The 144,179-nt window shown below is 39.0% G+C and overlaps 4 protein-coding genes and 1 long non-coding RNA gene across 5 annotated transcripts; 2 read left to right on the top strand and 3 right to left on the bottom strand.

Moving 5' to 3' along the window:
* The first annotated feature begins 551 nt into the window (after positions 1 to 551).
* LOC115628942 (bromodomain-containing factor 1-like) lies at positions 552 to 2,017 on the top strand. Its single transcript, XM_030525215.1, has 2 exons — positions 552 to 617; positions 679 to 2,017. The coding sequence occupies exon 2, from the start codon at positions 731 to 733 to the stop codon at positions 2,015 to 2,017; it is 1,287 nt and encodes a 428-aa protein (XP_030381075.1). The 5' UTR covers positions 552 to 617; positions 679 to 730.
* An 888-nt stretch (positions 2,018 to 2,905) lies between these two features.
* LOC115628941 (protein folded gastrulation) lies at positions 2,906 to 7,295 on the bottom strand (the record flags this gene model as incomplete). The annotated part of the gene is made up of 1 exon (XM_030525214.1): positions 2,906 to 7,295. A coding segment is annotated over one exon (2,931 nt), but the record flags the coding sequence as incomplete, so codon positions are not given.
* Positions 7,296 to 7,355: 60 nt separating this feature from the next.
* LOC115628844 lies at positions 7,356 to 58,362 on the bottom strand. The gene is made up of 3 exons (XR_003995848.1): positions 58,056 to 58,362; positions 39,412 to 39,549; positions 7,356 to 7,488 (listed from the first exon to the last, which is right to left on the bottom strand). It is a non-coding gene; the product is annotated as an uncharacterized LOC115628844 (long non-coding RNA).
* A 23,450-nt stretch (positions 58,363 to 81,812) lies between these two features.
* Positions 81,813 to 125,194, top strand: LOC115628940 (chaoptin). The gene is made up of 9 exons (XM_030525213.1): positions 81,813 to 82,068; positions 84,935 to 85,197; positions 99,482 to 102,431; positions 103,395 to 103,771; positions 105,438 to 106,564; positions 113,923 to 114,050; positions 117,264 to 117,334; positions 123,549 to 123,641; positions 125,030 to 125,194. Exons 1-9 carry the CDS (start codon positions 81,813 to 81,815, stop codon positions 125,192 to 125,194), a joined length of 5,430 nt encoding a protein of 1,809 aa, XP_030381073.1.
* On the bottom strand, positions 87,567 to 88,373 carry LOC115628934 (salivary glue protein Sgs-3-like). The gene is made up of 3 exons (XM_030525206.1): positions 88,364 to 88,373; positions 87,897 to 88,298; positions 87,567 to 87,817 (listed from the first exon to the last, which is right to left on the bottom strand). The coding sequence occupies exons 1-3, from the start codon at positions 88,371 to 88,373 to the stop codon at positions 87,567 to 87,569; spliced, it is 663 nt and encodes a 220-aa protein (XP_030381066.1).
* Positions 125,195 to 144,179: the final 18,985 nt, after the last annotated feature.

Here is a 144,179-nt window from a genome sequence, read left to right as displayed (position 1 = left end):
GGTTGCTTGCACGTTCATTCGAACATAAGTGATGATCGCACGACCAAATGATTTGTCGCCAGTTGCCATAATATAATGTAATCACCTTCATAGACTTCAAACTTATAAAACTCTAACTCGGGAGTAACTAAGATAAGCTATAGACGCCCTATTCCCCGTCCATTCGAAAAATGTGAATACTAAAAGCCTGATGGGAACCTTTCTCTTGCTATACTTGTACAAGTACTCCAGCAGTAGAATTAGATTTATTCGAATGAGCTTACCTAGAACCACAGCCACATATGATTCTCTGTATCCAATGCTCAACAACAGCACACCCACTATTCCATAAATATGTCAGAGCCTGCACTGCTTTTTGTGGAACTCAGTAGGCTGGGCGTAGTATTCACTCACACTAGTTTGAGGACTTTTTGTAGATCTAGTAGGTCTGAGCAGTTCCTGTCACATCGGTTCAGAGAGCAAAACGTCATCTTTGATTTAAACTCATTAGTCTCCGGGCGATTGGTGAAGCAACATCGAAAATCAAATTAAAATCAATTTAAATTTGTCAAGTGCTTTCTAGTTTGGTGAATTGTGACTGGTGGTTCCAGTTCAAGCGAACTTCTGTGAACTATTCGGTAAGTTCTCCTTTCATTTCATTCAAATTGTTCAAGTGGTGGCTAATTTGCAATTTTGCAGCAACAACGTTTTGGGGTTGCCAGAAGTATCTGACTGACAGTGTAAGGGATTGATGAAGTGGAATCCTTATTGCGTTGCAATGCCCAAAAATCCGAATCCGCAGTGGGTGCCCCCGCCACGACGGGAGCCATTTTATCCGCCTATAAGAGGTGTTGTACGGCCAAGGGTTGTGCCACCAGCGAACCGGCCCGGTCGTAGGACGAACTTGCTGGAGGAGATGATGGATGTCCTGCAAGATATTTGGGATAATCCCAATTCCACGTACTTCCAAAAACCGATTGATGCCTTTGCCATGGGGATACCGGACTACCATTTAGTAGTTCTCTTCCCCATGGATCTTTGCACAATAAGGAAGCGATTGGTGAATAACTACTATTGGCAGGCAGATGAGGTGGTGGAAGACTTTGAACTAATGTTCAAGAATTGTATGTTGTACCATCCAGAGGGCTCGCCACCGTATGTGGCAGCAAATGAGCTGAGACACGATTTCTACGCTAGACTAGCCTTAGTCGATAAGAGCAGCGAGGTGGAACTGAAGCCCGGTGATGAAAAGAAGAAGCGCAAGTCCGCGGCGCCGGAACACTCGAGTCCGCCCGTCAAACGGGCATTGTACGAGGTGCCAACAAACAAGAGTGCCGAGCACAACGCAAATAGCGGCGACAATTATGTTTTGGATCGATTGCATTGCGGCCATCTGCTCAAAACATTACGCAGTGAAAAGTATTCCAGATATACTTGGCCCTTTGACAAAGAGTACTTGACTGTTTCCAGTAATCCGAACTACAATGCCAGAAAGAGGGACATACTGGATTGGGCAGCTGTGGAAAGAAACCTTCTGAGCGATCGCTTCAAAGGCATTTCAGAATTCGTGGCGACAATGTGGAAAATGTTTGAGAACGCTCTAGAATGTTTCCAGCTTGACCCAATTCATACCTATTCCGTGAAGGTGACTCGCGAAATATTTGAGTCCCTCTTGCCGCGCTATCGAAAGCAGATTGTCGATGCAAAGATGACCAACGGCGAATATGTCCCCCCTAACAATGCTATCACATTTGAAACCCACACTACGAGCAGCTCCCAGGACCCACTCTTTTATCTGTGCGAAGGCCCGTCGATAATGGAATCCGGTACTCAAGAGCAGACTATGCAGTCACCGAACAGTTCGTCGGAATACAGTACCACTGAGTGCAGTGGTGGCTCCATTAGTAGTATGAGCATCGAATCAGACAACGATTCGTCCTATTGTGATAATGAAGTCTACGGTTGTGAAGCTAATGAACTCAAACACCCAATAACAGCACCTCGGGATGAGGACTCCATCCTAGATATGCATATGTGATGAGTTCTGCACCGATGTCCTCTGATCAATACAATCTGGATGCGAGTTAAGAAAAAATACACAGCACATGCGATATACGGAAAACATTTCCATCACATTTCCGTTTTGAAATCGAAAATCCGACGATTCGGATGGGAGAGTAAAATAGAAATGATAAAATGCAGGGACTCAAATGGTTTTCAAAATGAATAAACACTTAAATACACCTAAGCAAGAATGGAATGCTAGAATCGAATTTTTGTAATGCAGTTTTTCTTAAATAAAACTCATTAAGTGAATAATAGAGTCGTAAAGTTACATTTATATTAATATTCCGGCATTATAGAGTAGTAGAATACAGACATGAACTTAACTAATATGTACACCCCTTTCCCTTTGGCTACAGAGTATAAGAAATACTTGTCAAATTGGTTTTTGATAAGCAGGCGCTAGTTAATTAAAAGTCGTCCGCTACTCGGGCTATCTATCCTGATTATGGATAAATGCGAGTATATCATTTACACAACTTGTAGCCTATCTTTAATTCTAAGTGAATGGAGCTCCCATTCTGCATATACATATAACCATATATAAAATATAATTCATTTACAATTTACAATTTTATATTAGTCTTTAGAGAAGCTGAAGAACTAGTTCATTTTTCTTTATCCCCTTCTCTGTGCAATTAAGCAGGTCGTGTCATTCATTCGTAGCTGCAGACAGCTTGCCACAGAAATCCTTAAAAGCGGGTCGCGCTCACGCTGAAAATGTGGCAGCCTTCTGGCCACAGCCAGAAGCCACGAGGACCACAAACTGCGGCCGGCTATTAAATCAGTTTATTACAGCATTAACATCGTCATCATAATGAACTGGAAAATGATGCAATTGTGCGAAATGAAAAGCCAGCAGTTTAGTTTATTTTTATATATTTCATTCTGAAGCTTTGGTTGTTTGTACAAATTTATTTAATTTTTGTGCGGCTGCCATTGCATTGAGACCTCAAAGACAGAGCCAGACAAATTAAAAAAAAAAATTCACATTTAGTTGCATTGTTCTGCTTTTTGATAATCAGCGGCAAAACCTTCGCAAAAAAAACTCGCTCTGACATTTCTCATTTTTGGAAATTAGTTTGTTTTCTGGGTAATTGCAAAGAAGAAATAAAAGGAATACATTGGAGTTGATATATGTATGTACTATATGTGTAGGTATATTGATTTATAACTATTTACATGCATTACAATTAGGGGTTCTATATTTTGAATAGCATAAATGTTACGCTTAAATGCTAAAGAATATCTTTGTAGTGTTGCGCTTACGCTTTGCCACACATCTGCTGAATAATAGTAAATGGTTCCAGCTGTCGGGCATAAAATTTAAATTATTAAATATACATATACATGGTGTGTGCTTTTGTTCACATTTATATTCGTATCCTTCTCTCATTATTGATGGCTTGCGATATATGCTATATACACAGAGACAAATACGACGACACTTACCTACATTAATGTGTAAATATTAATATTAATAATAATATAAAAAAAATACAAAAATTACGAGAACTAACTTTAAACAATTTGCATACAAATATAATATCAAGTAATTCCATTTCGCATTTGTGTGTATAGGTATAGTGTACTAGAACTAGCTATAACTTTAAATAATCACAATGAAATATTGCTAAAAATTCTTCGTTGCACCAACAACAACAACAACAACACACTGGAGCAGCAACAGTTGCCTGTCCTGCCCTACAATCGTTAAGTTACGCGTACACTGATATAAATAAAACTATGGTATTTAAAAAAAAAATCAATTAAAATTAGTTCAACAACTTAAAAATGCAGCACATAGTATAACAACAAAAAAATTATTGGAAAGGATTGCAAAAAAAAAAAAAAAACAAAAAAATTGGTGTGATAGAAAAAGTAGTAGTTGGGTTTACTTTAAATACTAAACTGTAATTGTTATTCGTATTTACACATGCACCTCGAGAAGAGCTTAAAAGCAATTAAAAATTGTGGAGAAAGCTGAAGGATGTGCAAGTGAGGGCTACAGCTTATCGCCTATGCAACTTATCAAACAAACGAACTTCAACACAAAATTGAAACGGATTTGACAAAAGGGACAAAGGACATAGGCATAGGAGAGGCAACAATCTGCGATGCGCTCCAACAACGCTCTGCGGCAAAAACAGCGAGAGCGTGCGAGCAGCCAGAGGACAAGAAGTTAGGGAGTTGAGAGGGGTATGCCGAAGGAGTTGGGGATAGGGGGCGAGCCTTTAAGCTGCATTTGCATGATTGGTAACATTCTAGGTCCTATTGGTTTAAACTATCAATTATTAAATACTACCATTATTATATTGTTGTTAGCGACTTTGTGATTCTTGCGTCGATGCTGTCGATGTCGACTGAAAATTGCTGATGAAACGCAACAGCAATGAACGGTCCTCACCGTTTTTGTCAACGACACGATCGATGCGCCAGCCTATGGGCATCCACCAGAAGGGCGTGTAATTGTCGTTGTTCTCATTGCTGCTACTTGTCGCTGTGGTTGTTGTTGTTGTTGTTGTTGCTGCTTCTGTTGTTGTTGTTGTTGGTGCTGCTGTTGCTGTTGCTGTTGCTTTTGTTGGTATTTTGGGTTCATCAACTAAACTATTTATGCTAATTATATTAATATTTTTATCGCTACGATTTCCATTACTATTAATTAAATGCGCTGCTACAGCTGTTGTTGCTGCTGTTGTTGCAGCTGTTGTTGCTGCTGTTGTTGCTGCTGTTGTTGCTGCTGTTGTTGCTGCTGTTGTTGCTGCTGGTGCGGAGCCATCATCAGCAACACGTGCTGTTGTTTCTGTGGATGCTGCTGCATTGTTAACGGCACTCGATTCAGCAATTGTAGTAGCAATTGTTGTTGTTGCTATCGCTGTTTCCGCCACACCGAAACCTAAAATTGGCATTATTTTGGACCAAATTGTTGGCAATGTTGCAGCCTCGCCAACTGTTGTCGTTGCAATTGCATCGTCAGCTGCTGTTGCAGTAACTTCATCGCTTGCTGTTGTTGTTGTTGTTGACGCTTTCGTCAAAACATCAGTTATTGAGTTATCGACTGTGGCAGTGGCTGTTGTTGTTGTTGTTGTTGTTTCACTGCTTGAGGCCTGTTGCTGCTGCTGCTGTTGCTGCTGGGACAAGCGCCTTTTGCCCTTTACCAGCTCGTTTATTATGCGCAATTCTTGTTCGAAATTATTTTCACTTGCTCTCTTGTCGCCAACTCCAGCGCTGCCGTCCTCGTCCCCCTTGCCGGCAATAGTGTTCATCATTAAATTGTCACTGGCTGTCATATCGCTTTTGTTATTGTTGTTGTTGTTGTTGTTGCTGCTGCTGTTGTCTGTGCTGGTGTCGCTCGCATCCATATCTTTGAGCTGTGCGTCGCCAAAATGTTGATAATAAAACCGGTCATCATCTTTATCACCATTACCATCACCTTCACCAGCACCAGCACCATCATCATGATCGTCATGATCGTCATCATGATCATCAAAATCAGACTCATCATTGTGGCTGGCGTCGGTGCTCAACTGAACCGGTTCCACTTTCGATTTTTTCAAGACAACGCCATTTCCACGTTCATCGCCTGGTTGTTCTTCACCTTCACCTTCTTCTTCTGCTGCTTCGTCTTCTTTCCCTTTGGCCTGTTGCCGTTGCGGATGTTGTGCCTCCAGCTGCATTGTGGGTGTGGTCAACGCACTTGTTGTTTCTGTGGCTGTTTCTGTTGCTGTCGTTGTTGTTGTTGCTGCTGCTGTTGTTGTTGTGGTTGTCGTCGCTAATGAGGATGCACTGCTCCTTTCTGTTGCTATTGCTGTCGCCGTTGTTGCTGTTATTGTTGCTGTTGTTGCTGTTGTTGCTGCCGAGCTAGCAATGCTGCTCATGTTTCTGTGCAATGCTACAGTCTGAGGTGTTTGGGACTCCATATTGCTGGCCTCCAGCTTCACAATGCCAGCACCTGGCACTGTTGTGGGAGCATCATCATCGACGCCATCGTCATCGTCATCATCACCGTTATGGCTGGCATCGTCGCCTTCGCTGTACGCATACTCCTCGCTTGAAACAGCCATTGGCGCAATGTCGGTGCTGGCGACCTGCTCCTCCTCCCCCTTCCTCTCAGCCTCGAGCTTCACCTCTTTGGCACCATCAATGTCCGCACTCAGGAGCGGGGAGAGGCGGCGATGGCTGAACGACGGCTGCACATCGGCACTGGTCGGATAGGCTGGCAGAAAGGCGTCGGCCTTGAGCAGTTGTGCGAAATCCGCTTCACGCTGAGTGCTCGTGACCAGCTGGACGGCCTCCCCGTCATCGTTGCGATTGGCGTTGATTCCCTGGAGGCTTGGCGGTTCAAGGCTGACACCCACGCCCGTGGCAGCCGCATCCGGCCTCAGGCCTGCGGGCAACACGATCGCATCGATGCTGCCAAATGGAAATGGCGACGAGGCTGAAGCAATGCTGTCGCTGCTGCTGCTGCTGCTACTATTCGGCATAGCAATTGTGTTTGTAGTTGTTGTTGTTGTTGTTGCAGTCATTGAATTGCTGGACGCTGCCTGCAGATCCGCGACAATGGCGCTCTTCCTCCTCCCCCCATCCAGCTGCAAAGTGGCACTTGTTGGTGTTGCCACCGAAATAGTGGGTGTCGTGGCAGTGGCGCCTCTTGTGGTTGTGGTACTAGTTGTTGCTGTTGTGGTTGTTGTTGCAGCGGTAGCGGCTGTTGTGGATGTGGCATTGGACTGGCCGGATTGTGTGGAGTTCAGCGAGGGCGGCTCCAACACCGTGGGTTCCATTGGCTCCGCATCACCAGCGCCCGTTAGCAATTTCTTTTCAAATATATTAAACTTTAGTGGCGCATCCTCGCTAGGCAGCGCCTGATCCTCAGTGCTGGGGGTTGGCTGCTTACCCATTTGCATGGACGGCGCGGGCGCCTGTTCAATAGCATCCCCCTCATCGTCGCCATAGTCGCCGTAGTCGAAGCCGCCAGTGGTACCCGGTCCGCCACCCAGATCACCGCCCAGCAACTCCATCAGCTCCTGCTGCAGTATGTCCGTGGGATCGATGTTGATCTGCGGTATGCAGCGCTCATTATAAAGCTTATGACCGGGCGGACAGTGGCGGAAGGGTAGTGTGAATATCGACTTGGCCGTCACCTTTTTCTCCGACGTCTTCTGCTCCAGTGGCAGGCGTAGCCATTCGTCCCACGCCAAACGCTGTGCATTGCCCTCAATGGGGCGCGAGGTGATGGGCAGGGCCTGGCTGGGCCAGCAACAGTGCAGGGCGGCCAGCGCCAGCAACAGCAGTGGGAACGGACTGGAGAACAGCCTGCGCCCGGCTCTGTGTTCGGCGGCATTTGCTGCCATCGCGTGCTTCGTCCACCGCTCCACTAAACCAATCGATTCGCCCAACTCTGCTGCTGTCTAGATTCTTCTAAGCTCTTTGGTATGCGCACGCCTTCTGCAATCAGACAGAGAGAAAGAGAAATGATGGTGGTTAGTAAGCAGGCTGACCAATCCGGTCCCGGTCCCGGTCCCGGACCCCAAACAACACCCCACCCAAAGCGACGCCTGCGGGTGCCGCTGGCCCAGAGAGCGCTTTCTGTGCCAGCCAGCAGCTGTTTTTCTCCCCCATCCCCTCCTACGCTTTGTTTGCATCTTTTGTTGCACCAACAATACCAGTTTGTCAGGCCGCACAGTGGGGAAATAAGACTCATTGTGCTCAAAAATTACAAAATGAACGTAAATCACTCTAATAAAGGTTAGGTAATTGCATTACATTTGTGACGCTGCCCCAAACATTGGGCTAGAGATTTGACTCGCTTTTAAGCAAAAACTGTTAATGTTAAATCAAAAGCCACTCTTGGCACTAACAAATATTAATTTTTATTACACTTTATTTTATTAGAATTCCAGTTTACGTTTCATTGAAATTCAACTTTAAGTCTAGTATTCCGAAGAGAAAGAAAACCCACAAAACAGACATTCAAGCGATCCAATTTCGACATCTTCCAACAATTGCTAGCAACCACATTTCTTCTTATTTTAAGATCCTTCTCCCCACAATTAGGAATTTAATATTTTGATAAACAAACAAGAGAGAACGCTACAGTCGAGCAAGCCCGACAGTGTAATACCCTGTACCCAGGTAAACTTCCGTCACTGAGTTATATGCGCCCATAGCAGCAGCAAAAAGAGGAAGAAGAAGAGCGAACTTGTTGCTGCAGTTTGGGGGGGTTGCACTGGGGAGAATTTGTTTTGCTAATAACTTTTCTTAGAATTGACCGAATTGAATAAAATTTCATACAACAGTAGACAATTATATATTAATTATGTGTGCAAAATTTGGTTTAGGTAGCATTTGAAATGTGGACGCTATTGACGAAATTCTGTAGCGGGGGAAGGGGGGGAAAATTAAAAAAAAAAACATAAACTCGTCCTTACTCGGACCTAGGAGAATCTGGATGCCAACTTTGGTTATTCTAGCTTTTATAGTTTCTGAGATCCTCGCGTTCATCCAGACGGACGGACAGACGGACAGACGGACAGACGGACAGACGGACGGACAGACGGACGGACATGTCTAGATCGATTTCTCTCGTCATGCTGATCAAGAATATATATACTTTATGGGGTCGGAGATGCTTCCTTCTGTATGTTACATACTTTGCACAAACCTAATATACCCTTTTTACCCTACGGGTACAGGGTATAAAAAGACATCTTCGGTGTGAATCAGATCCCCTGCTCTAAACACGATTTCCGCCAAGATTATTAAGTAGTAAGTATTATTAAGTCTTAAAATATGACCGCATTATAAATATTTTATGAAATAATTGATTTAATTTCGTAAAATTAGAATGAAAATATGAGAAGTGCTTGGACCAACAAAAATTGTTGTTTTATAAAAAAAACTCACACACGATGTTATTGTAAGTTTCCAAAAGTGTTTAATTTAATTCAATTATGCACTTTCTGAAATTCAAATGTATCCACGCTCTACTAAATATTCGACCTTATGTCCAGGATATGGGACAATCATTTAAAAGTGACCCTACATTTCTTCAGTTCCCCTCAAACTACAATACAAATGCAACTAAAACTACAGAGGGAACTAAGGAACAAGCCTTTAGTTGCTTTTAAGCTTCAGATGATTGCTGATGATGATTTTCGATTTGAGATTTCTGCATTTGAAGATTTGAAGTTCCGAATGCTTGTTATATCCAAAATGAGTTCCAACAAGCCCATAAAGTAAATATTGGCTTTTCCGTTTATAAATTCAAATTGAAGGCAATCCTTCAAAGAGCCTATTTTACAGAGCTTCCAATTTCCTCCCGTATGCTTTAATGATTTTTTTAAGACATCGGAAGTCAATGGTTCAGTATTGGATAGACGGGTCAGAGGTTTGAGGTCTGGGCAAATTTTCCACTTGATTCTATGTCTCTACCATTGTACAGCGGCAGCAACAACATCCTCATACAACTACTACAAAGACTATGAACTTGGGGCATCTTGGCAACACATTAATATGTGTATAAGTATATGTATGTATGTATGTATATATACATGTGTGTGTGTGTGTGTGTGTGTGTGTAGATAACTCGCATCAGTCAGCGATGTTGTCACAATCAACAGCCACAATAAATGCTTATATACACAACAGCAATAACAATAATCATCATCATAATAATAGCAACAACAACATGATTGCAGCTCATCAACGTCATGAGGCATGAGGCATGAGGCACAAATGCGTCAACTTGTTGCTGCCACCACCACCACCACCACTGCCAGCTGCTGCTGCTGCGGCTGCTGCTTCTGATGATGATGTTGCTGTTGCACTTTGCTCAAGATACACGCGCAACACACATACACACGCACACGCACACACACGTAGAAATGTTTATTTATATAGCGACATATATGTAGGTTATCGGCGGTTTCTTAGAATTTATGAGTTCAAGTGTGTTGTGGCATGCAGCGGCCTCAACATTTCCCATTGCTTGCCTGCCTGCCTTCGAGTTAATGTTGGTGTTGTTGCCGCTGTTGTTGTTGTTGCTGCTGTTGTTGCCTTCCGCCTGCCATTGGCATCGTAACTGTTGCACTTAAGTTTATGGCTGCTGCCGCTTTGGCTCTTGTTGTTATTGTTGTTGTTATTGTCATTATTACTTGTTAATAGCTTTTTGGTGGGCCTGCGCCATAAAAACTGGACGATGGCCGTCGTGTCGCTGTCAGCCTTTCAGCAGCAACAGCAACAACAATAACAACAAGAGCAACTAACTTGCCTCATTTACAAGACGTGAGCGTGTCGAATGCGTGTGAATGTCAAGTACTTCTTCACACACACACACACTAATGCAGTGTGAAGTGCATTTGTCGCCTGATAAGGGTAATGTCATAACGGTATTATATAAATGAGAATACCATTTCTCTGTATCATAATTCAATTGAGCTCGATCCAAGTTGATAGCGGGAGCGAAAGAGAAGGGAGAAGTAGAGAGAGGGATAATGACCTTAAAGCAGTAAATAAAATGCGATTTCAGACAACTTGCATTCGAGTTTCGAATCCGAAAATTTCTTCATCAACCCCACTAAAGCAATTTATCTTATACGCATAATTGAGGCGTCAAGTTGACCTCGAATGGACGCCCTTTAGGGCTCCTCAAGATCTCATTGGAATATCTGTATTGCAGGGATGAAGATTGTGCTCTCTAGTAAGCATATTTGAAATATAAGTAATCGCACAATCTCTACACGAATTGAGGTTCAATGATGAGTGGAGACATGGGTGCAGCATTCCTTCCAAATGTGGGGGGGTAACTTCTATATTTAGTTGAAATTATCGATTCACTTCATTTTTTTAAGCTTAAGAGAAACTGGCGAAAACATATTGATGATCAAAGTAACAAATATTATCTAAGTTGATACAATACAAGTATATACCAAAGGTACAGAGAGAACAACTTTTGTCCAACCAAGGAGATACTTAAATACTTAATACACCAAACGAATGTTCTATAAAAAGTGTTCACCTTATTGAGGTGTTCGGATAGAAGAAGTGTCCCTTAAGAGAGTTTTCAATGTATACAAGTATGTATACATTTTTACCATTTCAATACAGGGAATATAAGATATGTTTATACCCTGTACCCAAAGGGTACAAGGGTATATTAGTTTTGTGCGAGTGCACATGGAACACACAGAAGGAGGCTTGGTAGACCCCACAAAGTATATATATTCTTGATCAGCATGACAAGCCGAGTCGATATAGCCATGTCCGTCTGTCCGTCTGTCTGTCCGTCTGTATGAACGCAAGGATCTCCGAAAGTATAAGAGCTAGAATAACCAAACTTGGTATACAGATTATCCTGAGACCGAGAAAGGACGAGTTTGTTCATTTTTTCTGATCCACCCCCCCCACTCCCCCCCTATTAACGATTTTCTATAACTCCCGTAATTCTTGGAATTTTGAACTAAAATTTGGTAGTCACATTAGGTTAGTAATTATATATCCGTATACCAAGTTTCATTATGATAGAATGATCGAAAAGAAAGTTATAGCCATATAACCAGGCCCAATGCACACATACATATGTACATATGTACAAGTACACAAACACGCATAAGGCACGATTCTGATGTAAATGTAAATGTATGTATGCATGAATGGAATATTTTATATTTAATTTAGTTAATTAATTAAATTAATTTAGTTAATTAATTAAATTAATTTAGTTAATTAATTTAATTTAATTAATTAATTAATTTAATTACTTTTTTGTGGGGTGGTACAGGGTATTTAAGAGTTGAGCCTGTTCGTCTTTAGTATTCCTTTCTTGTTTTATTTTCATTTGAATGCATGCATCACAAACCATCGCTTTGTTTTCGTCTTCAGCATTGTGTATGAAATCTACGAATCCATAGAACTATTATTCAATTGCAATTTGGTCGCTTGAAACGGATCTGCATCTGAGTCCGAGCACTTTCTTTTATGCCTGCAAACAAACTATGAAGGAGGGCGATAATCGTGTGCTCTAAATTGCCAAAAGAGTGCATCTGGGAAACTATTAGATGTCTATCCAAAGAATCAAAATTGCCGAATTAGGATATTCACATATTTTTGGAGTGAAACGAGCGACCTTTAAAAGGACCAATTAGTTGGGATATCAACATTTCAGTGTCTCCCTGGGACCCACACTTTGCGGGCAGTTCCATTCATTCATTCATGTAGGTGTGGATAAATCTGCACCCTGCTGACAAATACATTGGCCAGTTCGATTTACTAATCTATATTTATGAAGGCATCCATCGGATTGTGCGAGGAGCTGTTAAGCTAGATGCTGGGAGCAGGATGCGTAGGAAGTGCTGGCGGTGCAGGAGCAAAGGGGCGCGGGTGAGTGGAGTGCAGGAAGAGCTGTCCATGTGAATGGCATGTGATGACTGCTGTTCGCTGCTGTCACGAAGCATCACTGCCATTCCAGCATTAGGAGCAGCAGAAATGGCAGGAATGGCCGAACTGAATGATGAACTGGCCCAAATTTCTTGTTGTTGTTGCTGTTGCTGTCGTTGTTGTTGTTGTTGCTGCTGTGTGGTCAGTCACGAACGTGGTGGCTAAAGGTTGACTCTCTAGTTTCTAATGCCAGCAGCTGCCACTACAGTTTGTTTTGTATCCCTCTATCTGTATATCTGTTCATCTGTCAGCTTCCGCCCAAATTGAAATCAACTTCACACGTCGCAAATTTTTAATTAAAAATCAGCAACTGATGTCAATTTGAGTTTCGACTGCGCGCTCCACGCCACTGAGTCTCCGTCTGTTTCCGAATCCGATTCCGAATCCGATTCTGAGCCTGAGTTTGGCACTTTTCCCCCCCACCCTCTCAGCTTTTGATGGGCTTCAATTCACTTCATTTCATTTTATTTATATATAGTATACTCTAGATACTCTTTACTTTAAGTTAAACGCTAGATTGGGCTTGAACGTACTTTGTCACGAAGAAAATGAGATTTATATTATATTATATTTATATTACAGGCATGATCAGCATGTCGAGAGACATCACTCTATGTTGGAGACTATTTACATTTTGAAAATGTTACCTTTTTTTATTTTTTTAATAATTGTTGCTTAGCTTTAAGAAAAGTAAATAAATTGACATAAGAAATGAATAAACGTCATTTTAAGAATATGGACAGAAATACTTTTCTCCTCAATACAAAAAAGTTCTTCAACTTTTCATTGCTTTCTTGGGTATGATGGGCTGATGGAGTTAGAAGCTTTACCATTCGATGAAGTATAGGCTGTAGGATTGAGAAACAGTTTTTGTAGAGGGAACAGAAAAGAAAATAAAGGGTATCCAAATTTTGTATTTTTGGCCTTAGCTGGACAACATTCGCTATTTTTGCCGACCGGACTATGGCATTACAGATGGTGGAGAGTGAGGAGGAGGAGGAGGAGGAGGAGGAGGAGGAGAAATTCGTTTTATTACGCGTAGTTCATGTGCGGATATGTGCGCACGTATGTATATAAATATGGGTGCAGAGTGGAGAGCATACATGTGTGTGCATAATTCCGCAAACTTACATTGACATCTTGCTAAAACCTGACAACAACAACAACAATAACTACAACAGCATCGGTAACAACATAAAGAATAGATAGGCAGACAGACAAACAGACGGACGGACGGACGGACGGGCGGACGGACAGTCAAACACGTAGCATTGCTCTCTGTTTCGTGCTCTCACGTATTCAATTCGATTCAATGATTCAATCCAATCCGGGTATCCTGAAAAACAACAACAACAACAACAACAGCTGGCAAAAACATAACCAAGTGCGACGTGCGTGCCAATGTGACGCCTCTTTATGTGCGTATCTGTGTTAGTGTGCGTGTGTGTGTGTGTGTGTGAGTATGTCCTGCTATTCATTTGCCATTTTTTTGTGCCAGCGATGCGACTCGCGAGTGTCATGTTCCATGTTCATATATGCATAAACATACATACATACATATACACATATGTATATGCTCGTATACAAATGTACATACATATGTATGTAAGCATTTATGTATGTGTGTGTGTGTGTGTGTGTGCGTGTGTATGCCCCAGCCATAATCTCTGTCAGCGCACGGACATGTCGCTCGTCAAGTTGGCCAGGCCACGCACATCATGCCCAGGCATTATGCGAGCACGATATGTGAATGCACATGTGAATGTTGCTCTTCTTGATTTCATTTTTTACAATATGTGCCAAAGCACCAACTCACCGTTTCGCCTTCTTCTCCTCTCTCTTCCAGCAGCCAGCACCCAGCACCCAGCTCACAGCTCCCGGCGCGGGCCAGGGGTAAGTAAGGCACATTAACTAAATTTAAGCAGCGCTCGTACATGGAAATACTTAGTGCGAAAATTGTCGGCAAAGAGCTGTCAATTGACGGAGCTAGCGAATGGAAATTAAGATGAGTTGCAAGTAGTTAGCACGCTAAGGAATAACGTTTCTGGGGTAACACTGGCGCTGCAAAATGAATCGATTTTTGCTAAAAAACGATTTGTTTTTGAAGAATCGATACGCCGTATAAAGTCAAATGCATATGTATTTGTATCAGCACATCATTACTTGAAAATGATGCTGATAATCAGTGTTGCCAATTTGGCTTATTTTTTCCCGTCAAATCTTGCTGTTTTTGAAATCAAATTGCGGCAAAAATTCGAAATTGAGGAAAGTAGAAATTCTGTATTTTAAAAAATATATTTAGCTTTTTCCCGCTTTTTGTAAATTGCCAATTCTTATGTAAAAAAGTGGAAACGTGGCCGCTTTTTGACTATTTTTTATCAACACTACTATTTTAAACCATATTTATCTCAAAAGTGCACGTAATTCGAAAAGGTTCAAATGGATATCACTTAGGAATAATTACAAACGCCCACAGAACGTTATCGGAAGAAAAAAAAAGGTTTCTTGCTGGCCCGTAAAACAAGAGCAGCTTTGTGTTTATTTGCACGAGCATACAAACATAGAACGAATATGATAGTAAATGTTCATCAGGATGATATCAAAAACTGCAAAAATTAATTTTTCTTAGCATTTTTTGTAAAGAGAAATTTTGCTTTTTTACGTTTTTTTGTAATATTATTTGGCTTTATTTTATTCTTCTTCTTTTCCCCTTCTAAAAAGTTCGCAACACTGCTGATTATACATGATCTCATCGATAATGATAATAAAATTTATTGTTCTTCAGTTAACGATAAATCGATTGTATTTTGCAGTAAATCGCAAGAGACATCGAACAGTCAACATTGATTTTTTTTGCAAATCTACCGAACACAGCAGTTTAGGAAATTGTGACCAAATTTGATAAAACATATGTACATATCATTTTTGAGATATGCACAGCTAGTCAGTTAGTTGAATGCTGCTACGTACGCTATTTACTGTTTACTTAGAAAGCCGACTGCTATGTGGAATTGAGTTCGCATAAATATCTTTCTCGATATAAATATAAATATTAAGTCGATATCAATGAACCAGTCCCATCAGTTGCCTTAATGGTGGAGTGGAGTGAAGGAGTAATCATGGAAAGTGATCTATAACTACTTATGTAGGCCTGGAAGTGGTAGAGTCTTCTCGATATAAAGCTCAATAGCTTAACTTCGAGCTAGCTCTCAATCATCCATCCCATCTACATATGCGCGTACTTATATCAATTACTGTTTTATAGCCGGCAGCTGTTCTCTGTACTTCTCAGCCACAGAGGTGTATTATATTTATGTACATGGCCAAAATAAACAGCCGAAAGCAAAAAGTCAGCTGTCCATATTTAGATTCTGGCCGCTGAGGCCGAAGTAGATCAAAAGTAGCTGTATCTATCAGTCTATAGTATTTGTAGCTGTATCAGTGACTTGGCGTTGTGTTAGTCGTTGGCGCACGCGCATATTGAGCAGAATGGCTTATTATGCAGTCACAGAGTCACCAGACCACGCACTCACACACACACACATACAGACACACACACACATACAGACACACACACACAGAGACACAGCCACACGCAAATGTTGAGTCTAATCTATGTAAGAATTATACAACGGTGCCAAGCAAGCGGTTCCCATCAGCAAAAAGCGCTTGAAATGTATCTTGACTTCAAGTTTGTTGCTATTGCCTACGCACGTGGGCTCATGTTGTATATTATTGTTGTTGTTGCTGCTGCTGGTGGTGCTGCCGTTGCCACTGCTGCTGTTAACAACTTTTGCTAGTTTCAACCAGTTTTGGGCCTCAGCCAAGTCGTACAAATTGAAAATGCAAAACTGTCAAGCTCTACAAATGAAATGAAACGAAATGCCAAAAAGAAGTTGCCCACAATTCTCTTGTTGCTGTTATTGTTGTTGTTGTTGCTGGCCGATGCGCGCATGGTGATCAACAAGTGGTTACAGCAACAGCAGCAGCAACAACAACAAGAACATAAGCATATAAACAAAGCTTAACCCTAGAATAAACACCCTTTCCTGAATAAAAAAAAAAATAGTCGTACGCCGCTTTTTAATATGGCTCAAGACTTGGTATAAATAAAACAAACTTGTGGACCTTTTCTTGAGCGAGCTATCTATTTTTAGAACTACAATTAATATAAAGTTGTCTTATCTTATTCGTAGTGAGAGGAAAACCAGACTTTGCAATCTCTTCAGTGGTGGGGAAACCCCTGACAAAACTGACAAAAAAAATGAAGTCTTTATTGGTTTGTGGTTCCCATCGTAAATAAAGATATTAATTGGTTGAAGAACTTTATGTTTGTTAACAAGTTTTCCCATTATATTTGTAAGGATTGTTAGATGAGATTCGAATGCAACTTACATTGGGAAAGTAATCTAGTCTAAATATCTTCTAATTTGTAACTAATTCGTTTGTAATATTTAATGAATATAATACAACAACAATATTCAAAGATTTGTCTTTATATACGTATTATTAGGCCGATCTGAAGAATACATTTACGATAACTATAACAATGTAAGCAAAATATATCCGTTTACCCAATCAGTAACAAATATATTCAAACACCCACTAGTGAGAAGGGTCTTTTATCTACTAAGCAAAGAGTTATTTTTCGGCTCTTTAGGGTTAAAGCGCGGTATGCAAAGCAGCCAAGAGAAGCAGCTAGCAAGAGAAACAGAAAACTCACAAGCCCGAGGCCCGAGGCCCAAGACAACAACAGCAAGAGCAGAAGAAGAAACAAACTACTACTTGCTATGGCCGGATGAATAGGCGGATGACGGCAGGATGGCAGGAAGGGGAGGAAGGGAGGGACAACGGTACCGCTACTGGTGACAGTGACAGTCTCAGAGTCGCTGAGTCGCTGAGTCGCCAAGTCGCTGAGTAGATCAGCGGGCCAACTGGAGCGCAATTTACACGGCTCTTTGTGGTTAATTTCTGTGTGACTGGAGCTGTGGACGAGGCCAGCGTCAAGAGGGGGCGCGGGGGCGTCGCCACTGGATGCCGTTTATATTTTCATAGTCGCCTAACTGCTTTGCATATGCGCGTCTGTGCGTGTGTGTCTGTGTGTGTTTTTGACAGCTACAGCAACAATTCTGGCATCGCAACAATCGCTTCGCAGAAAAGAAGAAGAAAATTAAGTTTAAGAAAAAAAGCCAACTGGCTAAGTTGGACGAGCTGCCAAAAAGGCATCGAGCGGGGCTCAAAGGCGACACTTTGCGAACAGAACGAGCCTGCATTGTTGTTGCTGCTCACAATGGCTAATATGATTAGAAATTAGAGAGAGAGAGAGAGAGAGAGAACGAACAGAGAGAGAGAGACACAATCGGTGCTGAGAAGCCCAGATTCCATCAATAGGTGCATATATGTACATGATTCAATGAAAGTTATTTTCCAATTGAAAATCGTTTTGTTCTAAATACGGGTTCAGCTGTATAGCTTCCCAAACAATCAGATATACACCTAATTCTGTTTTACACGATCTTTTTTTACGCGATTTTTATTTAACACGGTTTGAAAATTAAAAATGTTTATTTTATTACATTTAGCACGATTCAAAATAACCTATGTTCAATGTCTTTTTTAAAACAGTTTTGTTACACGACTTTTTCTGGAACCAATCTACCGTGTAAAAACAGAATTAGCTGCAAAATTGCATTCCACTGAGCAGGATTTGCAGATCAATTATTAAGTTAGGTCCACTTGTATTGAAAACGATAGGTTTAACAGGAAAGCAAAAATTACTTGCAGTTTTAAAAAATTCTGTAGGGATAATAATTGTCAATCTATCTGCAGGCCGATTCCGCAGCAAAAAATGACATAAAAATTAATATAATTTTTTTTTAAGGAAACACATGATAAATGTTGCTATATGAAAGAAATCTAAGTGTACTAAATCACCTGGAAACAGTTCTTGGATAAAATATTTGAAAAATAGAGCCTAGTCAGTCTGGCAGGGAGACGAATGAGCGTAAGGACAGGACTTACTGAAGAAATAAAATCTTTTAAAATAATAATGTTATCTGAACAACTGGAAAATCTCTTTAGTCATTTCACTAAAACGCAATTTTAATAAAGTAAGATATTAGTATATTGAGTGAATAATTAAAATCACTTTTGTAATGTTGCTTGTTTTTTTTTTTTTGAAGACAGTATTCAACTTGTAAATATAAATAATTTAGCTTAAGAACCTAACATTATTCGTCGTTTGAACATATTCTTTGCTGATACATACATATACTTGTACTATGTCAGCTCCACATACTGTACTTATATGACTAATTTAATCAAATTTGACACACTTTTTCATATAAAACTGTAATCAGCATAATAATTTTCTCAAAAAAATCGTTATCTGTTAATACAGTTCGTTATCGTGGACATAAGAATTCCCTGTGTCAAATTTGCTTGAAGCCTCACAGATAAAGCCATTTAAGATATACTTGTAGTGTTATATACACAGATAGGTGGAAAAGCAGCCACACATGAAATTCCCCAATTGGATTTCTCTTCATATTTGTTGGAAACATGGAAGATTTATTGAAATTCTTACTCGTAGGACAAAAATTGTCAATTACTCGATCTTACTGACTTGCAGTAATGTCTGCCAATGATGGCATTTGATATTGAGTTTTAACTCGCACTTAAAACCCGTCTATCAATCACTCTACTCTGCTCGCAGGCAAACATAAGTATACTATTGTATATAGACATTTTCCAGTGGGAAAGCAGAAAAATGTATGTAACCCAACGTTAATTGCAGTAAATTCCAAAATAGATTGCAAATATTTATAAACACATGCATACATGTGCCTATGTACATATACGTATACATATATGTATATGTATATACACATAGAGCTTTATCTAATAAATAGTTGGCGGTCTTGCGAACAACGCCGTTGCTTGTGTCCAGCAAATGAGCCAACCAGTCGATTCCGTTGGTGATAATGCAAGTCTTATTTTCTATATTACATATAGAGTGATGGTGCACTCAGATGTGCAGTAATTGAAGGCATCTACATCGACATCGACCTTGTATGTGAGTTTTAGTTTTCTTGCTTCTGAGAGCCAACACAGTCCCATCAGTTCATCGAATGGGAGAACATTTGCAATGCTGATCAAAAAATTGGGGAAGCAATTATCGAGACTTAGGTAGGCGGTAATTTATTGGATAAAATGAAAACCCATTATATCGAACAAAAAAGCAAAGCACGAATATATGTTTTAGGCAACAACTACGAGTCAATGCTGTTTCTGAGCAAACAGGATTTCAATACAGGAAACTAATTATATTTTCTTCTTTATTTGATTTTTATTTATTCTTTTTCTTCTTCATCTTTTAGTTATTTAGAAATCCTGCATTTATTCGTATTTAATGTTAGGTCTGTTGCTTCCGTTTTAAATCATTTAATTTCTGCTTTGTTTTTACTTACTTATGTCACCGTATAAAACTAATTAAGAAGTAGGATTAATCCTTAAGCCCTTCATTTTTATAAAATTGAAATAAGTCGAAGCTACGATTACCAACATATTCGAATAGAGTGTGTAAAATACTTACAAGTATTATTAAGACAAAAAAACATATGCAATTACTGCCAATTGATGGAATTTTCGCTTGAAACTGAATAAACGGAAACCGCATTGACTGTTTTTCTTCATAAAGCTGTCATAAAAGTCCTAAAAACTACACTTATGTACTTGTATTCAAAATTTGCGAGCCACTAAACATTGCCGTCGACCTGCTATATGAGTGGGAAAATGCATTTGTATTTATTGGAAAAGCTTTCCATTCATGCGAGCATGCAAGCACTTTTCACGCTCCTAGAACTAATGGGCTACCGCCGCCTCTCAATGCTCATTCATTCGAAGGTCCCAGGCTCGTGGCTTCGTGGCTACGTGCCTGTTGCATGCAACACACGGCAATTGTGTGACCGAAGCATGTAGGATTTTTTCCATTAGCTAGATCATAAAGTAGTATAAGAAATGAGTGGCATGGAAAAAGCGAAATCAATTTTCAAATAAACAAAAGCGTGTGAAAATGCTGGCGTCCTCGTCCTCGTCGTCGTCATCGTCATCGTCATCATCGCCAATCGCCAACGGCGTGAGAACGCAATTAGTTTTCAATTAGTGCGCGTATTAAAGCCCGACGACGGGATATTGGATGTGAGTGTGGTTGGCAACGCGTGCCGCATGTGGCGACTCAGTCAGCAGGTGTTCCACCCAACGATAATTGTAGAAGGAGCGTGGGGGCGGGGACAAATGGCCGGCAGTCGCAAGGAAAAAATCATTCACAGTTGCAAAATACACAGACTCTGATGGGGGGGCGGGGAGGGGCACAGCCAGTGGCAGGGGCAGAGGCAGACACAGACACAGAGGCACCGGTACTTCAAATGGCTCGAAAGCAATCTGCACATATGTACAAGTACGAGCATAGTACAAGATACAGATACATACGTATGTGCAAGCATGTGGATATATGTGTTAGCTCTCAGATCCAAATAGTTCCACTAGCAATCTCAATCGACAGCTCCCAGCTGCCAGCTGCCCATCGTTTGCCTTTTGATTTTGAGGGCACATGTGGCCAAAGAAAACACCGAGAAATAGGAAAAGAAAGGAAAGGAAAAAAGAAAACAAAAAAACAGCACACATGGCAAAGCAATTGAAAAGCAACTCGAACATTGTTTATGAAACTGTCCAACAACTGCAAAAGAAGCCACTCACCAGCACTCTTCAAATGTACACATATGGTGGGTGCGGCTATGGCTGTGGCTGTGTGGTTGTGGATGTGGTTGTGGCTGTGTGGTTGTGGATGTGGTTGTGGCTGCTTGCCCAGCCCCAGCCCCAATTTCTTGGCCCAAACATTTCGCGTAACAAGTTGGCACGCGGCCTCGGGTCCAACAATTCGCGCAGCTTGCAAAGAAATGCGCACGAAGACGCGTGCCGAATTTATAAAAACGCATTCGATTACATTTACATTTGCTTTGACAAATAATAACAGCAGCAACAACAACAACGAGAACACAAATGAATGAAATTGACAATGAAATGCCCACAAAACAGAATAGACGGCCAGAAATTTGAGCTCAATGTGAAGAGGGGGGCAACAAAATAAAAATAAACTAAAAAAAAAAAAAAAAAACAGCCAAAGCAATTCGAAATATCAGGCAATATTGCACATAATGCCGAAACAAATAACAGCGTGAATTGCAAACCAGAACCTTGGGGGCTAGCGTCAGACATTGAGGGTACCGGGAATACCCTTCGGCATGACGATGATTCAAAGCTAGTCAGAAATGTATAATCCTTAATGAAAATTATTTTCAGTTTCAATTTTGATATCAAAACGAGGTGCGAGTGGAACTTAGAACCTTAGCTCGACATCTAATTCCCGAAGGATACCGGGAATACCCTTCGGCATTACGATGATTCAAAGCTAGTCAGAAATGTATAATGCCTTAATGACAATTATTTTCAGTTTCAATTTTGATATCAAAACGAGGTGTGAGTGGAACTTAGAATTTAGCTAAAGATCGCGAAGGGTACCGGGAATACCCTTCTGCATGACGATGATTCAAAGCTAATCAGAAATGTATAATGCCTTAATAATATATTCTGTGCATAGCAAAAAGTGGCCGCAAAACCATAAATAAATAACTGGAGATAATTTTTTTCAGCTTTAATTTTGATATCAAAACGAGGTGACCTTGAGCTTAAAGTTAAAATCCCTTATGGAATTAGAAAACAGGTTAGTTCAAAATAAAACTCAATTCCACGTTTAAAAGCATTGTAGTAGTATTAAGTAGGTGTCATTAAATTGTTGTTGTATGCCGACTGCAGGAGATCTCTTAAGGAGTTAAGCCAGCAACCTTTTATGAAAAGGGAGGTAGAAAGGAGTCGCTAGTCTCCTTTAAGCTTCTGGCGGACAAGGGTCCAGCAAATGTGTGCGTTCTATCAGGGCTGAACTGGGGATAAACTGGCAACTGGACTCGACTGAACTGGACATTAAAAAAGGCACTTCGCTTCTGCCAATGATTAAGATTAAAGTTTCCAAGGTGGTGGGAATGCCAGACTAACGATCTCTGCAGAAGCGGTAGGGAAGAGGAAGAGGAGGAAAGCATCACAATTGTCACACTCTAAGAGAATCCTTCCAAAAAGATCTCACAGAAACACAAAAAATTGAGCAAAAGTTCGTTGCCAACACTAAGTGGTTGAGAGCGGAACTAAAAAGGGATCTTCACGGCGAAGATATACCGCAACAGACAATTATCTCAGCCTGCTTTTCAATATTTTTTCCCCGAATCTCCCAATTAAACAATATACAAAAAGGGAAACAAGGCATTTGCTTATGCATCTTACTTGTAGATACTTGTGCTTTGTTATCACATAACATTATTCATTTGAAATACTACAATACCCAAAATACTATTATTATAATTTAATTGATTGATTACGGAATACAAATCGAAATCACTTATTTTTAGGCCACATTCTTGAGCTCAAAGAAGGCATTCTTCTGCTCTAATCGGATCCCTACCACACCAGCTACTCATAACTTATCGAACCCAAAGCCGCCCATTCTTGCGAACAATGAAAATATTCAACTGCATTTGCATAAATCGGGCTTAGATCCAACACAATGACTTAAATACCAAGCCCTATATGGCTGCGACTATTCTGAATGATCAAACGAATTACTTTATTTTTGTTCCAGAGATTTCAATGATATCGACAAGGCATGGTAATATGCCATGACATTACGGGTATAGCGCAGTGTGGAGTTCTTTGCCAATCTCTCACTTTTGCTGTTGGCTCTTGTTATTGTTGTTGCTTTTGTTGCTTTTGTTGTTGCCGCTGCTATTCGCTTTCCACAACATTTCGCGCGCACACCCAAAATGAAAATCACAATCAAAAGCGGCAAATTTCAGCAGCGGTGTCGAATTTGTTGTTTCTTTCATTTCTGCATTTTAATGATTATTTTGCTGGCTATGTATGTGTATTGTTGACTGTTGTTCGTTCCAATTCATTTGTGTATAACATATACAAGTAGTATCATTCACATGCATAGTTGCAGAGGCCGGAATTTCCCTAAAAAACAAAAGTTCGTCGGGGATGGGAATGAACCCGAAAAAGCACTTGTCGCCTTGAAAAAGTGTAGTCTAGGGTAATAGTTTCTGAGCCATCGCCCTAGACAGAGTTCAAGTTCACCTAGAGACACGATTTTTTACACCTCTTCCTATTCGTCTATTTAAGGAAGTGTATGCAATTGCTGAATTGCCGGAATTTCCCTACTTACGTTCGTTGGACATGGGAATGAACCCAAAAAAGCATTTGTCGCCTTGAAAAAGTGTAGTCGATCGTGTAATAGTTTCGGTAAACTAAGCCATCGCCCTAGCCAGAGTTCAAGTTCACTGAGAGACACGATGATTTACACCTTTCCCAAGACCAAGACCTATGCTTCTGTCCGATCGGCCGGAACAAAGTGAGTACTTTGTATAAACACAAAGCCACCACACACGTGCTCCAACCTTTGTTTACTCAAATGTATCTCTGTCCGTCACTCTACACTCTACACGCTTCACGCTGTCCCCCCCCCCCCCCCCCCCCCCCCCCCCCCTGCATCCACTTGTCTTAATAATTATCGGATTTTTGCGCATTTTGCACAGACAAGTGTGCGGCTTGTGAAATGATTTCCTCTATGTTTTTTGATGGGGAAATGTGCGGCACGCATTTGTTTTTGGCGCGCAGAACCGTCGAGAAATTCAATAAAGAGCGGGCACTCACTTGGCTGCGTTATCTGGGCAGAGTATGGCAGAGTAATCCTACGGCTATATAGTAGTTTATCCAAACTGTTGCTGCCACCGCTTAGTGTGTGTTGTGCTGAAAAACTTGGCACTTGTGAGGCATTTCCAATAAACAACACACAGAAAGTAAAACAAAAACAATAACAAACAAACTAACAGAACCGAACCGGACCGAACACGACAACAAATTTCGATTGTCGCCTTTTTTTTATTATTATTATTTTTTTTTTTTTTGAGTGAATGAATAGGCCGCGAGAAATTTCGAAGCGAGAGATCAGTAGAAGAATTTCGATTATTGTTATAATTAATTCTTTTGGGCGGGCCCGTCGAACGTCTTGAATTGTTGAAATCTGAAAGCAGACTGAGGAGAAAAGAAACAAAAATTCGTATCAACTAATGTACGTACAAATCGAGTCGACGGCGACGTCAACGTCAACGTCGACGCGCAAGAGACCAAAACATATAGCCGCAACATCCACAGCAACAACAACAACAACATTATGAGAAAAGAAACGCACACACACACACACACACAGTTATATATATAGCATACAACAGAGGCAGACAGCCAGCCAGATAGAGCCGGAAAAAAAAGTAAAAGATAAACTTACGCAATGGCCAACAAGAAGCCGAAGACGCAATGCCACTGCGAGTGGCAGACCCAGTACCAGTGCCTAGAACTAGGCACAGATAATGATAATGATCATAATGATGATGATCTTAATAATGATGATGACCACAGGAAGACAAGAAGACCAACACCAGCAGCCGCCGCAGCAGCGACAACAACAACAACAACAACTAGTCCGACAGACACAGCATGAGACGCACAAAAAAAGCAAAACAAAACAAAACAAAACTGGGCAAACAATTTATGGTAACAATATCGGCGATTATATGCACACCTTTACACACACACACACGCACACCAACACATATGTGTGTAGGTGTGCTTGCATATCAGAAGAGCAGTTGATATAACACCGACGTGGCAATCAGTTTAACTCTCTGTCTCTATCGCTATCTGCTTAATGCGATTGCCAAAGTCTCGATCGGCGCACGAATCTTTGGCGATAAGGCTTTGCCACTTGCTGTGGATGCTGCTGCTGCTGCTGCTTTGAGTGAAATGGAACTATCCTGCCACACACACACACACACACACACACACACATACACCGAGATGCACTCACAGACAGCCACAATGTTGAGTCGAGTCACACCTGAAGGTTGGCAACTGTCGAAAGGGGCCTAGAGCACAGGTAGAGATAGTCGCATGGCCGTACCTGCGACTCGAGCTGCAGCCTTGAGCTACAAAAAAGCGTTGACAACAGCCGCCGCACCAGTACTGTGCCGAATGTATCTCGCAGATAAAACTGTTACAGTTACGCACACAACATAATAGTCTCGCTGGCTGGCTGCATGTCTGTCTGTCTGTCCGTCCGTCCGTCTGTCTGTCTGTCCATCTGGCTGGCTGGCAATTGATAAGAACTTACGCGTACGCGTACATGTCGTGCGTCCTTGCTTTGTTTGCAGCAGCACTTTGTTGTTGCTGTTGGTGTTGTTGTTGCTGGTACCGTCTCTGTTGCAATTGTTATCTTCTTCTTCATTGCAAGGTGAATGCCAAACGAGCGAGGGAGCGGGAGAGAGAGAGAGAGACAGCGAGCGAGAAAGAAACAATGAAAAGATAAACAGCTGCGTCAGTACCTGTACTTTAGGGTTCCTGTATTCGCTAGGCTGGCTTAAGTTGCCAGCTCAAGCGAAATACTACCAATACTTTACCTTTGATTTATCGATAATATTAAAGAACATAACATCGATAAGGCATATTTGCAAACATGCCTGGTCCATGCTATAGTCCTTAACAAAGGCGCAAAATCATGAGCAAATGAGATGAAATCATGAATTTGCAATGAATTTCGAATCCTCGATCCTGACTATCGAAACCTTATCAATATTATATATAGAAAAAATCCAGTGATCCATTCTGTGCTTATCTACTAGCTGTAACTAAGCCCAGAGATCTTGCGAAATACCGTCATAAATAAATATGTAATAAATAAATAGATTCTCTTCAAACTCGTGATTTCCCACGGACAACAAATCGGTCGATTTTTTTTCTGTTTCTGTTCTTTTTTTTTGAAATATAAAAACTTGCATCAAGCCTTAGTTTCAAAAGAGGAAGTAACCAATCTATTAACTATAAGGAATTACTGACATTATTTTGAATATATATATTTCTTTTTTGACAGCCTCTATTCATTGACTTAAAAATATAGTCTGATAAAGCTTCAGATTATACCAATACCAAATTTAGTTACAATACCAGATGATATCTATAGTTACCATGCAGAATTCAGAAATGTCAAATTTTTCCAAAGATATCATCATAAACAAAAGGTAAACCCACTAAGAGTGAGTTTTAAACCGATTGGAACTATAGCAACCATATAAATTAATAGGGCTATATATGCTTGTTTTGTATGTGGATGAGACGAGTCTACATATCAGGATTGGTATAGACGGGAAGAGGGACAGACAAACATAACTATATCTGATCATACATTTTTGAATCATGTCTCGTTGCACTGCTTTATAACGGTAAAGCATGGCCTTAAACAATATCAGATAAAGCGTTACTGAGGGGTTTTGAATGAAAGATTCTGAGACGAATCCTCGACCCGCTAAATGTTGATGGTAATTTTCGAATACAGGTGAACCAAAAGCTGTATAAGCTATATGGCCACATTGGTTTGCATTGACAAGCGCATTCATTCCGCAAGAAGAAGAGGGCGAGCATGTCTGCGCTGGAAAGACCAAGCTAAGGAAGACCTTAGTTGTCTTGGTCTTATCAGTTGGCAACAGACTGGTTACGCGGCTAAGCCCGACAACTGGTTGTAGTGGCCACAAAAGAATAAGAAGAAGTTATTATCATGAGATCTGCCTCGCCTACTTCTGCCTTTCACTTTTAGCATTTGGACTTCCATCAAATAAATACAAGAGCACATATCAATATCAGCACTCTTCACTATGTATATAGTACTCGTTTGAAGTAGATGTGTACTGTATGTATACATATATATACGTATGTACGCTTTGCAGTAATTGCGCGAAAGTATCTCACAGATACTCGCACTTGTACTTCAGCTGGCCATGGCCACGCGTGCTGTTAAAATCAATTTCGCCATCAATCACGAGCTGAGGGTCAAGAACTGAGCGTGGGTGTTGAAAGAAGAAGAGAAGTAGAAAAGTGAAAAGTAAACAACAAGCCGGCGCTGCTTCTCCAACCCACCCGCCCGCCGCCCTTTTTTCCCATGCAATTCGACGCCGACGCCGACACCGATGCGGATCGTCGACGTGAAATTGTGACGGAGGTTATAATGTGATAATGAAGTCGACGTCGACGGCGATGTCGATGCCAACGCTGCTGCTGGTGCGGGCGGCAAGCTTAAGCTTTTTTGTATGTATGTCTATATGCATGTTTGTATGTATGTATGTATGTATATATGTATGTGTGTAGCTAGTTATGCCGCTGCTGTTTGCAATTCAATTAAACTTGTCAATGCCAGAGCGACGATGCGTCGTGGATGCCGCCGACAGAGGTGGCAACAGCAGAGGCAGCGGCAGCGGCACAGGCAGCGGCAACAACAGCGGCGCCAGCGCATGATGAGCTACAATTACAAGATCAACAAGAACAACAACAAGAACAACAGCAATTGCATGCTCGGCCGCCGTGTTTGATTTGGCAATGCGAGCACAATTTGTATCTGTGAGATACGCGAGTTGCATTGCATTCTGATTGCTGCCATTTTTGTTGTCGTTCGCGTTGTCGGTTCTGGTGCTGGTGCTGGTGCCGCTGCTGCCGATGCTGTTGTCAAGAGCAACTGCTGGCAGCAGGGTTTGCGGTTCATCAAAGCCGCACACAATGCCAGACCAGCAATGTCTGCGACTCTGCTGGCCAATGTTGCGGCAGCGGCCATTGTCTGGCCGAATTCTAAAGATACGAGCGAACCGCATGCCAAAGCAACGCCCACCCGCCAACCAACACTCATGTGCACGCACAACCAAGCTTTGCTTACAACTGCAATATTATTGTAATAACTACCTAAGCACATAGGCGATCAGACAGACAGACAGACAGATAGACAGACAGACAGACAGACATGCCGGCAAACGCTCAAGTTGGCCAAACGCTGAGTAGACGCTCTGTTCGCGTGTGTGTGTGTGACTCTGAATCGACAGCTAAACTGTAGTGCCTGATTTAACATTTCCCGACTATAGTACAATAACCGTGCTCCATTTTTTCAAGATGCAGCCAAATAACTTGACTTGTTTCGACTTTAAAAGAATTAACCCATGCACGATAAATAATTGGCAAATACAAGCCCGTGTTTATATCTATACTTTAAAATTCCGGTACTTTAATTTTCATTATCACCAACGATTGAACGACATCATATTACAAAACTGACCCGATGAATGGGAATGAACTATTGGCGGATTTATCTAAACTTGGAGACAGCTTTAGGACAATGTCTCTCTACTCGACAGCCTAGAGTGTAGAACAAGAACTATGAATCAATAATTTGTTTCATTAATATCTTGCGAATTACTTATAGTATGAATAAAAGCTCCAGCACATATAAATAATAATGCCTTAAATAAAGCAAAAGTTAAAAAATGAAAAAAACTATTATTAAACCTAAATGACTTAAAATAGATAAAGCAATAATTTTTGCAAAACCAAATTCAATATTAGCCCCTAATCCTGCTATGAATATTGGTACTTTAATATACCGGCTCTCTAATTTTAATTATCACCAACGAATAAAACTGTAATATGATAAAAAACTGATCCAATGAATCAAATGAAGACAAAAACTTGTAGACAATTTTAGGACAGTGGGTCTCTACTCGACAGCCTAGAGAACAAGAAATATGAATCAATAATTTGTTTCATTAATAATTGTTTTATAAAGTTCTATAAAATAAATGTTTATAGATCCAGAACAAAAGCTAACATCTCCCTTATGCTCATGCTTACATATAACTTATTTGTAGGCTTGCATATAGAAATATGTTTGATACTTTGATAAGCCGTATCTATAATTTTAACTCGACTGCCTAGAGTTTTGTAAATTGACACTAGACTTACCAGACTGCGTGATTTGTCAGGCACTACATTGACTCAATAATCCGTTCAATGTCCCCACTAAATATTCACGTATTGTACAAGTAAATTCCTAATTTCTCGACATTATTTGTACAGCAAAATGTTCCCATATATAGTACCTACCAACTATGTATGTATAGTCGTACGCATAAGCTTAATGCATGCTGCAAGTACTTGTATTTTGAGTGTGTCATCTAAAAGCTTTGCAACAATTTCACATTGAAAACCACAACGTCACATTTTCCACACAACCCACTCACCACGCACCACGCACCACTCCCCATCCCCAGCTGGCCATTAAAGCCGCAATGCTGTCAAAACTTCACACCAGAATTGTGGTTCGATGCAAATCGAACGTACGACATATGACAACCGGTCATAAAATGCCAGACCAATTAGTAGATTTAATAATCATAAAAGCGCACACAGACACACTCGTACTGCGAGTATATATGTATACATACAGGGTGCGCCATCTTTGATGTCGGTATGTAAACATTGAATATCTTTGAAAATAAACAACCGATTTTCAAGTTCTTGAACTGAGGTTTTCAACACTGGTCTGCTCAAGTCAATCGGTTCACTAATGACAAAGTTATTCAATATCTACATACCGACATAAAAGATGGCGCACCCTGTATATAGTCGCATATATACACACATACATATGTAGGCATACAAGCATTAGTTCGAATAATTGTAAAGTTTGGCAACAAGCGGGCCGCAAACTTTCCATATAATAGACGGAACTGGAACGGCGTGCGTGTTGAATTTTGAGCTTGTCTGCCTGGCCTTGAGGCCTTAAGTGAACTGCAAACAACAAACACCCACAGCAACACCCCCATAAAGCCCGAAAAGATCTTGCCCAGACATCGGACAGACGGAAAAAAGCGAAAAAGAACAACAAAAACAAGCCGACGCGCTATGCAATTGTTTTATTTTTATCATTATTTTTTGTTTGTTTTCTCTGCTCCGAGGGATTTCCCATAACAACGCAGCGGCCACGCATGCAAGGTGCTGGGAATAACAAGTGAACCCCCCTCCCCCCGCCTCGCGCACCTTCCCCCCCTCCGGCAATGTGTGAGCACTAATTAGCTAATTAAATCAACTTCCCTCTTTCACCAGAGTGTGCCAAAAGTGTCGCAAAACGAGCGACCCCCCCCCCCAACAGATGGTTAACAGTCGGGGGAAGGAAGGGGCTTGGGGAGGGTCGAATTGGGGGAAAACGATTGAATTGGCCGCCCAAACTGAAATGAAATTCAATTCAATTCAATTCCGTGCCTTACACTACAAATATTTAGCAATGCACAGTGTTTGCTGCTGCTGCTGCTGCTGCTGTTATTATTAATATTATTATTTTTATACATTTATTTTATGTAATTTTTGTGTACATGCTGTCAGCGCTAGGGCGCAAAAATGCACAAACAGACAATCGTGCTCAACAAATAAAATAACAAATAATAAAAAACAAAAATAAAATACAACACAGCCAACAAAAAAGTGAAGAGAAAACAATTGTTTATTTACGTTGCTGTTGTTGTTGTTATTTTTATTTCATATATAGCGCACAATTCAAGGCCAAACATTCATTTGTGCCGATTTTTTTTTTTATTATTATTTATTTGTTCGTCTTGTGTGTTTTTGTTGTTGTTGTTGTTGTTGTTTTTTTTTGGCTCTTTATTACACTTGGCAAGTAAACATAGAAAATTGCAAAATGTTTATTGCCGTTGGGTGGTCGCTGGATATTTGTGAATGAAGTGCACGTCAGTGTGATAGATGGACGGGGCGGGGGAAGGGGAGGGGGAAGGGGGAGGCGGGTGCTGGAAGGCAGGAGAACAACTGATGGCATGTTGAAAATGTTAACGTCGTTGTGTCCGATGTGCTGTTGATTTTCCAAAAATTGTTGTGCAACTATTTACACTGCCGACTCGGAGCTCAAATGTATCTCCTTGAGGGAAGAAGCAGAACCCAGAAGCATTGGTCGTACAGTGAATTTGTGGCTACTGAGCTCCTGGTTTCTATTTCAGCCCTCAATTTTCAGGCTCGCAAATCACAAATAGACGCTAAAATATTTTGGCGATTTGTCCATTTTGTCACGAACAGCGCACGGCACTAAAACATCTACTAGGAGGGTGTGGTTAGTACTAAGCACTAATAAATATGGAATTATGCCATATTTGTAGCTACAATTTAATTATGAGCTGCAAATAATTGTCAAAATTATCAACGTTCTTCTGTCTTCTTCATTTTAAAGAAGTTTGTTGCACACAGAGTCTTATTTATCTCCGAGTGAATTAATAATTTGTAACTTGTTTCATTAATAATTGTTTTATAAATTTCTATAATTATTCATACTTCTTTAGAGATCCAAAACAATAGCTAACATATCCCTGATACTTACCAGTCCCTTTGCGGCTCTTATCTTTATCTACATAAGCTCGTAGTACGTTTCCAAATTGCATTAAAATTTATAAGTACAAGTATTGAGGTTATATGAAGAAGAGTCCTCTTTCGACACCGACAATTGTGAAATATTTCTCATATTTTCCGAATTCGTAATGAATACAAAAAGCATGTCCAGAAAGACCAGTCCTTTGGATCGTTCCTGTGGCAACTACTTATATAATAAAGTGTGCACAAGACATCGTAACATTAAGATCTAATATATTGAGTCTGTAGTCGTATATGATCTAATGTCCTTAGTTGTTATGCCCAAAAAGTTCTTGATGCACAAGAACCGCCAGAATCCCAGGATGCGACTTTTTAGAATACCCTTTCACGCTTCGACTACAGGGCATACATATGCAGAACTAATTGCATTTTAATTATTATTTTATTTATTTTATATTTATTTTATTTATAAATATGAGTCGCTGAGTTCGATTTGCGCGTTTTTCCAATCAAAATAGTTTACTTTGTTTAATGGAGTAAAAAGCTCTGAAGCTTTAAAAATGTTTCACAGCTGCGCACTACAAATGGGAGACTGTGAGTCAGTTGCCTGCTATTTGCTGTTTTCCAAATTATTGGCCTTCAATGAACCAAAACACATATACTTTGCCAGATATACAAGTATACATGAATATATTGTACAAGTGTATATATGTATGTATACATACGTAGTATATAGTATATGTGTAGATTTTGACAAGTTCTGGGCGCAACAATTTAGTGCAAATTATAAATAATTTAGCATGCGGCAAGCTGGCAGTCGAAGCTGCCGTTGCGAATTACACAACGAATTTGAAATGAATTGTCAAAAATAATAATCTACATATGTATGTGTATATACCTATATAGCTCTCTATGTATGCATCCATTTGTGTGTGTGTGTGTGTGTGTATTAGGTATTTCAAAATATTGATATCGCGTCGCACGTTTGGACGAGTATGTAATTTTCGGTCGGGCAGTCAATGGGAGGCAGCCCCAAGAGACTGCCTATTTGAATGCCAGCAATACGGCAATACAGCAATACGGCAATACAACAACACGGCCACACAGTAGTATCAACAGCAACAACAACAACAACAATAGCAATGGCAATAACAAGCCACCACAATGACGATTCACAAAATATTTTTGTGTTCACACTCAATTAATGCCAATTGACTGCAAAATTGCAAACACCTTTGACACGTTTTCATTTGCCATGTGAAACAAATGGAAATTGAAACAATAACGGCTGTGGCTGCCTGTCCATATACATGCTATACATATACTATATACATACATACTTGTATATATATGAATGCGTGTGCGTACATCTGGAATAGATAGATGCACTGATAGAAAACAAAAGAGACAGCCCCGTATATACATACAAGTATAAGTATAGGACAGAGCATCTTTCGAACACCCAGATAATTAATTCCTAACAAGCTGTGGTAGAAATTTGTGAAATCGTTGATTGAAGCAATTTGCAGCAACCACTGGGTTTCACTCAATGTTGCAACATTTGGTGACCCCGACGTTTTGCGAGTGTTGTTCCTTTTGTTGTTGTTGTTGTTGTTTATTTTTCTAATTAATTATATCTGCTTATACTACTATAATAAACCCTGGTTAATTTATACATACTGGTTCTCACTCTAATAGTCCCTAAAAGGCACTCTACAATTTATTTAAAGTACTATAATCTAAATTTCATTTTGAAGGTCCAAACATTTTCAAAATTACCAAAAATGAAGTTACTCCAAGGTTGAATAATTATCATTAACAGATAAATCTTATTAAAACGGAAAATATTTTACAAAGTGCAAGAAATGTTAAAGCAGATTGGTTAATTATTAGTTAGTTATTAATATACAATTTAAGAACCATCTGGCCCCATTGGCATATAATCTAATTAAAAGCCATTTTTGTGCTAAGCGTTTTTTTGTTTGTGGTGGTCCTCTTTCTTGTTTTGCGATTCTATCTTTTGAGAGATAATACAAACAATTCAAGGCAATAGGAAATTTCTTTCCAGTACTGATTGCATCGAATGAAACCTCGATAGAAGCTAAAAAATATTTAAAAAGAAGCATATTATTTTAACTCACTTTTCTTGTTCTTATTAATATTATAATTTCTGTTGTATCCCAAATCGTAATAGTATGTTTTGAAAGTGCAAACTTTTATTGAAACATTGAGATTGAGAAAAGTGAGTTAAAGTAACTTCTATCGAGGTTTTCAGCGCGTTCAAAGAGAATAGGTAGCGAATTTGTAATCGTGTTAGACCGAGTTTGTATTAAAATAAGTTGTGATAGCGAGGGCTAACTTATAAAGTTGTTGAAAAAAGGGGAAATTATCATTAACACGTAATGAAAATTGGCCAAGAAGCGAGTGTTCTTCCATGAAAGCAAGCAATCTGATCTGAAAACTCTGCAAACTCTGTTCAGCTTGCAATGAATATTTTTCGTAATACTCTGGAAAAAATCTCCGGATATGCAAGTATTCCGGATGAAAACAATACCATTCAATTGGCATTCCAAAGCTCAATTCGAGTCTGCAGCTATTTTTGTTTAATTCACAAACTGATCTCAGTGGAACGCATTGAGAGAAAGAAGCTAACGTAAAAGCAGAAAGTTTGCCATTACTTGGCTTTCACTCGTATGAATCGGCTTAATGGATTTTCTTCCTGTGTACTTGTAGGCTTACAAGCTCATACAAGTGCAAGTACAAGCGTGTCTGTGTGTGTGTGTGTCTGTGTGTGTGTGGAAATGTGTGCTGGCAATCCCAAAGCCAATTTACCATTGGGTGTGAGTGCGTTCGCGGTCGTTGTGAGTTGTCAGTAGTACATAGTTGTTGTTGTTGTTACGCATAGTATGTAAATCAATAAATAAATTGCCGCATGCAAAATTCATGAGACAATTCTGAATAAAACAGCCAACGGTGGCTGTTTCAGTAACAACACCAACAACACCAACAACAACAGCAGCAGCAGCAATCGCTACTGTTGCTGCAACAACAGCAACGGCGACAGCTCCAATAGTCAGAGCTATCGATAGCCAAGCCAACAACAACACCACAATAACAACAACAACAACAAAACACCAGTTACCGCAACAGCAGCAGCAAATTATTGAAATTTTGAACGCAATTGAACTTTGAGCATAAATTTAGTTAAATATTGAACGAAAAAAAATCATACACACACACACAGACACAGACACATTCTCACCTACAATGAACATGGCGGCAGCAACAGCAACAACAACAACAGCAACAACAACAGCAGCAACAACAAATTATATTTGAACATCCGCAACAAACAAAATAAAAAATAAGTCGAGTTGAAATGCATTGGAATTGAATTAAATGTGACAGCTTAATTGAAAAATAATTTCGATTGGCCCAGTTGTGAACTTTGAACTCAATACTTATGCAAGAATATGAAGCGTCAATAACAAACACACTTAGTCATGCCATACGGCAATAATTCAAACAAATTATGAGCGCATTCGTATTGCCCATAAATTAAAATGCATTGGCCCGCTTGTTAAATGTTCAACTTGAAGATAAACACAATGCGATTACTGCAGCCAGATTCATAAATCCAAACAATAATGCATCGCTAATTGAGAACGATGAATGGCTATAAACAAATTTAAATTCCACAACAAACACACAACATGTTTTCCCAATACTCTGGTTTATGCCAGCCAGCGAGTCAGCAGAGCAAGCAAATTTGAAAACAAGAATTGAAAGCGTTTGTTTTAAAAATAAAAAAACTTAAAGTCTGGCAGCACAGAAGAAACCACGCTTAACGCTTTCGTGTGCACTCGATATCGTGATTTTACGTTTCTACGGCCATTCCTTGATTAAACGATTTCCATGCTTGGAATAGTTCGAGTGCTGGAAACGCTTATATCAATGGTGTAGGCTATTCAGACCTGAGTTTAAACTCGAAATGAAATTAGGCATGTAGGGAATGGCGAATGGAACAAATTTTCATAAAAAACGAGGCTCATAGTATTAGGGAGAAAATCAACAGAGATGTTTTAATTCAAATATGTTTATAAATCAAAATAACCTGTCATTGTATTTTACTTAATGTTATTAATCGTAATCTTGACTTTAAATGAACTTGTATAATTTACTTAAAAATAAACGTGTTAAGTAATGTTTTAAAAACAAATCAATTCGCCGCTTTGCCGTTACTTATTTTAAGAATATTAAGTCGGCTATACGCATACTTCTTAAATTATTATATACATATCATAATGAAGATTAAATGTGTAACAATCTAAAATATATGTAATTAAAATTCACATTTTAGATGCCTTTATCTAAAAAATCCAAATACAAATATACCCTCTTCGGTAGACCACACCGCCCAACAAAACATGAAAAATATTCGATATTTTAACAAAGATCGATGGATCGACGATGCATCGCACGCAAAAAATATCGGACAGCATCGATGCATTGTGTTTAAAACAGCGTCGATGCTCGATACATCGATATGTTTTTCACAATATGAAGTCGACCGAATATTTAATATTATGGCGCACTATTTCGCCGTAAAATTTAACTAAGTTGGATTTGTTGAAATTTGTATATTAATCATATGGCTAAGTTATTATTTTAACGCATCGTGCATTATTTAATCAAAATTGAAATTTTATTGAACCCCCTTTGGAAAAAGCTGCCTAAACCCTTGATACCTATATATCTGTTATTTAAATGCGAACAAAATGTATAAATTTGACAAATTAAGTGAACTATAATTTATGTCTTTTAAAAAAAGGACTACATATTAATGCAACTATCTAGGAAGAAGGGCTAGCAAGAAAAACCATTGTCTTGGTAGGCCAAAGCAGATAAACTTGCTCTGAGATACTACCAATTTTCAGATAGTTATAAATTAAGTGAAATCTCTCACTTATAAGTAGTTCTTAAATACTGCATTTGGATTGGGCTTTTAAATAAGACCAGTTTCTTTAAACGAAAAGCTAATGCATTACCTGACCATTGCCGGAACATTCTGGTTAATAAAACACTTTATAAAGTCGCAAATATAGTCACATGTGTGTGTGTGTGTGTGTGTATAAAAATTCTTGGTTAAAATAGCAGACAATGCCGTGTCATAATCTTCTCTAGCCAGCCAAGAAACAGTCGCAACGATCCATTGTCTCTTGTCTTGTCACATGAATTGTGAACCAAAAGTAATAGCAACAATTCGAGTATATGGCTAAATTATCAGCGCTGTCGCGACAACGTTTCGTTGTCATGGATCACCACAACTTCCGGGTGCGTTGCCAAGCGACGCGCAAAGCCGGCGCTACAGCCACCACCGACACCACCGACACCACCCAAGATACCCGAGGCACCCAAACGAACCACCTCTTTGCATTCATATGCGTGTAGCTCTGACTAGTGGCGAAGGGGGAGTGTGGGAAGGGGGAAGGGGGAATGGGGGAGGGGGCAGCTGTATAAAATGGAAGTGAATTCAGATCAGAATTTCAGCTGATAGCCATGTGAGTGGCGTGTTTGGCATTAACTACCAGGCAGGGCAAAAGCAAAAGCACACAGCCCTGGTGGTTGTGTGGTTGTTTAACCCGTTAACGGCAATTTCGTCAACTCAGCGAGCTGCATTTAAATTCATTGTGTGTTTTATTTTGTATGCGTTTCTGTTTCTGTTTCGTTTCGTTTTTTGTTGTCTTGTTGTCTTTTAAATTAAAATTATGTCAACGCAATTGAAATGTTATTGAACCAATTCAACGCCATGTGACTGCAAAGGTAAAAACAAAACAACGCAACAACAACAACAACAAAAACCCATATTAAGTAAGCCGATGTGTGGGGGGGTGGGGGAGGTGCCAAAGGGGTAGTGTATCCGACGAGTTCATTAATTTTGATTTTGTAACTTTTTATCCAATCCGCTGCAGCAACAACAACTGCTGCAGCAACAATGAATGTCAACTTTTCGGCCATAATTTATGGCATTTGTGATAAAGAAGCAGCCGCGCCGTGAAAAACATTGGTAAAATGCATTTTCAGCAGCAGCAACAACAACAACAACAAAAACAACAGCAGCAAAAGCAAAAGCAACAACATCAATGTAAACGTAAACAGTTGTGTTTAATCAACTAAAACAGCAGCGCGAAAAAATCAAAATGAAATAAAATAAAAAGCCAAATGCATTCCCCACATTTCGCTTTCCCCCCAAACAACAACAACAACAACAGCAACAACAACGCTGCAATTTTTATGCAATTTATGGCCCACAAAATTATCAGCGCACTTCACATTGACGCCTGTCCGATTGTCGGACTGTCCAGCTATCCGTATTTAACAATAAAAAATTTAAATAAAATAAATGTGAAATGCAAAAACAAACATCACACGTCCAGAAAAAAGTCCACTATAATTATGATTACAAAGCTATATCGCACTGGTTTCGTAACTGGGTAGGAAACTTTTAAGTTAGTTGGCAAATCATATAGATGGTTGGCTGTCTGTGCTAGTGACGAATATCAAGAAACCTATTCGAATATGTAGAAACAAACGCTAAGATATCATTCTGTAATAATATATGCTCGATAATTCCTATTAACCCAAACACTTCTAAGTGCTTTCAATATTTTCAAAGGGCTACAGAAACAATAAACATTTGAGGCTAGTTATATAACATCGTTAGAGACCAAACAGCATTATAAACTATTTTTTTTTTTTTGTAAGAAGTGCGTCTGTGTTCTGCTCTAAACGATTTGCAATAGAAAATATATAATTCTGGATATTACAAGAGAACAAGATTATTATTTTTTCATTTTCTCACCACATTCAGTAAAAAATAGAAGTAGTTCCAATGGAAAAATCCCCAAAATAGGTATGTTTTTCATAGTTGCAAATAAATAATAATTAACCGGTTTCTTTTATTTAGTTATTTAGCCCCTACGGGAAAGTCTAAGCCTCTGAAGTAAGTAACAGGCAGGAGAAGGTGTGGCAAGCCTCTAGTTACGGGCACATAGTATATAATTAGCATGACATCAAGACCGAGAACTTTTGAACAATAAAAGCTAGAGACCCATAGCTGAATACCATATGCCTTATTGATGCGCAGAGCAAGTTTATTTCTAGCCTCATTATTTGTTATAGCTACCATATACCATCAATTCTAGTACCAACTACTTTATTGTTTATGAAGATGGTTGCCGCAATTTCGGTTTCCACATCGAAATCGATCAGCTGAATTATATAGCTATTTTAGTTTTTGGCAATTCCAATCAATTATTGTCTATATAGTCTCACAAATGTCTGTAATTTTGAAGAACTGGTGCCGCTTGAGAGGAAAGTTCGTCCAATGAATATATTAATCTACTATTTTGCAAAAAGAAAAATTTTCAAAATATACATACATAAGTAAAACGAGTTTAAGAGAAAATGAAAAAAGGAATGGTACCTAGTTTCCTTAAATCTTAAATTAACTTCTCACATAACTTGTAGACTCACCTCAAGGCAATTGGCGTCGTAAATACAATACCGCTCGAATGCAGCAGATATGTTTCCCTCCGACAATATATGTAGACAAGTAGTATTCTCCTCCTCTGGCTCTCCCGAACATGTGCGTGTTTTTAGGCAACGGGATTACTGGAACAAAAAGCAAAACAGATTACCAAAAAAAATCCAAATCCATTTGTTGTTCCAATTAAATTAGAAACTCTTTGTTGAAACGCAAATGTTTTCATTATTTTTTTAAACTGATAAAAGACTTAGTTGGAGGAACTGTCCCAGAGAGGAAATAGGCGGCCAGTCTCTGCCGGCGTTTCCGAATACTCTGCGCGTTAATCACGCGACATTGAGTATATTTCCATTTCATTTACAAAATTTCGTTTATCACGCGTTGACAGCAATTAGACGATTGTAAGGTCCATGTGTATGTACGATTATATGCTATATACTTGTATATGTATGTATTTCTATACTTGTATGTATTTGCGTAATAATTAAGAAGTATTCAACATTTAAACATTAATGCGTAAAAATAAATACTTTGGAAATCTTGCAAAGTTGTTTCGAAACTGCTGTCTGAGAACTTTCCATGTGCTCTGTATATATTGATTTGATCTCACAACTAAAATATATCAAATAATATAGGACAATAGGTTATTTATAATATGAAATGTAAATAAGACTAAGTGGTATTTTTTACAAGCTATAAGTTTAATTTAAGCGTAAATCAATCAATCGCTTTTTATGTGATTTGTAACCAATATCGACATTATTGAAAAATGAATAGACGAACAAGACTAAAAATGGGCGACCGAGTTACGTTACCATTCCAGAATAATACCTATTGTTTTATATTGGAATACCTAATTCCCATTGCGCTTTTGAACTTGAATTCGAGCTGACCCTTCTAAGCAACAACCTATTGTGTTTGGGTTGTCAGTTGGGCAGAGATAATAAATGAATTGTTAACACAACACATGCGTCAGATGAAAGTTTTTTTTTTTTTTATTTAAAAAAAAGTCTTTATCCAACACTAACAAGTGGCCATCCTATGAATAATTTAATACTGACAGTGATGCTTTAGTTTTAGCAGCCAGTGGTTGGTTTGTATATTCCGTATATTTTGCTTTCGCCGGTTTGCCAACTCCGATCAGACGGAAGTGTTTCAATGTAACAAATCCAGTTATTTGTTGAATTTGACAGTTTAATTCTACGCATCGTTGAACGTTTGCCTCAATTCGCATGCCGACACAAACAAACCGCCCCACGCACTCCAATCCCCCCTCCAGAGAGCTGGCATTAGGGCAGCCACCCATTAACCCTCTTTGAAAGCAACCAAAACAATCCGATGTTGATGCTGCTGTCGATATACTATATATACAGACAGATATACACATATAGATGGCATTGTCGGTATCGGTGTTGGTCTCAGTGTTGGTGTCGGTGTCGGTGTCGGTGTCGATGCGAACGAAGCTCACGCAATGCTTTTTGTCAATTCCAATATAGAAGCCCATCCATCTATATATCCGTATATATCAATTGTCTGAATGTATGGTCGATGCGGGAATGTAGTTATGTACTGAGAGTATGTGTGAGAGTGCCGGAATCTTTGTGGGGCTAGCTTAAAAATACCTTTTCTTTCTGTTGATTTGAAAATCAAGCAAGTTTGACACTTAACTTGACATTCAATTTCCAAGCTGGCAGCAATTTTCGTTAGTTTTTTTGCCTGATTGCATCGAGAAGGCCCAAAAATGTGCAGTAGTAGTAGAGTAGACAACAGGGCGTGCAAAAAAAAAAAAAAATTACGTTTTCGTTTATTTTGTTTATCATTTTTTCAAACTCAATCAACATTCTGAATTCAGAAAACGAAAAACATTTCAAATAACAAGCATGACTCGACTTGACTTTATCATCTCAAGTACGAAGAAAAAACAATGCTTCAATGCACACGATAGATAAAACGACACTGACACCGACACACACACACACACATACTCGTGCATACCTGCATAAATATAAATATTGTATAAGATATAATTAAATTGTTCAAATGGCAAAAGCAACAAAGCAGCAAGAACAATCTTTTGGCTGGCCTGTAAAAAGCACTCTTTATGCCAGCTTCGTAATCGCATCAAACTCATAAATTTGCAATCATCTTGAACTGCTAGTGTTTAATTTAATTACGTTTTATAAAGCTGTAGTTCTTGAAACAGGCTTCAGAAACTCTAACCCACAAGTAAATTAATAATCGCTGCACTTCTCCATCTGGCTATGGTTTTATATTCAGTTTCTTGCAAGATAAACTAACAAGTGGATATGAAAAAAACATTTAAAGTTTTGCTTAAATTTGCAATCATCTTGAACTGCTAGTGTTTAATTTAATTTCGTTTTAAACTTGCAGAAACTTAAGCTAATATTTCTCCCCATAAAAAAATACTATCTAGTTGTTAGATATTATTTTAATTTGATTAGATTTCTCCTGCTTAGGCTTATTTATACCTTTTATATTGTTTCCCTATATCAACAGTCATTGTTTGTTGTCATAAAGATATAATAAATAAATTAATAAATATCGCATTGTTAGGGCAGGTTATGATCTTTAATGCTAAAGATTTATTTATTTTATAATGCACAAAATTAAAATGAATAATAGTCTTTAAAGAGCCACAAGTTGGTTGTACTCCTCCCTTTAACCTAAGTTTAAGAATTGACCCATACATACAAGAAAATAAATCCCATATCAAACTAGATGTTATGCACTATCAAATGGACCCAATATTTTCATTTAACTCCTATATTAATGAAGGAACTTACAGACCTTCAAAGGCGAGAATATATGTACATATATCTGTATATCGGATATATAGTATTAGTATTAGAATTAGATGTATAGTATTAGTTGAGTGTTCATCCGTTTGTGTTTGGAATTAATGTTGAATGAATTAAATTCTCACTCTATAAACTAATTTGGTTAGATGTCCAGTCCCACTTAACTGTTGATATCGTTCAAAGGGAGAAGTCTAAAAATACTGTTGTCCATTTCTCCTGTGGCTCTAAAGACTTGATCGTTCCTATAGAAAAACAGAAACAGAAACAGAAACAGCGACGCTCACAAAACAATAAAAGCTTAATTTTAATTTACATTAACGAGCTGCACGAAATTTCTATGACGCCTTCAAGCAGACACTAGATTTTCAAGTTGCTACTAAATAGTTGTTGTTGTTATTATTGTTGTTGGATTGATGTTAGCATTTGCGACCCATTGCAGTCGACAGTGAAAACTTGTCGGCGGACGAGCCGCAACACAAACAACAACAACAACAGCCGAAAGCGCAATTAAAAAAACCGCAACGCAAACCAAGAAAGATAATAAAAAGAAGAAAAAAATTAAGCGAAACAAGTAGGGAAACAAAAAAAAAACACAAATTAAAGAATTCAAAATGCCGCCAAGTGCCAAAACACGTTTAAATGTCAAAATGTAACTGTCCGGACAGCAGTGGCCAACAACAACAACAGCAACAACAACAACAACAACAGCAACAACAACAACAAATGCACTGTCGCTGAAGTCCGTCGCCACAAAAGCAACAAAAAATCATCAAATTCGCGTCTTAGCCGGCGCCAACGTCAGCTCAGACAAACAGAGAGACACAGACACAGACAGAGGCAGCGACAGAGGCAGCGACAGAGGCAGAGCGGGCGCAACTCTGCTCCCCTCCCCTTGCCCCTCTCCCACCCTTCTCTCCCAGACGACAACTTCCCCATCTGATATTGTTGCAATCAAAGCTGCCGTTCGTCCGCTTTGTTATTAATTATTGCGCTTCGTTTTTCTTTTTTTCTGCCTTTTGTCTTTTGTGTAAACTTTTTATGGCCGTTTATAATTTGCGCTTAATGCAAAAACAAAATTTAAAAATTAAAAAACGCACACTTTTATTTGTTTTCTTCGGCAATAAAACGGCGACGCGACAATACGAGTTACAGCCAAGTACAAACACACACTCGCACATACTATAATATACTATATACTTGTACATAGTACTTGTATGTGCATACTATAACAATCATTATAAGACCGTTAAAATTTATGAACAATGACTACATGGCTGGCAAGGGCTTGTGGGAGTGCGGGGAAGTCGGCGGGAATTGGGGAATTGATGATGCGCTTTTCATAGAATACGGAGGAGAACTTGATTACAAAAATGCAACAGCTAGTAATTGAACACAGATAGGTAGTATAGATTGGTATAAAAATAGAAAGATCACCAGATAGATGGGTGTTATTCAAAACAAGCTGGCAGGCTCATTACAGCCTCAATTCTCTAGAATACAAGTAGAACAGAAGGTAACAATCTGCAACAATTACTGTTCATTACTTCATAATTATATAATAGTTACTTTTATTTTTCAAGCCAATTGTCAGATACATTATTTAATGCTGCCAGAAGGTTGAGCACACGTATTAAGTCCATGCTGATGACCTTTCTTTTATATTTTTATAGAGAAAACTAATAATAGATTTCAAAATAAAGTTTCGAAAAAAAAAACGCACTTCCTTTTAAAAGCATTTATCGAACAAATGCTAAAATATTTGGAATTCAACACACTTAAGCGCCCTTTCTTACATACTCGTATTAAAAAAGATTAAACAATCCCTAATTAAACAAATCTACTGATATAGTATAACTAGTTGGCCTTTGGCTTCTAAACATTTTAGACATTGTTTGACAGCTCTCGTATTCGGTTGAAGATTCAATTCTAAACATATGTAACTCCAATTCTTAATATGCTTGTAGTTGAAATTAATACATAATTATTATTTGAAACTGATAGATAGAAACATATTTTCCGCATTTTAGTTAATTGCTTAGCTTTTGGAGCTGCTTTTAATCATCGTTCCGACACTGCCAAATGGTTAATGGCACTATCGATTGCAAAATTTGAGAGAAACCTGACTCCAAGCGACTCATTTCAAATACTTAATCAATCATAAATCATATACAAAATACATTGCGCCGACCAATATGCGATTAGAGTTCATAATACGAGTTATTAGCACTAAAAAAAACAGATACAGAGAGAGAGAGAGAGAGATGAAGATCGATGTATTCATTCATTTGGCTTCCAACAGTGCAACAGCAATGATAATACTGGAACTGCCCGATTTAGGATAAGACACACCTTCTAAAATGTCAAATCATATTTTCTAAATCGAAATTTCCAGAGGCACATATGCATTTATGCAACTGAGAGGCGACTGGGCAGCAGATAGAGCGTGCACGTTATCATATGTGAGGCCGTCTATAGATGCACTTGCGATTATACAGTATGCTATGGAAAAAGAACACCCGACTTGTAGATACTCTAAGCCACAAGTAAATAAATAATCGCTGCACCGCTCCTTCTGGATATGCTTTGATGTTCAGATGCTTGCATATCTGCAACGCAACAACAAAATATACTAACCAATGCATATGAGATAAATGTTTAGTGCTTCAGTTTATAGCGAACACTGTATTTTATGGAACCGAATGTCAAGTCGAACAATATTTTAGTTAAGAAAAACTAGCATCTACAAAAGGTGCTATTATGCTGATGACAAAACGATGATTGATGGTCTGCTTTTCGATGTCGATCAGAGCCATTCAATAAATAAATATATACATTCAAGGGCATACGCAGCTTTTTTCAATATATTAAAATTTGATGAAACAATGCACGATGCGTTTATATAATAATCTATGCATATGATCGATAAAAACAATTCCAGCTCAGTTTAATTTTACAAGTAAGGAGGAATTTGTGGTCGACTTTATATTGCGAATTTTTTTTTAGGGGGAGGCAACGGCCCCCTGCGTACCCCCTTGTGGATTATTATATAAACGACGCCGTCCGTTTTTAAATGTGTAACTATTTCGGCTCTGCTTTTTAGCTCAGCTAATCCTTTTAATAGTAACAGATAGCTATACACGAAGATTTTCCACAGTGCTATATTTATTTTGATTTTGAAGCCCGCCTCCCTCTTGTTCCCCTCTTCCGTGTATTCAACTCCATGGACAGTTCAAAAATGCTTGCAAAACATATAAGCTCTTGGCTAGAGGGTATTAGGCAGACTCTACTTGACAGACCCTACTCGTACATTGTGCAGCCACCGCATATACTCTATAGGTTTGCATCGTCTCGTATATAGACCTGCAGTTGTTCTTGCTTCTGTTGCTTAGCCTTGCCTCTCCCATGTCGTCCATGTCGTCGGGGCACTGGAGGTCACAACGTGTTTACACCGATTGGCAGTTCAAAGTATTTGCGGCTCTTAATTGCAATCGTTACAAAAGTGTTTTTGCGCCTTGATTTGAAAAACCTTTTATATTCTCCCATCTGCCCTGCTTCTGCTTCTGCTCTCCCTCTCCCTCCCTCTCTCTGTCTGTCTACCTCTCTCGCTCTCGCACCATTCCTTGAGCTGGGTGCCAAGTCAAGTCAATAAACTTTCTATATATTTGCTTATCACATTGTCGCGATTGCTGCTGCAGGCAGCACCTAAGAGAGCAACAGCAACATGTTGCTGCTGGCAATGTCGACAATGGCAACAATCTTGGAGTTGCTCATTGGTTTTGAAAATGTGGAGCATTGGATGTCAAAGCGCGCGATGCTCGTGTTGCTGGTGTTTTAGTTGCTGCTGGCCGCTGGCCGCTGGCCGCTAGACGACGGCATTGATTTATCTGCCATCTCACGTTCCAAGCCCACCAAAGGGCCAATGACAGGCAGCAACATGAAGAGCCTTCGGACAACTGTCGTTGTCGTTGTTGTTGTTGCTGTTGTCGTGACCAAGAGCAGTGACCACCCATGAGTCTGAGCCTGAGTCTGCTTTGTTTTGTCAGCGTCATCGCTGGCGCATCAGCAGCAACAGCAACAACAGCAGCAACAGCAGCAGTAGCCGCGACCCAACATCTAATGCCATTCAGTTTTCAATTCAATTGCTTGAACCACAAAATCATTGACAGCATAAAGTTAACAACAACAACAACAACAACTAGCAACACTGCGACACGACTGCTGTTGCCATTGTTGTTGCTGCTGTTGTTGTTATTAGTTGGTGCTTAGTCTGCTTACATCAGCAACATGTCATCGACAGTCGCAGGGCCGGACTGCCAGTCTGCCGGTCTGCCTCCACTGCTCTACTCCTTCACTCCATTCCTCCTGCCAGCCCTCCTCTAGCTCGCTCTGGGCAACCGTTATTAGAGTTGTTGTTGCTGTTGCTGTCATGCTTAACAATCAGCAAAGGGGCGCTAGTTCATGGGAACCGCAGCGAGCAGCAACACCAGAAGAAAGAGAAGATGCCACACAGAAGCATTGTTGTCAACGCTGGTCGCCTCAGCTGCATGAAGCAACATTACAACACCAGCAACTACAATAAGAACAGCTGTTGCTGTTGCTGTTGATGTTGATGTTGCAGCTGTGCCGTCGCTGGCATTGGCGTGGGTGGCTTTGGAGCCCAAGAAGTGACGACGACACCACCGAGCATTATACTTATATTTGCGAATTCGCTGGCAGTGCAACAATTTCAAATACAAGTACATCGGTCACACATTCCATTCTTCAAACACACATGCAAAGTGTATCTGAAAGATTGGCAACACGAGCCAAGCACAGGCATCCAAATGAAATTAAAATTAGTTCTTCAGAAATATTAGCAATCGTTCTCGTTAACTCTAACACTTGATCGCACACATTGTCGAAGATGCTTTGTAAAATAGTAAACAGCTTCGAATTCCAACAATACACGCAAATCCAGCTTCTTTTTCTTTATAATGTAATGTAATATATGTTATTATTTAGTTAATTAATATTATATTAAAAAAGTAGTTTTCTTCACTACCTCTATCAGACTTCAACACTGTTTGGTTGTAATGCCATCTCATTAAAATAATTCCATGCTTATGAATCTGACGGGCTTAGCAACGAACACAATAATAACTTCAAGAAAGAGATAAACAACATTTTGAAACTAAATATATTAATTAATCATAGCGATATCAAGTTGGAATAAAAGTTAACTTAATAACTTAAAATAATAAATTACTTGTCAATTGTTTTCTCAGCTTGAACAAATATTCCCTTTATATTCATCCCTTCTACTCATATTCAATCGGAAGCCCAGAAACTAATTTAGAAAACATTGAGTTCGTCTGAGTATTTGGCTCGATTGGCAAAAACAGGCCTATGGCCAGCTCTTGGTGTTTTGTGGTTAAAAATATCATCGTTAAGCTCGAATTGAAAAATTGGAGTGTGGCCCAAAGGTAAGCCCAAAAGATCCAACTTCTTGATAGTATTATTGCTTGTGATTATGGACAAAAATTCGCCAGTTGGTAAAGTTGGTTAGAAGCATATCAACCCACTCCCTCTATTCAGTTGATTTCTCTGTTTACCCGCCGATGTCCTTCCAACCCGTTAGTCCTGCACTCACATAAAACACATGGCAAATAGGTTGTAAAATGGTTTATGTGCGTTATTATGTGCTTTATTGTAATAGTTTTAATTTTATAACGGAGCAGGGAGCACGTTCCGCAAGCCTCGCTCTTGGCCAAAACATTCTTCCGTTAAGGGCCATTGCAAATTTATTTGCCGCCCAACAAGATCCATTTTATGTTAACGTTTATATTATGCTCTTGTTTTGGTTTGTTTTGTTTTTTAGTTTCTGTTTTTTCTTGCTGCTCTTTCACATTCTGTTCTGTTTTGGCGACCAACTAAAGAGAAAAAGGATACGCTTAATGAGCTCATTTGATTATATTGTTTGTTGTTGGTTGGCTTATATTGTTGTCGTTGTTGTTGTTGTTGTTGTTGTTGTTAGTGCACATCTGCCTGAATCGTTGGCTGGTTGGTTGGTTGCCACTACTGGCGGCAATGGAGCAGCGCAATAAAATTAAAAACCGAAACACACTGCATAATAAACAAGCAGTCAACGGCAACAATAACAATGCTTATAATTTTGCACCAGCGAAATGAACAACAATAACAACAACAACAACAACAACAGCAACAAAAGATGCAACGGGAATTGTCAACGAAAACATCGCTGGCCACCACAAACAGCTGTAGCAGCCGTTCACTCCAGCACCCTGGGCACCCACTCCACCGCCATAATTCCCCAAACCACCACATCATCATGGCTGTCCAGACAACGGCGGCACAAACAGCACCACCTCCAGCACCACCACTAACAGCCACAAGAACAACAGTAAAAATATTAACAACAAAACATGCGTTTTAATTTTGAGCAAGCCTCCCTCCCTTCGCTCCGGATAGATACACCTCCCAATTTCCCCCCGCTCCCATACAGTGTTACCGTTGCAGAACAGATGCTTTCACACATGCTCGGCCTCCACCCCCTCAACCCCCTCAGACACAAACAACCAAACCACCCAACCACCCACCTATAGGTTCGTTCATGACAGCCGACAAATTCATCGCAAATGGGGGAACTTGATTTTTAGAACTTAGATCCCATACAGGAGTTAGAGAGGAAAACTTCAACTTTTCCCCATCGAAAGCTTTATATTCGCTCTTTCCTTAACTTGGCTAATCTCTAATACTACTTAGTCTATAATACTGGTAGTATTCGCCCACAGCTTGCCAGACTGGCGAATGCTACAATTACAAGTATATCTTTCCCTCCGATCGGGTCTTTTATTTTTCTTCAAAAATAAATGAGTTAAGAATAAATTCCTTTTAAGTTAACATTTGATTTTTAATTTCTTTTGCTACTACTTCTCTGACTTCACTTGGCTTTGAGTCGATAGTTCTTAGATTTTACTATATTGTAGTTTTTTTCGATTATAAATATTTCAGATTTTTGAGCTTATTGAGTAGATTCTACTGAGATGTGTGCGCTTTTTTCATCGATAAAGAATATTTTTTCATAAATAAAGAATGTTCCTTGTCGATCTAATAATCACACGGACAGATTATCTAAATTCTAATTTGAAACTGAATTCAAGGTATATAAACAACTTAGATATTGGAAAACACTTTGCGTTGAATATAAGCCTAATAGAACAAAAGTTGATAGTTAAATTATCAGCAAAAAAATTGACTATATTATAAAGTAAAATGAATATAGTTTATAATATATTATAAAATCGTGATTGTAGTACGCTTGTAAAACTACTTATTCCTTTTTAATCTTGCAAACAGAACAAACAATATTTACAGATTAACAACCATAATACTTATTATCAGTTAGGCTTTATTTTTTAAGGCGTTTATAGGAACCATGTGTATTCCATTATTAAAATACACGTAACTTTTCCATTGTATGCTGCTAGTGATGTAAAAAGCATCGATGTATTGATTGTCAGACGATGTTTTAACGAAAATCAACAAAGTTGATTTTTTTGAACATCCCTAGAACAATTGAAACTCTACTAGGAACATTGAAAGTTTACAAAAAACAACTGACACAAAACTAAAAAATCTTTCATTGGTTTATTTTATTAGTTTATTGAAAAATCAATAAATCTTTTGAGGTTTATAAACAGAAATAGCTTTTGTTGGTGCCAAATAAATATTCCTCTACAATTCTATTATTATTAATTGGAATACTTACATACTATACTATATAAGAAAAGAAATCAAATTAGGTGCAAAACAAACATTATTTTATTTATTGTAATAACAAATTTTATTCTAAAGAACCAATTTTGTAGAAATTTAATTTTTTAGATACATCGCAACATCTATTGTAACCTCGGATATTTTTTATTCCGATGTTTAAAATCAATATTCACTCGCATCACTTAAGTGTGCATAGTTTCGTAATATGTGATACAAAAGGCATTATAACTGGTGTATAGCCGTCAAATAGGAAAACCTTCGATCTATTAACATGAGTGTGCAAGATTTCTTTAATTCCGTATTTCATTTGAATTCAGTTTGGCATTTCATTCTCATTCCCTATAATTCAGGGTGAATGGATAAATATGTACTTGTATATCAGTATATCTGTGTTTCTAAAGAAGTATTTGTTACTCTTCCTAATGATGTTTTGAAATCATAAATAAATTCTTTTTAGATAGAAATTCGTATAAATTCTTGTTCACATTGGAAATTGTAGTTTTTTAAGGCAAATATTGAATTTTGAGTTTTAAAAGGTTCTTGTTCAATACTCTCTCACACACACGTTATTCCTTTCTTGCATTATCGGATAAAATCCAGGGAAATATTTCGTATAAGTGCACGCAAAGCTGCAAATTCCCTTTAATGTCGCCTGGATTCCAAACAAGCAAACAGAGAAACAAACACACACACACACTACTCTCCCGCCGATTTGGAGGGAAGCCACGCCCACATGGGTGGCTGGGTGGCTGGGAGGCGGGCTGGCTGGCTGGCTGGCTGCCTGGCTAGATGGCTGAAGGCTGCTGTTGGCTTCGCTTGCACTTTACATGAAAATTAAGTGCTTGTCACATTTGCGGTTGACAACGTTTAATTTTCAGTTTATTTTTATGCTTTCAAAAATAACATTACAACTTTTTATTTTTAAGCTCGGCCGTTGCTCATTATTTGGCTGTCTGGCTGCCTGGCTGCCTGGCGGTTTGGCGGGAGAGTCCGACAGAGAGTCCGTAGTTCAGGGGGGGGGCGGGGGCCCACATATGCAAATGCGGCCCATTAAATGGCTGCCAACCGCAGGAGCATCCAACAATTTTTGACTCCAAATAGTTACAGCGCTTGCACAAAAATAAAACAGAAAAGTAAAAGCAGGACAAACATGATAAAGAAGTAGAAGAAGCAGTAGAAGAAGAAGCCGTCAGAATGATGACAACAACAACAACAACAACAACAAAAGTGTAAAAATGTGTAATAAAAAACAATTGTAAGCGGAAGTAGCAACAGAAACGCGGCGGCCACGGCGACGCATTCAGCTGTGACGTCGACGTTAACGCCGACGCCGACGTCGACGGCGAAGTAACAGCAACGGCTTATATCAGAAGTCGACTGAGCTCTGCAAGTTGCTGCAACCCGTGGAACGGAAGAAGGAGGCACGCATCATAAAGAAAGGCCAACGACGACGAAGACGACGACTGTGCGACTAAGAGACTGCTGGACAGACGCCCGTCATGGAATGTAATATAAATTATAAACAGAGGCGAACAAGAACAATACAAAATCGCATTGTAATACAGTTGAAACCCGTTAAGTTGGCCACACCTCACCCAAGAGGCCTAAACACAAAATTAGGGAATTTTAAAACATATATTTGCATTTAAAACATCCCAAGTGATCAGTTTCACAAGTTTTTCTTAAAATATCAAACAATACAGGGAAAGGAAGGCGTTTTCGATTGTGGTTTTTCAAAATTACCTCTAAAAAGAAACTTGGCCTAATTTATGACTTATATTTATTTCAACTTATTTTATAAATTACATTTTTGTATCCATTGGAAAGTAAGTGTATGGATTATTAATAATAAATGTTAAATGCGTACTTTTAGCTTTACTGGAAATTTCTATTCTCATTTGAATTTGCAGACTCCAATAAACCTCTCTCAAATAAAATGGTACGAAGATCGAAGATAGACCGAAGATAAAGAAAATAAAGAGCAAGTCTAAAGTTGCACTATCTTTCAACAAAAAAAAAAAATGAATTTTCACATAAAAGAAATAAAATCAATTTATATAAGTTTTCAAAGATTTGAAGTACATTTACTAAATTTTTTTTATATTCAATGTATCTGAGAGAGATCATTGCTTATAAAGACTACAATTAAATTATCACCCCAAGCTTATTTGTTGCAGAAAACCAAATACTTAATATAAATGCTAAAACATTCTAAATAAAAATAAAATAAAAAGAAGTGCACTTTCATTTTTACTTTTCTATTGAATAAAACAAAAATAATTGCAGTCAAAGATTTAGCCAAACACAGGTTTGAAATCCGCCTAAAATCCAGCAACTTAATAAGTCTAATGTGTATGTTTAATTTTGAGAATATGACATTAGATTTAAAATCAACAATCTGTGAAAAATAGATTTCCATTGTTGCAAAAGAATCTCTTTATAATATTTAAAAATCTCCAAAGAGAATTAAGTAAATTTGAAAAAATAATAAAATATTTCAAGCAACATTTCTTCGAGATGGAAAAAAGAATAATGAGGAACATAATGCAAGCAGGTTCCACTGTACTTGTTGCAACAGCAACAGGAACGGCGCAATAGCAACAAGAACAACAGCAACAACAACAACAACAAAACAGAGACATCAAATGAAGCAACCAAGCGGGCAGTGCACCTGTAGAAGAAGAAGAAGCAGAAGAGACGATTCCGCGATGGGCTGCGATTAGAAGTCGCCGTTCGACGCTGTCGTTGCCCCAACAACTGTTTAGTGCTTCCGCTTGGAACTGCCACCAACAACAACAACAACAACAGCCACAACACTAACTACAAAAGCGTAACATGCGCTGCCACAATCAAATCGCTGCCCAACAGGTGCGCGCGTAGGCATTCCCTCTCTCACTCGCTCTCGCACTCACTCCCGCCATCTCCCTCCATCTCGCTCCATCTGTGTGTGTCTCCGACTCTCTTCCTGTCCATCACCTGCCCACACACCGTTCGTCGACACTTTGACGCATCGTTGAACTTAGGCGGGCGCTGCGTGCTGCGTGCTGCGAGTGACTCAGCAGCGTCCAAAGCCAGCCCCTAGGCCAGGCCAGGCCAGGCCAGACCAGGCCAGGCACGGCTTCGGCTTCAGCTTCAACTCAGAGCCCCTCGTTGGGTTTCGTGCTTAGCCAATTTTATGTGCTCCCTATATAGTATGTATGTATCTATATACATACATATATACATATGTATATACTTTATGTAAATATATAGCATGCAGCACTTATGTGCGGGCGGGCAACACAGCTCATGAAATGGTACGCTGCACACATACTAAGCAGACGGAGGAGGGGCAGGGCGGAGCAGCGCTCCATCGGCGATATACAAGTACATAGCCTCGTTCTAATTTTTAAAGTTTTAGCACTCGAAAACTTGAAATTACCAGAAAGTGCTCGGGAAATCTCAACGGATGGAGGAAAAATCAAGAACGTAAATAAATTGAACCCAGTTTAAATATTGACCCCTGTACAGAAGTTTCTTCAAGAGTAATGGTCTAAAAATTAAAGATAAAAATATATATTACTGATGTTATTATATCATATATCGAGCCTCACTAAGTTTAAAAATTGCAACTATTTGTTGAAAGTAAAACTAAAACGGGCTTACACAAATGTTAGTTAATACTTGTAATACTTAGAACAATATCTTTTCATCCAAAATATAAATATTTGCACATTTGCAAGTGTGTAGTGTAGCTTAAGTCTATTATTAACTATTTTAGGAAAAAATGGCAATTTAATTTAATTAATTTAATTTGAATGGACAAAGAAATGGAAAGAAATTTAAACATATATATTCTTGAGAAAATATACTCTATAATATAATAGACTACCTACTATTTACTTTGCATATGATAAGTCTTCTTGAATCGGAGTGATATATTCTTCAAATCATATTTCTAAGCTTAATTACTTGTGAGTAGTAAATATTGCCGAAATCTTGATCCCAGTTTACTCTCCAGCATTGGTAAAAGGGACCCAATTACATATACAAGTATTTTGGAAATACTCCCCTCCTTCTTTTAGGTAGTCAATGATTGGTAGGCATTGGCTCAGGGAAACCCCAGGGGAGGGGAGCGTCATCGCGTTTATCACAGCTAGGCTTAGGCGTAGAGAGCTTTTGCTCTCTTGAGGCTAATTTGACTCTTCGCTGAGCAGAAATTAAGAGTTCACAGAATGGCAATTGAAAGTCGTTGCCTGCGCGTGTAAATGCCTCTTCCTCTTCTGCTCGTATACACGTACGCATGTAGGTGTAAGGCGATTGGGTAAATCGCATCTACATACATGTACATATGTATGTATGTATGTGTGTATGTGACGCATGTATGTGTTGTTCACCCATTAACTTGGCCTGTCGGGGCTCTCGCCTCCCACTCCATGAGCAATGAGCCGATTGTGCTCCCGCATGTTCGTGCAATTGAAAGCCTCAATGGCCACGACCACGACCACGACCACGAAAATAATTTCGTGTTTCGGCGTTGATTTAATTTCACGTTCTCTGCTCTTCATCTGCCTAACCCTCTATCCGTCTATTTGTCTGCCATCAGTCCGTCCGTCCGTCCGTCCGCTTCTCTGCGTGTGTTTCTTGTGTCGCTCCCTAATTCGATTTGCGTGTCGCTCGTAACACTTTCTAATGCCGATAATGACTTCAAATGCCGCTTCACACTCTCTGCGCCATTTGAACTTCAAATTTAAACTCGGATGTCACCAATTTTGGGCAACGCATCCAAAAGCGCTCCCCGAGCCGCCCACGCATGTGGCCGCTGCTTTAGTGGGGGGAAGGGGGAAGGGGTACCTGCGATTGGTGTTCTCGTTTTTATGGGGGCCCTCTCGTAATGCCCATCCATTTCATTTTCGGTGCTGTTCTGATTTATTGTCAATGGCAACGGAAGCGATCCGCCTGCTTGTCTCGGCTGGACTGATAATGGCAATGACATCACAGCAACATTTTTATTTGCACTACTGAACAACAAAACAACAAGAGCAAAAAAAACACAAAAAAACACAAAAAAAAACAACAAAAACCAATTTTTAAATGTATGTAAATGAAAACGGAAAAAACTCTGCGTTGTTTTGCCATTTGCTGGATCGGTAGAAAAGCTCAGAGCCCGCTGATAAGCAGAGACACAAAGAGAACAACAACAAGCGCCGAAGGTCCGCAGGTTCAATAGACCGTAAAAATGCTTCCACGTTGTGGTTGCCTAGGCAGGAGTGGATGTGAGAATCACAAAATATGCCAACGGGTTCTGCCCTGCCATTGCAAATGCATATAAAGTCTTATTATGGAATCACATTGTCTATCCATTAAAATCTTGGGTCGCCGGGATTTATTATACATTAGGCGATATTTAAACCATATATGTACATATAGTGGGAGAGTAAGATTTTGGATTTTAGGCAATCGTTGTCGGTAAACTTTCAAATCTAACATACATCTCACTATAGAGGCTGGAAATTTTAAATATTTTTTATTGCCATTATTTCTATATTGCCGTTAATTATAGCGTGTTGCGCACAGGGATCCCTGGTTCTAATAATGCTTCCACGTTGTGGTTGCCTAGGCAGGAGTGGATTTGAGAATCACAAAATATGCCAACGGATTTGCAGGGCTAAATCCGTTGTATATGTAATGTCTTATTATGGAATCACATTATCTATCCATTAAATCTTGTATGGAACGAAATTATAGAGCAGGGATACATAATGTTTAACCCACAAGTCCATTAACAATATATGTATGTATATTGCTAAAAAATACTAATATTATTTAGAAAGTCCTAATATGAGTAATTTTAATAATGACCGTATTATTTGGATCAGTTGAGACAAACACTAATATTATTTTTAGCGACCAAATTAATGAAGTTTTGGAAAAAAATGTTGTTCAATTGTTATATAACCAGCTTTTGTTGCTATTTCTTTATGATGTACTTGTTAATATAATACAATTAATAAAGGAAATTATTTTCAGTTCATTGAAATATAAATTCATAAATTTGTTGTTTCTAACTACATTTTTGAAACAGCACTACTATTATTTTGAGGGAGAGGGAGTGAGATTTTGAATTTTATGCAATCCTAAACATACGTCTTACAATATTTATTTCTATAATGTCGTTAATTGTAGCGTCTTGCGCACTGGGATCCCTGGTTCTAATTATGAGCATATTTTCTATTCAAATGTTTTTCTTTAGCACAGATAGCACAGTTTCCAAAACGGACCCATTTAGTCAGAACAGTCGTGTGTATGTTCTCTGAGATATTTCGCCGTACAAGTATGTGGTGTTTTCTTTTTACAATGCTTGGACTGTGTACGCTTGTCTAGGCCTTTCTAATAGTTGGCTTAGCTTCTCTAATTGCCTCAACGAGGTAGGAAGTTAAGAAAGTCGGCATTGTCCTTCCTGTATATCGATGGCTACAGCAAAGCCAATTGATCCTGCGCCACCGATGTTAATCCCTGACTGACGGCGCCTAGGCCTCTGGCCTGTCCATTGCTTGCAATTAGACACAAGCCAGGCCCAAGCAATTAACGGACTCGGCATATGGAACGTGACCTTTGGGAAACCCTCGGGATTAACGCGCACACTCACACACACACACACACACACTCATCGACTCATACACGTGCACATGTGTGCGCTGACATTTGACTGCATGGCCAAGAGAATTAGCAGCAGCAATAACAACAACAACAACAACAACAAGATGTCAATGAGAGTTGCGAACAGGCGCGGTTTTTATTTGTTTGCATCTGTTCGTTTTAATTCAATTCTCAAATAGCCCATAAAAATGCAAAAAGCCTCATGGGCCACTCTGGGGTACCCTTTCTGCCAACAGCTGTATTAAAAATATATAGTTAGTACAGTGAAACCTCTGATAGTTCATCCATATATTTAATTCGAATTTTATTAATCAGAAAAAGTCGGTTTTCTATAAATGGAAATGCCTACTTCTGTATAATTAGAGCAATAATGACGCTAGCATCAGAAAGAAAAAAATAATTTTTTTTTAATTTCAATACATTACAGGAAGGTATAATGTATCCAAGAAGATAAGTTCAGATTCAAGCTTTAACTAATCGGTTCAAATGGAATTAGGATCGAATATGGTCTGGTCCCAGGTAGCGAAATATTATCAGATGTACATTCAATTAGATTTACTTTTCACAAAATGTAATCATGTGGGCAGGTACGATCGCTTGAATAAGTGTCTGCCCTTTGGAGCTGATCGTTCCAATCTCGGCTCTAAGCTACAGATACGGGCCTATCAAAAACAAAAATTGCCAACAGGTGGCTCTTCAGAAATGTTGTCAAAATAAACAATTCGATTCAATGAGATTTTTCTATACAAAAAAATAAATGTACATACATACATATGTATATAAAAATATATGTGTGTTTGTTACATGCGTTATAGCTCAATGTATATAGCCGTTTAACCCTTTGGGTGCAGTGTATTAATAAATGCAAATACATAAATAAAAGAAACAACTTACTTTTTCTATTTTATATCCCAGACGTGAAAGATGATAATAAACAAAAAATGGCAAAAACAACTTTGCGCATACGTTGTTGCTGTTGTTGTTGTTGTTGTTTTTAGTGTTGTTGGTGTTGGCTTTTTTCACTTTTAATGAGAAATTTCTTCTTTCGGCACTGTTGTTGTTACTCTATTGGTGTTGCCTTTGTGGGTTAAATACGCAAATGATTGTAAATAGTAGACGAACATAAAATTAAAAAGCCAAATTCGAGATTCCAAATTCGAAATTTGTTCGTTTGCTGGAGAAGCGAGCTTCGATTCGCTGTCGTTGCTATAACTGTAACACTAAAGTTGCTGATGTTGCTGTTGCTGTTGTTATTGTTCTGCTGTTGCTCTTTTGTTAATAAGCTCGAATTGTAAATACATCTATTAGTTGTTGTTGTTGTTGCTGCTGTCGCTTATCTCTTTTATTGATTTGTTCACTTTTTAGTTTTGATGTTTTATATAAACTTTGCGAGCGCTTACATTTCACATGACTCCTTTGCGTTGTAGATAGAGTTGTTGTCGTTGTTGTTGTCAGTTATGACAACTGATTGCTGTTGTTGTTGTTGCTGCTGCTTCTTGCTTCACATTGCACGCTCACACACACGCACACATACGAACGCACACGAACATATCGTCCGTTCACTTTGACAAAGAAATTCGCAAACAACAACAAAACGAAATTCGTCGCCACATTTACACGAAAAAAAAGTACATATATGTATGTATGTAGTATGTACATACATATGTATATTAAACGAGTATGTAGTGTTAAAAACGCACGCACAGTGGTACAAAACTGCAAGAAGAATCGAAATGGAAAACTCAAATTAATAACTATTAGCACATGGGACAGCTATAACAAGCACAACACCAACAATAACACACTTTCGGGCTCAAACAAGAATGGGAAGAAACGACAATAACAATAACAAAAACAAAATCAAATTCGAAATGAGCGCACAAAGGCGACATTATATGAATAAACTATATTTTATAAATACATATGTACATACATATGTGTATTAAGTATGATTATAATTTATCATTTTGTTATTGTTTTTATGTATATTTCACAATGATGTGCATACATACATACATACATACATGTATGTATGTTCTTTATTTGAATATTTTACATACATATGTATGTATGTTTTCTTTCTCGCTTTGCGTTTTGTTTCCTTTTACAGATAATATGCATGTTTTTCTTGTTGTTGTTGTTGTTGTTGTCGTTTTTGTTACAGTTTCTATGTTGCTATTGATGTTGTTATTGTTATTGTTGTTGTTGCTGCTGCTGCTGTTGCTGCACAGCCGAATTTGTTAATGTCGGGCACAGCTAATACCCGCTTCATACACGCATTGCTTTTTCATTCAAAAGCTGTTTATTTATTTATTAATTTTGTTTTATTTTAGTTTATTTTATTATGGTTTCGTTTCGTTTTCCTCGCAACTATTTTCAAAGTAATTTTATGCACATAGAAAATAGTATGAGAAAGAAATCACACACGAGTGGAAAAAAATTGCAAATTTATAGAAAAAAAAAATGTATTTAGAAGCGCACGTTTCTGTCGATTGCACAAATATGTTTGTTTGTTGTTATTATTGTTGTTGCTGCTGCTACTGCTGCTGCAGCAAAAGAAACGGAAAATCTGAGAATAATCATATGAAGAAGAAGCAGCAGCAGCAACAGCAACAGCAAAATGTTACAACACACACGGCGCCACTCTTATTCAAGTTGTTATTATTATTGTTGTTGTTGTTCTTGCACTGAGCTCAGCTCTAAGATGGGGACCGTGGACCCAAGATAGTTCGAGTCGGCAATCGACAATCGAGGCGCACGCGCGCCAACCGTTCGAAACGCACCGTTACCGTTCACGTTCACAGTTGTTCATGGAATGAGCCGCAGCCTCGAGTCGTGTGTGAGGGCGTTTGTGGGCTGGTGCACCAGTACGAGCACCAGCACGAACACATGACCCACAGCGATACGTTAAGAGAGCGCGCTCGCTCACGATCTTGCCAACGTACATACATATGTATGTATGTATATATGTACATATATGTACATACATGAATGCATGTGTGTATATGCTTGTATGTTTTTGCAAGAGAGTGACAAAGAGAAGCAGCTGTTGCGCCGTTCGGCTGCCGCGCTCTGTGTGGGGGCCTTCTTTTTCTGTGGAGCTCTGGCCACAACTATTGTGGCTCTTGTCAACGCTGCAGTAGCTGCAGAAATCAATCAGCCAAGAGCCATTAAAGCGCACAGGCCATTAAGATCATGCGCTCAAACATACATATGTATGTATACTTAGTATGTACATACATATGTACATGTGCATACAAATTTTTAGGTGCGCGGTCTGGTTCAATGCTGGAAACTTTGTTTTATTTTTTTTTTTTTTAGTTACGTATTTGTTACGTACTCGCATGTTCGTACAGTGACCTAATTCGAGGTTGTATTCCATTTCCAAGCGAGCAGCTTGGATCAACAAATAGATTTGTTCAAATGAAATCGTTTTTCAGTATCAGTATCAGGTAAAAGGTATAGTCCACATTTTTAACCGACTTCCCAATTCAAGGGTTTTCTCGTACAGATAACTTTTTTTTGGAAATAACTCTTGCTTTCGATTTCTATAAAAAATATATGCACGAATCGAAATTGCCAGCTGTTCCGGTTTTCAAAAAACGATCAATTTATTGGTTTTTCAAAATTAGCTCGCAATTTCCTACTCTATATACTATATATTGTATTCTACATGCTTGTATGTACTTATATATAGTTAATTAGTAAATTAATAGATTGATAAAGAACGAAACTATCAATTCTGAATACATATTTTTCTCGACGCAAACAACTATTATTCCTTTTGTTTTTTATTATATAAAAAATATATTTGAATTTTCATCATCTTCATAAAAACAACCTCTTATCATATCGGAATAGAAACGATTCAAAATGAAAACCATTATTCGGAAGTTCGAAGAACAACAAATTTAAAACAATTTAGGATTGCAATTCTTTTACTTTTCAAAAATAATCGAAAACGGAAAAGTAATAATGTATAATATATTTTGTCAACAGTTTGTTTCCATGTGAAAATACATATTTTCTTTATAGTTTGAAGAACTTGATCACAATTTCTCAGTTTCTGAAAGACTTCTAAGGAAAGGCATGTCATAAGTTAGTCCTTTCTACTACCCAGATATTTCACTATCATGCAACAACCCATATCGTAGTTGGAGCTAATACTTATATCAAGCTAAAAAGTCTTCATCTACAATTTAGTATTGGGAGAGTACATCCCTAACAAATATATTCGACTTCAGGGCCTAAAAAGGGCCCTCCGATTGACTCCGCAATCCATTAAATCAGTTGCCAGCTCGCACTCCCGACCTAAGCCAAGAAATTGAATTTAAAATGGAAACACAAATTGTTTTGCAGTTTCCTCTTTGGTGACAAATTGAAAATAGAAATTTTGTAAATGTCGCTGGAAATTTCCCAAAGAATTTTAAATTTCAAAATACAAGAGGACGGTAACATGAAACGTGAAATTCAAGGCAAGAGGCAGTGGACGGACGGGACGGACGGACACGACTGACTTGAGCACGACACGAACTGGCGTACATATCTTTGTGAATACCTATATATATATATATATATATATACACTTACTATTTATATATGCATATACATATGTACATATATACATACTTGTATGTATATCAGTAAGAATGTATGAATGTGCGCGTGTGTGTATGTAAATTTCTCAATTAGTTGCACAAACAAAGACGCTTCCAAATGCATTTCGTTTTCGTCATTAATCATCCGGCCCATCTATCAGAGCCAGCGCCAGCGCCAGCGCCAGAGTCAGAGTCAGAGCAAAAGTTGTGGTCGAGCCCATCGGCCATCAGAGAGCCTCGGCATGAGTCCAGGCCAACTGTGGCCCGCTAATGTGTGTAGCTGAAACGAAAACACGAACACACACACACACACACACACGCAATCTGAAATTTTGGAACGGGCCTACATACATACTCGTAGTAATATTGCGTTTTATTTTGATGAGAAACGAAAGTTTGTCTCCCAAACTAACTATCCATCGAATGGATGTTCGACTTAGCTTTTGTTCTCGTTTGTTAACGCAAACACTGTATGAGTGCGAGCATGTCCCTTCAACGATAGAGCATGACTCCAGAAAGTAAAGAGTATTTATCATACAAGTAAACTTTTAACCGACTTCAGATCTTTTTTTTCACCTAAATACCATATTTAACGTATATTTAAAACCACATACTTATTGTTTAGTTAAAGCAACCATCAACTTACGAGAGAAGAGCAACAAATTAGTGTTTGAAGGACCTTTTCTTTCTTGCAGCACACTAGCTATTTGGATCGGCGAATGCAATGAGAAGGGATGATGAAGTCCAAACCTAAACTATGCCGGACTTTTATACAAGTAGAAGACTTTTATAGAAATTGACACTTCAAGAATATAACCTGATCCACATGAGTGTTATATTCTCGCTCACAAACTATAGTTCTAATAATGTGTTAACAATATTGTACATTTTCATAATGTTAATGTTTTTAGCCGACTTTAAAAAAGAAGAATGTTGAACGTTTTTTTAAATATTTATTATGTTTATTTCTTTTGCACATTCGACTGGGTGGACCGGTTTTTCCATTTAAAAGATGATGCTTTCCGTATGGTCTTCTAAAACTTTGGTCCAGTTCTGACAATGGCATCCATGAGAAAAAACTACCTTAACCCAGTTTGTCCAAATGAAAGACTCAATTCCTGAACAGGATGCTGTTACTTCAGAAAGTCGCTTTAAATGACAAAAATAAAGCAACGTTTCTAGTCTTGCACGAAGTGTTATTTCAAGCCCCAATTTTCTGGTCAGTCTAAGTTAGTTCAAAGAACAAACTAATTGGAAATGGAACCAAGATGCGAGTTATTTTTCTTAATTTATGTTTTGTCTCCATCTCGCTCACTTTTCCAAAATAAAGCAACGTTTCTAGTCTCTAGTCTTGAATTAAGTGTTATCTCAATCCCAAATCCCAATCCAAGCACAGTTTTCTAGTCAGTCTAAGTTAGTTTAAAGAACAAACTAATTGGAAATGGAACCTACGAGTGCACTCACATGCCACGTTAATGACTCGTTACCTCATACCTGGTTTGAAAATTCGCGGGTGTTTGCGGGTGCAATCGAATTGATTGCAATCTACTGATGCGATAGCCGAGTCCACCTCTTCTCTCAGCCCCTACAGCTGGCCTTTTTACTGCCTGACTAGTCCGTTAAGCTCATCCGCTTATGCGGGCAGCGTTTTGCGCAATAGATAAGGACTGAGTCCAAGTATATACATACATAAAATAAAAACAAAGCGACCCCTTGCTCGCTCTTGTTTGTTCGCTTATGGTTGGTTTTATTCTCATGCTCTCTGTCTCAATGCGCTTTTCTCAGAATTCTCTGGATGGCTTTCTTAATTTCAACTCAAATATGTTCGAATCAATTATTGTTATTATGATTGCCCTGACTGTTGGCTAAGTTGTTGTTCTGGTTGTTGTTGTTGTTGTAGTTGTTGCTTTGGCTGTAATGCGTTGCCAAATTGTATTTCAGGCTACTTTTAATTAGCCACTTCTGTTCAGCCAATTGAGAAGGAAGCATTCAGGGCCAATCCCAATAAGAAATACAGAGGCGCCCAATTCGTCTCACGATGTGGCTGTTGTTTCTTTTGGCCCGAGCCCATTCCCAGGTCCAGGTCCATGCCCATGCCCATGCCCAGACCCAGACCCGGGCCCACATAATGGGCAATTATGCCCACTTGTGCTTGGTTGTGTGTGTGTGTGTTTGTGTGCGTGTGTTTACTTTTTAATGGTCAAGTGTATGGCGTTCTGGTGTTTCCGAAAGCGACTCAAAAACACCAACCATCAACCAGGGAAACAAAAAACAGTCCGCATCGCGTGCTGTTGTTGTTGTCGGTACTTTTCCTTCTACAACATTTTTTCTTATTTATTTTTATTTTTACTTTTGTTGTACTTCTGCGTTGCTTCTTATTTTTTTTTTTTGTTTTTTTTTTTGGTACTTTAAGTGAAATCAATTAAAAAAATTTCATTGTCTTTCTACCGGGCTGTTGTTGATGCTGTTGTTGTTGCTGTTGTAGGCATTTTTTAAACAGCATCATAAAGTGGCATTTGGAATTCAATGGAAATTAATTTCTTTTGTTTGTCTGCTGGTGTTATTTTTTCTTCTTCATCCTCAACATCTTTCCCCATTTCGTTCATTTTCAATTTCACTTTTATTTCGATGTTCTCGTTTTCACTTTCTCGCGAAACTTTTCAAGTTTAATTAAAACTTATGTATTGAAAATTATGGCAACAACAAGAACATTCGCATGTCCTGGACACAGCGCGAGAAGCAACAACAACAACAACAACAACACCAACAGGCAGCTCGCTGACAAATTCAAATGAAGACGGAACTAATTAAAATATATTTAAACACAAAGACAAGAACAAAGACGCAATCAATCGACGACAATCACGTTACGCACACCCACACACACACCCACACACATAGAACTCTGAAAAGTGTCCACTTTCGAGCTGAATGCTCAAGACGCCACTTTCCATTGCACAGGACTGAAAAGAGCAGAAAAGCCACCAGACCAGAAATCAATTCGAATAATCAATTAAAATACATAAATATTAAATGTAATAGTATGAGGGAAATATAAGTGATTGATAAGTTAATTGATTCACTCACACTTTACGAAATGATGCTCAGCCGAAGCTACTCTACGAGCATTCTAATCCGTCGCCACTCTCCCTCTTCTATCCAAACTTAAGTGTACCAATCGCTCTCATATAATCAGAGTGCATGAGTTTTTTTTAGAATTTACCGATTACGATGAAATTTGAAAAAGTACTAAAAAAAACATTTTTTTTTAAATAAACTAAACTCGCATTGCATGGAGTTTAGAAGAGTCGACATACCAAGTTTGGTGAATGTAGGCTCCGCAGTTTCCAAAATACAGACGTTCATCCAGACAGATGGATGATGCTTCTTCCTTTCTGGCCTTTTCCCATATTTGTGCGCAAATGTATATAAGAACGGGTTAGAATTAGAAAGCAGACCCCAAAGAATTCAAAAATATTAAATCTGTATTCATGCAAAAGTCGTACATTGCAACCAAACAAGTACTATTAATACCAACAAGCATATACTTGATGTCCACAAAACATTGTCCTGACAACAATTGTTCTTCTTCCATTTTGTAAATGATTGAAAATGTAGCCTGAGTTGCCAGATCGCAGAATAGTTAGTTAGGAAATGACGAAACAAGCGAAATTCCAGGGCTTAATAGAGAAGGACATATACTTTCCCATTGCAGAAGAGCCCCACCTTGGAGATATACCCAGTATGAACATTTCATTTTATAGTTAATGTAAGCAGCGCTTTCTTCTGTTAACATGCAAAGTTATGAAGAAACCACCTCTCTTCGAAATAATAATTAAATTAGTTTTAGTTTTGGAGATGTACCCAGTATGAACATTTCATTTTATAGTTAATGTAAACAGCGTTTTCTTCTGTTAACATGCAAAGTTATGAAGAAAACACCTCTCTTCGAAATAATAATTAAATTAGTTTTAGTTTTGGAGATGTACCCAGTATGAACATTTCATTTTACAGTTAATGTAAGCAGCGTTTTCTTCTGTTAACATGCAAAGTTATGAAGAAACCACCTCTCTTCGAAATAATAATTAAATAAGTTTTAGTTTTGGAGATGTACCCAGTATGAACATTTCATTTTACAGTTAATGTAAGCAGCGTTTTCTTCTGTTAACATGCAAAGTTATGAAGAAACCACCTCTCTTCGAAATAATAATTAAATAAGTTTTAGTTTTGGAGATGTACCCAGTATGAACATTTCATTTTACAGTTAATGTAAGCAGCGTTTTCTTCTGTTAACATGCAAAGTTATGAAGAAACCACCTCTCTTCGAAATAATAATTAAATTAGTTTTAGTTTTGGAGATGTACCCAGTATGAACATTTCATTTTATAGTTAATGTAAGCAGCGTTTTCTTCTGTTAACATGCAAAGTTATGAAGAAACCACCTCTCTTCGAAATAATAAGTAAACCAGTTTTATTTTATTTTTTTCACCCACCAGCAACACTATGGGAATCCTTCTATGCTATTCGCAACTTATAATTGTAATTCGAGTCGAGTAATGTAGATGGGCCACTAGCACTTATTAGCTGCTATTTTGACCTTTTACGTGTCACCTAGAGGCCATTTGAAGAACCGGCCAAGAGAACCAAATATTTGTACATGCAACCACACAGCCCGATACAAAGTATTAGGCGGCAGGGAAAGGTAGCAGAAATCATCCAACAATCTACAAGATAAATCCTTTACATTTGAAATGTGTTCGGTTCGTTTCTTGCTCTGTTAAACTGACTCCCCTCCCCCACAAGCACCCCTTGCCTGCTGTCTGCTACCGATTTATGTCTCCCGTAAGTCAAAACCTAAATTGACAACTTAATGCCATCAAAGTTCAAAGTGCGCCCAATAAAGGGCCCAGCAAAGTTGGCATCGACTGCGCCTCAATCTCGGTCCCATTTCCAACCGTTTTCAATGTGCGGAGCACCACAAAAAAAAGTAATAATAATAATACAGGAGGAACGAGAAAAAAACGAGGAAAAGCTAAAGAGAAAAATGCGTTGGGAGAATTCCAATGCCGCCGGCATTGACATTCAAATCTAAACATAAATAATAACAATGATAAACATATCAACACGCCGACAACGCCGACGATAGGCAACGGGTTCGACATTGGCTTCACCAGCCCCATCCACATCCACATCGACATCGACAACGGCATTGACATACAGCCCAAAAAAAAAAAAAAAAAAAACAGAAAAAAGTGAACAAGAATTGGGGCAACAACATTTTTAGGATTCATGAGCGTTGGGCTCGCTATGGGAATCGAATGCTGCTCGATTTTAAAGTGTGGAGGGTGAGGGCCAGTGGGCCAAGGAGTGGCGCCTGGATTGCAATGATAACAACACTATGGGAGCTTGAGAATTGGTCAGAGTTGGCTGCACTCGAAACATAAATAGAAATCGAAAAAGGGAGAAACCAAACCCCACTAATCGTAAAGACAGAGCGCATTATGGACTATTTTAATGGCTCCGATTTAAATGCATTCATTCATTGACAGCAGAAGCTCGCGAGCTCACGGGTGCTGAAAATGATAGGCATTCGAATTTTTATTGGCTCTTATGCAACCTTACCCCCCCCCCCCCCCCCCCCCATTTTTGGTGATCTCTTCGCAGCTAAGAATTCTTGCCCGACTCCCATGCTTGCATAAATTGCATCTCCCCCTAAATGTCTTCACGTAGAGTAGGAGAATAGATATTTAAAAGAACTACTGGCCAACTATATAGCATTAATGGGACCAATAAGGAGGCTATAAAGAAAGCAAGGAAAACAAAGGATCCACTAGTGGAATTTTTCACCTCAGAATTATGTTTATTTGGAGGAGCATACCTCAATACTTTTCCCTTTTTGTAATTTTGATGTAGAAAAGCTCGAATTGTTCGAATGCACTCAAAGATAATTATTCGAGGCTGCAGAAGAGTACAAACGGGCTACTTTTCCTTTTTTTAGTTTCGACGTAGAAATTGCTGTTATTTTTCATTCGTAATCGCCAAAAGCTCGAGTTGTTCGAATGCACTCGAAGTTGAAGAAGAGTACAAACAAAGACTTCAGTTGTGAAATTTTAAGCTAAGAATTATGTTTTTTATGGAAGGGCATACCTCAATACTTTCCCCTTTTTAGTTTTGATGTAGAAATTGCTTTTATTTTTCATTCGTTACTGCAATTCATTTCCAATGCTAAAAGCTCGAATTGTTCGAATGCACTCAAAGATAATTATTCGAGGCTGCAGAAGAGTACAAACGGGTTACTTTTCCTTTTTTTAGTTTTGATGTAGAAATTGCTGTTATTTTTCATTCGTAATCGCTAAAAGCTCGAGTTCGAATGCACTCAAAAAAAAAAAAATGATTTGAAGCTGGAGAAGAGTACAAACAGAGACTCCAGTTGTGAAATTTTGAAGCTTTTATTTTTTTTTCGTAACTGCAATTCATGTCCAATGCTAAAAGCTCGACTTGTTCGAATGCACTCATAAATAATTATTCGAGGCTGCAGAAGAGTACAAACAGAGACTCCACTTGTGAAGTTTTTAACCTAAGAACTATGTTTTTTGGAGGGGCATACCTCAATACTTTCTCAAGGTTACTTTCCCCTTTCTGTAATTTTGATAAAGAAATTGCTTTTACTTTTCATTCGTGAGTGCTAAAAGCTCGAATTGTTCGAATGCACTCAAAGATAAGTATTCGATGGTGCAGGCAATGAACTTGAAACTGCATTCGCTCTTACTTGTAAGTACCTGATATCACGAGCTTACATTTAAACGTACGATTAACTTTTTCTTATCAGCGCGTGTTGCATGTCTGTGTATATATGTACATACATACATAGGTATATATGTATGTGCATACTCGCTCATCTAACGGCACTTCTGTGTCCCTTGTCAAGTCATGCCCGTAATGAAGAGAAGAAAAGGCAAATGTCCGAAGTGACGACAACGTGAAATATTTATAAATTGATATCTTTTCGAGTGCAGTCCAGCCCAGCCCGGCCCGGCCCAGCCCAGATATCGGCGACGCCTGTGGGCCTCTGGAGCGGTCAGCCCATGTCTATGCCTATGCCTGTGCCTGTGCCAACGACTGATAACTGACAGACGACAGACAACGAAGATACCAGGAAAAAAACAGAAACAGAAACATACATTGTGGAAACATGAACCCAAGTGGCGTCGCTTGTTTGTCGATGGTGGTCGATGGTTGTCGTGACACTTGAACTTGCCCATGAGTCATCAGAAACAGCAACAACAACAACAACAGCAACTAGACCAAGGCAAATATGTGTGTGTGTTGGGATATGAGAATCGGTATTGACATTGCTGCGTTCGAATTTTGAAGGCATTTGCTGACCTTCCAGGAATTCCTGGTCTAATCCAAACAAGAAGAATTGCTGCTGGCAATTAATAGCTTATTCGCTCCTCCCAGCTGTTATGTAACAATTGGATCGACGATTCCCAAACACGAACCCTCAAATTCCAACTCTCAACTGCACAAATGAGGACATGAAATTGGTTCTAAATCATGTTGTTGTTGTTGCTGTTGACCCCAAACCAGGTCCAAGGTATTTGGGAGCGAGCTAAGAAGCTATGGATGCTCATCTCAACCGAATCTGTAGACAGTGAAAGCTTCCTTAATGGACAGCTCTTTTATCTGAACACTCTTTTCGGCGGACACTTTTTCTAAAACATTCGATCGCTCTATAAAGTATTTAAGTATCCCCTTAAGCCGACTCTCCCCTTGGGGGGACTAACACTTTATTCTTTTAGAGAGCTTAAACAATGTGTCTGTACTATCCATTTTTTTAAGAGAAGTTAATATAACGATTTATTCGCGACTCGGAACCCTCTAGTCATGCGGACTACAACAAGTGGTCTACCATTCTTCCTTTTGGGTGCGACAATCCTAGCAGCCAAAACCCACATACCCTTCCACTGTTTAGTAAAGGGTGTTAGAAATCGATGTGAAGACTAAAGACTCTAAAATTCAAATTTTGTAAATCTTTTATATTGTACCAAAGGAGCACGCTAACTGGATTCCTATTTAAAGCATTATAGCTTATCGTCTATGATATGGAGGCTTTCCTCCTTCCAAGGCAGCGATGTAAATGAAAAAAACTAAAGAAAACTCCTATAATTTAGAAGGAACGGGATTTCAAAAGAAATCTTTGCTGACTTTTCCCTTGAGGACCTAGATCAGAAGAAACTGGCAATATTTCAGGAGGTGTCAATGGCCTCTGTTGGGCTTTCTTCACAATCAGGATCACGATCCATCTACTCCCACCGTTGGGCTCAAACATCCTTCAGTGGAGAAGGCAATGCACGACCTTTTAACATAACCTTCGCCCTCTGATTAAAGGCATTGAACACTTTCGTATACTTTGCGTTGTTAGCCAAATTATAATTCTATTTCCCTTCTCCTTCTTTATGTTGGTTGTTGTTGTTGCTTGGAAACTGAATAACACATCATATGGTCCCGGATGCGATATGAATATGTAAAAAGCAAATTCAGGCAATTTACTCGTGACCTTATGTCCAATCAGCGACGCTTCCACACATACTTATAACTGCAGGACCCGCCAGCGTCCTGGCTGGGCAGCGAATGTCCTGCTGCCGCTTGTGCAAGCCCTAATAATAATAATAATCATAATCATAATTTTTAGCATATAAATGTCAGTTTAAGTAAAAATAACTTCATTTGATGTTAACAAGCATAACAAATGGCCGAGACTGACCAAAGGCTGTTCCACTTCCAGCTCCTGTTATTGCTGACTGCTGGCTGCTGACTGCTGGCTGCTTACTGTTGGGCCCCCAAGACCCAACAACCAAGAGCCAACAACCAAGAGCCAAGAGCTGTCGCGTCGTCTGCCTGTGCGGCGAAGGGACAGCGGGCGGCAATTCTTTTCGCCATGCTTGCTGGTTGTCTGGGCAGCTCGTTGGTGTTGTTGCTATTGCTGCTGCTGTTGTTGTTGTTGTTATGGTTGTTGGTGTGGTGAAGTAATTATAATCAATTCTAATCGCCTTTAAATTGCTACTTTTACTGCCGCTGTGACGCGTCGCCGGCGGGGGAGAGGGGGGAAAGGCACAGTGGCACAACAGCCAAGACCGTCGGCTAAAAAGAAGCGCCAATTCTTCGAAAATGTTTTCTTTAGCATAGCAACCAATATGGAATAGAATTTTATTTAAAGTGGGGAACACGCGAGGAAAATCCACTCGGAAATAGTTCTTCTACTTCTTCCGATGAGCCTCCAATGTTGGCATTGTGTTTAGTTTTCAGATGAAAAGAGGCACAGGCTACTCTTTATTTAAATTTATTTAAAAATTGCTCTCCAAAATCTTCTATGATCAGAGACAGACCAAGACAAGGCAAATAATATATAAAACACTTGTATAATTGTGATATACGCTACGAAAAGGCTTATAAATAAATAAATAATAAGCTGCCTTAAAATATACGAGTATATGGTAGTTCAGTTATTCTATTCTGTCACGTCGTTTATTTTTAGTTTTCATTATCTTACTGAATACAATAACTCTCTGTTATGGACAGTCTTCTGGAAATCTGTTTAAAGTAACAATATATACAATACATATAATATACTTATCAGAAAATATCGGATCAGTCAATCAGTATTTATACCAATTAGTTGGTTCCTGATAACTGATTTGCCTAGCAATTCGAATATTGAAATTCTGCATTGAGAACCATAGTTAAGGCCCCTTTTTACGCTTCAAATGCATGCTTACAGAAAGATCTAAGAATTCCTTATGTGAAAGGAGAAGTAACTAAATTTAGTAAAAAAAAATATAATAGATAAAAGATAATAGTCTAGCAGTAAGAAGACTTAAAAGAATAAACACTTGTATTCTCGATCTCCCGCATCTGATGTATGCCTGACATAGAAAATAAGAAAAATATAATAGTAGGTTTCACTGGAAACTCTCTATTCCTGTTAGTCTTAAATAAAGCTATCTAAATTTACTTATTGTCTTAAGACAGATTGTAAATGTATAAATTTAAAAAAAATAATTAATTATCACACGGAAAAGACAATTAATGTTAAAAATAAACATTTTTTTCAAAAAGCAAACATTTTGTTGTAGTCTCCCATCAGACCAAACTGGTGGTGTTAGGGTTAGTAGGCGTGGTTGTCTATTCTTATTAAATTATCTGAGAAGGAATTTCGAGCGATCGAATGTGCATTTCAGCCACTGTACAAGGGCAGGTGGTATTGTTGTTGTCGCCTTTTCTGTAGCCTACGTACTTTAAAAGGTGTTGCCAGCTGTTGTTGCTGTTGCTGTTGCTGTTACTGTGATTTTTCTACTGCTCGCTTTGGGCCTGTGCAAGGCTTCCGCTTCGCAGGAGCATCGAAGCGTGCAGCTAACCAATGCAGCTCCCACCCGAAGCAACCTCCTCAGAGTCTACTACGTATGTACATATGTATGTATGTACTATATATATGTATACTATATATGTATACTATATACAAGTAGTATATGACTGAGCGTTTCGATTTTCTTTCGCTGCCTTTACTGGTCGCTGGTGCTGTTGTTGCTGTTGCTACTGTTGGTTTTTAGTATGAGCATGAACTCTTTTTAGATGCGATTTTTATGGTCTTTTGGCTTTTCCGCTTCATTCTATTTTCAAACGCGCGGGTTTCGCTTTGCACTGCTTATGGTCTTAAGCAGAAAAACAATAACAGCTGCACTACCAACACTAGCAACAATTGTAACAACACCGACAGCAATAGCAACAACAGCAACAACAATAGCTACAATCAGTAACTACTCAACATCTTTGTACTTTTCTCAGTTAGTTTCAATGGAAAAATCACATTTTCAAATTGCTTGCAATGCCGCAGTTAACTGGAGTTAAGGCCCGTCTGCAGCCATCAACACCACAACCTCTACCTCTGCCTCTGCTGCCACGCCCACAACCACAATGTGTCAATTTAACACGACAATCTACTTAAAATAGGATGCACAACAACAACAACAACAAAAAGAGCAGCATCATGAAAATTCGCCAGACTGTTGTTATTTGCTGTTTTTATTTCATTTCATTTTTTTCCTCGGCATCGCTGCTGTCAAATTGACATTTTTCATTTCGTTTTCGTTTAAAAACCACAAAAACCACAAGATTGTTTGGCTCAGCTACCGTCGCTCTCGCTGTACCCCCCGCCCCTGCCGCTGCCCCATCAGAGCTGTCAATCACAGTTGATGTGCCTCATGCCCACAGCTATCAGCTCTCAGCTCCCAGCCCTCTCCCACAGCCATCATGACCGGCTCATTGTGATATTTACATTGCAGTTCACAGCTCTCTTTCGCACCCGCACCTACACCCGCAGCAAGCTCCGTCCCTGTCCCCGTCCCTGCTCCTGTTCCTGTTCCTGCTCCTGCTCCCACCTACCCCGCTGTCGACTTAAACTACATGCATTTGACATGACATTTATTCCTCACCCTTTACAACGCCAAGCAACACTAATGCCTCTGCCTGTCACGGGCGGCAGACAGCGAGAGCGGCCAATTACTCCATTTACAGTTTATACCGCACTCTCTCTCTCTCTCTCTCTCTCCCTCCCTCTCTCAGCCTCTGCCACTCGGCATGAGACGCTAACGGGACCAAATGCGGGAGCACGCATTCCACCAAACGGCAGCTGCGATTCTCCTTCCTGATATTTCCGAATGATGCATTTGATGAATGGGCTGTTGTCTGTCACTTTGACGCGACACGACGCGACCCTCCGTCTGGCTGTCTGCCTGTCTGCCTGTCTCTCTGTCCATTCGCAAAAACCAATGTCAGGCACTCGTCAATCTTTTCTAAATTTGAAATAAACCAAGCCTCACACTCCATTTAAGTTGGCTGTCTATGGAGCGCCCATTATCCCAGATCCAATATATTATTTCAAAAATGTACGCATGTATTTGCTAAATGAAAACGTTTCGACTCCTGCTCAGTTGTTAATTAACGTTATACATATTTAGAAAATTAATAAATGTACATGCATAGGTCGACCTTATTGATAGCTTGACAGATGTGTGATGCCAATAATGTCCCAAATATTTGACAGCACAGTGCAATGGACAGTCTCTGGTGCATTTATTTTTATCAGATAATTGCAAAATGGTTCTAATCTTAATGCTCTCTCTCTCTCTATCTCTCTTTGAGTGAAATATTTGATTCCAAAGTATGGGAAACCGTGCTTTGTTAATGTGTTTAATTAGTTACAAATATGTATTTTAAATCATTTTTCTTCTTCTTCTATTTTAATAAAAATAAAACAAACGATTCTTGATACTCGCCCTTTGCTCGCAGTCATTGAACAGGAATAATCTTTATAAAATCATGTAAATGAATAACTAATGCTTAGAAACAAAAAACGATTAGTTTTTGTTACAAAAATTGATTTTGTATCGCTCGATATCTATTTTGTACGAAAGTTTTTTTTTAACAATCGCTTCTATTCCGCGTTTTAGGGAGGGTGGAATTCATTTTTGATCAGCCTCTTGATTATGTGAAAAAACTACTCAAGGAAATTCTATGGTCTGCGATAAAATATTGAGGCAGCGACAAACAAGTTAAAAAATGAAAGAAAGGTTTATGGACTGCGATCACAAATCAATCGCAATTGCGTGTTTATGGAGGCGAGAGCAAGTCAAGTCATGTCGGGCAGATGGGGCGCTAATGTGGAATATGGAGGATGGAGGATGGGAAAATGAGAAGATGCTGACGCCCATAGCTCCATGCTTGCATACATATTCAGTGGCAGCTATGAAGTGTCTCTGTCTGCTGTTCAAATTAAGTAAAAACTAGTGTCATCTATATATTTATGCACACACACACACACACACTTGTATTACACATATTTATAGTGTGTGTGAGAGAGTGCGTGAGGGTGTCTCTGTGTGTGTGTGAATGGGGCGCTCTTCAGTCTTGCAGTCTTTCAGTTTACGTGTCTGTTATGTAATAGCATGTTTCGTGTACAACTTTTATTATTATGATTATACTTTTGCTTCTGCCTCAACTGCACTTGACTTTGTTCTTGTTGTTGCTGGCCACGTTTCTGCTGTTGCTATTCTCACTAACATACGAGTACATATGTACATATATGGGAGCTCTCTCTCTCTCTCTCTTTCACTGTTCGCCTGCAAGCCTGCTCGCCAGGCCTGGCCTGGCCTGCCAGTGAGAGATACGTGAAAGTCACGTGAGTCATTAAAATGAAATAGCAGCCAACAGCTAGCAACATCAACCGGAGCTACTACAACAACAACAAGAACCACAGCAAAGATATGTGATGGTTGATGGGTGGCTGGTGGGCGGAGGAAGGAGGGGGACAGATATAGTAGCAGCAGAGTTGAGTGTAAGCTGCAATCCAAAGGCAGAAACTGCTTACAAGTGGCTGCCAAACTACTCCACAAGCAAAGCATACTTATGTACATCTAAGCATAATAATAAAAATAATAATAATAATTATAATAAGACAAAACCGATCTTTAAAAAAGAACACAGAATACCATTCAAATTTACATTACTCCAGCGACATTTTATTCATTTGTTTATTAGTAACAAAGAAACAGTTAACCTTGACAAAAAACAAACTAAATCTAAAAATAATAATAAAAGCAAGAGTGAGAGAGGATTAGAGATTGTTTAATGGTGAAGGATATCTGGTCAGAAAAAAGATAATTGGAGCACAACACAGGAATGGGTTCATGTAAGGCAAAGTTAGATCTACAAATGAGCAATCGAAAGGTACAAAGTGCACGAGTAAATCGCAAGGAAAGTCTATACAGCAGGAAGGAAGTTTCTTAAGGAGGGTGACTCCTGAACAGATTCTCTACAGTGGTTAGATTAGATCTATTAATTTAGTCTAGATCTTTATGGAGGCAAGCGACTGTGCGGGTCCCATTTTGGAAATGGAAACCATTTCACTACAAATTTCTCATTATTGCGCTCCAAATTCAAGTGAATTCTCCCTTAACTTAAAACTGTGCAACAATTGTTGTGTCTTGCATATGACATAAAAGTTTAATTAGAAATAGTTGCTGTTTCTTCTTCATTCAGTGTATATATGTATGTTCTGGAAATATATCTCAGACCTTTCCACATGGCTAGACTCCAACAAAATTAATCTTACTTACTAAACAGAGTTGCCTCAACTAAACACTTTCTTCTAATACTTAATACTGTATGTTATATATGTACCTATGTTATATGAAACCGATCTGTACGGTTCGAACATTCCATAATTGGCAAAGTCTAATAGGATAAGAGATGGACTCAATTATCAGCCTCCACACCACCACTGCTAGCATTATTTATAGCAACCAACAAGTTGTCTAATTTCCATATCTCCATATTTTTGTATGCATATTTCCCCAATCAAGATTCATTCGCAGAAGTAACTCAAGTAAGTCGCTATTAACAATTTTATTTGGGGGCTTCTGCGATTTTGTCTCTTCAAATAAAAGTGTGTGAACAGTTCAATTTCTGGTGACCTCTAGCCTGCCATTTAAGTTGTTTGAGGAACAACCAAATATGTTTAACTTACCAATCAGATTCAGCTGCATTCCGATTCACATGAACAGCCACATTAGCACTCGAATTCGCATTCGCAATCGCATGCGTGTGCCTGCATAATTATTTATTTATTTGAGCGCGTTAAATAAATGCTTGCAGTCAATTGCAATAATTTGTTTTAATTTCATTACACGCTCTTCTGTTACTCAATTAACGTTTAATTACGCACACAACCAATGCGGCCAAATGGTACCCAACTAGCCAACTACCCAACTGGCCCACTGACTGGCCCAGAAGCGACTGCTTCTGCTTGGCCAACAGACTGAATGATTGACCGACTGACGAACTGACTGGCTGGCTGGCCGGCTCGCTGTCTGAGCAACTCACCGCTCAATATTCAAAATGAAAATGTAGTTAAAAGAAAGAATAATAATGAAAACATCAGTTGTCATGGCATTCAAAAACACACCATTAATCGGAAAAAAAGCCCTTAAAGGGCGTCGGGGATGAAATTTCTTCAAACATGCAGGCGTACGAGCACCCGTAGTTCTATAAGTCCGCTCGCTGCTCTCATCGAATCAACGAGGAATAGTTTTATTTAAAACACAGGTGCCAATATTTATACCCTACACCCAAAAATAAATAATGTTATAGATGAGTCGATACAGTTTGTCCGTCTGTCCTTCCTTCCTATGGACATCAAACACTTTAGATTTAGGAACCATCACGTTTAGTGAAGCAGCTTATTGTTTTTCTCGCGATATTTATTATTTCAGCAAATGCATATTTTAAATATTTAAATTGACGCAATCAAGTTCATTTTGTTGGACAGGGTACACAGGAGTCGTTCCACTTTCGGATGCGCGATCATTTATTGGTTTGCCGATTTAATTAAGTTAATGGATTGCATGTGCCTACGCACGCAAACCTCGGGCCTGAATAAGTCACAGTAATACTTGCATATTTACAAATTAACAAATGGTTCATTTTTGAGAGTACTGCAATAATTTAATCCGGCCTCTTTCGAATCGATAATGTGCCCGCAAGGACACTTCTGTTTCCCCATGCCCAGTTCCTGTTAACTGACGCGGTATTACGAATCGAAAGTTGAAATAGTCAAGTAGCACTAATTTGCTTGAATTCCTTAAATCTGACAATGAGGAACTGGCTTTTGGGGCTACGTTGGACAACTAGAAGCTTGTCCTTTTCCTGCTAGTTAGACTGAAGCTGGATCGGACATAGCTTGGCAGTGTTAAGAAGTACGCCCATTTTTCCGATTCTCTCTAGCTGATCATGTCCATGCAGACTAAGACTAGTAAAGCGGACAAGTTGGCTTCAATTATTGGCCAAATCGCCAAAAGCCAATGTTACTGGACAGTAAAAAAGTCGCTCACAGCAAGGAACCGTTGATTTTTAAATGATCTGTTATTGCTGTACAAAAATGTCAAAATTTTTGCTTCTTTTCTGTTCTATAAATGACTTCAAAACGAAACAGCAAGCTATCATTTAAATAATATATTCCCTCAAGAAAAAACTGTTACACTTTGAAATTTTAGATACTTTCTAGCTATTTTAGAACCATTATGTAGCTTCAACAGGACTGGAAAGTAATTACAACTAGTTCTGTTTTTAAACGGTCTATTTTACACGGTTTTGAGTTAACACGGTTTCAAAATTAAAAATTGTATTCATGGTCACACGACATTATTCCATTTAGCACGATTTAAAATAACATATGATCAATGTATTTTTTACACAATTTTTTTAATACTTTACTTTTTCTGGAACCAATCTACCGTGTAAAATCCGAATTAGATGTACTTTCCACACTTTTTCTTTTCAAGGACTATTTATTTAATTTTATATTAGCTTTGATTTTAAAAATATGAAAAGAGCAGCTCCTCTTCTTTCAATAGTTAACTATTTGGTGGAGTGTTTATCAAAAATATTTCTAGGTTTTATCTCATTTTGTTTTAATGTTTAAATTCTAGTTTTCCAAGCCTCAAATTAACACTTTGAGACGGGAAGTTAACTGTAAGAATACCTTTAAAGAAATTGTGAAAACATTGTGCGGCTTCACGCCAAAAATTGAAATAGCACTCCCTGCTTATCAAAAAAAGGGTTGACATCGATGCATTCTTAATTATGATAGGCTTTCAATATTAAAGGAATAAAAATACGTACATATATGAGAGTGAAAAAAATAATTATTAGCTTTTTAAATATAAATATTTAATTGAAATATTAATGAACGGAACAATAGGAGAGCGTTTATTTGATGGCCATGCAAAATTAAATAATTATTCGGCAGCATTTAGGCAATTCCCAGTACAACATCGCGTTTTATTCCCAAAGGTGGAAAACTATACAAATTCATAAATTATACTCTTTTGTTTTGCTTTGTTTTTTTGTCAACAAATATTTTATGCCGGCCAACAAATGATTTTGTTGTTAGTGCCCTGACGTGGCGCATTTCTGCCATTTTGGCAGCAACAACGGCCGGAAATGTAAAATAATTAATATTCACTCACTATACATATATACTTGGTATACGCGCTTATACATAAATACTTATGTACTATATATATATATGTATGTATTTAGTATATAAGCGTACACTAATATTGTTGCTGCCATTTTGTTGTAGCTCACAACTTTTATTCGTTTCATATACATAATACATTATTTTTGTTTTTGTTTTTGCTTGCCGAAAGGAAATTTCCGGTTAAGGCGACAACGACAGCCTGTCTGAGAACTGTGGTGGGGAGAGGGGGGGGGGGGGGGGGACATTTAACATTAGCCGTTATAATTTTAATGGCGTTTAATAGCGAGTGGCGAACGCACAAGAATGTAGGAATAACGTCAGCTGGGCAGTCGAGCGGTCAGGCCAGCAGTCCGGCAAAAAATACATTAATTAGAAAAAACAAACAAAAAGCAAAGGAAAAAAAGCTGCAGTAATAAAATAATAAAGCACGCCAACGTGACCGACCACAAACAACAGGGGGAGGGGTGCGGGGGGCAGAAAGGACGGGGCAGGGCTTAGGGATGCTGTTGATGGGGTTGGGGTCGGGGTTGGCATACGCCTTGGTGTTGGTGTTGGTGTTGGCGTTGGGTTCTTGCAAGCGTCTCTCGAACGAAGTAGTAAATTAAGAGCTTCGGTCAGGCCAGCTAAATACCCACAAAATTCAAGCACTTGACATAAATTCCTTTGGGTTGCCAAGCTCTTGGCATGGTCAGCTCTCAACTCTCCTCCCCCGCCTGCGTCTTGCTCTTGCTCTTGGTCTGAGTCTAAGTGTGGGAGTTCGCATAAAAATTAAAAAAAAAATATATGTATATAGAAAAAACTGCGCAAATAATTCATAATATTTAACGCAGTTGATGTGCGTGTGCGGGTTCGTGCTGGATAGGGGATAGGTCCGCGGAGGGGTTCTGAAAGCAGAAAGCTGAAAGCTGTGGCGTAAAGAAATATGTACGCTTTTTAAAATGGCGACGGCTGCGACGGAAGTGAAAAGAAATGGCAAAAACTATGTCAGCAGAAAATTGCAAAGCAACGCTAGACCAGGACAATTACGATGACGACAAAAACACACACACACATACACACATTTTTATTTCTTATGACAAAATTTGTCAAATTTCATTTATAGCTGGTTTGGCATGGCTTGCAGATACATATCTACAATCGAGCATATCTAAACTATTCGTACTTGCAATTGAAAATCAAAGCCGATGACGCTATAAAAAATTCCCTATACGACCAACTTCGAACTGTTTTATTTTGCTTTCGTTTCCTTGCTTCAAATAATGAATTTAAAAATGAAACGCGTCTGTTCCTTATCCCGTTTCTGCTGTTCCGTTTCAAATTTGAAGAAAGGTACGAGTTTGTCAGTGTTGCCAACTTTTTAGAGGAAAAAAGCTGTTGTTGACGGAAGAAGAGTGAAGTAAAGCTAAAAAATGTTACAAAAGGGCGTAAAAAAAGCTACATATCTTTTTATAAAAAATGTTCCTTAGCCCGTTTCTGCTGTTCCGTTTCAAATTTGAAGAAAGGTGTCAGTGTTGCCAACTTTTTAGAGGGAAAAAAGCTGTTGTTGACGGGAAGAAGAGTGAAATAAAGCTAAAAAGTGTTACAGAAGGGCGTAAAAAAAGCTACATTTCTTTTAATAAAAAATGTTCCTTAGCCCGTTTCTGCTGTTCCGTTTCAAATTTGAAGAAAGGTACGAGTTTGTCAGTGTTGCCAACTTTTTAGAGAGAAAAAAGCTGTTGTTGACGGGAAGAAGAGTGAAGTAAAGCTAAAAAGTGTTACAAAAGGGCGTAAAAAAGCTACATATCTTTTTATAAAAAATGTTCCTTAGCCCGTTTCTGCTGTTCCGTTTCAAATTTGAAGAAAGGTACGAGTTTGTCAGTGTTGCCAACTTTTTAGAGGGATAAAAGCTGTTGTTGACGGGAAGAAGAGTGAAGTAAAGCTAAAAAGTGTTACAGAAAAGCGTAAAAAAAGCTACCAACCAGAAAAGCCAAATTGGCAGCACTGGGGTATAGTTATATACAAGTAGTATATAACTAGGTGTACGTTGGTCTCCGGCAGTGCCAAGAATTAAAAATGATTGGAATCCGAAAATTTAAAATAAGTTTAAGAACAACTGATTTTCAGTTACAAGGCACTTGCTCAAAACGTAATTGAAATGAAATTCTGTGTACGGACATGGAATTGGGGATGGGGAAGTGTTTATTTATTACTAATTTCCTTCGTTGATCAATTTGGTTTTCAACACCAATTAACAGGTTGTTTTTCTCGCTTCTGCTTTCAGGTTGAACGCGTGTTTAAAGGCGTTCAGTACGTTCCAGCAGCGCTTGCGAGAGCAACAATGAACGGGCATTAGCCGACCAGAGAGACAGGAGTAGTAGAGTGAAAGAGGAAGCAGAAGAAGTGCGGTTAACCTTAAATCAAAATCGACGAAAATGTGCAAGAACAGCGACTCCAAGGAAGCGCCGACCGCATTGCTAAGTGCAACAACAGCAACAGCAGCAGCAACAACAACAACAGCAATGCCGGCGACGCTTACAAACTTATTAACAAAGTGCACAAAGTCAACAAGCAGTGGCAGCAACTGCAACAACAGCAACAACAACAGCAGCAACAGCATTAACTATTGTCAACAGAACCGCATACAGGCAACCGAAGGCGCTGCCATTTCTGGTGATGATGGCTGCACCAGCGATGGTGATGGTGCTGGTGATGGTGCGGAAATAGGCAATGCCAACGAACCACAAAAACAACGAGCAAAACGTCAAAACATGCATCAAACGTATTACGAACAGCAGCAGCAACAGCAACAGCGGCAGCAACAACAGCAGCAGCAGCATAATCAGCAACGGCAACATCTACATCGTGAGCAGCAAGACCAAGAGCAACAAGAAGAAGAACATCGTAAAATAGAGCAAATGGCAATGGGTACAAATGAAGAGGCAGATGCCAACGATGCTGCTATTGCAATTACAGTGGCAACGAAAGAACATGAGCATGAATTGCAAAGAGTCAAGAATGAGGAGCAACGACGTTCTCGTTCTCGTCCTCATCCCCATCATCATCATCATCATCATTGTTGTAGTCATGCTCGTCGCCGTAGTCGTCGAAGTTGCAATAATGTTGCAGAAATGCAGCCTCAGCAACAGTCGCCATTGCTGCAGCGGCAACATGAACGGAAATGGCTGTGGCAGCGACAGCGACAGCGGATGCAGCAGCAAAAGCAATGGCGTCAACGCACATGCCTCACGCTTGTCGTCTGTCTGTCAGCATTGCTGCCACTAGCTGTTGCAACAGCAGCAGCAAACACTCCTAGAGTGACACCAACACCAACACCAACAGCAACCCCAACAGCAACAGCAATAGCAACAACAACAGCCCCAGAATCGGCAACGACAATGGCCGAACGAGCAAAGCAGCTGGAGCAGCAACATGAAGCTAGACATGAACGTGCGACACGCTCGGCCAGCATTAGCCACAACAGTATGAGCAGCGTCGCCAGCAGCGGCGGCGGTCGCACTAATGCCAAAAGCAATGCTCGTGAATTGCTCTACGAACTGAGTGGCAACTCTGGAGGCGGTGGTGGGGGTGGTAGTGGTAGTGTTGTCGTTGTTGGCAATGCAGTTTCTGGTTTGGCCAGCGGCAGCGGCGGCAGCGGCGGCGGCGGCGGAGGAGCTGCAGGCATCGAGTGTCCCAGCTTTGATGATAGCTCGGCCTGTCCTTGCTACAAATTCGAGGATGGTAAGTATAATTGAGTGTGTGTGTGTGTGTGTTTGTATATTGGAAGGGGCAAGGCGCTCTCAGGCACCTGACCGAGCAACGGACCATACTGAGCGTACTAATTAAATGCAACACTGATGTTGGCCAAACACACCCAGAACCAGACCCAGACCCAGACCCTGAGAGCGCAGCATATAGCCGAGAGTGGTGCAAAGTTTATTGCATCCACAACGTGTGGACAAGCCCAATAACAAATCACAGCCAGAGGACTGTTTAGCTGAGTGCATGTACATATGTATGTACATTTATATATAACCACATGGGTGTGTGTGTGTATGTGTGTGTGTGTGTGTGTTGGCCACCATTTATACGCCAACACATGCTGCACATGCGAAGATTGTTTACTCTGACACCAGAACACGACTAGCTCGCGCACTGGCACATCTCTGTATGCACAAGGCGATGGCAAGTACAGTAAACACCGCTTGTAGTGAATATTTCTTTTTAGTTAATATGGCCAAAGCAAGTATTTTACAGTGAACACCGCTCGTAGTGAATATTTCTTTTTAATGTGGTCAAAGGAACTCTTTTTTTCTTGTTCATCAATTCAGTCTTTAAATCTGTTATTTTATACTAATAAATCAAATTTATTTAAAAATATATGTGGTTCCTCAAATATATACAATATATAGTAGGTACATACAGGATGCGCCATCTTTTATGTCGATATGTAAACATTGAATATCTTTGAAAATAAACAACAATATTTTTATTTAATTTGGTTCTGTACAATTTCTTGAACTGAGTTTTTCAACACTGGTCTACTCAAGTCAATCGGTTCACTAATGACAAAGTTATTCAATATCTACATACCGACATAAAAGATGGCGCACCCTGTATATTTTACGATAATGATTATCAGTTTTAACTTGTAAATATTGTCGCAGTACCAATTAATAATGGACAAACAAATAATTCGTGTATAATGAAAGTTGTCTTATTTAAATATATTTTTTGCATTATTTTGTTGTGAAACGTGGGTTGGTTTTGATATGAAATGAAGGGTAATTTAACGACCTATTTAAAAAATATAAATATGTTTGGGCAATAAATATAAGGTAGTGAGAGTGTCATGATCGAAGAAACCCTAGCCGTACCAATTAATAGTGGTTCGTATATCTTAGCATCCTTGATCCCAGAAAACACCAATTTGATGATAGCTCGCCAGCACGGTTTGTCTCACTTTCTCGCTCCCACACCTATGTGAAGTACCTATGTCTAATACATTTTAAAACTTTACAATACTTAGTATAACAAAACAGAAATATTCTATTTCTAAAAGCCAAGTCCTAGGCTTCAACTAATCTATGCGAACAATCATAGGTTGATCCAGGCAAGCGACAACTGCTCGTAATTTTCTTTAACAGCACTCGCCCTTGTAAAGACACTGGAAAAAACAGGCAATAAGAATGCACCTCAATAGTAGCTCAGAGTCTGTTTTTACTTCTATAACACCGTATTTGACTAACTGATCAGATGACAACATTTATTTCAAAATACATATACACTGAGTAAATATTAAGTATATCCCACCTATTGGTGATGAAGCTGATCTTTTAAGAGGTTGAGTTGGTCTTCACTTTACTGATACATAACTGAAATAAAATATATATTTATTTATATTGAAGAATTTAGAATTACAATTAGAATTTCATTATGTACATTCTTTTCTTAAGTATGTAACAAATACTTGTATTACAATTCAAGCCTTAATTTGATTTCAATTATATATAAACATCCATAGTAACACTTTTTCCATTCAACTTATGTTTTGCTTACATTTTCAACGCGATACCAAACACATTTTTGAATGCACTTTTATATTTTCGAATGGAATCGTGGTGTTTTGCAATTATTTTCCCGACTATACAAAAAGACAATTGGAATTGAAGTAATTACAAAAGAATCAGGGAATCAGTTGTTGCCAGAATCTTAGTTCAATTTCTATGCCACTATTTGACGAACATTTCGATGGTCCGGGCTTAACAGATTTGGAAATGGAGATTGAAATGCTTTCAGCATTGTGAGCATTTTCCAACACTATTTAATTTGTTAGTTCAAGCTAATTCAAGATCAAGCAACAATATTCTGTGATCGTGTTAAGGGACGATCTGCAAAAGCCCTAAGCTTGCATAAGAGACTGTTGCCCATTCCCTCTGCACTCGACACAGCACCAGACTATAGTGCCATTGTCCTTTGAGCTGACAGAGAACTATGATTGCCCGATATTAAATGTAAGCCTTTAAATAGAATACAAGTATACCCCTCGCTGCAGGCGGCTTCCATTGCAACTCTGCAACCCTTAGAACGAATCGGCGATTATAAATAGGAGGAGATGGGGAGGAGGGTCGATCCAGCACATGTCTGTAGATGTTTATTTGAATGGCATTTGGTTTTGTGGACGCAAGTCCTACACGATATTAACTAATGACAGCTGGGCGTGCCGGATGTAGGAAGCAAAGATAATAATATAAATTACGTAATAGATGAGCAAGTGCAATCAAATCCTATACAATGCACAGGCAGGCGTGGGCTACTGTGTGTGTGTGTGTGTGTGTGGGTGTGGATGTGTTTGTGGTCAAAGCTTATGGAGTTAAACTCATGTCGGCGACCATGACAACAACTAATTGAAATGCGTCACGTAAACGACTGCAGCAGTTGTTGCTAGGCATTGGCATTGGAATTGGCATTGGGATTGGGATGGGCATTGGGAGCATTGGGGCACTTGGGGAGAATAACACTGGCACTGGGTCTGGGACTGGAGCTGACAGGGACATTGTTATTTCTATTGTTATTGTTATAATTGCTCATTATTGCACATTTGCAGGCCTCTTTCTGGAGTGTCCCGGGACCACAGCCCTCTCGCTGCGCTCCACACTTGAACGCATCTCGGCCCCGATACACTCGCTTTCCATATACGATTTCGATCGCTCGGTCACGTCATTATCGCATGACGTCTTCCAGCCGGGCGTGCACATTCGCCACTTGCAGTTCTCTCACTCGCATCTGGAGGCGCTCAAGGACAACAGTTTGCGCAACGTCGGCAACACTCTCGAGTCGCTCAGCATCGTTAATGGCAAATTGACGCAGGTGAGTGATTGAACTACGAGCAAACATACATATTGCGTATACGCCACGTGTGCTCAGTTTGATTAAAAGCACCTAAACAGGGCTCCGCACTTAATTCTTATGGTTAAATACTATTTAAGGCAAGACCTGTGCGCTAAGAAAGTGATTTGAATTATCATCCAATCTTAAAATAAATTGTTAAGGAATCCAAAATGTATAAATCCATCGATTTTCGTTCAAGAAACTCGCACAACTGCGCCTGTGTTGGGAATCCAAGTGCATATTTTAATATTATAAATATTTTCCACAAAACACTGAAACACTTTAAGCCGTTTGGAAGTCTTTTTGCCAGAAATTGCAATTGATGTGCATTAGTTTAAATATTATACCTTAATTGCCATATCAAGTATGGACTTGCTCTACTCTTGATCCATTGCAATATTATTTTTGAAATTAAACACAAAGCCCATGCCGTGTTATGAATTTTGAAACGTGCATTAGAAGATTTCCACAAGTGTTATATTTTATTTGTATCGAACAAGCTGTAAGAAAAATAATTTAATTTATTCAAGTAAATAAAAACCGGAATTAAGAATTATAACTGAAACATTTTTCTTAAAATTTAATAACTGGTATAGGAAAGTGGTAGACAAATGCGAACTAAGTTAGAAGAATAAGTGTACATATGTATTTGTATGAACAGTTGCGGCTCAAATAATATTACTGCTTTGATACAATTCTGATGATTCTGATGCCAGAAAACTCTCTAGATAATACTCTCAAGATACTCTCAAGGTTTTATTAACTAAGCTTTTCCGATCTCCAGTTCTGAAAAATGAAAAGCGCATTAGAAACCTTAAGAACTGACAGGCTGCTCCTCAACAGTGACACGCAATGCTTTTAACAAGTACTTATATAAGTAATCCTAAAGATCGGTCTCCTGTAGTGTCAAATAGATTGATAAATCAGTTTATACGATACTCCAAGCTCGTTACACAATTCAACAACTCTTTCAATTCGACAAAGAGTATTCAGGTTGACCCTTAGAAAGTGAGGAACAACATTATTCCAATACCAATTAAATGATTGAAGATAAATAGAATGATGGCAAGAATCATCTAAAATAAAAGTGGGGCTATGTCGCTAAATGTGAAATTTCTGCAGGGTTAATAATCGGAAACACGCAGCTAAAGTCCCTTAAGTGCCCTAACAATCTCCCGAAGGCGTTTGTCAAGAGCTCCTGGCAAATTTTAATTGACTCCAAGCCTCGCCCGTTTGAGTCAATCCATCAGATGTCCTTTTCCACTTCTTCATTTCGTCTGCAGACTTCAATTATTTTCCTATATCTTGTTAGCACCAACATTGTTATAAGAAGTTAAGAGAAACGAAGGTTTGTTCTAAGTTCTTTCGTTTAATTAAAATGTTAAAATTTAAATCAACCGAATACCAATAATGAAACAAATACTATGTAAATGTGTTTGGAAAACACACATAAACTTATCCTCTCTCGGGCCTTAGAGAACTTGGATGTCATGTTTCATTATGCGTTACAGATATAGATGAATGGCCGGATGTCGTACTGATTAAGAATATATATAACTATATATAAGGGTCCGCCACGCCTTCTTTTGTGTGTTACACACACGCGCACCTAACAAGTGTACCCTTTGGGTACAGGGTATAAAAAAGGTAATTCCATTCGCTTCGAAAATTCCGTTGCCTACTTTCGGGGAGCGGCGAAAAATGTTTGGTGCGAAGCTCGGCTGAGCGCCCGGTTGTGGCGCGTTGCACGAATTTTCGACTGCGTGCGGCTGCTGTGGCAACGGCTGCAGCTAATTAGCGGCCAACGGCAACTGACAGCAGCAGCAGCAGCAACAGCAACATACGCGCCAATAATGTTAAATAAAGTTAGCAAATGGCTTTCTAAGCCATTAAATTTTGAAAGCAGCCGCAGCCGAGCAGTGGAAATCATAAAACCAGAAAGCATCGGCTGCCATAAAAAGTAATTTGCCTGCGCGTCGGCGAGTGCCGCGAATATAACAAATGGGTGGTTGTGGGCGCCGGAGTGGAGGCGTCGTCTGCGTAATTGGGTGTTCGTGGTGGCAAGAACAACAACAACAACGACAACAACAGCTACAGCTACACAAATGCGTTCAATAAAACAGAGTGGGATCAACAACAGCGGAGGCCGCACATGCATGCAACAAGGTGAGCCGAAATTCTAAGCACCACTTCAGGCTAATTTGCTCGAAGCCTCCAAGTGAAAGTTGTTGATTATTTCCAAGCTTTTACAATTTATTGCAAACAAATCGTAAAACAAAAAAAAAAAACGAGAAAAGTACTACAAAGTGGGATGATTATATGCGGCAGCTTAGTATAGAAGGCGCTGCTTAAGAGCTGGCCAAGGTTGTGGGGCGCGGGGTGGGACGCACTGTGGGTGTTTCGGGGTCAGTAGATGGTGTGGTGGTGCGGCGAGTGGTGCGCCTAGTGGAGCGTCTGGTTGTTGGTCTTCTCGTTGTGGTGCTGCGTCTCGTAGTGCTGGAACGTGCAGTGGGACGAACCGTGGGAACTGGCCTGCAGGCACGCGGCTTGTCGCCTACGTTCGCCTTACCACAGCGACGTCTATCGACTTCAATCCAATCTGAGAGAGAGAGAGAGAGGGGGAGAGAGAGAAAAGGAAGCATAAGAATAAGTCAGTGGGCATCCAATCCTCTACTCACTGTTGCGTGGGCGCGTGAAGCAATTGTTGTTGCGCAGTTGGCAAGCGCCGGTCAACAATTTACATTGCTCGGTGTCCCTGGCACGCACACACACCGGTCTCCGGGACGGGGGGCAAGTGACGCGGCGACGAGGGCACGGCGAGAAGCAGCTTCGCTCGTTTGCAGCGCCCAGCCCTCTAACTGTGCGGCAATTCGCGTCACGTGTATGCGTCCACCTGGGACTTGGGGTGCTCCGACCAGGAGTCAGAGGACGTACGCCCCGATTCACCGAGAGCAGTTCGCAAATGTTGACGAAGCGACGGCAGACACCGTCGCTGGTGCGGCCACAGACACGCGGACTGGTGCGTGTGCAGATTGCGGGCTGCCGGCAAGGAGGCCACTCCGGCCGTATGGTTACCCGATCTGTCGGGCGGACAGTGGAGCGGCGCGTCGTTGTCGTGGTCGCCAGGGCGAGCAGGGATAAGAGCACGGCTGCATCTGAGATAGATTTAATTTTTAGGCATTTCAGAAATAAACCCTCGGAGTCCTTTGAAACTTACTCAGCAGAGTGGCCAGTTGCCTGTTCTTCATTTTCCTAATTGTGGTTGAACTTTGCTGGATAAGTTACTGGATCGACTACTGAAAGCCTTTGATATCTTTTGGACAACTCCACTGGTTTTTATACCAAGTCGACTGCTGACTGCTGCTGGCAAACCAAACAATAAATGGTAAAGAATCTGCAGAAAGCAACACATTCTTTACAACTGCACGCGCCATGCCATCCCTTTGTTATTGAAAGCTGGTTGAGATATTGAGACATTGACACGCGTACACTGGTTGCTGCTGTTTTTGTTAAATATCTTTTCTTAACACTTAATTCTTCTGTCAGCTCTGAAGCTCTACAATACCCTAAACTTTTATGCCAACAACCAGACGGACTTCATAAAGAACATTTTTGATTATAAACAAGCCTGACTCTCTTAGGAGAGATATTTTCGTTAAAGTGCAATACATTGGATCTAAGGGAAGAATACTTAGGCAAGGAATAAATAAATCTAAGGCATCTCAGAGTTCAAAGAAGGAGTATTAGTCTTCAGACTAAGAAAATATTTGCAGACTGATTGAACGTGTTGAAGGCAAAGGGACACTTCAAACTTTATGTGCATAAAATGAAGGTCTTACCTACCAGAAAACCCGAGCTTAATTCTTTACATAAAATAGTTCTTTCGTCCATGAATCAAATAAGACACAAGTAAAATTTTAACAAAAAAAAAAAAACAAGCCGATCTAGAGCAGTGAATGCTTTTTTTTTGTCATTTAAAGTGATTTAATGTTTGAGGATGATTCTGAAGTAACAGCATCCTGCTCAGGAATAGAATTTTCAGCTATGTGGACTAAAAGAGCTATGCTTAAGGTAGTTTTCTCATAGATGCCATTGGCAGAACTAGGCCAATTTAAAAGGGGACCAAACGGAAAGCATCAGCTTTCAAATACAAAAAGAATTATCAAGATCGGTTCGAAACATAAAAAATTCATTTAAATAATTCAGACGATTTGAAGTCGTTTAAAAATAGCAATAATAATTCTTGGTACATCTGAAAACTAGGAAGATCACTCATTTTCTTGCTTAGTCCAGAACTCTAAGAAACATAAAACACAATGCAGATGGCCAATAAGACCTGCTTTTACAGTTCTTGTAATATTCAAATGAATCGTGAATACTTGTATGTTGCATTTAATTGTGAACATCTTGATACGCAAACGATAATTACCGAGAAGTAAAAACAGTTTCTGTTTCTGCACAACAGATGCGCCGTATATAGCACAGTCTGTTGAAAGTAATGAATGGAAACGGGGTCTCAGAACAAACGGCTCGAGGTATTCAGGGGTCGAACAATGCCTTAGAGTACAATACACGTGGCTGAGCCGAAACGATCTCTGCCTGTATAAATAGTGAATCGCCGGCATGGAGTAGACATCAGCAAACCAGCATTTGCAACTCCCACAAGCCCAGCAGTCCAGATAACCATGTCGAAGATTTCCATTTGCCTTCTGCTCTTCGCCATCTGTGTCGTCGTATCCGTAAATGGTGATAACCGGCCCCCATGCCTGGGCCGTTGTAATCCAAGGGTGCCAAGTCGCTCGGCCTGTGTGAGGGACAAGCGCACCAATATTTGCCGCAAGCTGCCCGTCTGCCGGCTCCGCGAGGAGAACTGCCGTCTGCGTGATCTCGGCCTGCCCCAGCGTAGTGAGACCCGCCTGGATCGCTGCCGCCTCATCGCTGGACCCGTGGGCAGTGCCAAGTGCGCTTCCCGCCCGGACGGTGGTAAGAAGGGTGCCAGGAGCAGGCGCGACTGCAAGCTCCGCAAGTGTGTGGACACCAACATAGCTGCTGGCTGCTGGGCCACCGAGGACAAGCGCTGCGTTCTGCTGACAAGTTGCGAGGCGTCCCGCCGCAACTGCCGCAGCAATCTCAAGGACAGGGTCACCCGCACCAGTGAGAGGCGCTGCCGTGGCCTTAAGCGTGGCGAAGGTCTGCGTCGCTGCAGGAGCATCATCATTAAGGACTAAAGGGATCCACACACGCCCAGGACTCTTTGTTGACTACTGCACTTCTTAACTACTTCCTTCCTTTTTTTTTTTTTTGTTTACTCTACTCCTTGACAAACGATAAGAATTCAAAACGCCCATAAATATTTCATAATGTCCCAGCAATAATAAAAATAAATATAATTTTATGGCAGCAATTTTTTGTGTCTCTCAGTCTTCGGTTCGTTCAACTTGGAGCAGCCAGGAACCAGGAACTGGTAGCTGGTAACTGGCACTGGCACTGGCAACTAGGCTGCTAGGCGGCTAGGCGGCTACCAGGGGCTGGGATGGGCCATAAATTTGGCACGACTTTGCGCTTTTGGACGGCGCAAGGCGCAAAGGCAGAAAAAAAAATAATAATAATAATGGCGGCCAAACGGCGGCGAGCGCGCAAAGGTTCAATAAATTAAAATCGACTGCCATAAATTTTCATGTCGGTACATTAATTAAAAAGCCGTAATTCGCTAGCATTGTCACGCCCACTGAATCACCTGCATTGTCCTGCGCCGACACCGCCATAGAGCGATAGTGCCAGGCCCTATCCTTACACGCTCGTATAACTTTGCAGTTACAGCGAAAATTTAACAAATCAACGCAATTAAAATCCAGACAGATGGAGACAAACACACTCGCATGCATATGTATGCACACTCCTATATACAAGTATAGTACAGCAATTTATAAATTCATTTTCACTTTGGTTTTAATGCACATTGCGTCACTGGGCTGGGTCACTGGCCAGAAGAGAAATATTGGCATGAGTTAAAAAATTAAGCAGATTACGCTTGCAAATTGCTCGCAAACGGGCACAACAACTCATATCATCGAAAATTTAAGTTAATCGATTTAACACTGTATAACAGGACAAGGAAAACATGGAAAAAGGCACAAAAGGTATACCAGAAGGGCTGCTGAGGAACCACATTAGCTGAGAAACTAGACCATTCCCGAAAGTGTCAGCACTGGTCTCGAAACGGATACAAGAAGAAGCAACTCCGGAGAAGGTGTACACGGGTGGCGATTCGGAGAGTTGCCAAAAAAAAGAACGAACAACAAATCAAATCAAAATGTTCACTAAAATTCACCCCAATCTTTCTTAAGACAGCTATATACTCGTATGTATTTAAAATAATGAGGGTGTACTAAAGTGAAAACTCCCTTAACGGACACCTCTTTTATCCGGACACCCCCCTTATGTGCCCCCTTTTTTATATAACATTCGTTTTGGTGTACTTTTTAGAGCAATTTCGCTTCTCTTGTGCGGACACGGATTCTATTTATTGAAAAATAACTAAACCCTCTATTGACTGGAATCGAACCACTTGGAAACAAACGTTGACATGGGTAGAACCGCCCGATTTTAAATAAACCCTCTCTTACCAAGACACGTACATCTTTCTTATGGGAGTTTCAAATGTATGCTAAATAATTGTAGCGATGCTCTTCATTAAGTTTGATCATCCGTATTCTCAATATTTATTTTATTTCTACTAATTTCTTTCTACCCATGTGCTCTATTATTATAAAACAACGTAGAACTCCATCTTTTTCAAATTAAATTTGTAGTTATTTAGCTCAGGAATGGTTTGAAAAGAAAAATACTATTGCATTATAATAATTTGGAATATTTAACAAACATACGTTTTTTCTGATATACCTGATAGTTTATATTGAATAAAGTACATTTATTTTAATCGCCTAATGGAAAAACAATTAAAATAAGCACAAAATGAAGGGAAGTGTTTCCCTTGGCCGGACAAAAGTTGGCCGATGTATATAAAATTTATTTTCAACGTAAGCTGTCATACTCATATCCATGACATGAAGTCTGCCACGCCTCCCCCTAGATGTTCAATAGATTCCGACTTTTTATAAGCTCTTCATTCTTTGGACTAACTAGAAAAAATTCAAATGGAAAAAAGGCAAAGAATAATATTATTGACAAAATTAAAGCAACAATAAACGACCAGGAAAAAAATCGAAAATAGAAACTTAAGAAATACTTTGTAAGCAAATAAACACGGCCAAATACTAGTACACGCAATGGTATAAAAGGAATATAAAAGGACGGCATTAAGGCAATTCTGCAGCAACTGCAGGATCTCAAGCATCTCAAGGAGTCTTTTAAATCAACAACTCCCACCATGGTGACAGAGAATTAAGAGAATTTCGTATCTTCAACTCCAAATCGTTTGATTTGAATCGACCAATAAAATTAACTTAAAGAACCAAGTATCTAAAGCACCAAGAATCGGAAATCGAAATGCTTGAATCGATAATGAACAGCAGTGTCGATTTCCGATTACTTGCATTTATGTTTGATGCCCGAATATTCGGCTTGATATCCTTTTAGCTGATTTATGATTTAGTTTTGATTTTGCTGGCCATTAACCATACTTACGAGTATAGTAGTTGCACGTTTTTCGTTCTGTTTGTAATCGATTCAAAGATAGAGTAGCGTCCAAGGAATAGCTGTTCAATGGAATTAAATCATAAAAACCATTTTATTCCTCTTTAAGCATAAACATAGGCATAGCTGGCGGATTATAACCAGAATGCAATCATTTGAGTAAGCTACCCAATTGCTGCGATTACACTAAATACGATAGATAAAAGGATCTATCCCTTCATGGGTAATAGGTAGTACACAAACACATTGCTGTAAGCAAGAAGTCAATAGATAAGCACTAGAATGATGACGAGACTGTAAGTATATAAGAACAGTATTCTTCATCAATTGAACTCATTTGAATTCTTGACATGTACATTACTTGTCTACACGGAAGTCCTCACAACTGAATGGACAGTTCGGATAACTAGTACTTTAAACAATTTGTCTGTCGTTTCACAGCACTGTTTCTCGGGTCGTTTATCAATGCTACTAATGGCTGGTGGGTGCCAAACTAATTGTATCTGAGTAGGCATTGATTGGACCTATCACTTGTCGAAACTATATTCACATTGTCAAAATCAGTTCGTTGCCGACAGAAGGAGATTACAAATAGCTTGAGTGTGAAAGTGAGTATAGGTTCGTTTTTAAAAATGATTCGTACACCGTCACCGAAGTCTTTAGAGCCAGTGATGGCAAAAGTGGTAATAAAAGTAGAAAAACTCGACGCATATCCGTCCGACCCTTTTGTGCCCCACCCATTGGATCCAAAGATGTCATCAGCAGCTTTGGGCAATAAGACAAAAGCAGATGCAAAGAACGATTTCACTCCAGCCTCGTCCGATCGTAAGGCGTCAGCAGCAGGTTCGTCTGGTAAAGCCAAACCGGAAGTGAAGAAATCGGGCTTAGCTCCGACTTCGTCCGACCATAAATCAGCCTCGACAGCATCGAGCAAGGTCGATTCAAATGTGAAGAAACCTAAGCGCAAGGCAGAGAACAGCGCTAAGGACCTCCCATCCGGCATACCTCCGACCTCGTCGGACCGCAAAGCGTCGTCAGCAACAGCGGCTGCCAGCAAAATCAAGTGGGACAGGTCTGATGCAAAGAAATCTGAGCGTAAAAGGGAGCACACAGATAAATCAAAGTCGTCCCGACGATCCCCGAAGCACCATGAGATCAATGGCCACCGCCATCGTAGTCCATCTGGGTCTGGATCTGTGCGCCGCAAACGTCAACGCGTGCGGACACCGACGTCCCATGTAATAGCCGAGCGCCCCCCACAAGCCGGTCGACAGCCATCCATGCAAGCTCGAGGATCACCAGTGCGCTCTCGCCACTCTCCCATCCGAAACCACATCCGTTCGCCTGAGTATTTCAACGAGGCGCTGCGCCTCCACGTCAAAGGTCTCTCCCACCAGGTGACCAAGAATGATCTGATTGAAATATTTAGCGACTTCGCCCAGGTTGTCAGCGTTGATTTCCCACTCAATCACTATCATCACGAGCAGGGACGTGGCTTCGCCTTTCTCGAGTTCGCCACGGTAGAGGACTGTCAGTACGCCATGCGGCAGATGGATGGCAGACTTATCGATGGCAGACGCATTGTGGTCTCACCTTTCATGCGATGTAGACTGCGTCTGCCTTGGCCCCGATCGCCGATCCGTCGCCCAAGCTACCAGTATGGAGACAGACGTCGCGACGACCGCTCACCAGATCGTCACTCCCATCGTCGTCGCTCGTCACCCGATGACAACGACCGTCCCTCGAGGTGGCCTTCTCGTCAACGTGACCGTCGCTCAAGGTGGCCTTCTCGTCAACGCGACCGTCAATATGGACGTGGATACTAATCAGCAGAGATCCAGATGGAACAATCTTCTGCCTGAAATATCGCAATTAAATGACCAATCAGTTATAATTTTACACAAAACCAACACAAAAACCAAACACATCGCACCTAAACATTTGAAGCGTACTCCGCCTATCGATACCCACAACTCACATAGTTCCATAGGTCGATAACGTTATCGATAGTTGATTGCTCTATCAAAAACTCTCAACAGTCCTTCACAAAGGCACAAATCAAGCGAGCTAACAATGAACCCATAAGTTGAGCGAGCCAATGAATCGATGAATCGGAACGTTATAGACAAGCCTCGGATCACATAAATCCAACTCAGCCACAAAACACATTTCACGTACATCCAATAAATCAATCACTCAATATACTTCTTGTTAAATCATGTAACAACTAAATCTCAATTTTGTAAAACTCATTTCCATACAAATTATACAACGAGTTTTTGTAAAATGTAATCAATATACAAACAAAATAAAAATATGCATTGGTCCGAGTACATCGATCAGAAAAAGTCATGTTATATTTTAGGCTTACGAGCCTGATTGAAAGTGGGGCAGCATCACATTACAGAAAATATTTCCAAGACTAGACCTCTGATAATAATGATGACTTACTTATTAAACGCTACCTCTATATGTAAGCAATTGAATGCAAATGGCGCGCTGTGGAGCAAAATGAAAGTCCGTATTCTGTCTCCCACTGTGTCGCATCTATTTCTTATAATTAAGATAAAGATTTGTAAAGTATTATGGGTTTTTTTCTTCAAGAAGAGCAGGAAAAGAGAGGCCACATAACAAGCTGTGAACGCCACGATTCTAAATGCAAAATAAATGAACTAAAAACAATATAACCTTATTGTGTATGCAATACTATAATAGAATTCAATTTCAGTCAACAGATTTTAGTTGTACTTGTATTACCTCCTGATCCCTCCAATGGAATTTTTTGTTGAAATACTAGTTAACGTTTTGGGATTATATGTCGATAATATCAAGTGCCATCCTGCTTCATACTGCTGAAGTTTACTGCACTGTACTGTCGATATTTATCACATTTGACTGTATTATGGCGTAAACGAAACACAGCACCATATGCTGGCAACTTATCTTATCATGTGCATAGAACAAGCTAGCCAGCATCGCACTCCCACAACAAACAAGCATGAACATGCTTGTGATAGGAGCAGCACACTGCAGTCAACCTAAACAAACAAGTTTTAAGCCTAGACCTAATCAAATAATTACCAACTAAGAAGCTTGTATATCAGAACAAAAGGAACGTTCTTGCACTCTTGGTACAAGTAATAGCCATTAGACTTACTTTGTGTAATCTCCCATAGATCTACTCCGTCCCATTGTTTTTGTGAGCGCTTTTTTATTGTTGTTGTTGTTGTTCTGTTTCACTGTAGTTGCGCTGAGTTCGTCCATAGATGAAGAGAAGTATTTCAAAGATAAAATAGATCAGCTTTCGCTTTTTCGAATACTTCCTACATGTGACTAATAGGCTTCCTACTAAACAAATAAGAACCCAAGCTAAAAGACAGAGAGTTCAGGAGGGAGAATTGCATATCCAACTATAGCTTCCATGATAAAATATGGTCTTGTTGTGGACAAACCAAAAACTGGAGGATGTGGATCTTCTTAGTTGGTTCTTTGGAAACACAACAAAAGAAGTTTTCGCACTCTTAAATCGACTAATAATGAATGTGTGCATTATTAGGGCGCACTATTTCGCCTTTTAATGGAACTGAGTTGAATTTGTATAAGTTTTTCTGTTGATCATATGTATAAATTATTATTTTAATGCATTATTTAATAAAAATTTTAATTTTTTGTGTCTGCTCTTTGGGAAAAGCCTCGTACGACCAATTTAACAAACCCGGATTTGATAGAGATTGTTAGCCATGCCTATTTCCATGTATAGATATAATATTTTGACATTTTCATATAGTCATTAAAAATGTGGAAGTCAATATGTTTACTATTATTATTTTTCTGTCAATTCCAGGACCGAAAATATTTAAGAAGGTTTTGCAATTTGTTGTTGGTAGCAGGAATTATAAATACGAATAATATTTCTCCTTCTTTGAAACCTAAAATATGTGAAATCGTTTCAACTTTAGGAACTATAGATAAACACATGCTCTGCTCTGCGATTTGTATTCAGAATAAATATTTTGGAGCAACATCGAAGCCACGTACATTAAATTGAATTATGCATCGGGCATCATCACCATTTGAGTTCAGGGGTATTTATTCAATACTTGATTACTTGATGACGAGTAGCAATTGGAAGATTTATGTTGAAAGAACGCTCACAAATAATTTAAATGCAGTATGTATTTGGGATAATAGTAGTGTATTTGAAATCATATCCCGTTTCACGCCCTGCCAGCCCCCCTTATAGTGGGAATGTGAACGAGCTTCAAAGTTCAAACGAATTCTGGAATATCGAATTCATGGCATATGTGCGTTGGCGCGCGTTTTTCTCTTCATTTCGTAATAGTATCGCGATTCGATTCGCAATGGTTGTTTATAAATATGTAACAACAACAATAACAACTGTAAATAATAAAATGGGATTAACATGCCGACAACCAAAAAACAAAAAAAAAAAGGGTTGCAAGTGGCTTATAAACACACCTGATGTGCCAACGATCGAGAATGCCGTTGTAAGTACTATGTACTTGTATGTATGTACATACATATATATGTATAGATGTACGTATGTATGTATTTATGCATGTATTCATAGCGTCAGACAGCCACTTTGCTTAAACAGAATTTTAGTTTGATGAAAAATGCATGGACTTTTCAATTAATTGCCATCAAAAACAATTTAAACGCTTCAATGGCAGTCAGTCGGCTTTTCAAAATGAAACAGGTGTGCAAATAAACGTAACAAAAGGCAAGCCGCAAAAGGCAATCGCAAAAAGCGCTCAGAATAAAAATGCACAGGCGATGACGAGCAGGAGGATGAGGAGGAGGGGGCAACAGAAAAACTGTAAATATAATATTGTATAACAACATGAGCGCCACGTATGTGCAGAACTCTCTCTCTCTCTCTCTCTCTCTCTCTCTCTCTGTGTGTACAGAGTTATTTATTTAATTTAATGCACATTCATACACACGCATTGAACATATGTATGTATAAACATATGCAGGTACTACATAGTCGCATTTATGAAGGTAGAATTACAGGTATGTACAGGTACATACATATGTATGTGCTCTTAATTACGGCCACGCAGACGGCATTCAGACGCTTGCTGGCTGGACAGGACATGGCACAAACGTGGCTTACAAGCGGTTTCGTATTTAGCGCAAATCAGAGTAAACACACACAGAAAAGCCACAAGCTGCTCCACATAGCGCATATGCCGCGTACGAGAATGTATACATTATACATATATATATTTATATATTCCCTTACTAGTGGTAATATTATAATCAGGTATTTCTCGGTGTTTTTGCGGCAGCACGCTGTTAACTACAGCCAAGGTTAACAGCGGTAAGCGGCCCCTGTTAGTTAACAGAACGCTGCCCGCGCCGCAGCCTGTCTCCACAATGTTCCAATTAGTTTGTAAGCGCTTTGCTCTGAATATGTAAAGCAGTCTAGAAAGTGAAAGTTGAAAGTTTTCTTGTAATCGCCATTTTGCCAAAGGATTTACCCAACAACGCCCCACTACTGTACACTTAGTTCATTAGAAATATAGTTACGATTCCCACAAAGAGAAATAGTTTCCAGTAGGAACGACCAGACCTCAGTTCAAGGTTTCTGCCAAAATGGCAGCTTATTGCTGTAACTTTAACTTATTGCAAAAACTTGTATGCCATAGAAAGAGTGCAATAATTTAAAAATAATTATAAATATGCCTTCGTATGTATTTAAAACATGTGCAATTCTATTTTAAAGAAACATACTTAAGTAACTGGTTTTCTAATTTGTCTAAACTCTCCAAAATTGCTTCAATTTAGTCGCTTTGGTAATTTTATTTCTAATTAACTTTAAACCTATTTACTTATTATCTGAAATATGGAATTAGAAGTCTTGGAGCTAGATTTCAGCCAATAGCTAATAGACTTGCTTGGACTTTAGAAGCTTACAACAATCCAACGCGGTCCCCGTGGCTTAACGATTATTAAAGATAGATATATGATCAGCATGATGGGACGATCAGATGAACACAGACAATTCTTAAGCCACGACAGCTAGCGACATCTAACTTGTTACTTAAATCTAAATCTTATCGTATCGTACGCAGCGATGTTGCTAGAATTATATTATTTTATTTCGTATCTATGAGTCTCTTATTTCGCCTCACCATAATCTGAATTCGGCGCCTTATAAAATTAAGATAAAAACGAATGGTGCAACAAAGCTTCTATTGGTTGACTGGTAACTTACATTACTGATCAAGAAAACACATTTTTGGGGTCTGTCATGCCTCCTTCTGGGTGTTAAATACACAGACACTGAACTAGTATATACATCCTAAAAAAAATATATAACTTATAATTAATCTTAAATCACAAAATTTGATACATATAAAAGTATATGTGTCAGAGCAACGAAGGCCCGAAGGATCAAGACATTTAATAACCGAAGAGTATTCTAAAATATACAATTTTTCTCCAGCTTTTGAACTGTAATGCAGCGAGCATAAGATATAAGGAATCGATGCGAAAAATCATTGGAGTCTCCCTAAAACTATGTAGATTATTTGCTATATTCTGTAATTTATTTTTTGCTTTTCTCCTTTCCTTGCAGCTGCCATCACGTGCTTTGGGGTCCCTGAAAAAACTGACCGCCCTGGATTTTGATTACAACGAAATTGTGCGCATCGATGATTATAGCTTCTATGGTTTGCGATTGTCGAAGCTCAATATAAAGGGGAATAGTATTCAGAGCATTCCGCAGCATGGATTTACTGGCCTGGAGGAGTCCATACAGGAGATCGATTTGTCCGAGAACGGACTTCGTACATTTCCGATGATGGCGTTACGTAAATTGGGTCATTTGCGCATTTTACGCCTCTCCAACAATAAGATCTCCACATTCTATGGCGACATTCAGCTGGCCACCAATAATGCCTCGGCGGCGGCAGCAGCAGCAGCGGCTCTGCAGTTACCCTCGCTTATATTTCTCGATCTCAGCTCGAATCAGTTTAGTGAGATCGTGCACGATTGCTTTCGGGCATTTCCGCAGCTAAAGACGCTCTCCTTCTACTCGAACCAAATCGAACTGGTGCAGCCAGAGGCCTTCAAGAGCCTGAAAGAGCTAATGTCACTGGACATGTCGCACAATCGGATCATCGCGCTGGATCCGAAGGTATTTGATAAGAGCAAGCGTTTGCAGACTGTCGATCTGAGTCACAATCACATCCATGCTATTGGGGGCGTATTTTCCAATTTGCCGCAACTCCGAGAAGTCTTCCTCTCCGAGAACAATATCCTCGAACTACCTGCAGATGCGTTCACCAATTCGACCAATGTAGATGTGATCTATCTGGAGTCGAATGCCATAGCGCACATTGATCCGAATGTGTTCAGCACGCTTCTCAATCTGGATCATCTATATTTACGCTCGAACTTCATACCGTTGGTTCCTGTCACGCTCTTCGACAAGTGCACAAAGCTCTCCTCCCTCTCCCTGGACAACAATGAGATACAGGATCTGGAAATCGGAATGTTCCGCAAGTTGGACCAGTTGCGTGAGGTGCGTCTGCATAACAATCGAATAAGGCGCGTGCGAAAAGGCGTCTTCGAGCCATTGCCAGCACTCCAGGAGCTGCACATCCAGAAGAATAATATTGAGGATATTGAGCCAGGCGCCTTTCAGACGCTCGCCAACATGCAGCACATTAATTTACAAGACAATCAGCTTACCGTACTGGAGGACATCTTCCCCAACGGCCATCCGGACAACTCGTCGCTCCTATCCATACAATTGGAAGCAAACTATTTGCACAAAATCCATCAGCGCACGTTCCGGCAGCAGCAACGCATTCAGATCATGTGGCTGCGCGACAACCAGTTGACGAAGATCGACAAATCGCTCTTCGTGGACACGGCACAACTTGGGCGCTTATATCTGAGCAATAACCATATACGGGAGATCGAGAAGGACACCTTCGCCAGCCTCAGTCTTCTGAAGTTCCTCGACTTGAGCAGCAATAAATTGCGGCAGCTGCGACGCGACTACTTCGCAGCCTTGCAGAGTCTGGAGGAGCTGAACCTGGCACAGAACTACATCGAGGCAATTGAGGGTTATGCGTTCAACAAGCTGAAGCAGCTGAAGACTCTGGATCTGTCCAATAATCCTCTCACCCAAATCGCGCGTGACATCTTCATGGACGAGTTGCCGTTGACGGTCCTGAACCTGCGGAACACCTCGTTGCGTAAACTGGAAATGCACACGTTCAAGTCTTTGCAGAACCTGAATGAGCTGAACTTTGAATACAACCATCTGAATCCGGCCGATATACAGAAGCTGGACGTGCCCAGTCTGCGTCGATTGCATCTATCGCATAATAATTTCAGCCATGTGGGCATGGGCTTGAGTTCCGGATCGGGTGGCATTATGGCTGGCATGTTCGACAAGTTGCGCTCGCTGCAACACTTGTCGATGGCCAATTGTAGCTTGAGCGTTATACCCGATCAGCTGTTTGTGAAGAACACGAATCTGGTACGAATCGATCTATGCGATAACCTAATCACCACAATGAATCGCAATATATTCAGTGGCCTAAACGTATTCAAGGAGTTGCGTTTGTGTCGCAACAGTCTCGTCGAGTTCCCACACATTGCACTCTACAATTTGAGCACGTTGGAAACCCTAGACCTGGCCCGCAATCAGCTAACCTCCATTGACTTTTTCAAGCTTAGCGGCACCCTGAATTTGCGGCAACTGATTTTAAAGGACAACAAAATCACTTCGCTGAGTGGTTTCAATGCCGTCAACTTAACCCAGCTGGACAATGTGGATCTAAGTGGCAATTTGCTGCTCTCCTTGCCAGCCAACTTCTTGCGGCACTCTATCAACTTGCAGAGAGTGGATTTGTCCAGTAATCGCTTCCTTCAAATTCCCAGCTCGGCACTGTCGGATGTATCCATACCTCGACTCTCCTGGCTCAATTTAACCGGCAACCCCATCAATAAGATCTACACAGTCAAGGAGGAGCGCTATCCATATCTGAAGGAGCTGTACATTTGCCAGACCAACCTATCCATATTGACGTCAAAGGACTTTGAGGCATTTCAGGCCCTGCAACATCTGCACTTGGTCAACAATCGTATTACGCGCATCTCGCCCGGTGCCTTCAAATCACTTACAAATCTGCTGACCCTCGACATTAGCGTTAATGAGCTGGAAATGCTACCCAAGGAGCGCTTGCAGGGCCTAAAGCTGTTGCGTCTCTTGAATATTTCGCACAATACGCTCAAGGATCTGGAGGAGTTCAGCACCGATTTGGCACAGTTGCAAACACTCGACTTGTCATTCAATCAATTGGATCGCATCTCAAAGAAGACGTTTCGCAATCTCCATGGACTCGTCGAACTACTCCTCATGGGCAATCGTATGACCGTGCTCTCCAACGATGCGTTCCGCTATTTGCGAAAACTGCATGTCCTGGATCTGCGCAAGAATTACTTTGAACTGGTTCCGCTCGAGCCACTCCGACCGCTGGAGACAAACATACGCACACTCAAGCTGGAAGGTGAGTTAACTCATCTTACTATTATTATTATTTTTTGTGGGTTAATATACCACGATTCTACTCTTGAGTATTTCGGAAATTTTTCGCCGCCCACTTATCGGGCGATCGAGCTGTTAATTAGTGTCTAATTGAATTTAGATTTTGTTTTTCATGAGCTCTTTATTTTTCTTGTTGCGAGGTGTGTAGCTGATGATTACTTTTGATGTGTTATCGGCAGTTTTATGGGCGATATATCTGTGTAGCGGTATTTCACCGTTAGTATGTATGATTTTATCAAAAGTGCTGCCACTCTTTCAACATTGTTTAATATTGTTTTTTAATTTTACTATTGAGTTTTCTTTATTATTGTCCGTTAATCTGGAAAGTCCCTAACAGTATATGTAGTTCTCATGTAGCATAGACTCCTGACGTTTCCTTTATTTTTGTGCAGCATAAAAATTATTAAAAGATACTGAAAGTAAATGTAAATACTATGTAAAAAGAGATTTGGGGTTGAGTTCTAATTGGGCCACAAAACTACTTCAGGATGAGCAAGTAAACTCATTTCTGTATTTTGTAATTTGTGGACGAAAATGAAACAGAACTCAATTTTCCAAACGTAAATGGTGATTCAAAGCAGATTGTTTTCCATGTACAGATGGTATCGCAATCGAGATAGCTTAACAGCTTTATTTAGTACTGCAATTAGTGATGGCAAAAGTACTGGTAGTGCGGAGAGCTATCGATATACACATACGAGTATACTCGTCCGAAAGAGCTGCGACTAATGCAATGCATATGCTATATTTTCTTCTTCTTTTCATGCCATTCGATTTCATGGCTCGTCGACGACAACAAATGAACAACAAACAACGACAAACGGCTACGGCTATATGGCTATGGGTATGGCTATGGCGACTATAACAACGGAATGGCATCATAATTGCCGCACTCACCAACACTGTCACATGCATGCATATACAGAAAATCCACTGCATTGCAGCTGCGATGCACAAAAGCTCTGGGAATGGCTCCGGGATCATCGCAAATGGTCACTCACGCCGTCGGGCGATAACATTAATTATCTGAGGTGCGAACACCCGACAGAGTTACGCGGCAAGGTGTTTGGACGCATGGAGCCGCAGCAATTTTGCGACGCGCCATTAATACCGAAAATGGCCATACAGGACATCCAGCCCTACTCAGTTGTCGTTTCCTGGCAGAGCCGCGAGCACTTGGGCCTCAATGGCTTCGAAATTGTTTACCATGCGACTGGCGACAATTTAGTCGGCACCAGCACCAGCACCGGCACCGGTGGAGTCAGCGCCGAACGAGCCCCCATCCTGGCCCCCACAGATGAGGTAAGTTCAGTAACAGTGTGAGGGTGAGAGAGCGGCTGCAGATGTGAGTGGCGTTGCAGAAGACAGCGGGTGTCAAATTTGAAAATAATTTGATTGTAAATACCCATGGCCGTGGCATGCCACTTTTCGTCTGCCTCTGTCCTGGTCCTCTGTGCCTTGCGTCCGCCCATCTGCTCGTTATTTTCTTTTAATAAACGCTTAATCAACGTTACCAAAAAATGCTGCCAGCGCATTGGCAGCCGCCGCCACAGTGAGGCATTCGATCAGCGATAAACCGAACAACGACTGCTCACCAAATTTAATTTTAAACTCATGCATGTGGACCATTTGCCGTTGCCATAACCAGCGGCGTCCCCTAGCCCCGACAGAGCAACGTACAGTGGTCAAAAACTAGGCAAGGGTCATCTCAATATTAATAGCATCCTACATAGATTTCTATGGCATAGGAATTTTGACATTTTTGTTCCCAATTTAAAAAGTACTTTTCAAGTTTATTTTTAATTGTAAATAAATTGGTTTTAGAAATTGGTTTTGAATGCATTTTCTTTAGTTGGTTTGGTTTAGTTTTCTTTATGCAAGAGACTACGAACATATTGAAAAGTACTTATCAAGTTTTGAATAAATTGACTTAAGAGAAAATAGGCATGGTCTAAACATATTACTGTTCAAAATGCTTTTTGGCGAACATCGTTTGACAGCAAATTTTGACAAGTGCGGTCGTCTAAATGGCGATTTAAATATGTATTCTTGATATTTTTAAAAAATACATCACATGCTTTATTGTCGCTTTTGTTTTTCCACAACGACGGCTCATTGTACAAGCATTATTAAAAATCAAGCACAAATTATTTGCTCATTTTCACAAGTGTGTACTCCCCAAATATTTATTACAAATGATGATGGGGCAACACTTTTGGCACGAACAGCCGCAAGATAGAAAAACATTTCTATTCTACGCGAGCAAAACGTCGAGCATTCGAATTCAACCCGAGCATCCCCAGTAACATCGAACATTTCGTCGAGCACAACAAATTCGGCCAACATGCTCGCGTGTGGATACCCTGCTTTAGATAATCCTTTTTATGGAGCAACTACAAATGCTCGTATGTTATTCTATAGGGCCAAGTCCACTTCTCTTCAGGACGATTACACAATTTAAACCTAGATAAATTATAATATAAGATGCTTTAATAAAAAAAGAGGAATATTTACTCAGCTCGATTGAGTTTAAATTGTTTTCAACATCCCAATGTATGAATAAATTAGTATGTTTGTTCAAAAAGACGTTGGATTGATGAGTTTTAGATCCAGGTTTCTCACAATAACCTCGATTCCACTCAAGACAGATTTGTGCAGCGGTTGAACAGCATTCGGTACCTTCGACCCACTTAGTAGACAGCAGAGGGGAAGTCCATGTAAGAGAGAGCTATTTAAATATGTTTGTGGCCACTGTGCGCTGGTCAACCAGCGACAAGCACTGCCCGGGGTTCAAATTTTAATAAAACGACACGAACGCTGGCGCTAACGTTGAAGTGGACGTTGATGTTGAAGCCGACGTAAGCGTTAGTATTAGCGTTACCGTCAACAGCAATGAAGCTACAACAACGGTTGTCGACATTCGCGCAGGACAATAACAATTTTGAAACTTGTTTAATTTATTCCACAGATACACGGCAAACGACTAAATGGCACGGCCAACTCGACAAAGCTGACAAAACTCAGTCCGAACACGCGCTATCACATCTGTGTCATCGGAACCGGTAATTGGCTCTCGGAGCCCGTGGCGAATGCTCTGCAGAAGCTCCATCAGTTCAATGAGACATTTGTGCCGCTCCGCGACGACCTAGTCGCCATGGCCGCCGATTTGCCGGCGGCCGCTCTGCCGCCACTACTCCCGGAGCCCTACTCACCTTATCAGCCCTACCATCACCAGCAGCAACAGCAGCAACAGCAGCGACAGCGGCAACAGAATCTAAGGGAGGAGGAACAGCAGCAACAGCAGGCGCTAATCGAGAACACTATCATCACAGACAATGTGCTGCAAGAGGTGCTGAAGAACTCGCACATCTCGGCCTGCACTGATGTCCAAACACTGGACTCCACGCCCAGCCTTATCACCGATGAGAACGGACTGTCGAGCAACGGCTTCATCCACTCCATACTCACGCGTCGACTGGGGCTCATTGTCGGCTGCTGTCTGGGCATTATAGTCTTCATCGTCATGATCTCAGTGCTCAGCTATGTGAAGCTGAAGAAGCAGCGCATCGAGAATGCCAAACGACAGGCGGCCATGCCACCCGAATATATCTCCTATCGTCACTTCTCCATACCCAACGAGGAGTTGACCCGCACAGCGGCCAATGCCAATAGCGCAGCGGCAGCAGCTGCTGTGGCTGCCGCCGCCGCCAGTGGATCGACTGGAGCCGGCAATGCCACGCATATGTCGAGTGTGCCGAGCGGCATTAGCGCGCACATCAGCGGTACCAGCCTGAGCACCGGCACCACCACCACCACAGCCACCACACCCATCGGTGGCGTACCCAAGCCGTCGGGAAGTCCTATTGTTGGGATTGTTGGCCTGGTCGTTGACAATGGAAGTGCCACATCGGGCGCGACCGCGGCCGCGGCCACTACAATCGCATTGTCTGGCGATATTGTTAGTGTTGCAACCGCAGGGGCGGGAACAACTGTCTCGATTGCACCCGCCGCCAGCTCTCCGGCCAACAACGGCGGTCACACTCACAATCACAATCATCACAGCCATCATCTTCACCAGCAACAGCAGCCACAACAGCAACAACAGCAGCAGCAGCATCGTCAAAATGGCATAGCCGGGTATATGGCGGCAGGTGTGGTGCTTAATACGAATCATTTGAGTGTCTGTTAATATTGCACTTGATTTGAATATGCTGGGCATTCGTTTTGTATTTAAATGTAGTAAGCAGGCCAATTTCAATTGCTGCTCAATTTCAGTTCAGTAATTGCTCTTTTATAATTCGTAGTTGGTATGAATGCATTCGTTTCTGGATCAGTGCACTCGCTTATAACCGAAAATAGCTTTTAATCTACGCACTGCAAGTACGTCAATAATGCAATTGAGTTGTCATGAATGCGCTGATGGATTCACTCAATATTGCGATGAGGGTGTTTGGTTTTCCATATCATTATTAATTGATTCAAACAAACACGAATATCAAGTTTCAAGAAAGCACTCACACTCAGATGTGAGTGCATTAACTATTCGTATTCACATTCATATTTTTGTGCGCTAGTAAATTATTTCTTGATTCATACAAACACGAATATCAAGTTGCAAGAAAGCACTCACACTCAGATGTGAGTGCATTAACTATTCATATTCACATTCATATGTTTGTGCGCTAGTAAATGATTTCTTGAAACCAATACCTTATACTTTTGCATACCCATAGGAATACACTCGGTCGGTACTGCATATGACCCATTTAACTTTCCATCTATATACTTACACTTGATATATTTCTACAACTTTCCATTTATATACATCGAATTTAAATTTGAAAGACTTTTTATTATGATTTCAATGTGGCGAAATGCATTTAAACTAGAGAGAATCCCAAACTAGGTTAGTGATAATCAACACCATCGCCATCATCCTCGGAAGCGTTAATAGTCATGATGTGGAGATGGAGTGTGGCGAATGCGTTGAACAGTTAGTTATGACAATTAAAGTAGAGCACAATTTTCTATGTAAATAAAAAAGTTAAATCAGAAAAAAAAAGAAAACGAAAAGAAAACTCGGCCGGAAACGAATTCATACTCGTATGATCCTGCTGCAAATGCACTGTGGGAAATGAGCAGAAAAATCAAGGAGTAGATACCCACATTCAACATACAAACTAAATAGTTGAAACACAAACACACACACTGTCACACACATACACCTACATACTAACTTCTATGCAAAAATGTAATCAAGTCTCTTTTTTTTTTGCAATAACTAGGATGTAATGAGAAATTTTTTTGAAACAGCGCGGTAAGTCAAAATACTACGTAAATAGCAGAAACAAAACAAATATATATTATGAATACATGAGTAAATGCGTCATGTGAAGAAATGCAAACATTATAACATACATACATATGTAATAACAACTACTTACATAAGTAGTAAATAAATATTTAATTGTAAGTGGAATTGGTGTTGAGCAAGAGCAACGTAATTGTAAGCCAAACTCAAAGAGTTTCATTTGTAAAATGCATAAATCTGTTCTTTTCGTGTGTGTCTCCAAAAATGGGTAAAGTTTTTTCTTGTTTTTTTTTTTAAGAAAATAAAAAGTAATACATATTACCTTGTTTTTATAAGTAAACAAACAAAACGCTCTAGCCTTAGTCAAAAATTTAGCTATACAAATGAACGACGAAGATGAAAAGCAATGAGCAGCTGATGAACTAGCGAAGATATGAGTATATACAATACTATACTATATTGTATGTATGCCAAGAGAGATGAATAGCATAAAGAATTACTTTATATAGCAGCAGATGCGAGAACTAAGTGAATTGAGATTCATTCAAAAGGAAATCGAATCAAATTGAACAACAAGAACAACAACAAGTGCAACAATATTGCAGCTAATTAAGCAAAGAACAAAAAGGAAAATTCAAATTCAAATGAAATGAAGCGAGATGCATGTACTTGAAAAATCAAAACGTCATTTATGCGTTATGAAATTGCCACTAACACCAACATACAGACACAGACACACACACAGAGATATATAAATATTTGCATATAGACACAGCAATATATAGGGAAGAAGGGCTCTCAATGGGGCCCTAAATGAAAAAGAAAGCGAAAAGTAAAGAAAACACATAAAATGTGTGAAAACATAAACAAAGTCCTCACTTCATTTGCAAAATCCAAATGCGTATAAATATTTAAATATTGATGTATGCAACAGCAACAAAAACAGAATAACAGTAGCATCAACAACAACTAGGGCATATATACATACAAGTATACACACATACATACGTACAAGTATATATGTAAAAGCAGAATGAAATGAAATCAAATCAAATATTATAAAAGCAGGATACATTTATGAAGCTACAACATCAAAAACTGTGTGCATTTCGAGTGGAAATCAAAATCAATACCAAAACAAAATCAACAAAAGTCGAACTTAAGCATTAAAAAAAGAAGAGAAAAACACGAAATAAAATACAATGCCGTACAGCAATAACGAGTAAGTAGCTCAACACCTATGATGATTATACATATACTATATATATATATGAAAGAAATTGTCCCCACAGCAGGCCAAGTCAGCAAAGCGAGCTTTCGAACTGCAAATAATTTGCTCAGCCCTCTGTGCCCAGATTTTTGTGCGGTACGAGTACATACATACATATATAGTAAATGGTTTACATGTATATGAAGATTATACGTTTAAATACCAGTTTTCAACACCTTCAATTACACTCTTCATACAAGTAGATTGTGCTCGTATGAGTGTGGCGGCATTATTTTATGTGGTTTGTTAAAACAGCAATTTCAATATTTTACGCTCAGCACATGCTCGTACAATTTTCCAAAGAAAATACAAAAAAAAAACAAAAGATAAACACAATTTTCCAGCTTGGATCCCAATTTGTGGCCGCAGGGAGCATAAAAAGCGTATCCGAAATAAATACACACGCCACACACACACACACACACAACGGCAAGTTAAAAAAAAAAAAAACAAACAAAACTTATACAGATACAATAAATGAAATTATTATTAATGAATATTGTATTTAAAACAAAACAAATACAAATAAATGATACAAATTTAACATAAAAAACCCAATGAATTCTCTTTGCTGATTTCGATATGGAAATAAATAGATAAGCTGTGAAAGGACAATGCAACCGAAAATAGGCGTTGAAATCTATTATGGGGTGAGTTTTTCAATCTCCATACTTAGTTTATTGTAGTATGTATTTATTTATTTTTACGCAATACCCCACATGTAGAAGGGCATACTAGATGGATGCATATGGCGCTTTAAATTGGATGGCCACCTCTCGAGAGGGTTACTTGAAATGTCTTAAGTGTGCAGAAAACTCAATGGAGTTAACATTCTGATCAAGACGAATTGTTGGCTCTTTAATATTTCACTATGGTCTTTATTATTCAAATAATATCATATAATTGATCCAGTAAGAGAGGAACTATGCTGCGTAGATCGCCGTTAACCAAAATACAAAATGATTTGCCAAAACCTTTACTTCAAGGATTTCAACTCTTTTAATTTGTATATATATACATATTAATGTTCTTATTACATCTTTCCTACAACTTTCTTACATCTTATGATCGAAGCAAGCGTCCTCTCTACACGTATGTATAAAAAAATGTAATTAAAATAATCGTAAAGAAAATTGTAGGCGAGAAGATGATTTTGGGTCAAATCCACATTCAAATGGGCATCTTTTTTCGCGGTCAACTAAAGTTTTTTTTGATAAAATAGATAATAAAATCAATCAATCAATCATCTCTTTTGTAAATCGTAAAAATTATGCAAATCCGATTTGCCCAACTGTTCTATCTTCCGTAAAACACCAGTATTTATTAACAATATACAAGTATCTGAAAATTAAAAATATATCTGTAGAAATGTTGATTTAAAACGGAAAATATATTTTGAGGAATTTTTTGAAATGTTTCATGTTTGTGAACTCGATTTTGAATTTGTCCAACAAAGAGCAATCTTAAAAATCCCAACAGCTGCTCTGGTTTTCACTTTTCTGTGGAACAATTGCAAATGATATTTCAATGCAATTATTTGTGAAGCCTGAAATTTCATTTTAGACTAAATTTTAAAATTGTTTTTCAGATTTCATGCATGAGGTGTTGAATGTTATTGTATGCAATGGCGTATAACTGTGCTTATAGAGCTCCTCCATTTTCGCATATGTGAACAATTGGGGAACTGGACTTGCAAGCCACACTTCGTAAGCAAATCGACAGAAAATATAAAATGGAAAGTCCCAATACGAATGGCACACCCCATTATCGCTTGAAATTAATAAAACCAGAAAGTATGAGAGGCAGATACATGAACATTTTTGCTCAGCTTCTATCTATAGTCAACAAATAAATATGATTCCTTAGAAACACTTAATAAGTAAAACATAAAATAAATATGATTCCTGCCCATGGCCCACAGAAGCACAAGAACGCTTTGCTTCATTCAACAAGCAGTTTTAATTACGTATTTAAAGGTCTAATTTTATAAAACTAATTTACATTAATAATATTTTAATTTCTATCAATGTTTCGCGAGTCATTTCTTATCTGCACGCTTTTTAATAAAAACAATATTATTCAGCAATACAAATAAACAAATGAACGTATAAACAGATGTTTCATATTTCAAGAAATTGTGTTAATACTCCTGCAAAACAAGGTCATTAATTATTCATCTGTTTTGCGGGTTCTATTTTCGACTTGGCATTTATTCAGAATTTGAATTACGTTTTTTTTTTATTGAACTACCGATGTAAAGACGAAGCCATTTTGAAAAAGATTTCTTTATTTTACAGACTGCACCTAAATATTGTTCATCAAACCTAATTTAAAGTATATTTTAGAAGAGTTCTCTAACACAAACTCGTAGTCAGGAGCCACGTTATTGAGCACATATAGGCACACAGGCATATATATGTTTATATATATATACATAAATATGTTCGTGTGTGCGTGTGTCTCTGCATTCAAAAGTAACTCGTTTGGCATTTTTGGTATGAAGTTTACTTTTTTGCACTTGTAGTTTATTTTCAAATTTTAATTAAATGGATATTTCCGCTGTCTTGGGCACGTTTTCTCATCAACGGCATTAAATGCTATGCGGAATTTTAATTAGGCTCACAAACACACACACCCACACACACACACACACTCAGAGAGCACCCACGCACCCGCACTTAGGAGTTGCAACAGGACAGGAGGATGCGGTGGCGACACGTACCATGCACAGAGCTCGAACGCTTGTCTCCGTCGCCGCTATGTGTGTGTGTGTGTGTGTTGTGCATTCTGCGATATTAATGCGTGTGTCTGTGTTAGTGTGTGTATGTGTGTTCACAACAGGATTTCAGGCATTGCTACTGTACGACTGCAAGTATAAAGGCGCAAAAACAACAAACAAGCCAGCAACAGCAGAACTGAGACATACAAATACACGCACACTGATTTGGTGCTGAGTGCCTGACTGCATGCCCAGCACGGCCCAGCGCGGCACGGCACGGCTCGGCACGGCACGGCACAGAGCAGCACAGCACGTCGACGCACGGCGCGACCATCCATCCGTCTGGTGGTCCATGTGTCTACACAGAAGTTGATTTGGTAGCTGCAACATTGAAAACCGTTTACACTGACTGCCGTAGGCATTTCCAGTAGTGGCAATCCACCAAGTTATTAAAGCCCTTCTATGCGCTTCTCATATAACTGAGGCATCTTTCAATTCTACATCAGCAGATGCCTAGGCGTCTGTTATGAGAAAATTCAAATCTAACCAAACTACAGTGCCAGTCACAAGCAATATTCAAAAGCACTATAAAGTTCCTTTTCGACTTCGGCTGTGGTACATATCTGGCCCATTTACAGTTCTGTATGACCAGAAAACCAGACAAAAACATTTTCAGAAAAAGCCCTGCTAAGCGTTTCTGATGACCAAAAATACTCGACATCAAAAATTACATTTATGGCGCACTGCGAATGCTGTATCTCCTGACTTACCTTAGTCAGGATATTTATTTCTTATGGAATGAAATCTATGCGAAGGAACTTTAACTATTTACTACTAGGATTTGTCACGGGAACCTTAATAATTTCTTCACAAATAGTTTCTTACACTTTTTAATTTATTTTCAAATACTTAGAACACTTTGAACACTGCTGTAAGTCGGAAATCTATACTCGTACATACTTACATATCTTCCGCTTCTTCTTTTAACACGTGCGTTGTCAAATGTCTCTTATTTGATAAGTGATATCATATACTATACATAGGTTATGGAATTACATTATTTAAATGTTAACGTCTACTTATTCCCATACGAAATCATACATAACATTGTTATCCAACCAGGACATAACATTAAACACAAATCGAACATAATCAAGTCGAGCGGACAACATTTTTTGTACTTGTACATACGAGTAGTATATACATACATGACTTGTGAGGCATATGCACTAAATAGCAATCATGTATGCGACTCATTTGGGTTTTCCCCAACATACTTATTGTCCAAAAACTGAGACTGTTAAATTAACATTTGAATCGCTGTTAAGCGTCGCTGCGGCTGTTAAAGCTGCTTGGATAACAGAAGCAAATGCTCTTGTGAATTGCTTGAGTTTTCGTGACAAAATTTAATGATTTTTATGGAAAGAAACGTGTATATTGTTTTTTTTTAAATATTCGTAAAAAAGTAAAAGCCAGCATCTGTGAACCAATAAAGTGTATATATCATTTTCCCCACTAAAGACTTCCAGCAAAACTGTCCACAATTCCAAAGATAGAAAAATCCAACATGCAACATTTTATCTCTTGTATTTATTAAATAACTCAAAATAATCGTAAAATTAAATCACATTGTTTCAAGAATTGCCATCACAGTTAAAATCTTTATTAAAAAACACAAGAATTTCGTTCTAAAATAAAATGCCATCAGTGAAAATAGGTATGTTAGGTAAAAAGTTGGTTTTTCTCTCTGCGAAATCTTGGTTTTGAAAACATTAACATAGGCTTGATTTGTTAAAGAAACTAATTAAACATTTTTATTATTTATTTTTTTAACAGAACATAGAATAAAAAGAAGGGTTTACCTTGATTTTGCATTTGGGATTGATTCGTATTCGATTCAAGTGAACTTAAAAATGTTAGGCACAAAAGGAGATGAATTGAAATGGGATCTATTTGCCGAAATTACCAATCTTATAATGAATTTTCAGCTGTATGATTGAGGGATTTCTTTTAGTGCTGCCTATTGGAAATGTTACTTGGCTTTATCTGATCTGATTGAATATTTGAGGTCTTCACAGCGGCAGTTGTGAGACAAGCAACTTGTGTAGCAGACAGAATTTTAGATCCAACTATGCCCAACTTCGTACCTGCAGTTGTCTGCTTCTGTTTGCCAAAGTGAATGACGTTGAGGATAACGAGACTGAGGATGTCGAGGATGACGAGGATGACGCACCAGCAGTGCAGGAAGATGCAGTCTACTGCATTTTACTTGCAACAATAAGTAGGTAACTAAGTAAGTAAGTTGTTTAATTAAAACAAACTTTAATTGGCAAAATTCGCTCTATGTGCCTCTTCGTCTGCTTGTCAGTCTTTCTATCTGGCTGTTTGTCTGTTTGCACCGCTATTTGTGTGTCTGTGTGTGTGTGTGTGTGTGTATGAGAGAGAGAATACAGCATCAGAGATACATGACAATATCGTCATTGGCATCATCATTGTACGCAGAAAGTGCGCCGCATCCTGCCACATCTCTGCCGCCCTCCCTCCTTGCACAGACAGCGACTAGTAAAACACTTTGCCGGCTTGTAGCACAAATTGCACAAATACTGCGACTCGCAACGACCACAAGTTGAAGTCGAAGTCGTATCGAAAGAGGACGATAACGTCAACGACAACGACAACGTCAATTGTCTGCCACACTGCCACATAGCCTGCCTGCCTGCCTGCCATCAGTCCTGCCTCTCCCTTTGTCTGCGGCTTCCACTCTGAGTTTACACAGCGTTTCATTTGCAGTCGCGTCGGTTTTAACTTAATTACAGGACATGCACTCGATCTTCTGCCGCTGTCCGACTTTATTTGGCTTTTTGTGCTTTTGACCAGAATGATGAAAGAAGTCCTGCCTGTCCTGTACCTTGACTGTCATCTCTTTGTCTTGTTCGAGAATTTCAAATGCATGTCGCACCACAAAAAAAAGAGAAGCACACTCGAATGCTCCATTTGAATATTCTCCATAGCTGGCAGTGCTTAGCATGCGCCTTAAGCTATATCCACAATTGATCCGATATAGCCACAATATTTGGATAAATATATATCTGTTCTGACTGAAGCGTTTCGCGTCTAGGCCGAAGATCTTATACACACTCCATTTAATGTTTCTTCTTTAAGGACCACAAATCAAACAGCAAAAGCACTGAACATGTTCATCATAAGCTTAAAGATACCATCTTCATCCCAACTTATAAATAATCCTGACACGATCCTAGACCCGCAAAAAAAGTAAAAATTTAATTGTAATTGGTTGGATAACTTATTTGAAAGCACTTAACTCTTTCGAAGTTGTCCGATCCCTACAAAAACGTATTTATTTCGGACACCGCTATAAGTCTCTGCTCCTGGTTTGGAGTCCCTAGCAGTTACGGTTCAACAGTTCTTGGAGTTCATACTTTATCAATTCATGTCATCGTCCTGATCATTTAGGTACCTATGAAAGGAAGTCTCCTACATACTCGTACATTTGGCATTTCGATTTTCTAGGATACCCTTTCAACCTTCGTATATAGGGTATAATAATCAACAACGCAATTACGATTTGTATATGTATTTATTGGGGAGCCTACGGATACAAAAAAAAAAGAAGAGCACTGAATTACACACAAAAATGCAAAAATACAACCAAATCCTTTATGATAGAAGTGACAAAAAAAAAAACACTCAAGCGAAATAGGCAATGGAGAATATGGACTATACTATATTTATCTACAAATAAGATATTGTAATCCAGGGTCCGCAAATAATGATTATTATTTTTTTTAGGAAAAAAACATTCACTTATAGTGAGAGCACGAAGAATTTAGCAATATCCTTCTTTTTTTGATTATTTATTCATTTTCGGCATGATCTAAAAATTTTAATTCTTATACATTGTACTGGAGCCGTAATTTTCCCTGCCTTTTTCAAAAACTCAATATTAATCATTATGTTGTGAGCGAATGAATAAAATTAAAAAATAATTATTATTTTGTAATTATTAGAATAATACTTATAATAATTACAGTCCCTGAAATTGTCCTTTCATGTATTGTCTTGGGATTTATAATTAAAAAACACATTTTTATTATGCTAGGGGTAAGGATAACAACGGCCCCCTTTTTGCATTTATAATCTTATTTTCAAATCTGTATTAAACCGAAGTCAATTTAGCTTCGATATACAGGCTATAGTATGGCTCTTTCAAAGTCGATCCATCACTTACACCTCAAAGAAGTGCAATTGAATGTGCGAGAGTATGCCTAAACTTTTCAGAGTAAACTTTGACTTTCTTATTTATTAGTTGATATACATACATACATGTTTGCCCTCAAGCTCACATCACGATGCCATATCAATTGGTCATATCAACGGTCTCTGCAAACTTTGTTTTCAGTCTATTTCCAAATCAAAAAAAATGCAACAACAGCAACAACTACAACATCGAAACAAAACGGGACAACAATGCTCGTATGACAATGAATCACTGTCATAGCTGCCATATAACTTGCAGTACAAGAACCAACAACAATAACAACAACAACAGTAGCCTCTACAACAATAACGGAACTCAGCTTCAAAAATTATGCGAGCCAACAAATGTGGGAAAAAAGGCGGAACATATTTTTCACATGAACACCGCAAAACTATTGAAAATTACTATAAACAGCTTCGAAAAACGTATGGACTTGGCTCCTGGTGGTCATCAACAACACTAACAACACTAACAACAACAAAAACAGCAACAACAGTAAAAGCAAAAAAACAACAATAAAACAAAAATCAGCAACAAAAATAACAATGTTTTTTATGCCAAGCCATTCTGGCGATATCGATGCCGACGCCCTTCCCTCGCGACCGCAACACACACACACTCACACATATCTACATACATAAGTATGTACAATTGTATATATTTATTTATATGCACATATGTATATGAGAGAGCATGGTAGTGGGATTTGGTTGGGCAGTTACTTGATAGTTGGTAGTTTGGTTGCTGTACTATTTTTTTTCTGCCCGAAATTGACCAAAAAGTTTTTCCATTAAATCAATGAAGCGCACACCCTCATGTACACACACATACACACTCAGAAATTCACACGCGTATTGTAAGCAAAATCAAAATCAAAATTCCCAAGATAACATGCCCTAAGCTGTACGAGTAGATGTCCCAGAATGTCGGGCCAAATCTTCAATGTTTCTGCTGCTGGTGCGGGAGCAGCAACTTTTTTAGGAAAATCAAAGAGAACTCAGAAAACTTGAATCACGATTATGACATACCACTTGTATGGCGGGAAAGGAAACACAAATCAACAGCAAAACTATAGTCAAGTCCCACTAACCTTGCCATCACTAGATATATATATTATACTTTTTCTTATTTTGTTGAACAACCTCTTTATACTATCGAATAAGACATTGTTCCTACACGGTTCATTTTTAGAATTTTAGCATTTTATAAATCTAGATGTGCCACAGAAATCGCTGCATCCCCAATTTAGCCAAAGATGGTTTGGTCAGATGTCACAGAAATATGATGTAAGCAAGATAGAACGCTACAGTCGAGCAAGCCCGACAGTAAAATAGCCTGTGCTCTCCACAAAAAAGAAAAATTTAAAAACAAAAATATTTAAAAAGAATAAATTGTTAAAAAAATTTAATTAATTTATTAAATTAATTAAGAAAATTTATTTAATACATACATAGAAGACATGTTTATGTACAGTTTTACATTTACATCACGTGTCTATGCTTGTTTATATACGTGTATATATAAGCAACAACAACAACAGCTGCAGGCAGCGCTGCAAGCAGAGCATGAGCAGCGATTTTATTTATGGCTATAACTTTCTTCAGAATTCACCTATCATGATGAAACTTGGCATACGGACACATAAGCACTAACTGGAAGTAACTACTAAAACTGATTTCAAAATTCCAAGAACACGAATTGCGGGGGAGTGGGGGGTGTATCAGAATAAAAAAATAAACTTGACCTGCCTAGGGCTTAGGGGGACCTGGATTATTTCTTATACTTTCTTTACTTTTAAAATCGACAATCTTTACAATCACAAAATGTAAATTTGTATTTAAAAATAATGGAAAATATTACCTGAATGCACTTATCAATTATTTGCTTCTGGGCTAGAAAAGTAAAAGCTCGAAATTTTAAATTTTATTCACAATTTTTGCTTTGATTTTATTTAAAAGGCACTGCGTTGTCCGATTTAGGTCAGATATGTTGCCATTTTTAGAGAAGCTTTATACTTGTAATTCTTCTCGCCAAAAGCTCTGGTGCTTGCTGCTGGAAAAACCGCCAATCCACCTAGCCTACTCCTAGCTCTCCACTGAATGCACTTTTTTATCACCCACAATATTTTGATTAATTATTAATGACATAAAAGGGTAATTATCACTAGATTACAGATAAGGACTATACAGCGAATGCATTAAGACCTCCCGACCAAGTTCCCTGAGTTTCCGCCGTGACATTATTGTTACATATGTGTGGTCTAGCGTTTGAAATGAATTGAAAAAGAATGCCTTTTGCTTTTTGCCAATTCTGGACAGTAGAGAGTCCCAACTCATAGTGTGACCAGATAAAAGCAACTCATTGTGAATGATTCGCTTCCAGTCCCACCAAATACACAGCAAAACAGCACTTTCTTGTATATGTAAGCTCGATCCATTCTATTATTTGCAATGACAAGCTTCTTTTTAAATCCAACTTTTTATAAGTGGGTTTAAGCTCTTTTGTGGTAAATTTTAACCTCTTGAGCTGCTGATATGTCGGTCTGCTTCAATTATTTCTACGATTCTACCAACATTTTCGGCTACGGCTCAATTCCAAATTTTAGGAACGAAATCCAATCGATTGAAATAAAAATTGGACATACGGGTCCATTGTTTATAATTTCGGCCGCCTTAGTTGCATATTCGCCTTTTTCAAAAACAAATTGGAAATTAAATTTGCACAGCTGATACAATTTATCTCAGAAATTAATCGACAATCAAGAATTGACAGACGCTTTTTTATGTTTTTGGAGGGCAACCGTAATTTCCAATAATCCCAAGCGGCAATACTTTATGAATTTTAATCTATTAAGCTTGACTAAGTGAATATAAATTTATATCTTTTTCCTCAGCCCAATATTTTATTCGATATCGGTACAACAGCACTTTTTCGGTACACCAAGCTAAGCAATTGTTGACAAATTGTTTGACAACTCTATTGAAATATTTTTTAGTCTACCTCCCCTTCATGTAGGCAGTCAGAAAACTGTCTGATCAGATAATCATACACAGTTGCAACAATACTTATAAGTCAATTTTGTAATTATTTGGCACCCTCACTGATCAGTTTTTTTTTTAGTTTAAATTTAATTTTATCTGCTTACTAAGTATTTTGATGAATGAAGATTCGGATGCGCATGTTTCAAAATTTTCTGTTGTAAAAAGCATATGAATAAGTTTACTAAAGAATTGGAAGAAATCGACAGCATCTGATGTTTCTATAGCTTCAATAGATTGATTTGGCTCTACTTCATTCTACCATAATGCCGTCAGTAAAAGTGAATGCTTTAAATTCTACATTAGAGAGCATTTTAAGTCTTGTAATTCTAATTCTAAAATTCTAAAATCTTGAAAATCGTTGTTTGAACACAGCTTCTGAGGACTATATTCACAACGGAGGTTTTATTATTTTACTATATTTGAAAAATGTAAAATTCCCTCTTTGTGCTATTTTGGATCCACCTACGATTCTAATCCATATTTTCATTTTTTGTGCAATAATTTGCTCATGTTTTGTTTTTTAATGTTTATCTATCATCAGCATTGGCATTATTACTGATGAAAAGCATTCTTAACACATAGACGTGGAAATAAACCAGACATGATAGTATTTGTGTGCCTTGAGAACCAATTATAGGGCATACAAGGGACTTTCGTGTATAAAATCAAAGCATATTTTGCCATACCGAACCACACATCCGATTTGGCTGCCTTGGAATCGCTTTACACTCCTGCATATATTCATACTATATCTATACGTGCATATTTTTAACATGTATGACGACAGCAGCGTTTTTCCTAGTTGTTCTTCTTTTTTTGGCGAGCGACAGAAGCAAAAAATGTATAAAAGTTTCGCGAAAGCATGCAGCAGGGGCAGAACAAAAAAATGAAATGAAATAAAATAAAATAAAATAAAAATACTCATAGAACAAAAAGCCAATTCGTTTGGTCAGGGGTTTTCCACGGCGGTGGGTGGTGGGAGGGGGTTTAGGCAAACAAACACGAGCGTGGCGAAGTGCGGACAACAAATGGTCACATGACAAAACATACGTTCGGTGTAAAAATTTTGCTCATAAATTTCATTTGAAGGCACTTGGGTATTTTTTACACAATTTCGGTTACTTTTTTTCCAGCTCGCCGTTACAAAAGAGAGAAAACCCTGTTAATTTAACACATTTATACGTGTTATACCTAAGCGAGTACCCGTATGTGTGGCTAGGTAAGTGAGTTAAAGCAAGCCACCGCGCTTTTTCGCTGCCAGTATTATGTTACCAAAGAGCAAGGCTGTGGAGGAGAAGGGGGCAGAAGAAATTGAAGCTTCAGTTTGGCATATATAGAAGTCTCTGATTAACGTGATATCCCATTTAAATGGGAGACATCACTGTTGAGCAAATGCTGTTTTCAAATTCTTGTTCTACTTTAAAAGATATTTACATTACAGAATTTGTTTATTGTCATGCGATATATGTGGAGAAAACTAAGGATAGGTTAAAATGCAATCTGGAAAAGGGATTTATTTTATAAGGAACATGAAAAAGAGTGCTACGCAAGTTCTTGGCCATTATGTTTTTATCATCTATAAAGAAAAGTGGATGAATTTTGATTGGCAATATTAATATAAGTATAACAAAAACAGACCTTAATTTGCTCAACTTCTTCTGATTGGGATTATACTTTTGCTGAAATCGAGTACAATCATGCGCTGAAAAGGTCTGGATTTTTCTTTCTAATCTGTTTATTAATTTTTTTTTATTAATGTAAAACAAAATTACTTTTGATGAAGGTTTTTCTTGCTTAAATAAGAGTACGGAATTGAGAAATGAATGCATAATGAAGAATGGAAATTATTTAAAATTAAAAGTTGTTTAATTATTTATTTCACATTAATTGTATTCTTCTACATACTAAATAGTACGTATGTATAGTATGTATAAATAACAATAACAAACGTCAAGAAAGTTCTTTTAAATCCGATAAAAAATGAAATTTATTGATATTTATATAAAATGCAAACATAAATACTTAAATACTATATTTAGTAGCCAACTGTTTCAAATTAAAGCAAAATAGTGAACGACTTGTCTGAGTAAGCCGAATGGGACAATCAATTCAATCGCAGCCTTTCATGTAATTCCTTATTATGGAAACAAAATGTGATGTTATGAAGCAAAATATTTTTATATTTCAGATAAAAAAATACTTTTTCTTTAAAAAATGATGTGGCAGGGCAGTTCATTCAGTGTCGCCATGAAGCACACATCTAATCACAGTTATATTTCAAACTGTGAAATACATTTTCACTATCATTGTTTGAGCCCTTAGTAGACAGCTTGATCTTTCGAAATCAAAAGCTCGTTCGAGCCGGATTATATTTGTTAGAATAAACGGCTTACTCCAAAACGTAACAGCTTCAGGAGTGTTAGTAAAATGTCACTTAGCCATAAACTGCCACTGCTTACTCGGGTCACTAGGACCTTCGAGGATAGAGCCAAGCACTGCTGCCGTTAAGAGAGCCACAACGAATGAATGGCTAATCACACAATTAAATAAAGACATAAATTCCAATAGTGCATGACATAATTTAAGTGCTCCGGTCGCTTTGGCTTTTGAAAAGTCTATACTTGTAGCTGTTCTCTATAGACTTCATAAGTACTTTAGCTGCTTGAATGTCAACGCCCCTCTCCACTCCATTGGTCGGGGACATAAAACATTTTGTCGCATTTTATGACTCGGCTTAAGCCTTTTGCTAACGTCAACGTAAACGTCAATGTTGATTTTTCGCACGCTTCCACATCCCCCAGCACCCATTTCATAGCCATGTTACAGCAGTTGGCCACAGATTTTTACGCACACACACACAGACACACACACACACACACACACACATCCACAAGCACATATAACGTATACGACGTGTGCTGCGTGGGTCTCATTTGAAGGCGATGAAGGTGGTTTTGGACGTGTCGGCACTATGGGGAATTGCCGTGAAGTGCGTAAAAATGTTTAAACATTCGAATGCTGAGCGACTGTAAATGCAAACACCCACACGCACACACACGCAAGCTCACGCACATTTGTGCGCGGGAAATCGCAAATCTTAGTGAAAAAAAGTTACATTAGTGGATTATCAGAAGCATTGTCAGCGATGACGACAATGCCAACGCCCAGTAAAGCACTATGCAATTACATACACTTAGCAAAAACAATAGCGTTTTAAAATTTAGTTTTAAAATATCTTGAAGCAATTTTCCTACTTAAGGTCTCTTTAATATATTAGCATGAATCAAGGCTTAAATGTTAAATAGAGATAATAGTTGATTGACTTTAATTCCCAAGTAAGCTAATCAAGAGTATTAACATAGCATACAAGTTATAAGTGTTTGCTATCGAATTCATGTGTAATTAATAACTAATAACCCTATTAGTACATGTATATTCATCATTGATAATACAAAAGTATCATCAATGGTGGAAAATATTGTCGTAGCAGAGAATACGCACATAATGCCAAACACCGCTAATTAGGTTTTTAATGATTTGATTTAACCAATCAGAGCAGAAACTTTAATCATCCCCTCCACGTCTTAGCATAAACGTTGGTCGAGTCGCTGTATTAAGGACACGGTTACAAACACTATTCCTCCGACAGGGTGTTCCCATCTATTTCAATATTTATATTTATAAGATAAAATCTTGGGAATCGACTTTCTAGTAAAAATATATACAATATATACCTACTTGTACTTCTATGTATATGATAAATATTGAAAGCAAAATCGAAAAAATTGCGTCAAAATGTTGAAATCAAAAAGGAAACCTTAGGCGTGAATTAAATTTAAGTTAGTGCTGTTATAATCAGTAATTTCGCTAGCTACAAGAAACGTATCTTAATCGAACTATTAATGAGTGTTGGATACATTAAGTCCGTACTGAAATTTAGGGTGTTGCACCATTGTCGCAGCTATCCAACAATTGGCACCATTTAGACAAAACAAATTTGTATTGTTTTTCTCTGTTTTCTCTGAGTGTACATACATACATATGTGTATATGCATGTGTACTCGTATGTGTGTGCGTGTTTAAACAAGCAAGCGTTTGTAGTATATGCGGTTTGCTTGACAAGGAAATTCCATTAAAATTTTAAGCTTTAACTTTCGAAAAGCGGGAGCCAGCAGTGAACAAATATACAAAATACATAAAAAAACACACCAGCAAAAACAAAACAAACTGCATGGACAGGACAACAAAATAAAAAATAAACCAAACAGTGAAACAAACGGTAACAGTTACAGCAACAGCAACAGCAACAGCGTGCCCGTTATTATTATTATTGTTGGTGCTGCTGTTGCTCATTTTATGGCTGCTTACAGTTAAAACAGCAAAGGACCTTTCACTCGCCTTGCGCTTCGGTTTTGGACTTCTCTTCTCCTCTTTCTTTCTTTCTTTCTTTTTTTTGCAGCAAACAGATAGCAGAGCCTCAAAGGCGGCCAAAGGAGGTTGGGGGTGTGGCAAGCGTCGCAATAACAACATGAGCAACGAACGTGAAATACAAGTACGAAGTCTCGTGATAAATGACCACTCCATAAATTTTTATTTCTACTCAACTCAATCTTGTGCTCAATCTCTTGCCTTCACGTTTCAGTTGCGTTTCATTGTTGCTACCGTTGGTGTTGTTGTTGTTGCTACCGCTGCTCGTGCCGCTCTGTACAGCTGGTCATTTTTATGGCTTCTTTGCGCTGCTGTGAAGGCACTTTTTTGCCTTCTTTGTATACCCTTCCCCCGGATTAAAGGGGTGTATTGTTTTTATCATTTAGGTGAGCAGCACGTGGCAGCATTCAAATTATATGTACATCTCAATATTTTTTTAAGAAATCCCTAAAAAATTTAAGTGAATTAATAAAAGACTATTTAATCAGCCGCCGATATGTTAAGTGTACTTTAAATGTGCCCCAAAGAGTAGAAGTAAGCCTAGAAAGTAAGAGTTTGGAATGGAAAAATGAATCAGCAAGCAAATCAAAGAGAAATTATATCTGAACTACAGGGACGGAGAAAGACGGCATGAGAGATGTTGAAATTATTTGTTATTAATATTAATAATAGTAATAACATATCTGAACTCTCCTCCCCGGCTAAAGCTGTTGTCACAGAAAAAAACCGAATGATTTTATTCAAGAAAGAATAGGTATCATATCTTATATAACCAGTTGAGCCAGCACACAAAATATTAATTTCAATTTATTTTAAAAGTACTCTTTCAAGACACAACTCCAAAAAAAGCTATTGACCGAAACAATTTCTTGTAGTATTATTCTAATTTTGAAATACAGTTGAAATTTGCATTCAATCTTAACTAAAACACGTTTCCTTTTGAATATGATTATAAATCAATATTTCTCTAGTTCTTTCATTATCTATGGACGCTGCATTTACAATTCGAAGGCATAACTCCTCTTTATCTTTATGTGAATACGAGCCAATTGAAACAAAGATAAGCTCACATTTAATTAAATTCAAATTCATATTCAAATTCAAAAACGGACCAAGCTAACTCCTTTGGTCTTTAATAAGATATTATTGTCAAATGTAATGTCCCACTTACAATCGGTTTATTAAGAAGTTGGCCGATAAGAAATGAGAGATGAAAAGAGGAGATGAGGAGTAGCTACGAGCTATGATCAGTAAGCGAATAGAGAATCCATTAAGGGAAAAGGGTATGTAGCTTTGTCATAGCTGAAGAAAACAATTTCGATTTGCGAGTGTGTGTTTTTCTTTTTTTTATTTATTTTTTTTTGGCAAAGATCCCACAGTCGGCGGCGAAGTGAAGCCAAAAGCCCTAAGCGCTGGAAAATTGTTTGCTTGGCATTTTGATGTAGAAGTAGCAACCAGAAGATGACGACGCATGTAAATTGATTGCACTGCGAGCCAGTCCACGGTCCTCAGTCCACGGTCCACAGTCCACAGGCCACAGTCTCCGACTGGCAACTGGCAACTGGCAGTTGGCAACTGGCAGCAGGTACAACGATGGAGCAGTCGTTGAAGCAACCGCAGCAAATGGCAATAGATAAGCAGTGTGATGGCGGCGATGGCGGCGCCGAACGCAAATAAATTAAAAGCATTTTCAGCGGATGCGCCAGAGAGACAGCGTCGAAGAAGAAATTGACGAGTCTTTTTTTTTTCATTCGTACGTGTGTAAATTTGTAACACATTTATTTCGTTGTAAAAATAACAATTTACACTGCTGAATGGGCAGGCAGGTGAGCGATGTGGGTTAGTGTGGAGATAAGGGGCAGGGGATGGCGAGATGAGGATAAGGAGAAAGCGTCCGTGTCCGTGTCCGCACGGGAATTGCAGTTAAACCTTTGAGTGAACATTTTCAATACAAATGAGATAATGCTGTTCCTTCTTATTCTTCTGCTTCTTCGCGCTTTTATTTCTTATTTTCGGTTGTTTTTTTTTTTTTTTCAGGGCATAAGCAAATTTGAAAAGTTTCTTAATACTTGAGGTTTTACATGGGAGCCAAGGAACTTTGTTAAGATAAAAGCGAAATGCAAGGAAGCTGCTGTTGCAAAAGCCGCAGGCCATGCACTGATTGAAGCTGACTTGTCTCTAGGTATGCGTGTGTGAGAGTGTGAGTGGGCAAGTGAGTTGCGCCTCAAGCGCCCCAATTTACAAGAATGAAAATTTGAAGTTGCCGCCAACAAGATAAAAGTTCAGCTTCATTTTAAATCATTCAAGGCAAGAGAGACTTGTAGGTGTACAAAAATGCAGCCCATTATATTATGGCTCAGTTGCGAGTTTGTAGAGAACATGCCTCTGTATTTAATCACAAGTTTAGGGACATACTCAGCGCCGTAAAACACCCGCACAAAACATGTCTCTCCTTCTGTGCGTCCGTTCAAATGAACACCTACATCTCAGAGACTATACGAGCTAGAAGCATCAAATTTTGTACGCAAAACATATGTTTTTGAACAAATTTCCCCCATTCTTCTTCTTAGATCTAAGGCGTATTAGCTATTTGGTTATGAGTTTTATTTCGATATTGTAAGTTTTCTTATACGCAAAGTAAAAGCTAACTTATGGCTAAAAAGTTGCTTTATTATACATTTCTGGCTTTAATCTGCAGTAACATAAAAGCGAAAGCGTTCTGAGCTCGCTAATCGAAATACAGCCCAAAAAAGTAGGCAACATTTTTAAAAAGTTTAAGTTCTCTTCCATGATGTCTCCCTCGGCCTATGCTAATAAGCTTCACTGTGCACGCCAAACTCCTCTCATCACGGCCGCTGCCATTGTTATTGATTGTTGCACAAATTCGGCCGGACTTTTAGGGCCAAGAGCCCCACGCGCGCTCATCTAAAAGAGCAGTTAAGGCCACCGTTGCCGCTGTCGCTGCCACTGCCGCTGCCTAGCTTGGTCATTATTGATTGATTGACCAGCTAGTTGCTGCGCTGACTGCTGCTCTGACAGATTGACTCATTGATTGATAGTCAAACATTAGCTGCCCGTCATTTGCTTGAGCTACCTGTAGCTTTTTTTTCCTTCACCGTTACAATTTCGCGTAACGAGTGCCACTTCCAAAGCCTAAATTAGGCATCAAAGCTGTGTAAAATATATTGCATTAGAAATTCCTTTTATGAACTGAGGAATGAGAAGTTCAAGTTTTTCCTTCCATGTATACAAACAAAATTCAACATTTCAAACTGTTAGCGCTTAGAGCAGCCGCCACTACCAGCTATCAAATTATTTTATATTTCATTCGCAACAGCTAAGAGAAAGGTAAACAATTCATTCCTACCGTACCCTGCGGGACGCATTTACTCAACTCAACTTCAACATCAATTTGCTTAAGCTGGCGAGCTGCTGTGCTTTCTTTATCTATTGATAAAAGTATATGCATTTGAGTTATACTATTGTAAATGTAATTTAATTACATTTTGTAATTAAACAACGCCCCGCCTGCACAATCTTTTATTGAAATGTGTAAGTAAATTGATTTATAAAATAGGCATCTTCAATATTCGTTGTTTGTAATGCTTTCTAGCTATCCTGCCGAAAATACTCTATAACTGATAATACGTCCAAGTTCTTAAACTTGTTTGAAATATATTAAATATTTCTGCTGGTTGCATGAGACTACGAAATATGATGGCCAATGGAGTGCCGAGTAGTTTTCTATTGGAAGCTGCACAATAAATTCTATTGGTTTGCATACCATTTGATTATACTTTTTCCCACTTGTACTTTTTCCTAACCAAACAAACTAAGTTACAGTCATTATCATCATTTTGTAATTATTCAAAAGCGTAAAAATAAGAAACTCTTCTATAATAAAAGATGACTTGAAATTATATACATATATGAAGATAATTTCTTCACTACACCGAACATTTTAATTGCGTCCATTTAAGTGCATTTATCGACAAAAGGATATTATATTATTATCTTAAGTGCATTTTTCCGGCTGAGCACAACAATACATTTTATTTGTGGTTAATTGTATACTCGTATAATAATGTAATTGACATATTAAGGCACGCATTCTGTTGCTCAGCTTTTTCTTTCCGTCCAGCAAATAGTTCCCACATATGTGAATAAGTGGTAAACTTTTCCCTGCCCCTCTCTCTCTCTCACTCTCTCTTGGCTTTTTTATTTCCACGAATAACGCATTTTCAGCATGAGTTCATATTCGAGTCGACTGGCAAAAAGTCAACCACAGGCAGGCAGGGCCACGACCACGCCCAGTTAAAGTTGCCTGCTGTTTCATGTTGCTAGTTATTGCACTTTCAGGCCATCAGCAGCTCATCTGCCTTGGCTGTCAACCTTTGCGGCTAGCCAGCAGCGAGCTGAAGCTGTCAATGATGATGGCGCAACGATGAGAGCAACTCCAGACACAAGCAGGCTGTTGCAGCTGCCTTGTCCAGTCCCCACTCGGATTGACATTCCAACATACGAGTACTCGCACATATTTATTGGTGGATTCTGTTGATGTGGATGTCGCATTCACTGCTGCTCTGTCACTTGACTGCTCTATTATATCAATCGCTTTTGCCGCCGAGCAAATCCCGATTCAATGCATCATAGTGAGAGGCCGCGACCAATGCAACAGGCTCGACCCACGGTTTTGCATGTCAACTGTTCGATTTACGCATCGATGTGACAGGCTCAAATGTCAAGCCATGATGTGTTCATGCCAAAGCAATAGCCCGGAGCCAATGTTGAATGTCTCGCTCTCTTCCCGTTTTTTTTTTTCTTTCTCTTGTTGGGTTTTTGGAGGACCTTGTGTGCTGCCTGTTCTTTCAATTCGCTTCATTAATTCAGATGCTTTTCCAAATAGCCTTTTAGCATTTGATGTTTTTATTGTATGTACCAAGACTGCATTGCTGATGTGAGAGTTTGGTCTATCATTGTATATCATTACTACTGGTGTTTAATTTTCGCAAAGGTCGTCTTGTGCTCCTTAAAGATGAGTTCACTATCAATGCAGGTTTTGAAACACATGCGATTGCCATTGCAGTATTGAAAATATATTATGCATTTCATATTATTATTAAAACCATACTGCTGTTAAAGGTCAATCTTCTTTCAAACAAATGTGACTTGCTTTGTGTTATATTTTAAATGTTGATTTTCCCAGAACAAGAGCGGCTTCTAATGAATTTTTCCTTGGATGTAGATACATGGTATTTCATTGATATTTCTTTGTCGACATTCAACCTCTTCTTGTGAAAATTAATTAAAAGTTCTAGGCAGAACTGTTTATTGGCATTCAAGAGAGATGCATTGGCATTGGAGTATAGCAGTATGTATGTATGTACATATGTACAGTGTGGCTAGTTCATGAAAAAGTGCGAATATTTCAAGTAACAAAGAGAATAGCTTATCAATTGCGAGGGCTCATTAATTACACTGCTACGTGCATTACAATTATTTAATATCTATTACATTAATTGTAATGATAAAAAATAAACATTTTATATGCAAAAATCTTGGGTATTCAGTACACTTTAAGTATAATAACCGAGTTATATGAATTTGTTAACAAAATTGTGTTTTTCAAACATTTTATTACAGCTATTTTCTTGGTCAATAGAATATACACATTTAGGCACTGAGCTGGAGAAAATTTCGTATTGATGTTAACAAGTTATTAGAGATTAAATTATAAATGACCGGTTGGACCCCACAGTCGAATTTAATTAAAAAATTTGAAAACTCAACAGGCTTGGCTCGTTTTAATCAAAGTATACGGCTTGCAGTTCCTCGTGTTCGAATATGATAAATAAATAAAATGTTGGATGTGTGCTTTGCGTTTACTCACTGATGGGAAAAGACAAATTACAAATAATAATAATAAATAAATATTCGAGCTACATTAAGTTGCTTAGAGGCATACATTTTCTGCCTTCGTCCTTCGCAGTCGGCCTCCATTCCATCTTCTTCCGTGCACTTGTCAATGCCAGCCTACTGGCTCTTGTACATCCTTTTCCACTTTCGCGCCTCTTTTTATTGGCGTTGCCCTTCTTTTCGATTTGTTTTTTTTTTCTTCTGCTGCTTGTCTCTGTTGTCTGCGCGTTTCGGCTTTATTATCGTGTTCTATGCCAATTTCCGGCAAATGCGTTTTGTAAATAAAATGTCAAAATGATTTTTAAGCAACAACAAAGGAACGTCCCAACAATAACTGAACATAAAAATTGGACAAGAACAAGACAAAAGAAAGGCAGCAAAGCGATGGCGAGAAGAAATTCGAGTGAGAGTGAGTGAAAGTAAGCCATGTTTTCATTTCAAAATTCCTTGTATTTCGATTTAGCTGCTGATGGCTGCGATTTGTGTGCTGGGCAAAGAATTAAGTTGCCGGATTTTTCTAATACCCTCAGGATAATGCCAAAAGAGAAGACAATACAAGTAATACAATATACAAAATACAAATACAATACAAGTGTTCTTTGCTACAATCTATACAACGAGGAATACCATAGATATGTATTTATTTTATTTCTATTTCATGGCATGGGAAGTTTAAGAACCCCGAAAACTGGTAGGTGGATTCTCGTTTTATTCCAGAAAATTATGTTCCTCAGCTCGTTTTCTATGTTCAAAATGATCTGGAATGTAATAAATTAGTTTGAATTGTTCAAAAGTTTTGCCATTTACCTTGAAAAATGTCGCATATGCTTGCAAATCAATTTATTTATATCAGGGTCCTGGGATGGCATTATAAGTGTTATTAAAAAAATACAAAATAATGATTATTTTTTAATTTTATTCATTCATTCTTACAATTTATTTTTGATCAAACAATGAACACTCAAACAATAATAGCGAATGAATAAAAATTAAAATAAATCATGGTGAATCATGGATAATCCTTAGAAGAGGATATCTGTAAACTCCTCGCATTCTCAAAGTTACTATAAGTGAATGATTATTTCGTTAAAAAAATAAGTAATAATCATTATTGGCGGTCCCTGATTTATATATTACAAGAAGAGTCTGCAAATACCCAAATAAGTTATCCCTACATTTTGAAATCATTTATAAAGCTGAAGCACTTCTTGTTCAGCTCCACTTCCACACAATAAGGCAACTTCAATCGTTTTTGAAATCCTTGGAATTCTGCCTGCAAGCAATCGAACTATGCCAGTCTTTTGAGAAATGTTCAAAATAAATTATACTGTGCACAGGGGATATATGTTTGTAAGCGTTGGATGCGCTTGCTTGTGGCATTTCAACGTTTTGCTATTAAATTAACAATTCCTGATCATTTGGTCTGATGTAACTGTATCTTACGTATAAATTTAAAATGACAAACATATGTGTACGCCATTTTCAGTTTCGCTGGCTTCAGTTATTCCGAACCACCATCACCATCACCAGCAACATCGCCATCGCCATCGCCAGCCTAGCACTATCACCACAGACCGCTCCTCCCACTCACACTGTGAAGAGCTGCGTCTGGCACATTTATTGCCCACGCATTTGCATGTAAATTATTGCATTTGGGCGACATTTCGTGGTTGCGGTTGCCCAACCAAATATTCGAACTGTTTGAATCGTCATCGCATCTTCTCCGTCGTCATCGTCGTCGTCATCTTCATCATCATCATCATCCCAATCGCATATTCAGCTTATTGCCCACAATAATAATAAACAGCGTGCAAGAAGGGGAAAAACAGCAGCAACAACAACAGAAAGAGCAAAGCAATTGAAGCATTAACTCAAAATCCTTAAATTCGTTCAAAAACGAATTTTATATTTCTAGCAAGCGCCACCTTACAATATAAACATTTGCTCGGATTGCATTCAGCTCAATACAATCTTTCTGTGGCTTGTTTGCCTACGCTTTTAGCTACCCACATCGATGCTAGATACAAATACAAACATATAGCACATATATAATACTACATATATATATATATACGAGTATGTATATACGTATGTATATTGAGTCTATTTTATGTGAATGTACAAAGCTTCAGCTTGGCTGCTCGCCTCGTACTCAATGAAAATGCCAGCATATTTATTTATTTGCCTTTTGAACTGTGATATAAATGAAAATGCATAAATTTTGAGCACTAATTGAAGATTTTTGTATGCCACACAAAATGGTTTTGCATTTTTATGGCGTTGATAGTTAATAAGAAACACATACACGAGCACTATGTTTGTCTCTAAAACATATTGCATAACATACTATATTACTGGGGAGAAGGCAGTGATAAGAAAATGTTTCACGTGCCGTCCTTACAAACAAAAAATGCACTCTGAAAGGCTAAGGGGGGAGGTAACTGTAACGGCACCGGTAACGGTAACTGTGACTGTGACTGTGACGAAGAAGGCGGCGAGGGACTTCGATGTAACGATAACGAAACAAACGGATAAACGAGAAATGAAATGAAACAATTTCAATAAAGTTGAGCACAAATGGGCAACAGAAGCAGGAGGAGCAGCAGCAACAACCAAAAAATCGAGTTCTACAATCTGAATGTGAGCTGAGCAGGAAACGGAAACTGAAGTAAAAAAAAAATTACATTGACTCTCGGCCATAACAGGAGCAGAAACAGCAACAACAAAAGCAACTTTGTGTGTGTGTGTGTGTGTGTGTGTGTGTGTGTGTGTGTGTGTGTGTGTGTGTGTGTGTGTGTGTGTGTGTGTGTGTGTGTGTGTGTGTGTGTGTGTGTCTATGAGTGTATTGCAAATGAAGGCACAGATCAAAGTACTGAGCAACAAAACACAAAACCAAAACCTGCAGCAATGAGACAATAAACATAAAAAAATACTGCAACAAATGCACTGATTTAAGGACCCTCGACTGCAGTATACCCTCCAAGCGAAACAGTATCAATCAAGCAATCATTTTTGATTGTTTATCTCATCTCGTATCAATTATAATAATAAATTCAGATTTCACAGATTTTTATCGCTAGAGAAGAAATCTACTATAGTAGATTTTGGTGTGCAACTTCTCATAAACTCATAGGAATTCTTAAAAAAGTAGAACAAATATTTTCAATCTTACTTATCGAATATTAGAATATGAATTAAAACGCTTTCTAATCTCATTGACATATGAAGTGAGAAGTAGAAAACATATTTTTAATCTTACTTATCGCATACGAATTAAAACGCTTTCTAATCTCATTGACATATGAAGTGAGAAGACGTTGAAATAAATAATATTTAAAAATAAAACATGCTCAATATTAATGTATTGTTAAGACGTAATGTAAAATGTGAAATCTTCAGGCCATAACCTTTGACGGGCCCTTGCAGAATGTATAAAATAAACATGTCCAATATTTTAAACCAGACACAAATAGATAAACACAACATTTGCTTATCTATGAACGGAGTCAAGCAAATCAAACATACAAGTACAGGCACGAGAAGAAACAACCAATAGGAAATACAAATACCAAATGTAAATTAAAAGGAACTTCAGAAACAGAGAGAGAGAGAGAAGTTGTAGAAGAAAGAAAATAAGTGTAGATCTTAGCTAAGAATTGTGTATAAAATAGGCAACATTTCCAATAATAAAAATAGTTCAGAATTCCAACGTTAAGCATCTTTTATTAAGGCCTTAACAATATATGTGCTAAGATGTTTCAGAAAAGCTTGATGTGTGAAATTATTATGACCTTCTGATATTTCTGACTATTAATTAAGCCAGCCACAGATAAGTTTTGAACTCTTCCAGTGTAACCCAAAATGTGTGCCACAGAACTCACATGCCCCTACATCCTGGTATACAGAGCATACAAAGGGAGGGGGGGAAGGAGCTACAATTTTCATATCATTTCAAGCGTTGCATCCTTATCGTCTTAGGCGATTGCTGCACTTGTTATTAGAAACCAGCCATTAATTTGAAAACTGTCAATTCGTACTCTGTCGCCTCGTCAACGATGTCTGTCACCAAGCGGACAAATGGAATACTTGCGTACAAAATTACGCAAATGCATATTTCATAAGCCAGGCAGCTATAGATAGATAGATAGATAGATAGATAGATACTATACATATAGATTAATAGGAAGCAAAAAGCAAATGCAAGTCACATAATACCGAATATCGTGCATTATAGAAAAAACAAGATGAATGTTAAAGTATGATGCAACTCCACACACACGCATACATATGCTATGTACACACGAATATATGATGATGTTATGCAAAACAAAATGGCAGAATGGGAGGCGCTGGTCGGGGCGTGGCTGTTGAATTGGCCTCTTGAAACAACAACCACAAATTGCCTACAAAAATTTGAATATTTTCACAACACTTTTGTATAATGCATGCAGAAATGCACAAACACACACACACACTCAAGCATAGGTATGCAAATATGTATGTAAACAATTGTATGGTGGTTTCCTTTACTCCCTCTCTCTCTCTCTCTCTCTCTCTCTATCCCTCTTTCGCTGTGTTCCCAACAGCAGCGGCAACAGCAGAAACTACAAATATTACTCATACGCAGCATTGTACTCGAGTCTTGTGTTTGTGCTTGCAATAGCTGTCACTATTACACAATCGAAGTGCACACACACACACACACACACACACACACAGAGAGAGACACATAGAGCAACACATGTACAACAAACACATTAACAACTTGCAAATTTTTGCCTCCTAAAATGAATGAATGAACAGCTTATTGGCCAATGAGCAGCAGATATTTTTCGAAAATTTCCACTTTCTTAAATGAAACAAATGAACAGAATTGAAAGGCCATTTTTATGGCCAGACCTCCACTTGTAAATGGTAAATGGAGCAAATGAAGAAATACACAGCATTAGGAAAATCGAAGTAAACACTCCACATTGGTTACAAAAGCAAATATGCATACGCTTTGTTCAGATTGCGGAAACCATCCAGAACCGAACCACACCCAGAATAGACATGAACTGGGCAATGCTAAAGCCCAGGTTAGTGTGCGCAACTACTTCAGCATTAGAAACAGAAATTAAAATATAGAACAGAAATTAAAATGCTCTTGAAAATGGGCCAATAAGCTTATCAATTTAAACATTAAAGGAAAGGCTTTATTACACAACATTTTCGATGCAGTTTTTTTCTCACTCAACAGCCAATATTATTAGACTAAATAAATGAATAAAGAGTTGGGTTATGTGTAAAAAAAAAAAAATAAACGAGCTAAAAATAATGGAAGGCTGAATAAGACATTCCAGCATTGCCTTATTTTACAGAAGTTTCCCAGACGCAGCCGCTGACTCTTTACTCATGATCTGAGTGAACTTTTGGACGCAGATCCCTGTTTCAACAATTTTGAGATCCGAAAACGATCGGTGTTATTAATATAGAACATAAAATATAAAATTAATCACCAGGTAAAGAGATTATTTAAGTATTTGCTTAATTATAAAAAAGGCTTTAAGATATGAGTTTAATTCCACTCTTCATAAGTACAATTAGCAGCAAACTATTTAGGAACAGTTTCTTTTTTGGAATTAAGTATAATTCACATCAAATTTGTGGGTACTATCATCATGGGATGTAATAGATTGTCAGCATATGGGTTTGACTTAATATTTAAATAAGATAATTCTAGATCTTGAGGCGCGAAACACATTGACACCAGGAACAAATATGAAATAGGATTAATGTTGTGACTTGAGCCAATAAGCAAAAATGGAAATATCGAGTCGAAGGCCCGAGTAGCTAGCACTCGTTAATTTAATATTAAGTTTAGTATCTAATAGATACTAGATTTAATTTGTTAAAATAAAATCAAATAAATAAATAAATATCGTATGGCTTAGCAAACCCACTGGAGGTGCCAAACTAACGATCAATTTGGAGACAATGTTTTCCAAATTGTTAGAAAGTTTTCGTCTTTTTTTCGAGGTGTACCTCAGTGAGGACATTAACATCTGTAAAGGCATAGGACATCCATCTACTTGTACAAATAAGCTGGAATTGATAAAGGCCACAGAGTAATGGTCACGTCACAATGTTGCAACAGTGCCGAGCAGACCAGACCACTGGCCCACTTGAAGGCGACTGCAGCAACAATTCGAAACGAAACGAAGACATTATGCGTTGATTGTCATTAAACCGTTCATGGCAATTGCAATGGCAACCATTGGTGGCAATGGCAACGACTACGATAGTTGGCGGCCATATGCAAAACGCAGCCGGAAATGCACACGCACACACACATCCAGCGGGGGGGAGTGAGGAAGCGAGAGAATGCGGCAGAGGGCGAGCAGCTGAAAGCAACGTTAGTCGACCGTTTTTGTTGTTGTTGTTGTTGTTTTTTTTTTTTCAATATTACTTGAGGAAATGGACAAAAAGGCGTTGCCAAAAGGTTAGCGCTGGCGCTGTAAATGGCAGGATGTGTATACCAAGGCGACACGAACATTCATATGGATGTGGATAGTCATTTGAAGTGGAATTGCTTCAATATGCGTTCGGCATTAGCTTGGCGTAAATGCGAGACGATGTCTATATAAGTATGTATGTTTGGTCTGTACATGTGTGTGTGTGTGTGTGTGTGTGTGGGTATTGTGCGGTTGTGCAAGTGTACGCATAATTGACGCAAAAGTCCTGCAGCTGTCGCCAAGCTGCGCAACGTTAGCCGCCACATCAGCAGAAAATCGAGAAAGCGCCAACCAAGCAAAGAAAACGCACACAGCGATGATGTGGACGATGATAATGATGATGATGACGGCGATTAGGATGATGATGATGTCGATGATGGCGATGATGGCGATGCCGATGACGCCAAGAGAAAGACGCCACGACTGCAGCAATAGCATTGGCGGCTACTTCTTGTCGAAGCAAAACCTTTATTCAAATTCAGCATTTTCATGGCACTGGCGTAAAATCATTTTATTGCTTCCTGACTGAACGGGAATGGCTTTTACGGCCACTGGCAGTGCCGCTTCAGTCGCCTCCTCACGCCAACGCTGCAGCCATCGCCACCTCAGCCACACGTCCAGATTAACCCAAATGTGCTCCGTTCTTGCCACCCCCTCCTCCATCCCCTCCAGCAGCTAGCAGCGTAATGTACAATATAGGAAATCGCTTCAACTCAAATAAAATTTCGCTGACTGTCTTATTCGAAGGTATGCACATTACAGACCCCAGGACAGCCCGTTCCAGGACAACACCTGCCGCATTGCAACGCATTTCCGCACTTCCGCACTTCCGCACTTCCGCATTCCGCTAATGTCCTGGCCTGACTTGATAGCTGTGTTTGGTCAAGATTTTCAAATCCCATCGTATAAGTTGCGTCATTTATGTTGCCCCAGAGGAGGCGGACGGAAGCGGATGGAAGTGGTTGGGAAGTGCACGACAGTGGAAAGAGACAATGGTTTTCTTTTGCTGTGAAAAATCAAAGCCAGCATTCAGTTCGCGCTTTTAAAAAAAACTTGAGTGCGGAATTTCGATGTAAAACAATTTTATGAATGCCACCCACAACATTAGACGTCATTTAAAAGGCGCTGTTTAAAACGCAATTCAAACTTAATGATTACATCAAACCTCACGCATTTCCCTTCCAAGACAACAAAAAACTTAAGCAACAATCAAATATAGTTCAAGGTGTAGAAGAAAGTAAACAATTGGGTCTGATGCTTGCTTTGTTCCGCACAAGATGAGTGATAACCGAAGAGGGGCTCGTTGGTCGACAATTGTGACTGATTTCTCCGCTAACCTTGAATGTGAATAAATTATTAAAATTAATTACGCTTTTTTCAATCCAAACTACTTTTAGTTCTGAACCGTCAAAACGAAATGGTTTCGGATTTCTTTATCTGCCATACTTTCCTTTTTATAACTGCTCTGACTCGATCAATGCATCGCGGTCTATTCAACTGAGGAACATCAAAACTCTTTTAGAAAATCAACTAGAAAGCCTAGTTTTATATAAAGTGGTTTTCAAGCTGAGAGTAGCTTCAATAAGAAAAACTAAAATTATTTCCGAAAACTATCTAATTTTTCATTCCACCATTTGGCCGCCTTTATTTTTTTCGACACTGTTTATGTTCATCTAGATTTGGAAAATATTAAAAAATTATGATTTCTGTAAAAAAACAAAATTATAAATTGTTACATTTCACACTCATGTTGTCGCACGGGACCAACTTTATATTAGTTCCACGATCACACATCTTCGTTGTTTTTTGGCAAGTGCTTAATTATGTCCTGGCTACCCAGAGGACCACACCTTGTGAAAGTATTTTTTTAATGCTCGAAAGGATTGTGGCGGTCATTTATAGTCGGAGCTAACATGTTTCCCCTTTCCACAATCTCCGTTTATTTCTAAGAGCATTATTCAAAAGAACTTTCGAAAGAACTCGGCGAAAGAATTTGTTATTTCTAATAAAAAATTAAAATCATATATATATACGAGTTTGTATTTATATACTTTTCGATATGCTTGATAGATTAATACATAGTAAGAGAAATCGAAATGTAAGCTTAATTTACTTTTATATTATACTTTTATATTATTTAATAAATTTAATTTAATTCTTACTAGAAATATGTGTCTATGTAAGATGGGAAAGCAGGTCAGCGAGGTCAAGCGTTTTATTTGTAATTAAACAAAGAAAGAAAGTCAATCGCACCATTTTTACATTAAATTATTAATTAATGGTGGGATACGATTACTTCTTTACTTCGTTATAAGCGAATTGCTTACTATAAGTGGCCAACTTCAGCTGTTTTCGAAGCAAAATGTGTTAAGGAGAGTCCTCAGATATTTGCACTCGTATACTCGATCTTCAAATTTAATTCCATCTCAATGGACGTTCTGTTTATAAAACATTTCTAGAAATTAAATAATTGATTGCTGCTCGTATAATAATAGCTAACTAATCTGTTTCTTTCCCCCTTCAACTAAAGTCGCCTAAATAGAAACAAACATGTATAGAAGTTATGGCACTGATTGCTTTAAGATCGTAGCAATGGGGTTTGTGGGAAATGTTTGGCCCTGCAATTAGGTAATTGGTCCGCTGTACAAATTATATGCAGTGCAGTAGACCGGGCGACTGCTTTGAGGGGGGCAGCCACCCAACCATACCCTGCACTGAAGCGACTACATGGCTTTTGTGAAAACGATTGGCGAGCAAAACTGATGCAAATGCTCACGTAACGCGCATTGTCACTATAATTATGGCAATCACTATCATCATCATCACCATCATAATGATTATCAACTGTTGAGATAATCATTAGCGGGGCAGTGGCAGCAGCGGCAGCAGCGGCAGCAGCACCAGCAGCATCATTAATGTTTGCATTTGCATAAATTTGAGGTTTACTTTTGCGGTGGTTATCACTTTGCACAAAACGGAAATATCCCTAAAACCGCACTTATTATTCTCTGATTATAATGTGATTATGAAATGCTTCCGATGGGGGAGTGTTGGGGGCATGGGGGCGTGTGTGGTGCTCTTTGTGGGCAGCAGTGTAAATCAATGTTCATATGCATATTTTTTATTTTAAAAACAAAAAACAAAAAACGAAAAAAATTAATTAAATCCACACAAAGGTGTCATATTCGAACGCGACCACAAGCGCCCGCGCCCGCGCCCTGCCCAACTGTGAAACTAAAGTGGCTCAGTAACTTTATCTCTCAAATTATTTTATGTATATGCAATTAAAGCATAAATTTAAGCTATTTAAGTTCTTAAATATACATACAAGTATGTATGTATGTACACATATATACATATGCATATACATACAAGTATACTAGGTGTGCGCAGAGGACCGCAAAAGTTTAACTTAAAGCAATGTGTATGCATATGTATGTATTTATAGTGTACGAGCAAATGCATATGTACTTGTATGCGTACGTGTGTCTGGTTGCGTTGGCATGCTGATGATGTCCTGGTCATGCAGACGAGCCAAGCATAATCCAGAAGCCACTCAAACTGCTGAACACTTAATTTCATTCACTTTTTGTTCCACATACACACACACACACACACACCCGGCCAGAAATAAAAGAATACAGAGAAGCAGCAACAAAAAAATGTGGAAATTTTTGGCCAAGTAAACTTTTTACCTGCAAGTTGAAAATGTTGAACGTGCGTTAGCCTGCTGCAGACCCCAAATGGATGTGCTTGCCTGGCCTACCGCAGAAGTGGGCGAACAAAGACCCGCCTGCCATCGACGTACGGGTACTCGGGCAACGCGTCGGCCTCAGCCCGGCTTTATGCTAGTCAGATTTTGGCGACGCCAGACTAACGAACCCACACACACACACACACACACACACACACACACACACACACACACACGCGTACACTCGTATTTGTATGTATGTGTGTGTACACACACTATATTCATGCAGACAGGCTTAGCTGTAGTGGCAAGAAAGCTGCACGCACACATCCCCCCACTCATCCAGCTATCTACATACATCCTTTCATACACACATACATACATACATACATACTCGTGTGTACATACATATGTGGCACGTACGTTGCGACTCAGACTCTTGACCTCCACATCAATTTAAGCGTATCCTATCCAAAACCAAAACCCTAATAAATTACTGTTGTTTCCATTTTATGAATACATACCTCCAAATATGTATTGCGTACTCTCCAAATGGCTGCTGAGATTTCTATCGACAACGGCAGCCATCTATCTTCTTCACGAGTGCTATAACTGATCCCAAGGAGAATCTATACAAAGTGTTTGACACTAAATTAGCCCGAAACTCTGGCCAGAAGCAACAGGCGTGGATTACATTTGCATATTTGCATAGCCCGTGCCAGCTACAGCTTTTTTTTCATTCCTTCGCAGGTCAGTCATGCAAAAAGTAAAGAAAAGACTTTTCTAATTGTTGCTTAAGTGCTGGCTGGTTGCCTGCCTGCCTGCCTGCCTGCCTGCCACCAGACGGTCGGGCACTTGGGTGCTTTTTCAAGACGTTGCATTATGCATGTCACAAAAGAGCTCCTCACACTCACTTAAGCTGAGACACAAAAGAAGAAAAACGGGCTTGGAAGTGTGCCCCCTTAGAATGAGCAATTCCGCTTCAACAGACAAAACCACGGAAAGGAGTGTGCAAATTTGTTAAAAGACTCTTTCTAGATGGAATTCGTAGTTAAAACCAATACCACAAGACTTAAGCTACGATGGCTCCATTAAATATATTCATTTATCTTTATGCATTTCGATAAACTCTACTTATTCGATCAGGACCAGCATCATCAAACAACTAATTTAAAGGGCTTACAGAAGAATCAATTGTAATACAAGTCATACACATATGTAAATATAATGCACATTATTGGTCTTAATCGTGGGCGTAATGCATAATGGTGTGTGTGCATATGGATTATACTTGTATATGATTATACTGCCATTGACATGTGCAGTTATTTAAAGAGTTTACATATCAGGCTTAATGACTATCCACTACTCGCGTTTTTTTAACCCAAACAGTTGCACATGAAGGTATATTGATTCGTCTCCCCACTGCTTTCAGTCTATATATAGATTATATGGATTATATGTATCTGCCACGCCTTAAGCATTCTTTGCACGCAGAATAATAGTATTTGCATGCCTTTTTCAAAACTCTTGCATGCCAATTGACTGGCATTTCCATACTTATAGTTAAGCATTTCTGAATAAATTTTTACCAGGATTTTTAATCATTTTAAGTGTTAATTTAAAAATTACAAAATATTATGATTTTTTTTATTCTCTTACTATCTAATGATTAATTTTAGGGTATATTTTACAACTCAACCAAAAATTATTATTTTTGAGCAAGAAAAATAAGGCTCATAAAATAATAATTATTCTTCAAGTTTTATTTTTTTTTTAACAAATAAAAAACTTAAGTTGAGTAAATATTCCGAAGCCAAAAAACCAACTTGGATCCAAATTTCCCTATTTTTGGTTTAATGAAATGCTTCCGTCACATAAACTTTTGTTTGACCTTATTGTAGATACAACTAAATTAATAATTACCGTCAGCTTTACATAAGTAGTACTCTTAAATTCTTTCCATCGCCCGCTCAAGAATAGATATACAGTTTCACATTTTTCTGGATGTTACCCAGCTAAGTTCCCTTTTCCCTATGGGTACATGATTCAGAAGCTCCCGCTATCAGACCGACGGTATAACAGACTAAAGTTCAGATGGAGCTGTCAACAGCAACATCCCTTGTCGGATCTGTCACGTCTCCCTTAGAAAAATAATACTTTGACAAGTTGCGGATAGTTCAAAGCAAAGCCGATATTCCAAAACTACTATTTATGTACTACATACATAAGTATGTTCATATGTGTGTACATATACACATGTGGATATACATATGTTCACATATCCTTTTTAGCAATCTCCCTAATTTGTCAACTTTCCCGGTTTACAGTTTAAAATGCTAGTCAAAATAAATAAGAACGCCACATAGCAGCAATTGATGAGCAGTAGTAGCGCTTAAGTGTGGTCTGCTCCATTGGGGCGCTGCTCGGGGCCACGCCCCTCCTCGCCCCGCCCACCCCTTCCCCCTCACCAATTGCCATTTGAGCGAAGCTCACTCGGTTTCACTTCGCCACAGCGACACTCGTAAGTAATTCAAGTGAAACCACATTAAGCTTACTTTGCTAATTGCGAGCGACACGTCGCCTCCTCGCCTCCTCGCCTCTCGTTCCTGTCTCGCTCTCCACTGCTCCAGTGTACCAGTGCTCTCCTGGTGACGTTGCTTGTGCAGCAGCATGTGAGAATTTAACACACACGCACCCACACTCATGCTTATCTACATAAACGAGGCACGTGTGTGAGTGCGAGTGTGTGAGTGTGCAGTTCCTGAGGGGCAAGCTCAGGAAGGCAGGCAGGCAGGCAGGCAGGCAGCCTCCAAGCAGGCCAATCATTTTAATTAATTTGTCAGAGTGGTGGTAACACACAAAAATTTATTATACTCCAACGTAGTCGTAGTCGTAGTCGTCGTTGTCGTCGTCGTCGTCGTCGTCTTCATCGTCCATGTTGTTGTTGTTGGCGTTGGCGTTGTCGTTGACTCAAACGACGCTGCCGTCAAGCGACGACGACGTCGCCAACTGCACACAATTAAGATGTGCGTACGCGTTCCCATCCCTGGATGTGTGTTTTGCGTGTGTGTGCGAGAAATCAGTGTAAGCGCGCCGTGGGAACGCAACTTTTGATTACAAAAACCAAGAAAATCAATGGGACACACACACACACACACTCACTCACACTCACTAACTAACCCACTCCCTCGCACATGTGCAGCAAACAAACGACAGTTTTGGCTTTTCTAACACCCTCCATCCATGAGGTGAGAAGTAGCAGCGACTGGTGTCCAAAAAAGAAACAACCAAAGCAATAAAGAGCAAACTTGCTTAGCACTTAACTTCCAGATGCCACCACACCGCACCACACCATCCGATGTCACGAACTAGAGTTCTCTTGTCGTCATTTCGTGTGAGAATACTCTCGAGTTCAATGATAGGGGTAGGGGTAGGGGTCACTCAAATAACACATGAAACTTATTAACTGATTTTTGTCATATTCTTCCACCTAATAGAAGTAACTTCCTCTATTTTGGTCAGCTTATCTATCATATATTTCTTTCATTCTGAAGCTATTCACATAAATGTATTTTATGCTGAAATTAGAAATTAAAAAGTTCTTATATATGTATTAATTGGGGCCCTGAAATTGGCGACAGACTGATCTCTGACTTGTCAAAGACCAAATGGTTAATACAACGTACATTCCAAAGTAAACAGGACAGGACAGGAGAAAACAGGACCACCTGGTGGCGCTATCTATGTGTCGACTGGTGCGTTAGAATCTGCTATATTTATCGATTGTCCAGTGTGAATTTCATGACATTTCATCGATTGGAAGTGAAGTTATTGCGTTTTAAGTGTCAGTATGTTTGTGTTATCGGTGCGAAAATGAGCTTCGAACAAAGAGCCAACATTAAATTTTGTTTTAAAATTGGTAAAACTTTTACCGAAACGTTTCAATTGATGGAACAAGTTTATGGCGATGATTGCCTGGCCCGTAGCAGAGTGCACGAGTGGTTTCAACGTTTTCAAAGTGGTCGTGAGGACATAAATGACGATCAACATGTGGCCAATCAAAATTCGTGATCACCGAAAATTCCATCGAAACTGTGCGTGAATTCATCAAAAATCAGCCGAAATCATCATTGAAATTTATGGAAATGGAATTGAACATCTCCAAAACATCGATTTATTGCATTTTGACCGAACATTTGGGCTTACGAAAGGTGTGTGCACGGTTTGTTCTGAACAAATAGACTGAAGACCAAAAATTGCTCAGAATCGATCGACTCTTGTGACCGATTATTTGACCAAAAATCAAATTTTAACCATTAACCACTCGCCGCGTTCGCCTGATATGGCACCGTGCGACTTCTACCTTTTCGAAAAAATGCATTTGCCCATGAAAGGAAAGCGTTATGCAGACGTAGAAGACATTCAAAAGGCTTGCACCGGAATACTGGCGGCCATACCGGCCAACGAGTTAAAACACTCGTTCGACATGGTTTTGGATCGTGCAAAAAGCTGTATTGAAGCAGAAGGAGACTATTTTGAATAAAATATAGTAAAT

Source organism: Scaptodrosophila lebanonensis, unplaced genomic scaffold, assembly GCF_003285725.1.
Source record: "Scaptodrosophila lebanonensis strain 11010-0011.00,11010-0021.00 unplaced genomic scaffold, SlebRS2 tig00000129-arrow-arrow-pilon, whole genome shotgun sequence".
In the NCBI taxonomy this organism is placed as follows: domain Eukaryota; kingdom Metazoa; phylum Arthropoda; class Insecta; order Diptera; family Drosophilidae; genus Scaptodrosophila; species Scaptodrosophila lebanonensis.
The sequence above is the reverse complement of the archived record's forward strand: the minus strand, read 5'-3'. Positions and strand labels throughout refer to the sequence as shown.

Excerpts from the sequence above, each read along its gene's own strand:
- LOC115628934 (XM_030525206.1), bottom strand. Across the intron at positions 87,818-87,896 it reads CTTCACGCGCCCACGCAACA|ATTGGATTGAAGTCGATAGA; the intron begins GTGAGTAGAGGA and ends TCTCTCTCTCAG.
- LOC115628942 (XM_030525215.1), top strand. The coding sequence starts at position 731 with ATGAAGTGGAATCCTTATTGCGTTGCAATGCCCAAAAATCCGAATCCG.
- LOC115628940 (XM_030525213.1), top strand. The coding sequence starts at position 81,813 with ATGAGCAGCGTCGCCAGCAGCGGCGGCGGTCGCACTAATGCCAAAAGC. Across the intron at positions 117,335-123,548 it reads AGATGTCACAGAAATATGAT|CAAACAGATAGCAGAGCCTC; the intron begins GTAAGCAAGATA and ends TTTTTTTTGCAG. Across the intron at positions 123,642-125,029 it reads GCAACGAACGTGAAATACAA|TCCACGGTCCACAGTCCACA; the intron begins GTACGAAGTCTC and ends CACGGTCCTCAG.